The 122,538-nt window shown below is 37.5% G+C and overlaps 1 protein-coding gene across 1 annotated transcript; it reads right to left on the reverse strand.

The window, feature by feature from the left end:
- Positions 1–47,241: 47,241 nt before the first annotated feature.
- On the reverse strand, positions 47,242–96,439 carry MTNR1A (melatonin receptor 1A). The gene is made up of 2 exons (XM_056489784.1): positions 96,184–96,439; positions 47,242–48,110 (listed from the first exon to the last, which is right to left on the reverse strand). Exons 1-2 carry the CDS (start codon positions 96,374–96,376, stop codon positions 47,242–47,244), a joined length of 1,062 nt encoding a protein of 353 aa, XP_056345759.1. The 5' UTR covers positions 96,377–96,439.
- Positions 96,440–122,538: the final 26,099 nt, after the last annotated feature.

Here is a 122,538-nt window from a genome sequence, read left to right on the forward strand (position 1 = left end):
CTATGTGGGTAAATGGCTTGCTTAGCTCATGTCAGAGTTGAGAATTAAAACATTTTATAACAGCAAGTTTGAGTAGCAAATATTATGTCCTGTGATTGTTGGAATTTTGGAATTTGGTGACTTGGGATTTTTTGACTCCATTAATATAAATTCCATTTTTGTTATAGTAATAGTAGATATGATAGCCCAGGGCCTAGTTTGTAGTCAGCTGCAAATTACTAATCCAATAGCCATTTATCCCAATTTTTTTATATGTAAAGAGTTAGTCTATGGTTATCTTATCTACAGAAAAATAAGCAGATCTGAGGAAGAGTTTCTGATTAACAACTGCATACTATGTTATTTGACTGCTCACACATCCTTAAATTTAAAGGAAAAAAAGAAAGATAAATAAGTCTACAAATCCTCTGGAAATTCAGTTCATTATAAAGGTTAATGGTTTTCTAATTTATATTCTTAAAATCTACCTGCTAAAGAGAATAATACATAATTCTTTTAAATGTTTTCAAAAAATGTAAGCTAAAGGGTGTAACTGATGTTATTAAAAGAAATGTTTATGTTCTATAATGTCTCACAGTGCTAGAAGAATGTAAAGTTTTTTCTTCAACCAAGATGTTAGAACATACTATCAAAGCAGTTAAATAATTGTTAAATCTTGGAACAAAAGAACCATACAGCCAAGTGTGGAATTCAGAAGTTGTGCAGAGAGGAAAAAGAAAAAAAAAGGAATAGGAAGACTTGACAAGTCAGTGCACCTGAGCAATTAAGCAGGTAAAAAAAATAGACTCAGCTTAATATACAGACAGAAAAAGACATAAGCTTATGTATTATTACTGTAGGAAACAGTATTTGGGCAGTTTACTCTGCTCCCTTCCACCCTCAGTCTAGCAGCCACATTTAAATTACTCTATCACCTTGCTGGACCTGGGGAATTCATGCTTCCACTGAAGTGTTTTCTCACTTATATTCTCTGACTCCAAAGACTACCTTTTACTCAGAAAGAAGCTGCAATACTTTTTCATTCCCTTTAAGTCTTCATTTTTTGTCCAGGACACCTGGTGTCTTAGAAGTAAAAGATAATTCTGTGTACAGAAAACCTTTGTGAATAATTTGCTTGAATTATTATTCAGCACAGGAAGGGCATGGACCTGTTGGAACACATCCAGAAGAGGGCCATGAAAATAATCACAGGATCACAGAAAGACTTGGATTGGAGAAGGCCTTAAAGTCATCTAGCTCCCTAGTGATAAGAAGAAAAATTCATGAATGATTTAAAAACAGACAGGCAAGGACTGTGGTCTACATTTTTAAATAAGACTATATTCTCATTGTAGTGATGTTTCCATTGCTGTTTAAGACACTTTGGGGTGATTTGATTTTCTGGGAAGTAGATTACTGCATTTCAATGCTGGACATAATTGATCAATGTGTAACCTGTAATTGCTTTTGTAAATAAAGGCTCCTGTGTGGAAAATTAGGACAAAGAGGTTAGGAATGTTCAGAAGACTCTTTGGCCATGCAAGAGATGCATCACACTAGGCAGGTCTTGGTCTTTGAGATTTAGCTGCAGCTTGCTGTGGTTCTCTTAGAGTTCACACAAAGTGCTTTTCTTGCCAGGGAAAGGAATGTATGGATGGGAACTTCTGTGCATCTCATCTCATTCTGATATCAGATTAAAATATGCCTGGATCCCTTACATTGGCCTAGGTACTAAGATGTGCTCATGGATTGTACTCTAAATGTAGCCCATCTGTCCTAAAAAAAGCCACTTCATTTTGCAATTCCATCTGTTTGATGGTGCCTCATTTGAATTCAGCTGAAATTTTCTGGGGACTTTCCCAGCTGAGTCTGATAAAATGTTGGCAGACATTGGTGAGAACTTAAGTATGCAATGAGTTAATAAGAGATCCATGGTGACTGAGATAAAATGATCCTTTGGCCTCTGTAAGAACACTGCTTCCTTGTCTGTACCACTGCACCACTATATTTTATTAAAATAATATTAAATTTTCTCTGGTTTATTGCTGGAGAGTCAGTTAAATAATCTCAAGTGTCCTTAAATGATAATTGATCGAGCTGCTTGGAAGTGAGCTTGGTTCATTTAGCTGCATGATGTCTCTTTCAAGCTCATTTCTCTGAGCATGGGATAAAGATTTCATAGCTGATCTGCACTTGGTTTCATAGTGTATTTGTCTTAAAAACATAATTTTGTATCTATATTTCCCCAGCTCAAATACTCATATGGGCTCTTTATTTAACAACATCCCTGACATTAGAGAAGGAAAATATTCACTTTAAGAAAGAAGGAGATAGAGACAGAATGCTCTAAATTTGTACTATGTGGCTGAAAAAATTATATGGAGAGGAATACTCTGTTAATTGGAAAGCCTGTGGGAATATTCAGCCAATGAAATGCAGTGATTGACTGCATGCTGCTACCTTACTAGACTTAAATAGATGTTGACTCATCTCAACAGTGGTCATAGCAACAGATCATTCCACTTAGAGGGGAGAGGGATGCAGAGCAATACTGTGCTTGAAATGTATTTATGCTTAAACAGGCACTGGCACACAGAGAGATATAGATATAAACACCTAAAACATGCTTTCCAAGAGCCATATAATCATTTTACAACCTGTCAGGAGCTTTGCCCTAGGCAATACTTGTAGACTACACACTCAAGGATATAAAATGAGAATTGAATGGTTTTGCTGCAGCATTTCATATCCTGACTGTGTTCTGCTCAATCTTTAAATCAATTGTAGATTAATCATCAAGCAAAGTATATGAACAGAATTATATGAGAGTAGGTTAATACAGTTTATATTGATTGAAATATATGAGTTTTTAAGAGTGAAATCTGAACTTGTAAACAGAAAATTACTTATTATTTACTTTCTCTCTAAGTTTTGTTGGTTTTTTTTTAATCAGAAGGGCTTGTAAGAATTGTAAAAGTAACATGCCAAAGTGCCACCCACACAGTGATATTTTTAACATTCACTACCACAGGAACATAATGCCCTCATCATTGATGAGTTCCTGAGGAAAATGGTTCCAGGTGCTTCATTTATAACACAACCAATTATTTTGGAGAGAATGATACAGTACTGGAACCCCACTCTTGTTATTGGAATAATCCTACACTTAGCTTTTATACTTCACCTAGTTCAGATGTTTAGTCCCCTGTAGTATCCAAATAACTTAGTGTCTTTATTATTCTTGTGATAGTACTAATAAATTTAACAATTTATGATAACACATCTAGTGATGAGAGAACATGGAAAAATTAATTGGTGGAAGACTCAGTCAGCATATTCCCCATCATAGCTTGGACTATTGGACTATTTATTATCTGAACTGCTGCTGGAAAATGTGGGCGTAAAATTTTTATAGGAATGTGGTACCTTTTCCCACTTACTAAACCGGTTTTGCTTTAACTGGACTGCTCCTAGCAAGTTCTTAAATTGCTGCCCAGAATCCTTGTTTCTTTCTAAAGAAGAACTGCCTCACCTTACTAAAATTAAGAAAGGAATATGTCAAATACATGCTCGGAATATTTATCTTTTAAGACAGAAAACGCATATTGTGGGCAAAACTTCTATCTTATGAGAGCAAAAAAGAAAAAAAGAAAAAAAGAAAAAGGAAAAAAGAAAAAAAGAAAAAAGAAAAAAAGAAGAAAAATGGATCTCTGTATAGAGTTTGCTTACTAGTTATTCAGAATGGATAAGTACAGCTGACTGCAGGGGTTGACATACGGCAACAAACACTGTGGTGTTTTTTTCTTATAAACAGCCCAAGAGATAATACTTCCCCCCAAACTCAAGGACTCTTTTACAAAATTCACTTAATCAGAGATAGAGTTCAGAAATTCCCTCAGAGGTAAAATGCCTACTGACTTAAAAGGTGTCACTTCTTACAATAGTTGCCCTAATGTTTCTAATGAAATTTGAGACTGTATAGCTTAGTCAAATATAGTTTAAATTTGTATATATGAAACAATATTATATAGAGGGAATGTAAAATATCTAGAATAATAATTTATAGCACACATATAAAAAATTTAAACAAAGCTTATTAAAGATTATTGCTATTCAACCATAAACATTATTATTTTACTTATGCATTTTTTAGTATACATTCCTATATATTTTTATATCTGAGTTCACCTTATCATAATTTATAAAATCTCTATTAATGAATCCTGATTAGTTAGGATTAAGAAACTTTTGGAAATGGGTGCTGACCAGTCTGAGAACAACTTTAAATCATTAGTTTGTAATATGAATTTTCTTGGCAAATTTCTATAATCTGATGTTATGGATCAAGCACAAGAGAAACCAATTACTTTAATCTGTTGATGGAAGATGTTCTATGATTACACTGTGCAAACTTACACTAGAGGAGCTGGAAAACAACAACAACACTGCCCAAAGAAATATCTAAAGTCCCCTTGACATTCAGACCAAGAGCTTCCAGAGATTTCTGCAAAGGAATCACATGTGGGGGTTTAAAGAATCTCTCTGTGTCCCTATACAGATCTTTTTATCTTAAAGGGAAGTTCCAAACCCAGAATTAGGGTGCACTTTGAAAACAGTTGAACCTCCTTTCCAATGCTGCCAGTGTTGAAGACTACAAAGCTGCAAGGCATGCTGAGAACTGTCTACACAGTGATGCAGATTATTAGCAAGCAATCATGCTTACTTCTTTTTCTGAATAATTTATTTTTAGTGTATCTTAATTGTTCTGTTTCAAGAACTTAATGTTATTCCACAGAATTATTTATCAAAGTTATGTCTTCGTGTAGAATAGCTCTATCCATTTTCAGTTGTAGTATCTGAAATGGCAAAATGCTAAAATGATAAAGTGCTAAAATGATAAAATGATAGAATTAAGTGGAAAAATAACCTCTAGTGTTCTAAACACAGTGATAAGTAAAAAATACAGTTGGCAGAACATGAGTTGTGTCTTTCCACAGGGATGGCAATTTAGAAGAAACTGTGTTGAAGAAAACAGAATGGAATAAAAATAGAGTTCGAGAAATCAGAATTTGGTTAAATCCATGAAATGAAAATAGAAGAAAAATCTCAGATTTATCTTTCAAAGTAAAAGCAAAATACATAATTAAGTTAGTGAATATATTTTGTGGGGCAGTGGTATCAAGAGCTATGGTGTTTTTACGGGTATGTGACAAAATCCTACAGTACACTAAAGAAGATGTGCAGTGATGGAGGGACACAACCATGCTATGCAAGCAAAGCCAGTCTATTACACTGGTCACCAGCATTTACAGTTCTCTAATATCCATACAAAATTTTCCACTCAGACCCCTTTGCCTCTGTTCCCATGGCAACACAATTTTTGGGTTACCAAGCCCCTGCCACATTCTTGCATCAGCAATGTCCTTGTTACATCTTCTGTCCTCAGAGGGTCAGAGTGACCATGTCTTACTTCTGTTCTTGCCTTGGGTTTCTCTCTCACATAATTTCCACTGCACTGGGGCCTGGAGGTGCTACCCAGTCAGCTTCTGTAGCTGACTGATCTTCCACAAAGATGTATTCTTTGTCAAGCAATTGTTCAAGCAAGATATGATATATAAAAAACGAGGATACTCAAGAAAAGCCAGCTGCTAAATATTCAAAGTAGTATTTGATAGGAGTTTTCATTTGTGGATTTGTAGCAAAAGACACAAGGGACAGGATGGGTGGCAGGACAGTTGCACAAAGACTTCTTTGTAAGAAAATTCATAGAAACTAAAAATTATCTATTGCTGAGCAACTGTTCTTCAGTTAATAGGTGGATCTTAATTGGAGGCCAGACTACCTCATTAGTAAATTACAAGGTATAAATCTAATTTGAAAATGGTACTTCATGGTGATAAAGATAGGAATATATGTTTTCTTCATTGAGATAGGGACTCCACATGTCTGAACAGAACACACCCCAACAGAGGAGACCAAAGAGCATTGTAATCTCCATTATTCAGCAATGAAGTCCTATGGCAGAGTTGGATTGTTTTCCAGAAGTGTCTTTATCTTCCACTGACTCTCAGATAACAGGTTTGCATCAATTTTTCCAGTCAAATACTTAGAATAAAAAGACTACATCAAAAGGTGTCGTTGTTCATTCATTTTGTCCAAGAAATTGCAGCAAAAGTTCTGATAATGTGAGACTTCTTAAAAATATTTCTCCCTTATGGTAGATAGCTACCTGCCCAAAATTTTAGGCAAGCAATTGAAACACGGGATCAAAGGACAATATATGATGCAGTACTAGGATATAGTTTCAGTAACAGGAAGAAGCACTTTTTCCATTTGAAATTCTCATGCATTCCTGCATCATGACAATGTACTAATACCACCAAACATATGTCATTACACTGCAAAGTAAGACAAGTACATACATCATAATCTAAAACACTGTAATCTGTAGAGAGATGATTATTTATATGGCTTGAAACTAAAGTCTCATATAACTTGTTGTGAGAAGGTCTCCATCCAATAGATTCAAAAAGAATCTAGGCACAGCCAATGAATATAGTTATCTTGCTATTCTAAATGCTATAGAAACTGCAGGATGCTTCCAAATAAGACCAACTTTAATTTGTTAAAACCCTCTAAATCTCTTTGGTTTTTATCTCCAGATTTCAAATATTATATTTTCATTTTTAGAGATATTCAGAATTCAGAGATAAGTACTTGATAAAGCATTAGCAAATGAGAATACAGAATAGCACTGCCAAGGGCTGATGCTCAGATTCTTCACTGCACAGTGTAAAGCCTGGCACATTCTCCTGGTAATGATGTTTACTGAACTACATGGGGAGAAGTTATATATGTTAGTAGTTAAGGTGATTTAAGGGAAATCCTATGATAAGAATAGAGCAAATTCATACAGTTCACAGCTCTAGTCACAGCTGCTTTCCTGAAAGGGAATATACCTATTTTTATTGACCCTTATTCAGTCTTTTGCAGATTTTATTCAAAACCACTTGCTTAGAGATGTGAAAGAACAGGGCCAGACTTTGGAGACTAGGGTAGAATTATCCTTCTGCACATTGAAACAAAACAACCAAGTGATTCTCCAAATAATTGCATTATGCATGGAGCTCTGAGACATATGTAACCTTGGCAGATAACACATTACCTAGTAATTTTTCAGCAATAAACAATAACATAAAGTGCTAGTCCTCATTCAAGTAGTTCATAACATACCAGTGCTTCAAGCCAATGAAATAATCATGTTATCAAAGCCAGCTATCAAAAAATCCTGGTGCTCTATCCTTCATTAATGGATAAATCTGAAGGCAACTAATTAAGGCATGAACCCATCTAAGTCACTGGTTTTATTTGTTTTTCCAGAACATCTGTTATCTGAAATTCCCTTTCAAAAAAGCAGATATAACTAAGTCATTGTGGACTTCTAATTTTTTTTTTTTTTTTTTTTTTTGAGATTGTTTGGGCTTTTTTTAATACAATGCATGCTGAAGTCTCCAGCCTCTCTCCAGGTTCTTATGTGTATTATAACATCTAGAAACAAAAATTCAGAAATGGCATGACTTTCCAGTAGAATGCCTAATTATTTTTTCAAGTGCAAAAGCAGTAAAAGAAAATAAAAATCAATTTACTCTGCTAAAGCAGAACCATGCAAACTGTTCTTCAGTCCTCAGTTTATACAATATAGAAAGGCCCTAGTCTCTTTAAAAACAAAACCAAGAAATATTTTTATTCCATGCAGAAGAACAGTGAGATATCCAGGCTCTTTTTGATTCACAGAAACTTTGCAAGTCCTTACTTCTGGAAATTATCCTACAAGTAATCCCTCAGCATCTGATTGCAATGATCACAACCAGATATATGATCATAGATGTTTTATATCTTTTTACCATAAAACAAATACCAGAAATTCTTGTCAGACACTCTCCCTGAGATCAGCACATGCTATATCAGCTAGTTAATTTCCTTAAATCACTCTCATTATTTAATTGTCAGCTGTCTTATGCAACTGTACTATACAGGATAAATGGGATAACACAGAGGATTGGTGACTTTTGATAAATGCTATAAACAATAGTAACATAGAATAATTGTTACTATAGCATTCAGTATTTGCCACCATTAAACTTTATAACCACCTGCAATTCTACAAGTCAGAGACTACTTGCATTCTCAAAAGAGAATATTTGCTTTGTTTTCATGGTTTTGCTGAACTTAAAATGGTAAATTATGACATCGGTTGTCATTGTTCACTATTGAAGTATGAGAAACTGAAGATCATAAAAGTTTTAGCCTTTAGACACTGCAAAATCAGTGAAAGATATTTAAAATATTCTAAGCTCATCAAAACAACAAGATTCAAATAGACCTGTTAGGAAACTGATCACAGAATATTTTATTTGTGTTCTCCAGTTTGTGACTTTTTTTCAAACAAAAGGAAATATAATTAATGAACATGGTCAAGAAAAAATGAACAGTTGTCTCAAAGATCACTAGTCTTCAATCACTCTTCAATCATTTAGTTTGTATGTTGAAAAGATGAATTGAAAAGCAGCTTCATAACATGTCTAATCAACAGTACCTATGTAATAAAGTGTAACCTCAGAGATTTGCAAAGTACTTAATTAGAATTGAAAAAAATATAAAACATATATTGAATTACAATAAATAATGGGAATAAAGAGGTGATAAAAATGCACGAAAATGGAAACAGCCTGGGTGATGATGATTTGGAAAAGGCTAAGGGAGGATAGAAAATTCTGTGACATGTATACTGTCCTGGTGAGCAAAAGAGAGCTATTAGGTTGGAACTTAAACTATAGCTTCTTCAGCCCTGTAGAGTATCCTGAATTACCTTACAGAACACAAAATTGGCTTCTAAAAAAGTTAAATCATGTCTAGAAAAATTTCAAAATAAGATATGCACTATGCTTCGAAAAGCTAATGTAGCAAGATCATTATAGCAAGATCTTCTGTACTAAAAAGACCTTTCTGTCCGTCATATTCCCTATCTGTAACATTAAGAATGTTTATCATAATGATATTGCATGTATATAATATTTAAAATCTATATTTAAAAAGCCCAGATATTTCTAGTAAAAATTGAGTAGACAGATTTCAAAAAAATGAAACCTGAATGTTTTAAAAATATTTGCACATAAAAGAACTCTGAAAAAAACTGAGATTTTTTTTCCCAGGAGACTATAAAACAGTAATGAATTAAAGAAATTCTCCTCTTAAACTCTGACACCCATCAAAGTGAGACTCATATCTTAGGGTTTCAAGTGACTTAAAAAAAAAAACAAAAATGAATCAAGGCAGTGAATTGTACAACCAAAGATAGTAACAGAAGCTGAGGCTATCAACAGATTATTCCCTGTAGGTGAAAATATCCCTCAATAGATTAAGAAGGGATTATTAAAATAGTTTAGCCATAAAAAATAACTCCTTGGATTATTGATAGTAATAATTCCTTAGTCTCAACTCTCAGATTAACACTTCTCTATTATTGGATCAAAGATGAAGTAGATAGGTGCCATGTAAATTTTGAGGAATTATCTGCATGTTTTTAGAACAATTGCCTACAAAGCTGCAGTAGGTGGGGATCACAGGGCAGGATGAAATGAAGGGCAGTGGGGCTGGGGGAAACAGTGTGAGACAGCTGCAGCCAGGAGCCAGGCAGCACAAGTTTAATGGTGGCAAATACTGAATGCTACATTAACAATTATTCTACATCACCATTGATGACACTTTTTATTAAAATTCAACAATCTGCTGTGTTATGCCATTTGTCCTGTATAGTTCAGTTGCATGTGACATATGTCATCTCACAATTCCTAACTGCCTGCTGAGTTTATGAGCTCTAATTTCTGGTTTTTTTGTGTTACCTAATGAATGTGTCATATCCAGCAAATTGCTAGGGACAATTTTTGATGCAGGTTGGACACAACAATCTGGAAGGTTCTTTGCTCCTTAAAATCAAAGGTGAACTTGCCAGATGTATAATAGTCAATGAAAGCTTTTGCTTAAGGGACTGTGGGACAGTAGATATTTCATATCTGGGGAAGTGAGACAAGAGACTTCAGCACAGAAGACTTTGGGATTGTAGGCACACTGATAGGCAGGAAGCAATGGGATGCTGATGGCCAGAAACAGTCGGTTCATTTTCTAGGACAACCTTCACAATGAACTCTTTAATGGTCTATTCCAGTGTGCAAGGAGCTGAATAGGCATGGCAGGTTGCCAAACTGGTTAAATAAGGAATTGCTGACTGAACTAAAAAATAAAAATATCCTATATGGGAGGTAAAAAAAGGGACAGGCTACCAATGTGAACTGAAAAAACCTCACCTAGATCTGCAGCAGTGGACTTGAGAATGGCAAGGATGTGAAAGGCAACTGCAAATTTTCTTATAGATTTAATGAATTTATATAAACTTCAAATGTGCCCCCTAAATCTTTACTCAAAATGTCATGAAGCACTGCTAAACTTTGCACTAAGACAACTCTTCATCATATGAAGAACATTTTGGAAGCCAAGAGTGCAGAGGGAATCAAAAGTTGTAGCAACATAATCAAAGGCTCATGTATTTACCTTAAAGTGAATTGTGCTGGTTACACTTTCTGTAAAGTATAATGAGGGAGAAAAACATATAATGTCACCAAATAAAGATGAGTTACTGAATCACATCATAAGACTTAGAGAGATTAAGTGACTTTTTGATACAACAAAGCATATATATTTTTGATATAGGCAATGATTGAATAGCAATTAAGATAAATTTGAATCTAAGGAAACTGCAGCTGAATCCATGAGGGAGGAAGGCAAATTGATAACTTGACAATCTTTGATAGATTTATCCTCTGAAAGTGCTTTAATACAGTACTGCCCTAACCTATGTGGACTTGTCTCTCTGCCAAAGGTTGCCCTGTAGAGAGAGCACAGAACAGACTGCATGTTCTTACAGCTGCTTTGGTTCACAGTCTGGCTGTGACACCAGCTCCTAATAAAAGGAACTATTTATTAATATGTCAAAGTGCAGCAGCTGACAAGCAATCTGTCCTGCTGTAGCTACTGAGGTGGTGGTGATCTCTGGCAGAAGGGCAAGAAAACATCTTCAGCTAAATCCACAGTAGTGGATCTGACAGAGCTTTGAATTAGTATTTCCCATTTCAAACTGGACAAAAAACTGAATTTTTCTCTCTTCCAATTGCGCTCTAGACTTCTTTTTTTCACATTTGTCTGCAGGAAATTTTAAAGGAGAAGTGAAACATAATTGAGAGAATAATTTTTAACTACTACCTAATTGTTTGTACCTTTCTTACACTTACATAATGCTAAGCTTGCTGTCTTTTTTAATGCCTCTTCTCCGAAGCTGTTGCTACAGGCTTTGAAATACTAGTTAGCTGCATTTTGGAATTTAAATGAGGTGTGACCTATTTTATTTTTCTTTCCTCCCAATGCAAAAAGCACAGTCTTTCAAAATAAGCTGTATCAAATCAAAGATTTGATGAAATTTATTAGAGAAAAGTGTTCCCTTCTAATCCATCAATGCAAGCACAGTACTGTAGTGTATGATAATGAGCATGAGAAGATCATGTGACACTCATTTTTTAATTTGATGGACATTTTCCACACATATGTGGTCAACTTTATGCACATAAGCTTATCACTCTTCCATTCACACTAGAAGACTTCTTAAATGCTGCAGAGAATCCTTATTCCTGGCCAAAAAAATGTAGATTATGTGGATACTGTGCAGCAATAAAAATGATATTTTGCGTGTTCATTTAAAACAACAAAAATCCGTAGGTGATGCTTTCATTTGGGCACTGCCTTTCAAGCAGAATAATCTGGTAATAGTGATGGATTTGCACAGTCATGCAGATCAGCAGGTATTACTGCATATTTTCAAACAGTTGTGTGGCTGTGTTGTCTCAGAGGCTGAATTAATGCACCAGTTGAAAGGAAGGCAGCAAGCACAACGGTATCCAGGAGATCAAGCTCTCCTCCAGGATTCCTACTGGCAACTTCTTGCAGCAAATTCCTTTCTGCCTCACTTTGGTAACTACAAATGTGAGATAATAACTGTTCTTTTATTCTCCCATCCTGTTTCCTCTGTTCAGATTGTAAGCCCTTCAGGAGAGCAATACACTCAGAATGATCTATGCCCACTGTGAAATATCTTTATCTGTTATCACCTATACCTATACCTATACCTGTATCTACACCTATACCTATCTACCTACATCTATTTTTATCTGTCTACATCTCTATATAATTTATATCTAGATAGTTATAAAGACAGAGATAGACAGACACACACTGTGTTCAAGAACTGTGATTCTTTCAGTGCAGGTCCTTTATTTACACTTGGACTTCAACAAAAAGGTGAAGAAATAAATTATTTTAAATATTGGACAAGTTTAGGGATTTGATGTATTAAGTGCAACTGAAATATATTAAGGAATTTGAAATACAGTTACAAACACCTCCTGTATGAAATCATGATTTTCAACTAGAATTTCTAGTGACAGAACATAATTTTGGTGAATATTTTCCCCCAAATTTGGGATCAAGAATAACAGAAACCAAAAGAAATAAAAAAGCTAACAAGATAACAAAATGGCACCTCAGTAAATTAAGTAAAAGCACTCGAGAAAAAAATAGATTTTGCAAATTCCTTCAAATATATTGTAAATGTCCAGTACAGTTTTATGTAAATTTTGAATTGAGATTTGTGTAAAAGGCTCTTAGAAAAAAAAAAAAAATTAGGGGACATCGTATTTTTATTAAATAAAAAATAGACCTTGTAAGAGATTTTTAAAGTGGATTTATAAATATTTAAAAGGTCCATATAATTTTCAGATACTGAGCTGGAGGTCTTTTATGTCATTTAACAATTTCTTCTGCCCTTCCCCGCTTTTTGAAGAATTTATATTTAGACATAAATTTGATTTACTTTTCAGGCTGTTAAGTGTGTCAAATTTCTAACTCTAGGCAGTAAACTTTTAAGTACTTGTAAGTATACACACAAAAATCTTTCTGCATCTCAAAAAAAAAAATTGCTTTTAAGTAATAGTAATGAAAATTATTTTATTATTAACAAGCTTTCTGATTTTCTGATTCTTGAGAATTTTGCTCCATACTACAGCAAATATGTACACAAGGAATATATTTGGACCAGCATTTTTGAACACAACAGTTGCATATCCATATGGAGCTTGTTACAAACATGTAGGTCCTTTACTTACACTTGAAGTTAAAGAAAAAGAGGAAGAAATAAGTTCAAATTCCATTTGTGGTCATCCCCCAACAACAGCAGATAAAGACTGTCCAGATGTTCAGCCAATTAAAAACTTTGGAGTTTATATTAAAGATACTCTGCAGAAGTCTATGGGAACTTTAATATCTGGTACTAAGGGAAGTTCATACTGCCACAAAAAATTGCAAATTAAATGCCATAGAAATGTGCATTAGTAGCTGTTCATGAAAGAACACTAAACTCATAAAAGATGCATACAAAAGAAAACAGACATCTGAGCAGCCCAGGAATGGATCTTCACAGAAAATAGAAAAACCCTTATACATAGATTTAGATCAAAGTAGAAAAGTATTTAAAACACACATTCATGACCCTTTTTGAGATAAGCAAGGAAATCATTGGTTCTGTTGCTTCAAAACACATGAGCTCCACCCTTGGAACCACAACTTTTCTGATAAGTACTTTTGTTATTATTCTATCTACACTGATCAGAAAAATGCATGGCTTAAATTGTTATATTTATAATTAAAGACTGTTATAAAAGCATAGGAAAATTATGTTCATTTTTGTGAATCTGATGAATCTGTCTTAATAAATCAAGGACAAATCTTCCTGTTAAATTTTTAGGGAAAGGACTCAAATCATTAGGCAAATTTTAAATATAACAGCAGATAATTGTATAAATTCAATATACATTTTCTGAATGTACATTTTGTTTGACAGGAAACTGTAATGAACTGCTGAGGAAATTAAGCTTTAGTCTGTGTAATACAGCTTCTTAATACCTGCAATAACTACTTTTGTAAAGAACTAATATGTTCTCTGATGCATATTATGTCAGAGTAATGTCAAATAATTATTTTGCAGGACCAATTGGCTATCAGTCTGCTTTTCAATATCTTAAAGAAAACTTAGGAGTTAAGTAAACTCAAGGGGAAGAAAATGAAAAAACACTTCTTCAGTCATTTTTGTAGTAATATCTTGTAAGCTTGCCAAGTAAAACGAGTACAAGATTTTAGGGAGGTTCATGTTATTTTCACTGATCATCAGCATCACTATATGACTTTCAATTCTACTTTTAAAAGTTCTAGGGACACTTGAGCTTTGTACCTGTTGGGTAAGGAAACTCACAAACTGGTAAATTCTCCTGTGTACACCTTATGAAGTAGAGTAGGAAAGAAACTAGAGGAATTATTTTCCTGAAGGATTTTTCACTTCCTAGTACTGTTTTCAATTACATCAGCTTCTACCATCAGTATAAAATGTCACTGCAGAAATGCACATATCAGGAGAGAGGCAAAAACAATCTTCACAAGTTGATAAATCCACTTGTAAAACGTCTATGTTTTGTCTCAAGGGAAACACAGGAAAAAAAAATGAAGATGTGTCTTTTCCTCTGTACTGCCTCTGTATTATCTACATTTGGACATACTCCTTTATTGTCACAAAATCTAAAAAGGAGCAGCAGCAAGGCCAGAGACCCTCACTTCATCTCTAGAGCTGATTCATCCCTGATCTCTGTGCCCAAGTATACCACAATCACACTGTAATTGAAAAAACCCATTAAGACATCTTTTACATGATTACTGCATCTCTGTCATTTCAGACATTACAACTTAGCTACTCTCTTTCCAGAAATTTTACAAGTATAAGGGTTTTATAGTTGCCAAAAAATCATATCTTATGATAGGATCTTTGGAAGTCATTTAACCCCCACATATGTTGTGACCTCCATTTGACATGTAAGCTTATTTTTGGACAATAAATGTTGAGCTTCAAGAGCAATCACACTCCTGAATTTGGCCAGAAAGGAAACACTACCAAAATCCCAGGGATAGGTTTGATGCATTAATTTGCCCTCCAAGGCTGATGAATGCCAGCAAAACCTTTCTGAGGATGTTGTGCTATATTTCAATAATCTTCCTGAGGCCAGACCTACAGGGTTTGATCAATTTTCAGCACACAAACAGTGAGCAAACATCTTTGGAAAAGGCTGTGAGGACAAACTGGATCCTAGCACCTCATGACACATTTGAGTAATGGCTGCACCTGAAGTTAAATACAAACCACAAGGAAGCAAGAAACATGCAAAACAGCAACACATGTTCATATGTGATTCGATTTTCAGCTGCATTTATCTCAGAGAGGTTTACCAGCCTTCAGTAATGAGATACAAGAAGAAACATTCAGAAAAAATATATCTGTATTAAATATTAATCTTCCAGCTAGAAAATGCTACCATTCATTAAGAGTAAAAGGAAAACTACAAAGAATTTCTCTTTTATTGCTAGCAATCAGTATAATTTACTAAAATAGTGAAGTTGCCACATTTGTTACACATCTAGATTTTCATAATTTCCAATATAGACTAAATGAGCTGTAGAATTTTTATATTGGTTAGGTGAAAGTAGTAATTCTAGCTGAAGTGTAGTTATCCAGAACTGATGGGTGGCTGGAATTCCCTGGCCCTTAGTTATACATTTATCATCTTCTATTTGCTGTCTATAGCACCATTACCTTCCATTGATAAACTTTTACCAGACTTGCTTACAGCCACAAATTATGTTTCATGCTAGGTATTCAGATAATTTAAACTCTGCTGCCACGTGTTACACCCAAATGGCCTCTTCTCATTAAAAAACAATCCTATGAGAGTAACTGCATATTTCCACAAAAAAAAAAAAAAAAAAAAAAAACAAACATAAAAAAGCATTGTAACATGACACATAATACAGAATGAACTTCACAGTTTCTGAAATTATTTTAGCATTTTGACATCAGTATGTCATAGTAAAAATAGAGCTATGATCATCCAAGAATGAAACATGTTCATCAGAACAGTTTAATTTTTTGATTCAGAGAATAATAATAATAATAAACAGTTAAATCTGGCTCAAGTCCATATGTATTCCATAAGACCTGCAGCAGCAATCTGAAAAGATGAAAAATATCCATTTAAAATGGTTTTCATGTAGAACTTGTATTTTAGCAGCTTTGATTAAAGATCTGCATAAATCAGATCAGGCCCTCAAATATGAGAATTTAAAAAAGAGAAATGCTAATGATATTTTAGTTAATTTTATATCTTCTTTCTTCCTGTCCATACTCCCTCCTCCTTCTGAAACCTTTCCTGACCTTCCACACCAAATTTTTATCTGCTCACTGGACATATTAACTTCAAATAAATCTTGCAATGGGAGACTGGAATGTACTGTGTATGTATTTGCTTTGCACATTAAACCATGACTGGACTGTTACATTTTCAGAAGTTTGAACTGAACTATGTCTTGTGTTTCTTTTCCATTAAAAAATTAAATAACTTACTGTTTCCAAAACCTTAATTTTGTGACCCTAATAACTTTATATCATTCCAATCCTGACAGTTCCTCTTCTACTTTCTTCCTTCCCTTTCTCCTCACTCAAAAAAAGTGTCAAGGAAAAGAAACAATATGATTGTTTTAGGGTTTTTTCCTTTATACATTTTGTAAGTTATTGAATTCTTTCCAGTATTTTAGTGCAAGTAAAGTATACAATTAAAGGCAAAAACATTTTCCATTTAACTCCAATTTCACAGTCTGAAAGATCTGAAAGCTTCAATCTCATGTCTTTCCCCACTAGATAATAAAACCTCTTTTTAGAGCAAAAAATAAAGTCCAGCCTCAGAAAATGAGAGAAAGGATATATGTTCTAGGGACAATATCCATTTCCATGTCAGTATGGACTAACTGAAAACTATCCTGGGATCTTTTAACCTGTAAAGGCATACAAATGTGAATCTGTCCAAGACAGGGAAACAAAATTATTTCTGCCTGCCTGAAAGTTGTTAGCCCTTGTTGTTGGGATTGAAAGGGATTGAAAGGTTCACCAAAGCAAGACATATTATTAGTAACCATACTACCTAAAACATTAAGGCATATTAATATATACTAGTAAAGTTAAAAAAAAAAAAAGAAACTCAATGAATAATTTGTAACAAGAGATTTAATTAACTAAATTCCTTGTTCCTTTCTGCCTTAGATTTGTCTAGGAATAGATTGCCATTTTCACACATTTGTTTCTTACTCAGAATAATTTATTTAATTAATCTTTGAGTGAGTAGCTGTTCGTTAAAAATTCATCATAAATATCCACGGTTTCTCATGAATTCAAATTAGCTTGGCTTGTTTTTTGGTGGCAAGAGCATTTGGTTTCCCTTCTGGAGAGTAATTTTAGAATATTTGTACCAGTGTATTTGTTTGGTTAGGTTTACTATTTGGCACCAGCCTTGACAGTATCTGTATAAGACATACTTCTATAAATAGTACAGTGACTGCATAGAAATGGGTGCCTAAATATCTAGACACCAATGACAAAAAATGAGCAGAGGAAGTCAGAGGAAGTTGCTTTGACCACCATTGCATCTCAAAGAAAGGCAGAGCACACTCTTTTGTTTTTTTTGCTTGCCTCAAAGGAAAGGCAGGGGCTCAGAGGCAGCCCCCACCATGGCCTCAGTGCCTGTGCCAGTCATGTTCTCCTCTCTGGAGAGGAGATGTGACAGGGAGGGACCTGGCAGGGCTCAAAGCACAGAAGGTGGCTCAGCATGAGTAGCCTGGCTCTCACCAGACATATTGGCACTGTCAAACTATCTGGCTGTGGTTTTCTAGCCCGTTCCAAATTCCCTGCCTCACTTGTGCCATTATGTGAGACGACAAGAGCAGCCTCTTGTGGGCATTTAGAGGCAGGTTTGCTCAGTAGTCCCTGAGCTGGACTCAGTGTATATATCAGCATTTTGAATGATTATTCAGACTTTTCTCTGCTGGGAACTCAAACTCCATGCTAAGCTGGGATGTACCCTTGTCACAGAGAGACCAAGAGAACAGAATAAATATTAATTATGTTGCAATAGATATGGCTCCAGCATCCTCAGTCTGAGGCCCTGCAATTACATATAAGTTAACTTGATTAAGTTGTCAACAATATGACTGTAAGCACTGTGAGATCTACAGAAACATATAAAGATCATGCATGTATAATCATATGCATGATCCAATGCAGAGCTGTTTTGGATCTGGAGAACTAGGTTTAGTTCAACTAAAAGTCCTAGAAATCATGTAAGTATAAAATAGGCCATTTGCATTTTCATCTTACACAGTAATCTTGCCCTGAGCTTACTAAAGGTTCTGCCTTTGTATGTGAATTTGACATAGGATTACTTCACGTTTTTTTAAATAGAAAATACATTTTCATGGAATACAATCTCAAAAGAATCAAAATGATTCCATGGTGCAAGAGAGTGGATGAATGCTACTGTACTGATTTACAAGTCATAACATTTTTAAAGTAGCCTTTCTCTTCCAGTTTGTCATTCCCTTCCTTTTCCTTTTAAAATTGTCAATTACAGATGAGTTCGGTGTCCTGCCAGCTCTGAGAACAAGACAGCTTGGTGAAGCATTTTGGTCTTGAAAGCTAAAGGAACTTAATATCCTCCTAAGTCTAGAAGATAAATTTATAATTTTTTTTAGTACAGAATAAAAGCATGAGATTTGGTGTAGGCAATAGATCCTATATTTTACTACTGTGCTCTGTTCTCTTTCTTGCTCAGCAAAGGAGACACCAAAACCACATGCAGATTTAATCCCTGAATCATCAATCAACAGAGAGAGGGACAAAGGAGAAAAATGTTATGTATTTTTTTCTGTAAAATAACAAACCTTAAAATTTAGCACAACATAAATCAACAAGAATGCTTCTACAATGCAAAAATACCATATGCCACTAACTCTTCTCCAAAAACCAGAGGCACATTTAAATTACAATGTAGAACTAAATTGCCTTGGATGTTGCATCCAAATGGAAGACAAAGTAGACAATCTCTATTTTCTGAAGTTTCAGAGGGCAACATCTCACATCTCACTCTGGCAAATCCCTCCCTTGTTCAGCATCTAATATGCAATAATGGCTACATCAAATGATTCCTGGTACAGCAAGTTTCTGGCTGATCTCAGTGTGGACTCTGACTGACAGAGCATCAAATGCGGCAGAGAAAAAAAAAGAAAATAAGAAATAACTGCTAAAACAGAGTTATACAATGGCAGTGCTGAGACCACAGGTCCAGTTGAGACTGCTGCCAAAACAGTCCTCAGGAGGTTGGATAATTTCCTAGAACCATTGGTGCCCTTGTTAGCAAGATCAGTTCAATCTTCTTTTAGAATCCAAAACAAAGCACATCAACACACAGCATAAATCTGTATTATGTGTGCAATTCCCATCAATAAAAAAATTAAGTGAAATGACTTATGCACTGACTGAGAAATAATTACCTTTATGGACAGGCTTCTCTTTACTTCTGGTTTGCCTAGTCTAGGCCTTACACACTCTTCAGAACTACAGTGATCAAAAGCCTCATTTTAAAAGCCTATTTTACTTCTCTGAAAGAGAACCTTCTTGCTCTCTTCAAATACCAGCTGCTAGCACAGGCATTACTGAGCATAATAGTACTTAAAGCAATCAAAAAAACCAAACAAACACTTCAAATATCCAAAAGAACACATAATTTATTTTAACCCCTCCAACAACACTTTGTCTACATATCACAAACATAAGAAATGTCTACCTACCCTAATTTAAGGACCATAACAACATTTTGACATTCTTGCCACCATCTTTTATTTTAGTAGCTGCACCATTTAATTACTCCATCCTGCTTGGCTCTGACCTTCTTTAACTCTTCAGGGTAATACTCTTTGAACTTTTTCTTCACAGTCTTCTGCTTAGTTGAAGGTTCTCTGTGCATGGTTAATACTTTCCTCTATTGCTAGAAAGACAACCTTATTAGCCTCTTTTTATGACAGAAATGTTAAAATAGTCTCCATAAGCAAGTTCTTATACCTCCAGAAATTTTCTGGATTGCACAGTCCCTAGTCTAGTAGCAAGACATATTCATGAAGGCTGTGATTAAATATGTCCTTGCAAATGCAAGGAACACACCAGATACTGTGGTTGCAAAATAATTCTACATCTTAGAAATGAAATTCTTTACAGGAAAAGTTTCTGCTTTGGTGCAATTTCAGAACTGTGAAAACCATTATTTAACAAGGGGCTTAGTGACATATTCAAAAAAAATTATCCAGCTGAGTCTGGTATTGTTTGAATTACCCTTATCTCAATACTCTCACTTATTTAGAGTTTTACACATAAGGCTCAGGCAAATTTGACCCTAATTTACATAATTATAAAGACATCATAGAATAATGTACTGTGCTGAGTGGAAGAGACCCTTCAAGATCCAACTCTGACCCTGCACAGGATGCCCAAGAGTCACAATATGGACCTGAGAGCATTGTCCAAACACTTGTTGGACTCTGCTGTGATCACTGCCTTGGGGAGCCTGTCCCAGTGCCCAACCACCCTCTGGGTGAAAAACCATTTCTTGAACCTTCCTTTTCCTAAACCTCCCCTAACTCAGCTTTGTGCCATTTCCTCAAGGCACTGGCCACACGGGCAAAGGGATGGCTGCCTGCCCCTCTGCTTCCCCTTGGGAGGAAGCTGAAGCAACAACTGCAATGAGGTCTCCTCTCAGTCTTCTCCAGACTGGATGTTATAAATGGAGAACAATTCCATGTCTACTGAGTCAACACAGTTTAGATAAGACAGCTGAAAACTTTGCTTCTTTTACAAGATGTTTTCACATATTTCTCTAGGCACCGCTCTCTGAGACTCAACACGCTACTTGCAGCTTGTTTGCTAGTTGTTTGCAACCTCCTGGAAACCTCAGAGAGCAAACTATATCCCTCTGATTGCAGAAGTAGTGTGTCTCAAGTCTGTGCAAAATCTCAGCCTGCCCCCTTTTCTTTCTGGTGGAAGGAATGTGCAGGGCACACTGCAGCCTAGGCTTTCCTCATGGCACCAAAACTGCCCTCCTGAAAGCCAGCTGTGTGTGTAAAGGGCATCTCTTTGTATCTGCTTTCTGTACAGGGAATCTTATCTATGGACAAAATCTGTTTAGTTCATTCCTTTAGCTGACATTTCCATCTTAATACTATTCATTCTCCTAGCTTCAAAGGTCTAATTGCAGGCCTGTGATCCAGACAGGAACCTGTTCCTTTTTGGCTGAGGTTGATATCTGATATAAGTGACCAAATAACCTCAGAAATTCCTTTCAATCTCAACCATTCTCTGATTCTTTGATATATTTTGCAGTGCTGATTAAGAATATTCTGAATTATGATGTTCAACTACACAGAAAAATAGGATATTGTACATGATAGCAGGGCACTCAGCAAGCACAGTGTGTTAGCATCCCCCTGGTGTCTGTCACAGCCATGTTGATACAAAAGTGCTTTTGCCATTTTAGGTTATGTTATGCAGGGTAGGTAGTGTTGCTATGACAGCTGAAAAGGTTCTCCTGTCAGCCTGTGCTGCATCTCTAGCAGCAGCTCTGCCAGCCTGGCTGTGCTAGAATTGGCCCTGTAATGTAGATGTGTTCTGAAATATCAATGGAGCATGATGCCTGCAAACAGAAAAGCTCTGGAAGCTGGTACTATTGTTAGCAGAATCTTGTTTGTGTTTTTTGTTTTGTGTCGTAAATAAAATTAATGTTTTCCCAGAAAATGTGGAGCTATGAAAATATGGTTGCATGATAAACAGATGAAGCCCCTTGAGAAACTCTGGGCATTGTATAATTCTATTTAGATATCATGCCTTGCTGGAGGACAGGCTCATTTTAGAGGGCATTTTTGGAGGTATATATGCATTTAAGTGCCTACTGCTGTGAACTTCAAGGAAGGGGTATTTGTATAAGAGGCCCTCCTTCCAAAATCCTTGAAAAGAATGAAATTTTAAATTTTTTGCAATTGTCAAATGTGATTTGACACTTCCATCTATTTTACAGCCCCAGATCTCTTTAGAAACAGTAAAGGAAACTCCAAATATATTTTCAAATTGTGACAAAAAGCTAAAACAGAGTAACACTTCATTATATTATGCCATTAGCATGACAAAACCATGTCTGAAATTCTCACTAAAATGTTTAAAATATGATTAGTAAATTCCATATGCACTGATGCTTAAAAAGGTGATAAAAGTCAAACAAAAGTTTGGTACCAATACAAAGCAAACCTTTACAGCTGGAATATAAAAGATGCATAATGGAAAAATAGATTTGAAGTCACAGTAGTCATGAAGTTGCATACTCAGTCATTTGAGAGAAAGTCCTGAAGTTTAGCAGATGTGTAGGTGCATTCCAAAATCTTTGATTCTTTTACAAAAGAGGAAATCTGAATGTTCACATGAAGCTTAAATTATGACAAGTAAACATCAAAATTTCTGAGACAAGATGAATGATGCAAAGAAGGCATTCAGTAACTCTACATCCTCTGTTATCAGGATCCCCTCTCCATTTAGTAATGGGCCCACATTATCCATAGTTTTCCTTTTGTTATTGATGTATTCAAAGAAGCCCTTCTCCTTGTCCCTTATATGCTTGTCCAGATACATTTCCAGATGGGCCTTGGACTTCCTTATCTCATTTCTGCTTTGAAAATCTCTCTAGATTCTTTCCAAGTGGCTGGACCCTTCTGCCTCCTCCTGTGTATTTCCTGCTTACACTTGAGCAATGACATTGCTCATCCATGCAGACTTCTTACCCTCTTTACCTGATGCTTGCTTACTAGGATGCATTGTTCTTGACCTTGGGAAGAGTGATGCTTGAATATTGACCAGCTCCCTCTGATCCTTCTTACTTGCAGGGCCCATTCCCACAGGATTCTTCCAAGAAGATCCCTGAGGAGGTTTACTTAGGTCTCCTGAAGTCCATGGCTGCAGTCTTACTTTCTGCCCTGCTTCCTCCTCATGATACTGAGCTACATAATGTCATGGTGATGGTGACTACAGCCAAGGCTGCCCCCATCCTTTGCATCTCCAACAAGGCAGCTCCACCACAGTGCCTTCCTGGCCTGTCTTCCCTGGACAGTGTGTGGTCCTTTGTGACAATGTTCTGTTCATGTGAGCTATCTCACACTTTTCTGTAATTGCAATGAGGTCAGAAACCTGTGATTGCACACAGATCTACATTTCTTTCTGTTTGTTTCCCATAATGCATGCATTGGCATGCAGGCATTTTATAGAAATATTTGACTTTGTCAATATCCCAGGAAGGGGGCAAAACGATGCCCCATAGTCTTGTTTTGTAGATATATTTTAGGATGCTTGCATGTGCTGGAGGTATCTCTTCTTAAGCCTCCTGTTGCTATTTGGGTTGTCACTAAGCTCTCCTCTCCACCCACTTTTCCTAGTGTAGAGCTCACTTTACCAGATTGGCCATTTTATTGGCAAAAACACGTGTGCTCAACTTAGTGAGGTGGATGCCACCTCTTCCAAACAGCTATCAATCTCAGCAAACAGGGTCCCAAAGTTTAAAAAATCAAACACTGTTGACAAACACCAATGACATACTCAGTGATTTACTTGGTAAATCGTTTTACTTGGTCCATTTAATTCTTTTGTCATTTACCCCAGCAGGCAATACTGAGGAGAAAACTACCTGGGCACCCAGACCCTTGACTGAGTTCCCCAGAGACCTGAAAACAGTTTCATTGTTTTCAATTTAACTTTAGTGTCATTAGTGCTCACAAGAAAGACCAGCAGGGAGTAATAGCCAGATGTGTTGATGAGCCTTGGCAGACTTTCCATGATGTCTCTGCAAACTTCTTTGGTGAAGTCAGCAGATGGGTCTCTCTCTGCTGTGGTGGGGAGTCACCCACCTCAATCTCTTGCTGCTTCTTCAGGTCTGATGACTCAATTGCCTTCCTCAACCACCTCACCCGTGGTTTGGAGGGCACTAAACTTGTTTGTTGATGTCAAGTCTTCCTCCTTGTCTGGAGAGTGAGCAGTTTCTTATCTTCCTCTTTTATTGACATCTGACTCCTCATGAGATCAGGTACAGAGGCCACCTGCATCTCTGATGCAGATGGGGGTTGAGACTTGTGTATCTATAATATCTCTTTGAATATTCAATCTATTTCTTTCCCATACTCAGGAATGCTGCTCAACCTACTTGCATCCTTGTGCAGCTCCTTGACCTGGGGATTCAGGACAAGGACACAGGTTCACCATAGACATTGCTGCTGTCACCAGCTGACTGAAGCCTTCAGCCTCACCAGACTGGCTGGGGATTTCAATTTCAGCTCACTGAAGTCTGCCACAGCAGCACCCATTGCCAGGTGAGTCCCACTTGCAAGGGCTGCCTGCTCCTGCTGGTTTCCTGGTAGGTTCCTAGTCGGTCTCTCAGCTCTTGCTCAGGCTTCCCTTGCTCTGGAAACCCCCATCTCATCATATCATATACAAAAATGACCCAATACAGCAAAGCACCTCATGTCATAACAAAGTTGCCTTGCCTTGTAAATAATATACAGACTGCAACAGCAAATTAATTCTTTTTCAAGCTTGTGCTTTAATTGGCTCTTCCATTATCTTTCTGACTATTTTTGCTATAGTATATTGTACATTCCTAAAGCATGTGTGATGCAATTTGATGTGGTTGGGAACAGGGGGTGGAAGACAGGTGAAATAATATCAGAGTGGAGACAAACAAGAGTACCAAAATCGCAGAAGCCCATAGAGAAAGCAATGGAACCTGAAAAGCCATTGAGTTCCCTGTCTGGTAAAATGCTCATTTCTTTCAATCCATCCATCCATCCATCCATCCATCCATCCATCCATCCATCCATCCATCCATCCCATAATGCACTTAAATGAAAGAATGATTAAAACTTAACTTTTAAAAATGCTCCCTATTCAACATAGGATGTGAAATAAAAATAATTGCCACTTAATACATCACATTTCTAATGAGCATCTGAAATTTGTATCCCACACATTGCTGCTAAGTTCATTTTACTGGAGCCTGCTTCTATAGCTGCAGAAGCCCAAGAGAACGACCACACCTCGGAATACAGCTGTAAGGAGATGATAAGCTTTTCTTACCATTCATGATACTCTATTGGGCAAATTTTTGTTGCATGTATTCCTAATATTTAGTGCTTTATAGCAATGGTAAATACACATACACAGTCCAAAGCAGAAGACTTTTCTATTCACTGTCCCAACCCAGAATATTTATCACTGTCTTTTTGAGCTTGCTTATAGTGCAGTTGACATTTTACAACTTATGATTTTATAGGTAAGGGAGAAGCTGAAAGGATAACTGATATCCTATCAGGTATTACCCTATGCCTTGTCTAGGCACAAGGATGGCATGTCTTTTTCTTCATTGATATCATGTTATGGCTAGTTATAAAGAAATACATGTTTAAAACTGTCCTTGAACCATGGTAAATCCTTGCTTTTTTATGATCCAGTATAAGAGGAATTTAGTTGTAGCAGTCACTGCCAAAATTCCTGAAATTCTGTGTACTTTAGCTGGTGGTCTTTGAGCCAGTGTCCTCAAGGCACTACTACCAGTCCATGGCCACTTTTATTAGGCAATAATTTCTTGCCTACCCAGGCTGTATAATAAACCAAAAAAGATTATCAGTCCAGTTAAGAAACAAAATTCTAAGACAGGTGTCAACAACATGATATATATCACATAAAGGCACTGGAAATGCTAATGTGCTCTATGAGTTTATAGAGGATTTAATGCTAAATCTGCTTAAATGAAATATTGAAGTTTTTCATATAAGAAGAAGAACAGCAACCCAGGGGATGGAGAGAAGAACACTAATAATGCCATTCTTTTCTGACATGTAAGACAAGTTGGAGAAACTATAAAGAAATATTTTTTTCTCCTTTTAGGCCAAAGACCTGTGATCAAGGCAACAGAATACTTTGTTTCCCTTAAAAAGGGTTTTTATGCAGAGAGATAGAGAAGTCATGTAATTTAAAACAATAAGGCCACATTTTACATGTAGGGAATATAAATTAGGCTAAGCTCCTGTTAGAAAAAGAAAAATCTCAGAAGGAATTCTCTAGGTAACATCTTACAGCACTGAAGATGATGATGAATAAGTGCTGATGTTTCCAGAGAGATGACACTGTCATTCTAGTTGCTTAGTTTTTGTTGCTATTTCCCTGCTGGATCCATTAAAGTGGCATACTGTGAAGAAAATAAAATACCATCCTAATAAGACCAGGTGCTCTTTATGTAGTATTAGCAATATGCCTAGTTTTTGTTCCTTAGTTCTTGTGTATAAGTTATTCTTTTTTTCACAAATGCTGAAAAAATAATTTTCAATTTTTATTAAAGAAGCAATGCTAAATGTTCCAGGTCTACTTGGCTTCTCTGGTTTCCCATGGAGCTATTCATTTTCTTCTCCCTCTAAATTTACAAAGGAACTGTATTCAGAAAGAATAATTTAGTTAGAGGCATTAAATGTGAGGAATTAGTTTACCTACATACCATACATCTGAATATTTGCTATTATGAACAGTTCTTGATGAATTTTTTTATAATATCCAAGCTATATAATTTTTTGCTGTTAGTGACAGCTGTGTGACTAACCTGTGCTCATTCATATAAGCTGTATTATACACTTTTAAAGTAAAATAGAAAAGCCTGCATTAATATAAAGTGTGACTATAGGGTGAATTCACTTCACTTTGAGTTGTTTCCCTCTGCACTACTTTCCATGCCCCAGTATGAATAATGACAGGCAATGATGAAAGCTGGCAAACAAAGTACAATCATTATAATCTTCAGTCTGCTGCTCTTACTAGTAGTGGAGGACACTGGACTCTTAGGGCCGGGGCTGAGGGATAATGTGGTGGGGAAATAATTGTTAGCAGTAAGTCACTCTAGGTGTCATGATTCCAGCTGTAAGGTTTCAGAACATTTTATACCATCTTTGATGGGAGTGCAACTTATTTAAGTCACACAGACAGTGTACCTGGTAATTCTCCCTCAGAAGATGGATACACAAACCCAATCCCACTGTCAGTGTCAGCAGAGTCAAAGCTTACACAGCAGGGAGGAGCATTGATAGCTCTGAGATCCCCAGCCACCAAAGACAGGCCTTTGAACTGCTTGTGATGGATAAAAATCTTAACTCAGTCTATCTGGTTCTTTATTCCTGGGTCTCAGGATAAATCTGTAAAGCAGGCTGTTTAGATTATTGCCAAAAGCAAATGGCAGAGCAAACAGGGTGCTGCCAAGTCTCTGCTGTCCTTATGGCACTCTGCACACCCCAGTGTACCCTTTGGGAGCTGCTGCCACTTGGGCTGCATTTACCTCTGCAGATTTTGCACTTGCTCCTGCAAAGCCACACCTTTAACCAGGGGCATTGGAAGCTACCAAATTCTAAATATAAAACTATAATAAATGATAGACTAAATCTAAGTATACATATCAGCAAGCTTCTCACAAATGGAAACTGACATGATATTTAATATCCACAGATCTATTAAATAAAGGCAAACAATGGCATATCTGAATCAAATTGTAACATTGATTTTTTTTTAAAACAAACACAGGTCCAGTTTCTTAGTATTACATCAGCTAAAGACTCTACACTTGCATTTAAAATTAATAGAATATATCTTATAGAAAACATTTTTTAAAAAAATACTGGGTGGTTTTCAAAATTATAATAATTTTTTCTGATTATCTCTGTTGGTTTTTTTTTCTAATCATAAAGTATTTGGATTGAAAAGATGACTTAGCAGACTTCAAGATGTGGTGGTTATAGAATTTTTTTCTATTTTAGCTAAGGTAACAGTTTTGAAATTATAGTGAAGCTGATAAATAGGAGCCTCAGAAAACTGGCAATCTGTTCATGTGCATAAACTGAAATTGAGAAGGGCCAAGTAATTTGATTTGGCAAACTTAGGACCTAGTGATAGTCCAGGTTCCCACTTGGAACTGGACATTGAGACATCTAATGCAAAAAACCAGGAGCTCACCAAACGAGGCAAAATGGATCTGTTGAACCAGACTTGTCTGCAGAGAAACTAAGTGGAACAAAAACTTACAAAAACATTTGTAAAATTGGAGAACTGATCAGGCTGGTATCTCTGATGAAGGACTAGTGTCCCCCTAGTGTTAGGTGAAAAGTTTTCAAGACTGGAAAGAAATAGAGCATATCTGTTGACACTAACCTTGATCTAGGCAGACCTGTCCTGACAGCAGCTAAGGAGAATCAAATCTGGGGGCAGAAGCAGTCTAATTAAATTCATAAAGGAGTCTTGTGTGAGTGAACACTACATGTGAAATAATTGAGGCAGCACAAGCTGTACAGCCTTGTCACCCATTTTTTTAAACCTTCTAAGAACAGTTATTTATGTCTCACTCCTCAGTGTGGTGTTCATCTTTCCAGGAACTACTAACTAGTTGAACGTAAGAAAAAAACATTTTAACTTTGGATTTAAAGTTCCAAGCACCTGAGAGTTTCTGTTTTAGGATTAAAACTATTTTTTTTTTTTTTCACTTGGAAAAGAAAAAGATAAAAAAAGGAACTGCTAGGCACAATACATGGACTGGTTTTTGGTTTTGCTAATGCCAAAAAGAGTAAACAATGTGGTTTGCTTAATTTCTTTTGACATGAGTGTTGTGGTTTAACCCAAATCTGCAACAAAGCACCACACAGTCTTTCACTCATTGCCCCACAGTGGGATTGAGGAGAAAACCCAAAGGCTAGAAGTGAGAACACTCCTGGGTTGAGATAAATCCAGGTAAAGGTGGAGCAAAAGCCACACATGCAAGCAGTGCTCATCCTTCCCCAGGAGAGCAGGGCCCAGCACGTGCCATGGTGGCTTGGTGACCATCACTCTGAATGCCCTCCCTTTCCTCCTGCTTCCCCCAGCTCTGTCTGCTGAGCCTGGTGCCACAGGGTCACTGAGGGCCAGCTGTCCTGGCTGTGCTCCCTTAGACTCACAGTGCACCCCCAGCTGTGGGAGTCCAGAGTATTCCTCTGGCTTCCCTGGGAGTTTTAAGACCCCCTGGCGGGGTCCCCAAAGACCCTCAAATGAGACCCAGGTGTCTCAGGGGCTGGATTTGGCTGCTTGGAACAATTTACCCACATTGAGAGAAGAAATGCAAGCCACAAAAATAAATAGAGTGTAAATTAGACTGTTAGAATGTAGAATTAGCAGATTTCTAGAATGTTTGTGATAAGGGACACGTGGCCAAGATGGAGAATTGGGGGTGTGGATACCTTTTCCTCCTCCTTCTCCGTGTCATCCATGCTGGGTGACACGCTGGCACTTTTAGATTGGATGAGAACAGATCTGGACCATGTAACAAGATTGTATTGTATTGGGGGTCATTTGTAAATACCTAGTAGGTAATTTAGAGTGTAAAAGGTAAGTCCTGCCTCTGCCAGGCAGATTCTGCCCTGGATGTCTGGCGAGCAAACCGCTGTTCGCTGGACAAAGCATTCCTGAGATAAGGAAGAATAAACAACCATGAAAACCTCTAAGAACAGCCTCCTGCAGTCTCTCATTGATGGGCATTGGAAAGAGCTGGGTTCCAGACCACCTGCATGTCCTCCAGAGGTGATCTCAAATCTAAGGAGACACCAGAGGGGTGAGGTGAGGAACAGAAAAGGGCTGGACTTTGTGTAAGCACTGCTCAGCCAGAACAAAAACATCCCTGTGTTATCTACAGCTTCCAGCATAAATCCAAAACACAGCCCATACTACCTACTATGAAGAAAATTAACACCAGACAAAACCACCAGGAGGAGACTGCCAAACTCACTTCCCACTTCTACAGGAAACAGCCTGACTGGTGTGACTCTGGCAATCTGTTTTGGAAACTATCAGTCTGTCTGGCTTAACTGAAACTGACAGAAGTTGCTTAGATAGCATTTCAAGACCATTGATTTTATATGGAAAATTGATATTTTGCAAATCACTTTTCCATATATCTGTTAAATCACTTGAGCATAGACTCTTGCCTCATTTTATATATATTTTCATCCATTTTACATTTTCATACATCTAAAATGTGTGTTTCAAAGAGAGAGAGAGATAGAAAGAGCAGTTTTTTATATACCTCCTTCAGTCTTACCTAGATAAGACTGAGGAAGCATTTTTGAGGGAGAAGTTCAGGTTCTGGAGCCATACATTCTTGTGTAGGTCATACCATTCATTATTTTGATGTAGTGATACAGTGAGATGGTGCTTTCTTGTCATTATAATTTTTTTCCATCTCTTATGGAAGATATATCCATATCTTCCATAATTTTCGTGCTGGTGTAGGGATCCTAAGGTGTGATCACTCTGTAGTCAAACTGAAATTTTAATTCCAGTGAACATTTGTGCTACATTTAGGCACAGCTGGTATTCATCACAAACCTTTCAGCAGAAAAAGATCTCAAACCATCAGTAGAAAGGTTTCCTCAAGATCTACCTAATGAGGCAACTGTTATTTCTTTTCTCCCAGAGACTTGTTACAGCAGTCATTTGACATATGGAAACTGAACCTGAGTCGACTTCATTGAGGTAAAATCCAGAATCCACACAAGTATAAGTTACCATTGCCTTTGTAACACTTAGGAAGGCTTCTGGGAATTAGACCAGGAAAGCAGAGGCCAAATGTGTTGGTTTTTATCACACTGCAGGTGTAGAGAAGGTTAAAATCTAGTGGTGATGAAGAGGAAAGATGAGGCAAGGTGAAAACAACCCTCTAGAGTCTGAAGGAGAAGCTAGATAACACTTCTGAAGAGGGCAAGAACATGAAAATAAAATCCTGATTTAGAGTTGCAAAGGGAATGGACAATCAATTAACACTTTGTATTTGGTTTCTGCTGTCTGATTTGTAAATCATGTTTGCAGTGTGATTATCCTCCTTTAGGTGGAGAAATCAAAGCCTCTTTCATAACTCTGGGAGAGAAACATGGTGCTTCCCTTAAACCAGACTCACTGCTGGAAGCTGTCCAAAGAACCTGTCCTAATACTCTGTAACAAAGGCATGACTGAATCACTAAACATAATAAAGAACAAGAGCAGACTTAGCATTCCTGGTAACTAATGATCTGTTTTCTATTAATTCCATTTCTCATTAGCTCCCAGTACAGGATAGATAAACAACCTCCACTTTTCCTTTAAGACAAAGAAGGCTACAGTAAGCAGCTTTTTATTTCTAAACTATGACAGATAGAAAACATCCTACTGGGTATTGATTTTATTGGATGGCAGGACTAAAGCCTACTTTCAGATGGAAGAAAGGAATGTGAGCTTGGAGTCACATGCAGGGGCTGTTTGACAGGATGACGCGGTGGATACGTCCTTTCGTTGCCATGGCGATGGCTCATCTGCTTATATGTCCAAGAAATAGGGCTTTTCATTTTTTCCTCTAAGAGGAAAAACTGCTAACTCATAATAACAAAGTGGTTTGTTTTTGCACTAAAGCATAGCTAATGCAAATACCATTGCCCGGTTTTAATTTGGACATGAAGTTAATATCCTAGAGCAAATAATATGAACTAATAACTTCCCCATCCTCTACCTACTTACTCCCATAGAATTCTTCACCACAGCAACTGTTTACCTCTTCTGTGAACCTCCAATATATCTGCAACAAATTGGATTTCTGGAATAACTGACACAAGCTCCCAGAATACTGTGGCAACTTTAATAAATTTATTTCAAAGTGGGATTTAATTTTATTTTTTTACTCAAGCTATCCAGATGTTAGAGCCGAACAGATTTTACTACCATTTTCTATCAATAGTTTCCTGAATATTTGAGTGAATTCTGTTCAGCTCTGGCCATATTCTATTTCTATTTATTATCTTCAAGTGCCCTCTGACCAGTCTCTATTAGTGGGAATGTTTACAAGAAGCTTATACAGAAATGCACAGCTGAAGCTTCTGAAGCTTCTGAAAATAACTTTTTTTTTTTTTTTTTTTTTTAATGTACACAGGGAATATTTCTGTTAGGATTGCCTGCATTCACAATCCAGGCTGAGCAACACCAAGATGTGACTAATCAGATCAATTTCATGTGTCAACCAGAAGTAGCTATTTGATAACACTTGATATCTTAACTATTTGATTTGAGATGCAGCACTATTTTTCCTTAAGTGGTAGAAAAATCAGAATATGAAAAAAAAAAAAAAAAAAAAAGCCAAAGGGAATCATATCCTGTCTGCAAGGGTTCCAAATGAAAAATTAAATTCTCAGTAAAGATTATTTGCAGATACATCAGTCATGCCTTAATTAAATGTAGCTGTCATTTTGTTGTAGTAATTGTCATGCTGTTTCAGAAACCAAAATAAAATAAATATCAAGAACAACCTGATATGGAAAGCATTACAGAAATTACAGACGTATCTGTGAGGCATTGAAGTCATCCCCTCATTCAACACATTCGAAATCAGAATGCATGATCATGTTATTTTATCAAATGCAGTAGGGGCTCTGTGGCCTCCAGAAAATATTTTTGTAGGTTACAATAACAGTAATTGCAGTGTGACACTTATTTCCATGTGATACTTATTTCCAGATGTCCCCTTGATAAGTGTGCCAGATAGAAAAACCAAAAAATCTAAAAATATATTTTAGCTGGCATGCAGCATCAAATCTGCAGGTACCTGTTGAAGAATAAGCCTGTTTGCTTTGAATTAATTGTAATATTTGTTTTGAATGATTTACCCCCCACCCCCAGGTAGATTGCATTACACAGCTTATTATAGACACTCTTGTTAGAGCAATGCACAGCTATACATTTTGAATAACAATAGTCTTTCCTGATATAACAGGAATTACTGTTTTTAAAGGCAAATAGAATGCATGAGTTTTCACAAATGCCTGTGAACACAAACCTCCAAATTATCATCTAAAGTCCAGAGATGCATCCCTATTTTTCTTCTATAGTATTACATCACAGTATCACACCACAGTATAACCAGGTTGGAAGAGACCTCCAAGATCATCAAGTCCAACCCACGCCCTAACACCTCAACTAAACCATATATGGATGGCCCATTTTATTATAATGATGGTTTTGAGGTTGCAAAAAGTACAACAATAGTTTTCTGCAAGTAGTAATGGTGACAAACTACACGAGGAAGCAAGGACTAAAACTCATGGAAGCAACCACTGATATTCTACCAGAGCCATTCCCACTGCAAAACATTCATACAAAATATGTCACATGGTAGGCTCTCCAAAGTGTTAGGATCTCAGTCTCTCTTCCCACTTTATAAATTATGTCTATGCTATTTATAAATTTGGGGTCTGTTTTCATGCACATTTTTTCACTGCAGATTTTGAAATGTTGGTATAAGATTAATAATACAAGTAGGCTAATAATACAAGTGTGCTGAGTGCACGCCTCCTATTTTGTCTTTTTTTCTTTTTTTTTTTTTTTTTAGAAATAAAGAAAATTAACCACAGGTAAACTAACTATCTGCTTTATGCTTGAGCAACTATTTCCCACACTGCACTTTCTATAAACTCACCCATTTTAACTCCACACTAGCAAACAGCGAAATTGAAGCAAACAAAAATTTAAAGGCTTAAAGGTCCCTTGCCATCCAAACTGTCTGTCTCACACAGGTCTAGGAGCTTGCCAATAGATTTCTCCAGTCCATATCCATGCCTTTGCATGCCATGGCTGTCTGGCTAATTTCAGCTGCTAACACACAGCCCCTGCCACGCTGACCTCGGCGCTGACGTGAGCAGGCACACACCGGGGACACTCCTGCCAGTGCTGGGAGATCTGTGCCTGGCTCCCAGCAGTGACATTTCAGTTTCCAATCTAGCCTGGGATCGTGCTCTAGCCGAGGTGATGCTGGTCACAGCTGGCTCATCTGAGTGCCTCTGGGCTGCAGCAGCAGGTGCTCTGCCTGGCCTGCCATGTTTGCCTGAAAGAATGTGCTGAACTTTAATTGAAAATTACCTTCCTGTAACAGACTGAATTTACCCGATTTTCTGTGACCCACATTCTCTCAACCACGCACACACCCCCTGCACCTCACAGAAAATATCTATAATGAAGCTGTGCCTGGTGTGTGTCCTTGACCAGTCTGAAACCCACTTCTCCTTTGGCAGCTCCTCTCCAGCAAGTGCCTGTGGATGCACACACATGTACTTTGCCTTTTGGGTAATGTGCACCTTCTGCAAAAGAACCTGGGCCAATGATTTTAACATCCTGACAGCTTCCCACTGCATGCAACAGTGGGTGTACCAGGCACTGCACAGGAGCATTTTGTGTCCATCTTGGTAAAGGAAAAAGGCAAAGGCCTGGTGCAGAACCATGGCATTGCTAGCTGGTGTTTGGGTGGATTAGGGAACCAGGCACCTGGGCAAGGGGTGGGGAGGAGCCTCAGAGTGGTAGGAAAACTTACTTAGATAATGGCAAAAATTTGTATTCTGCTGGGGCAGAAAGTATTAATCACCTATGCAGTGACTAAATTTTGCCTCTGCTACCTCAGCATTGCTTTGATATAAAAACAAGGGATGATCCAAGATAAAACAATCACAGAGCATTCCTTCCTACTGTGTTTCATTACAGTGCTTCCTGCAGTTTCTATGTGTGTTTCACCTTATGACTGAAAGTACAGCTATAAATAAGTTTCTGTGAGCTCTTATCTGAGTTTGGCTCCTTGAGAGGGGCAAGTTCATCAAACCTTGCTATTGTCATAAGTATCTCAAATCTGGAAGCAGATATATGCAGTTACAGACAGACTGATGGTAGCAACATTTTCTGTGGCCTCTGAAAAGAGCTCTAGCAATTTAGATAGCTGGGATCTTTCCAGTGCTCTTTTGAAATTAGCTCCCTGGAATTAAAAAATATACCACATAATTGCTATCCATTAGATAAAAGTGCATTCTGAAATCAAAATAACTCATCCCCAGACTGAAGCAGAGAGAGTTGTATTATTAATTCTGAGGAGCACATTTCATTTTTTAAGCACCTTGTAGAAAATACAAACTGAAGTATTTAAACTTTCTAAAGAATATTTTTTGTTCAATATATCTTTAAGAAAAAAAAAAAAAGTCATTCATATGTTTTTTATTTGAATTTAGCTAGTATTCTTAGGGAATTTAAACCAGAAAATTTTGAGCCCTGTGTTTAAAACTAATCAAGTAATTTATCACAAAATTTTTTTACTATAACTCAAATAATCTTATATGACATTTCTTATGTTACATTAATAAATATAATTAAATACCAATCCAAATTACATATATATTGTCCTCTTTGTTCTAGTCTGTATGTCATACTGTGCTGGAAATATGGGCAACAAGTTTTATAATTGCACACTGACCTAATACATTGAAATAAAATAACAAAAATCACTTGAATTAAAATAGGGAACAGAATGCAACTTACACAAAAAGTTTTTAGAATTGAGTTTCAAATATAAATTTGCAGAAATTTTCTCAAATTCAGTATGTAAAATTTCTCTCAGAGACATGTCCCTACCCTTTTCTACATTAGGAATACTCAACTTATGCAGGCTCTATAAAATCCAAGAAGATTTTTAAAAAATCAGGTACTTTCATGTAATCACAGTGGTGTTCCACTAACCCAAAATTTTTCACTACTCAAGCTCTTGACAAACCTATCCCTCAGTTTTCACATAAACCAGCTTAGAGTCCTGCATATTATCCTAAGGACTCAGAAAATAAATAAAAAATCATAGTTGATCTTGTGACCTGTTACAGAGTGAAAGGAAGATAGGTGGTTAATTATGTGCAAGAAAAAGCAAAGATTTCAAAAATTACAATTTGAGGGCTAATAATATTAAGGTTTTAAATTTGCATTTATTTTGTAAAGTTTTGAGTGAATGTTGGATAGCTTACACGACTCCTTTTATGACATTAACATTTTTTATACCTATTAACATCTTTTGGATACCTACAGTTAAATGGATGTTTTCAGATTGATGCTTTAGTAAAAAAAAAGTGGGAGAAAGATATGCACCTATATTTAAGTATGTTGCAGAATGTTAACAAAAAGTTTCTAGTTTAATACCAATAGGTCTAAGATCCATTCCATATGTGGGGTTGGCTTAGATAAGTTTAAACTTATTTCTCAAGAATTAACCTAAAACTGTATATCTTAAGCTGGTTACTCTGCCCCTATGGCAGAATTAGGCTTTGTCAAAACCAGACTGAGCTAAACAATAATTTTTTATTCATGAAGGCATCCTGACTTTGGTTTCTTTTGTTTTAAATTCTTGCCTCAGTTCCTCTATTTTAAAAGCTATTTCTTCTAAATGTGGAATTTTTTAGAACTGTAAAAGTTTAGCCAATGTTTTTAATGCATATTTGAAATGATGGAGCATTATTTGGTTAATTTGATTTTAATTTTCAAAACAGTAATTTGGAGACAATTTAAAGGCAATCAAAATACTGAAACTTTTAGAAATAATTCCTAATCCTGAAAAGGTTATGTAAGTACAGATAGAATTTGTCAAGAGTTGTATGCTGCTGTAAAATCCTGAATGATGTTATTAAACCAAATCCACAAGATGTGCTTATTCCACTGGCACATACATCTTCTCTGCTGGTTTCCACTAAGATCTGTTGCCATGTGGAGTCCTGAAGTACCCTCAGGCTCCTGCAGTCAGGCTTCTGGGTCTGACTTGCAATAAATCCTTCCTAAAAGGGAATTTAGCCAGCTGTCCCTGGCTGCTGCTGCAGATTTGTACAAAAGGTTGCACAGATATGCACAAAAGGAGTGCATGTATTCATCAGTATTTGCTCATCCAGATGTGCACAAGTGCTGGAAGTCATGCACAAGCCTTTCATCCAGGTCTTCCATTGCCATGCACTCATGATGCCCTGAAAGCCTTATAGGATCTATAGGATCAACAGTCAAAATGAGTGAATTTTGTTTTGCAATTGTCTCTGTTTTAAGCATTAAAAACATTTGGATGTTTGGATGGGAAAAAATAGGATTAGAAAATTATCTAATGGGAAAAAAAGCCCTGAATACTTGGAATAATTAGCTCCTGTGTTTATTTTTATGAAAACATGTTTTCATAATATGTGTAATGTACCTGATTCTTAGGTCACCATTTCAGTAGAAGTATTAATTTAATTTTTTTTGTATTTATTTTAATATACAAATTTTCCTCAGTACTGAATAGCAATAAAAATCTCAGTAAAGATATTATACATGCAGTTCATTTACTATGCTTTCTTCACACTGCCTGATCCTACCTAGGATTACTTGCAAATAATAGAGGAGAAGACTGACAGAGTGGAGGTGTTAAGTAATAGTTGGGTGATTTATCCTCCCAGCTATTCACAAGCTATTTTTGCATTCAAGTGATAAAGCAATACCAAAGCTTATTGAAGTTTCTTGTGCTGTTGAGCATGGGAGGAGTACATGGAGACTGCTTTTGCTGGTTTTCAAATATGCATCTTACTATTCACCTTCTAATTTCCTCATGACTATGATAATCAGTGTTTTTCCTTTAGAGTTACAGGAGAATATCTCTCTTATCTGTCCTTTAAAGAAGTCAGTCTTTTAAAGAAGGATTAAAAATATTAATATGGTTGCATTTTTAAGACATTAAAATGGAAGGCAAATTAAAGTACTTTATTGTTATTGTTATTATTATTATGATTTGAAATAATATTTTTGTTTAATGCCATTCTCAGTTTTTTGTGTGCTTGATTCATGGTTTGTGAAGGATTAAGGCTGCCAATCCCAACCTTCAAAGTGATCCAGGGAAACAACTCCAGTCTATTTCTTTTAATTCTGAATAAGCCTCACTCTTAGAAAAGAAAGAAAAATAAATTCATGGTGTGGAGTTGAGTGGGGAAAATTTATCCAATATTATTTGCAAGTAAAGCATACATGTGTTTGATGACTGGTTAAAGGAACAGTTTGTGCTGCCTCTGTCATTTATTACAGAAGTATAGCCATGCTGGGAGCATAATTCCTGTTGCCATGGAGTAGCAATGCATATCAATGTTAGACAAATTTTAGGATATGAAACAAAAATATACTGGGCTAGCTCTAAAACAGTGAAGAGGCATTTAAGCAGAAAGAACATAATAACTCAGTATTGAATTTGCACAGAACTTACCTTTCTTTCAGAGTCTGTCCTTTAAAAAAAGACAAATAGTGGTGCCCGGATGATACATTTCATCTAAATGAGATCACAATGTCCTCCAATTTTCCATAATAAAATTGAACTAGTATTGACTATCAAGACTGCATAAAATTCCCTGGTAACACTTGAGAAGTTCAGATGTCCTGTTCAAACACCAACCAATTCACACTGTCTTTACCTGCAAGATGTGCTGACATAAATGTGAGAGAAAAAAATTTAACAAAAGGACTGGTGGTGTTTTAATACAAATTACTTACATTCTATTTCAGTTTATCACCAGAGTTAAAATACTTTTATAGAAGCAGCAAATTCAGAAAATTCTAGATTTCAATATCTGAAACTTAAACAACCAGTACTGCCAATTAGCTTCACTTTCTGTTGCTTCAAGCTTTGAAAATATGAAAAAAAACTTCACAGGATCTACGGTCACGACTCAGTTAAAATCCATTAATAACTTGATCCCTCGTATTAGCAACTCTGCTCTGTGTTGCCTAGGGAGGAAAAATTAAGGACGAGTGGGCAGTAAAATGTAGCAGTATTGGCTTTTACTGCTGTGGTCCATGCCCACCAGAGCTTCATCAACACCAGCCAAACCCTTCAGAGAGTTTCCCTCTTGCAGTGCTTGTGTGTGCTGCTGCTGCCAACACCAAGCCCAGCAAAGCATCATTCACACACACAGAGACAAGTGTAGAGTCAACTCCAAAATTTTCTGTTGCCATCTCTACCACCTAGAAACCATGATGGTTAAATGAAACTAAATGAAAAGTAGGATAAAAAAGAGAAATGCAAATCCAATGGTTCAGTATAGCTCACTTTGTTGACATTTGGTGTTGACAAAACAAATGTAATACATATGATTTTCAAAGGCTTTAGTCATTCCCTAAGGCTGTTACATTCCTTTCTGAATTCAAACATAATTTTCATAGCTGCCTAAAATTATGTATGTGCAGCTGTATCCAAACATATTTGGAATGCATTATCAGGGCTCTCCTTGAACACTCTTTTTTTTTCAAAATAGAAGGAAGAACTGAAACCAAGAATGTCATAGACAGATGATAAACAGCTTTTCTCAGCATCATGGAGCACTGCCCAAAAGTTCTGATGCTGAAGAATGAAACTAAAAAGTAAAGTAACTGATGAGGCTGAAACTGAAACCTATTTTTAAGAATGCTTTCATGCTGCTACAGACTCTACTCCTAAGTTCCTTATTTGTGTATTTTTGCAATGAATGGAATGTTTTTATCCCATCTGCCCACACTGGCATCATCCTGCCCTTAACGATGATTAGATGGTGAGTTGGCACTACCTAATATTCATCTTCAGATGTGACCCTGCACTGCAATCATTTAGAAGAACACTCAACAGTCTCTTGGCTTGTCTTTTGAATAGACTTACTTATCTATGAAAAACAGTCAGCATTTTTGTTGTTTTTCTTTTTTTTTTTTTTTTTTTGTTGTTGTTGTTGTTGTTGTTGTTTATTTGTTTGTTTTTAGTTTTCTGGTTTTTTAATTAGGTTATTGGTTTTTACCTGCCAGCAATATCCTAAATAAGAAGAGCATGAAAAATTATTTCTTGAAAGCTATACTGGAGGTTTGATCATATTTTATTTCAAATTTCAATAGAAACGTTACATAAGATTGATTGCTTCTTTTGATTACTGGTTTCCTGGACATCAGCATTCTAGGAGCATGTGAATCAAATGCAAGTTCTGCCTAGAAGGAGTAAACCAGAAACAATTTAAGAAAGAATTAGGAGAGTCTTGTTTAGGATCAGTTGCTGTCTGCTAGTTGCAGACATCTGTGTAACAGACCTTTAGGTCTGTTTGAGATGACAAAACAACCATCCTCTGTGTCCATGTTTCATGGACCTTCCATGACAAAAATATATCCCAATGAGCATAAGACTTTACACTCTGGGCTCATTTTCACATGCTGTTTCTCATAGGGTGAGGGAGTGACAGTTCCACTACTTCTGTCAGATGTGCTGTTAAGAATCAAAAGACAAGAACATTATAAACAAATATATATTCAAACAGAAACTGTGCCCATGCTGGTCCTTTCCTTCAGGCTTGGAGATTTCAGTGGATTTTTAACTTAAAAGTTTCTTTATGGCTTTGTCATCTCAACTATTAGGAGCATAACAGTAACTCAGAAGTACTGAGAAAGGGTGAGTGTTAAAAGAGGAAGGAGGGCTAGATGTTAGATTCTATGTATAAAACTATACTTCATGTGTAGTCACATACATGACTTGAGTCTTGTAATAAATAAATAAATATTTTCTACAATACTTAAATGGTTTGTACTTCAACTGTTAATTTAATGGTATCTGAACTAGGAATAACTAGCACTTTTTAAAAAGACCAATAAAATATTAGTTAGACTAGCAGTAAAATCTTGGTTCATTTATAAGACAGGCTCCCTTTTTCCCTCAAGAGTCTTTTGCTGGTAACATAAAGGGTGATTTCTTACTAACTGTTCCTTATTGCTGAGCTCCTCTTGAAACAAGGTCTATTTTCTTTTCTTAAAATCTTTGGGAACAGACAGTTATTGTCAAATGTTTCAATACTTAGTATTGCCTATCCTGAATTTGATTTCCCTTCCTGACACAGTCCATAGGAGACTCCAAGTGCAGCCCTTATTCTGGCAGCTGTTGAATTCCTCCCTCAGCACAGGAGCTGGGTTCTTGACACGTGGAGAAAAAGATAAGGGATAAATGGGATTAATGAGCACTTAAAATAATTTCTGTAAAGGTTATAAATTAAAGTTTATATTTAAAGAATAAAACCCCTTGGGGTTATTCATGCTGTAAATTTTGATGCTTGTATTAAATCAGAGACTTTTCAGAGTCACTAGTACTGAAACTATTCTATTTAGTTTGTCTCTTAGACAGTATTCACTTGATATCAAACTACTGTTATAAAACAGAAGTGGTCATAATAGATCACATTTCAGGAACATTTCAGAGCCAAGAGCACTATGGCATATTGTGTTAGTTACGGTGGAAAAGGGACAGCCAAGCTGATAGCATGGTCAAAGCTGAGGAAGGAAAACATGTTGCCTGGGATTGAGAGAAGAAGGGATTATTTCTGGAAGGGGATGTATTTCTAACAGTTGTTCTGAAAAAATTGCTTCAGTATCAAGATTAGTTGGGAGAGACGACTGGTATGAACTTAAATATTGATGAAAGAGTTAATATTTCTGCTTTCAAGGTAGGTGAAGTTTATGGTAAAAGAGATATTGCATCTTAATAAGCTATCAGGAAAGACTAGAACAGAGTGAGCAAATGATGGGCATATTAGCTATTCAGCCAGTCTGAAACAGAGGTTTGGGGATTTAAGGGATCTATAGTTGATTTAATGTGGCTCTAGCAGCTGTGTTTCTTTAAGCAGGATGTAAGCATCTACTTGAATATATTATTTGGGGGACATGTATTTTTTCATGACTTGAGGATTTTAAAGCATATATATATATATATAGCCCATATATCTACACAGTATTTTATGTAACTTTTAAAACTGTCATAAAGAGTTTGATGAAGTTCTTTCATATTAATCATTAAGCATCTGATATGGTACCATTAAAAAGTAAACAGCATCTTCTTTCTGTGAATCAGTGATCAGTGCAACTGTTTCTTTGTCCCTGTTTAGGGTTCGTGCAGGCAGAACAATTGTGTGGAAAAATACTTTGGTTTGAGACATACACCTGACAATATCATGGCATTTCTCTGAGTTTTATAAACTAGCTGAATATTTGTACATATTGAAGAAGAGTAGGTACTTACACATAAAAACTTAAAGAATTTGGAAACAAACGTGCAAAGTAAAATTCTTGGTATGATTAAATAAAATCCATGTGTGCACATCCAATATAAGCAGAAAGAATAATGGCAGGTAGACTTCCTGGCTCTAAATCTCTTAAGTTTGGTGTAATTTTCTGCTAAGTATTTACTACTTATACAATTTATACTGAAGCCACATAAAAGACTGCTCACCTTTTTTATATTTATTTATAGAAATGACAAATCACAGAAAGAGGTCCACTGGGTGAGGTTAATTTTGCAGATCATTAGCAGGCAGATTCACATTCTCCTACAACTTGGACATTTGACAGTTGGGGAATTTCATAGAAATAAAGTATATATTGCTTTTGTAATAGTATAAAATAGCTGATTTTTAGATTTATGAACTCTAATATACCCAAATCCTCAGCTGACATGAATCAGTGAAGCTGTACTGGTTTATGTGATATGAAACTCAGACACTGTGTCCCAAAGGCTGTTTGGGTGTAACTTTTGGAATAATCTTTTAGAATAATGTATATACTTTTATGAGTAACATGGTGTGTGCATACTTTGGTCAGTGTCTGGTAGCTAGGAGAGTTTGAGTGATCAGAATTTTATTCAATTGGGGAAATATTTTCTATTATCATTGTTAAGATTATTTTATTAATAATTATTAATAAAAACTTCTTTGCTGGATTTACTTTTGTTTCTATTAAAAACTGTAAAGGCTATTGACTTACACTGTAAGTCTTTTCCACACTATACACATTGCAATCTCTCAGACACATATTTGAGGTAGGAATAATATTTTTAATAAGTAAATTCATAAAACCACATAATGGAATTCTTATTACAGGCAAAAAATTGAGATACAATTCATGGGCTATAAGCCAGGCCACTACTTGAATATTTTTCCTGCTAAGGAAGTCAGCTTTAGCATGTGTGATTTCCCAAGTCTCAGTGACAAAATGACAGTCATTTGTAGTTCTTAATTATTCATAAACAACATTAGTGATACTTATAAAGTGCATTTATTAGAAAATAATTGAACAATAACATTACTACACTTTGTAAAAAGTTGTAAAAATAAAAGGAGTTTTTGACATTATATTTCAAATCATATAACCATACATATTTATGTATTTGTGTATTACATTTTAAGGATCTTTTCTATGACTTTTTTTTCAGAGTCATGTAAGGGAAATAACAGTTCCCTTTAGAATATCATAATTAATCAGATCTAACATGATGATCTAACAGATGATAACATTCCAAAAGTGGTGGAAAGGAAGAAAAAGATGTGATGGTTATAGAAGGATGCACTATACACTGATACAGATTGTTCATGATAGTCTATTTATTATGGATGATTCATATACCTGCCTTCTAAAACAAATTAGAAGAAAAAGAAGTAAAATCATTGCTACATATTATGTCTATTGAAATAACATATGCTTGTTTCATATCTATGCACTTGCACTAGCCCAGTGATAGAAGAAAATGTGCAAAGAGAAAATGTGCAAAGCTACTCCAAATGGATCTACATTGTTGAATACAGTTACAATTTAAATACAATAACTACCCTGTTTGATATTAATATATTCATTAATATTCTCTTTGCTGGTAAATATTTGATAATGCCAAGCTTCTTTGTAAATGTGAAGTCTGCATTGTACATGACCACCAATAAAACTATCTATCTGTAAAAGTTCAAGGTCATATTCAGATTGTCAGCACAATCGAGATTGTGATACAGGAAAGGAATTCTTGCAGGGTAAGGTAGCTCTCAATAAGGCTGTAAGTCTTCAGTGTGCTGCATCCAGGGAGGGGGACAGGGATGCCTCCCTGCTCCTTCACAGAGGTCCTTTGGCTTCACTGGAGCTCAGATCAAGAATGGATAGATAGGAAGTAGGAAAGGGATGCCCCTCTGCAGATGCTGCAGACTCTAAGACTTGCATTTTAGGGATAAATCTATCCAGGCCTGACAAACTTGTCCTGCTACAGGACAAGTACACTAGCTGAACCATCCAGATAGAACTCTTAATAATGCAGTTGTGCTATGCTAACCTTTCATACAGGGGAAAATGTATTGACTTGGAATATAAAAAAAGCACACCATGGCCCATCCACTTTCACAGAAGCAAGTAATCTCAGATGTTTCAAACTGCATCTCCTTAGAATGGACAGAAATCATTATTGTTTTCACCAGCCATCTTCATGTTGACTATAAAGAGTCAGATCTTGTGAGGTGCTGACTTACATTGTCATGCTCATTGTCAGTGAGCAGCTGACAAGGCTGCTGATTGTCTTGCATGAATCACTTTGACTCTTTTGAAGAAAAGACTTGCATTAAAAGTAACCATTACTGCAGAGTTGAGCATCATTCATTATTCTTCTACTTTTGCAATGAGTAATTTTGCAATCCTTATCTAAAACATACTTCAGAATGGCAGTAAATGCAAAGGTAATCTCACGAGGGCAGCAGATATTATCCAAAGTTTTCATCCATAGTAATTTAAACAAAATTATCAACTCTCCCCCCCAAAGAAAAACAAGAGATAGATTTCTTAAAATTATTGCTATATTTAGCAGCTCATAACATCACCAACATGCACATTTCTGTGATTTAGATTTAATACAAATATTTCAAAATACAGATCTGAAAAATGCTCTCCATTTTTATTACAGGCCTATTCAATAAAATATATACCTTTGGTATAATGTTCTGTTGCATATAGCAAACCATTTTCATTGTCATCAAAAATATATTTTAGCACTTGCGAATTACAGGGGACTCTAATTCCTCAGATAACCCACATATTGGATACAGTATCTTGATCCAGCTCATAAATATATAGATATGATACAGATGTACATTTTCTGTAGGAAATGGAAAATGAAAGGTCTTTGAGAATTCTAAATTTACTAATGATTAAGCTACTTTAACTGTCTTTATGCTACTTTCATAGATATATAAGACATTATTTTCATTGAAAATATGCTTTAAATAAGGCAAGTTTTGTAAGAATTTAAATAGTATTTTTCTCGCATGAAAAACCCATTTGCTTGTAAGGTGGTCATGCCTCCCTTGCTATTCTAAAATCACTACACACAAAGCAATAAAATTACAGAGCTAAACATCCTCCAAGGATGAAATCACAGTGAAGAAAGCTGTGATATACTTTATGCTGTAAATCATGTTGCATCATATCATATGATGATACCACAATAGAAGAGAGCTGGTTATTTACACAGTGGTTCTGACTGGAAAATGTAAACAAAGATGAGTCAAGCACCTCAGCAATGCATTGACTTGCTAGTTTATAGCCAAGGTTTTGTAATGCTGTTCATTTAGCTCTGTTGATAACTTGACATGAGGCACCTGTTTGTAAGGTAAGAAACTGGTCAGATGATGAAGTGTCAGTGGGGCTTTCAAGTAAATATGAATCCATTCCCTTCAGTCCATTAGTAAACCAAGGGTACACTAATCTATGATCCAAGGAAGAGGGAATGCTGTTGGGTTTATATGCAGTTTAAGGAGTTCTACGAGAGAATGACAGTTGTTTTCAAAGACATATAACCTCAAGAAAATCTCCAGTACAGTAAATAATATCTTAAAATAACTGTAAAAGTCACATTTTAACACAGGTTAACAAAAGTCTGATGGCTACTGAGAAGCTCTTAGTCCCACTGACATTGTTGGAATTGGCTTGGAAAAGCTCAAGTGTACTTGAACGTTACCGAAGGTATAAACAATTAAGCATAAAAGGTATGAGAGTTGGAGCTTCTTTCCAGAACTAAATGCTCTTTCTTTTTAAGGTCAATTTGAAGGTGAATCCTATTGTTGTGAATTACTTTTCTCTGCCAGAGGACTTCATTATAAAGAGAGATTCATTGTTGCCAGAGACTGCCTGTCTTGCTATTCTTCCTCACTTCACACTATACTTCCCCTTACTCATGAGTTCCCTGCTGTCTGTGGAAAGTCCTGAGAATCACATGCTCCTCTTTGTACCACTTTGTTAAAAGTAGTATCTTTTCTGTTATTTAAAGGTGTCTAATTCTTCTAGATTATTACACTATGTTCATAATACTGGTAAACACCTAATTATTAATTTGAGAAGTTTTATCTGCGGCAAATTAAAAAACAACTGCTAGCCTCAAGTTATTCTCAGGACATCAGTTTCGGAAGGATGTTAAATACTCCTCCTGTATAGGTCTCATTTCCCAGCATTTCATGGGTTTAAGATTCCACTAACCAGGGGAAACTGTCATACTCAGCCATCACTCCTATTAAATGCATTAATCTTCTTCTCACAAAGATTTAGAACTTCTGTCTTGTACACAAGCAAGAGAGAACAGTTTTTCCTCACTTATGCCTCTAGAGGGTGTTTCCCCAGAAACTCCTCTGGGGCACTTTCTGATTTCATGAGTTACCATCTCTTCAGAAATAATGGTCATTAGATTTCTCTTCCCAACCTTCCTACACCTCTATTTCATGCTGAAACAGCTTGAGCTGATGAATCATGGTTCTTTTCCTTCCTTGTTGTTTATCCTCCTGCCCTTGGAGCTTTGAAGATAATCATTCAGGCATGTTTCTCCTCCTAAAAGCTATTTTAAAATTGGGAAGTCAATTGAGAATGTCATTCCTAGGAGGGCTTGAGAGGTTTAATATTCAAAAAATATATATTCGTGTCCACGTTAGTAGCAAAGAAATATAGATAGAGGAGGTACTTTTCAAATATCCCAATGAACTTTCAATTACCTTGATTTTTCACTTCACATCTTGTAATATATTACATAAATGTCTGATTACATTTTTTAAAAGAAATTTTCAAAGATTTTAGAATCAGGACCGTAACATGGACAGAAAAAGCACATGGAATGTGGCAGGAATAGTTTTATGATTTGTTTTACTGAACCACTCATTATGGATTTTTCTGATTCAATCTCTTTCTAGAAAAAACGTAGCCATTCATAACCTTTTACTTCCTCAAGGATATTATTATGTCATCATACAAGGGATATACCATTGTACAATAGGATCAGTATGTGAAGGCTCTGTAACAAGCTTCCAAACACCATGCAAGGAATTTTATCAAAGTGCTTTCAGTGTAAAGCATATATTTCACTATAATATTTAACAGGAGATCTAATAAAATGGACACTTTTTTTTGGATGCTGTTGAGTGATAATAGTAAGATTCCCATTTTCAGACAGAGTCCACTTTCACTTGATTGTTGTTTGTAATCAGTGGCGAAGGTTTGCTTCTCATTCTGTCTCCTGCTTCATTAGAACTATCCTGGAAAAAAACTTTTGCCGTACAAAACGTGACAATAATTCTCTTGTATTCTCTTCTGAAGTTCTGGTTCAGGAGTCCATATACTATAGCATTAAGGCAGCTGTTGAAATATGCCATGTAATAACTAGACACAAACAACCACTCTGGAATCCTAGGGATTACAGTTTTTGGGTTGACAGCCACTGCAAGGCCTATAAAGTTCAAGGGAGCCCAGCAGACTGCAAACAGTACAAACACCACAAACATGGTCACAAAGTTTCTGAAGTCGTGTGGTTTCAGCCTAGGCTTGTTATCTGGTTTAACCCTCCTCCTTACCTGAATGACGAGGATCCATATTCGCAGGTAGCAGAAGGTGACTACGGCTATGGGGAGCAGGAAGTGGAAAAACACCACGGCTATGGTGTATGCTGAGCTCACAGACTGTGCAAAGGTGCACGAGTAAATCCTGGGGTCGTACTGCAGCGAGCCCACAAACAGGTTGGGCACGATGGCCACGACAGTCAGGAGCCATATGAGGGCGACGTAGCAGAGAGAATTCCTGTCGCTGTACAGCTTGTCGTACTTGAGGCTGTGGCAGATGTAGCAGTAGCGATTGATGGCGATGCCTGTGATGTTGAAGATCGATCCAATCACACTCAGGCCCATCAAGAAGCCACTGATCTGGCAGTGTAGGTACCCCAGTTTCCATCCGTTGTGAAACACAGATGTGAGGACCAGTGGGTAAGGGTAGATAGCTACTATCAAGTCTGCAACTGCCAGGCTTACAACAAACACATTTCCTGCAAAGTAAATATAAAAAGGCGAATATTAGTTTTTCTTTTGCTCTTTTCTGTCAATTCTGCTCTCTTTATGTTAATGAGAAGTCTCAGTGGAGTACTTTAAATGTAATTAGTTTCTATTTTCTAGCTCAAAATTCATTGTCATATATCAGAAATAAGACACTCATTTTTAGTTTAAAAAGGTAGCTTAACTTAAAGATGTATGTCTTGAAAGAAAACTGTCTTTAGGCTTATCTACCATGACCTATTATTTTTATCATGCCATTTATTTGGATTCTTTCCATTGCACAGAATTCATATCAAATTAAAATATTCATAACTTTAGGGCTTGCTTTTGTTTTAAATAATCTCTCTTGAAAAATCAGCAAAATTAATAATACTAATAAATTTCCAAACTCACATTTACCTTTTTATTTATCTGTCTTTTGTTATATTAACGAGCCCTTAACTTTTCCAGTCCTGAAATTAAAATCTCTTTTCTCCCCTTTATATTTCAGGCTTCTATGATTTTATTATGACTTTTACATTATTCTCTTTGAATCTGCTGGCAAGTACTTAAATAATCTTAACTTCTAAGAGTCTAATTGAACACAAACCCAGTTGTCTTTCCTACAGACATGCTCTTCAATGAAAAAAGAGATTGTGGGCAGTGGCCTAGACAGTTCTCAAACAGTACTGATGCCCCATTTTTCCTGCCTCCAAACTGGAAAATTAAGCAACGAAACATTCTGCTGATTCATTTTTTAAAAAAGGGAGATTATATTCTTCAAAGACAATATAATCCATCATGTTTTGAATCCATTTTTTGAGAATAGATTATATTTTCTTTTTTAGTTGCTTAAATGATAACCCATCTGAATGCCTCCCAATCATTCTAATTTCTAAGAAGAAGCTCACAAGAAACATTGATGTCACTTTTATTCATTTCTTTAATAACTATTACAGGTAAAGCTCTAGTTGTTCATGTCCATAAGTACAGAAAGCTATCAATGTTATCTATACATGCATGTTTGTAGGTATATAAACGTGCATGTATACACAGGCATTTGATATTCAACCTTGTAGTTCTGAGATTATTCATGGAAGACTAAATACAAGCTTCTACTGCAACCTGTAATAAAATATATTGTTAGTTTTAGGTGATGTAGAACTTCAGTGCTAACCCAAGGCGGGCTTGGTGAACTGTTTTATGCATTTATTTTGAGATTTTATTTTACTTTTACATTTTACTTTACTTTTATGCATTTACTTTCTACAAAATAGAAACAGTAAATAGCAGAGTACTAGGAAAGGTGAAAGTAACTATGGACCAATAAGGCATTTTAGCTGTTAAAATTCTCAAAACTACTTTTTTTTTTACTTATTATTTCAAATATCTTCAAATGCACAGCCCCTTACCAACCTCAGGCTTTAAATGTCCAGTTAGAAATGTTCAATCTGCAAATAACGCTAGAGCAAAACATAGAAATTATCTTTCTTCAGATGCTACCTACACTGCTGTATTTAAATTCTGATACAAGCACAAAGTACCACGTTTGATATTTATACTAATGGCACCTGGAACAAATGGCCTCCATTAAAAGACTGCTGCACTACTTTTCCTTGATTTAGTATCTGGATTTATAAATAACTTTCCTGTGATAGTGTCTGTAGCTGTTTTGTCTTTGACTGGGGATTCACTGCCAGACTGAAATATGCTTATCCTGAAGCCTTTGGCAGAATTCCAGATCATTTCAGCACAAACATCAGAGCTTCTTTAAGCAGAAGATGACACAGGAAAAAAGCACTGCTTTCAGAATTTATCCTTGACGTAGTGGCAACTGATACAAGAACAAGAGACTGCATGGAACTTAGAGCTCTTTGTTTATCTGAGGAATCAAGAAGTGGAAAGTAAATGAAAAGGTGCTGTTGGCAGGCTTTTTCCCACCTGTCCAGAATATTGCAGGATTGGTGAAAGGATAACATATAAAATCCAGACACTTATTAAAATGTAATATTTGGAAGAATTCTATTTATATTTGCTTATTAACTTTCTGCTTAACTTCTTTCTCTGCCATCCACTAAAACTTCTACTGCTGCTCACCAATATTACTGATAATACTGTTGTTATTTACCCACTTTAGCCAAATAATAAGGACAAAATTGAAAGGAGTTTTTTTCCCTTTAAAAGGTGTTTTATTGAAAAGTGAAAGATGGTATACATTTCTCTGAATAGTTTTAGCTTTTGAAACAAATAAGTCTAGGAAGAGTGTGCACTCTGTCTCTGAATGAACCAAATTTCAGGCTTCTATAAAATCATGCACCATGGTTGTTCCAGCTTTTTTCAACTAGCTGTTGTAGAATGACAGACAAGATCCTGGAAACTCAAGCTGTTTCATGTGAAAATTGGAGGCTAGCAGGAGGCTAACAGGATATCCTAGTAGCCTGTCTTTAAAAAAACCCAAAAATTAAATCATGAGTTTGGAAACCAAGTCCCAGGCTGCCAGCTCATGGTTAGCATGTCAGCTGAATGAATAAAGTGTTAGGGGTGGAAACTGCTTGGAAACCAGACACCTGTTTGCAGTCAGGACTCTGAATTTGGCTTTCAGGAAGGGTTATTTTCAAACTTGAGTTCAGATACATTTTCCTCATGGCATGGGAAGTTTTTTTTGCTAAGACAGAAATTTCAAGTAAAAAAATGTAGCATTATTATGATGTTTGCATATTCTGAGGTTCACTGTTTCAGACCCTGAAGCTGGATCTGAAATGAAGCTGAGCTTTCCTATGTAACATAATAAACTATTTAAAAACATGATCCTAACTTTAGATACTGCAATCACTGAAAAATATTGTTAATTTATGAAATTACCATATTATAACAGCATATTGTGAAACTAAACTCTTATGTTTGTAGAATATTTGGTATTTTAAAGGTGAGTATCACAAAAATGTATATAGAAAAGGTTTATCTTCAGATTTAGGTTTGAACAGAATGCTATAAATGAAGCATGAAATTCTATATTGAACCCTTCAAAAAGGCCACAAAATCAAAATCTTGAAATACTCTTTCTTGAAGAAAAAATATTCATTCTCTTCAGAGAGTAAGACCATGTTGCTGTGAAAAAAATGTGATTTGTGTACCTAAAGAATACATTATTATGCATTAACACCAGTTGGCTGAACTGAGAAGGCAGAGGTTGAATTCCTTGACTTTAATAAATAATAAATAATAAATTAATAAATTTAAGTAAATGTTGTGCAGTGGATGTATGTGGGAAGAAAGATAATCTACTGGTAACCAGCTTGAGCAGGTTATGTTTTTAGATGCTGTCTAAAGCAATGTTCCACTAAATATTTTCACCAAAAGAAGTCTTTCTGCTCAGCAAACACTTAGCAACATCAGATCTATCTGCTGAATATAAAACTGCATTAATGCAGCAGAAAACAAACCAGTGTTTTCCTAGACAATTGGACTTTTCCAAGAGCACAATACAACATTAACTGAGTATAAAAATTGTGACCCTGACAGATTATAAGAAAAAATGTTTATGGGATTGCCAAGGTGTCAAAATGAATATGAGAGCCTCAATAAGAGCTACATGATGGAGCTGTATCAGTGCAACTTGCACTTGCAGAAGATACACAAATCACTGTGTGGGTAGTTATTCCCTAGACTGAGTGCTAAGTATGTCCTGAATGATAAGTAGAAAGTTTACAGAAATTTCTAGCAACCTAAATATGTGCAGAATATTAATGGAAAAAAGATTAAAGTTGCATAGACTAGGTGGTGCTGAATGCCTGCCATAGAGTTAGAATGAAGGGCTGAACACAGGTCAAAAATGACTAATTCTTCTGGTAATTCTTCTGGTAATTTCAGGAGAATTGAAGGTGATGTGGTCAACAGAGCTCTTTCCTCAAGTGCCAGCACTGCAAAGTACTTTTACTTTTCTAAAATACTTCATCTAGGAAAAATAACCTATCATAAAAAAGGGAAACAGCTTATGTATGGAAAAAAACAACAGTACTTTAAAGCATTAAGGGGATTCCAGATAGAATATTTGGTACTCAGAAAATCTGAGAAAATTTTAGAGATCTCATATTGCTGGCAACATCAGTAAGGCTTCTTTTTCTCCTTTTTTTCACAAGTCATTTCTATACCTTTTAATATTGGTTGCCAAGTCACTATTCTATTCACCTTTTGCAAAGTTTTTCCTGGATCAGGAAATGCTTTGGCTTCTTACAACAAATTCTTTGCACAAGCCATCATGTTTTCATCATGTAGCTGAATTTAAACACATTTCCATTAGTGCTTCAGGATAGACCAATTTTAGGTGAGGGTTTTAGCCTTTATGCCAACTTTATTTGCTTTATCTTTTTAGGTAAGACTAAACTCAGCACCTGCAACAGTCACATACAAGGATTGTGTTTCAGTGGCCATTGTCTCAGACCTCCAATGTTCACTTGCTAAGCATGTCTTTAAGGGAAGAGGATAGTGCTAATTTTTAGATCAAACTTAGTTTCTAATGCTCAGATTCATGTCATTCTCATCTACTGTATTTTCACTACTTGAAGGACATTGCCAGATATGTTAAGTGATTTCCATTTTTTTCATAACTAGCCTTAATTAATTGGATGCTTTCCTATATTTTGTTCATGCTTTGTAGACATTAAACTGCATTTAAATACTGACAAGTTTGCTATGTACATAACTTTTACACATCTAATGGCACAAAAAATTTACATATTTATTTACATTTTTATCTACATTTTATTTTATTTATATTTTTAGGCACTGGTTTCTGATCATTCTAATACTTCTACCAATTTTTTTCAAGGATATCTCACAGATTTTTTTTGGCTTTATGAAATCTTTCTGATTAATCCAGCCTTTGCTCAGGGTGTTAATTTGAGAGTTTATGCTCCTAGCTGAAAACAAGACAATGATAGGTGCTCAGCAGTGAACACTTTCAGCCTCAGAAACTTTAAAGGTGATACCTCATAATAGGGTACAGCATCAGAGAGATTACCTTCTTCCTTAGAGAGGCATTGTGCCAGGCCCCTGCTAATTTAATGATGTTTCCATGCACAAAATGGTGTCCCAACGACAAATATTAAAGCTAGATTTGTTTCATATTCCATGAAAATTTTTGCCCTGAATATTGTTCCAGTAGTACTAATATTTCACTTTAAAAAAAAAGGCAAAACAACATAAACAACTGCAAAATCAAGGAGTGAAAGCTGTTTTTGTGAGTAGCTAATACAAATTTAATAAAATTTTCTTGTACATGTATCCAGAAACAGATCTTAGCTCTACTCAGCGTTTCTTCTGCCTGGGAGATCAGCCAGTCAGAATGCTTCAAGAAAAATATCAGTTCATAACTTTTCTAGCATTAAATTATTTCTGGAAAGTTGTTGTACTTGGCAGCACAGCTTGGGTTTTCACAGAGATCATGCACAAAAAAATTGCTAAATAAATTAAAATAGTTGTAAGCAGAGACAATGGCCATGGCTTCTTAGGAAAAACCCCAAAGTCAAGTAAGGTTACCTAGACAAACAAGTGTGCAGTCCTAGCTCCACTGAAGAAAGATTTGAAGTGTCTAAGAAACTAACAGTCCTTGCAGCTCAGCATCAAAATGGCACAAAACAGCTGAGCAAAAATGTAGGAATAAATATTACATAAGCCCCAAGTTACTCCTGGGAGCTTCATTCACTTTACAGATCATAATATCAACTCCCCTAGATCTGAAAAGTCTATTTTTAAACTAAAGACACTATTTATAAACCTGTCCTGAATGGAGAAGTCCACGTGCACATTAAATTTGAATAGCCTGATGGGCCTGTGGGTTTTGCTGCTCATAACCAAGTTAACCCTGATGCTGCAGGGGGTGATACAGGGAAATGTGAGAGGTTTAAAGCCCATAGTCAACCCTGTGGCCTTAAACCTATGTAAATAAACCTCTGTCTTTCCTTTGGAGCTGAGAAAAGACTTTGTGTTATTTTGCCATTTTCATAAAACCTCATTCAAATGTACACTTCTGTCACATCACAGAAGGGACTTTCAGACCTGCTGTCATCCAGTTGGAATGCTAATGAAACCAACAGGGCACTTAAAGACATTGCCACTGCCTACAGAAGTAATGGTGATAGGAAGGTAACTTGTTATTACTGAGGAGAGTATTAAATATTTGAGGTTTAAATTAATTTACAATCTTACTAGAGCAGAAATTCTCAGTGTCAGGTAAGTTCAGGTACTGAAATGACCTAACTCCAGTCAATAGAAATTCAGGATCCTGAGTCTTCTAGGTCTGGATAGCTGAAGAACTATATAACAGTATATGAGAGATGTCAAAGAATAGATTTGCTAAAGAGCTATCAGAATCCATGTTGTAATGTTTTGTTTCACTGTGCCAAAGTTGAAGAAAAATTTACATAATCAGCACAGCATAAATGAAAGATTACTGGTGCATTCAGAAAAGAAAATGCTATACTGTATTTAGATTAATTATCACACAGAATCTTCCAGTGAAACTGCAGCACAATTAAATTTGAAATGCCTATGCCATCTTCTGGCCAAGAAAATTAGACACATGAAAGAATAATTGGCAGAAAATGGCAGTGACAAACGATGCAGTATTCAGACCAAAGGAATGGTTGCTTATCTGGTCCAAGTTGACTGTAGCCAAAGAGTATGCAGATGAGATTTACAGATATGCCACACAATTTTCTGTGGTTTTATCACCTACCATCCTTTTCTGCAGCCCCATGGCACCCATGTGAGTGAGAAAGCTCCTGCTCTCCTTCTTACAGTCTAAAAATATTTGCTGCTGCTATTTTTGGTGGTTCAGTGATGAGAGGGAAGTGATGTGAGTTCACTGTCAGGCACAGAAGGGAACTGAATCCATATGCTGGATGAGTGCTACAGACTTGGGGATGTTCCTTGCCTCTGGCAGTTTTGTATGACATGCCAGGGCTGCTTTGAAAATATCTCTTATATTGGACCTCTCACAAGAGAGGCATACCTAGTTTGTGCTGTGTGGCAGATTTGGGAGGTGCATGGGGTATTGAATACCTCAGTCCTGATAAGACTGAGGTACTTCTGGCTATGGCAAGAAGGGCAGCACTATCTACTGGATGAACTTACATGACATGGAACATAAAGCACCTGAGGAAAGCAGCAGTAAGGAAAAGGCCTGGACAGCCAGTGCCTATCTAGGCACCTAAACCAGCACTGAACAGGAGCTGAAGATCTCTCGTGAAACTGAACTTAAAAAAATCTAAAAGTGGTCAGGGTATTTTTAAACAACTTTTAAGAAATGCCATTTTAAAAAGCACTTTAAATAGCTCTCAGAGCTACAGTGCACCTCAGGATACACTTATCTTTCTGCTACATTATGCAGGGGCATAAAATATTTTGCTTTGAGATTCTACATGGTGGGTTCATGTCCAAGATATTTTGCTTTAGAAGCAGCAGCAAATTGAACAAGACTTCTGTTCTTTTACAGAAATGTCTAAAATTTTATCATTTGATTATTTTATTTTATTTAATATCTATTTTCCTTGGTAACAAGATTGTATTAAACTGGCACTGCCATAGGATTTTAAAGTTTTAAAACATAAAAATAAAAGTGACTCTTGTTGCCCAGCCAAGAGTGAACTAAGACATAACATAAAATATCCAGAAGACTTGTAGTGATGCTGACATGAATCAACAAATCCTGCAGTCTTACAGGTGAAGGTTAGGAACCAGGGCAGGCACACATGCTGGTGAATGTCTCAAGTTCTGTGACCCTGGTTTTGGCTCTGGTGTCTGCCTGGCCTGTTCTTTCTACAGTTCACTGGGTGGGTGGGTGTGTTTTCAAGATCAGATCTTCTATCCCCTTTGAACATCAGCTTCTTCTATCATGATGACAATATTCCAGAGATCAAATAGATTTGCCTGAATAACTTATCCACTTTTACAGCAGGGAATTATATTGCCATTTCTGACTTGATCTTTTCTATCTCTAATTTCTGTGATTCATTTGGGAGGAAAAAAAATCCTGTGGACAGCCTGTTCTCCAACAAGGCATTGCCTAGATGTTACAGAACACTGAGGTTCAGCAAGCTGTCTGAAACCGATTAGAATAACAATGCTGCTGATGTCAGAGCATCACTGAACTGCATCACAGCAGAACCAAACTGAGAGTGCTTCTCACCCCTTCAACTGCATTTGCACCAAAGACTGAAAAATATATGGAAAGACAAAAATTATACTGTTCACAGCAATATCAGAGCTCAGATAAATAAGACTAATAATACAGTTCAAATGTAGGAACAGGCAGAGATGGATGCTTATGAAATATAATTACATTTTGTGTCTGTACAAAATCTCACAGATCTGTCAGGACTAGACAGTGTGAAGATGCAGTCTATTCCCTTCCAAAGTCTAATATGTATTTTGAGAAAACAAGCTGGAGAAACAGGAGAGTGAAGTTGCAAGCACATAACTGACAGGAGAGCCTGACAGGAAAGGCTTCCATACTGCATAAAACATTGCAAACACAAAATCACTTCCCTGAATCTCTTTGAAAATCATACTTTTATGTAAGAAGATTTTGTGGCTGAATTTGTCCAGAATTATTCATGGGATGAAAAAGATGTTTAAGAATTCTCAAGAGGACAAAATAATAAATTTCTTTTTTTTTTTCTGCTATGACTAGTAACAGTATAGCTGGTCATTCAGCCAATGTAGATAGTAGACAGCAAAGCTAATAAAATGAGTTCATAAAATAGTCTTCCCAGTTCTTTCTCTTAAAATCAGCAGTGGTAACACCTGCCAAGAAAGTGGAAGATAGCATTATAGAAAAAAAATCACTTATATATAGTTAAACATTTGTGTTTACACTCTCCTCCTCAATCCATTCTCTAGTTCTCTACTTTTCCTTTTCCTCCTTTTTATGTTTATTCCATCACCATGTTTTTTCTCTCCTTACTGACTTATGACCCAAAGTCTCTTTTTTTCTGACAGAAGCCTTTTTCCTCCATGTTTTCCCCTCTTTTCCTCTCTTCATTGCCCCAAGTTTCTTAGAAGACACAGATGATTATCATGCTCATTCCCACCTTATCAGTTTAATGATTTTTTGAGTTTAGTCCACCATGCCACTATCACAGACCCAAGTGACTTCAGTTCTTCCTCCCTTCCCTTCAGTTCTTCATTTCCTCTATTGTACTACAGAATTCAAGTTGAATGGTCCCACACCAGAGTGGAGCAAGTGAAATGGTATCAGGTATCAGGGGAATTCACCAGAAAAAGGGCCACTTTAATTCCAGTATTAGTAGGGTTTGTTTATGAAAATAATAGAAATATATATTAAAAATTAATATAAGAAATATACAAGAAATTGAGGAAGAAGACAGTTTATTCATTATTGCCCTGATTTCTTAATCATAATTTTTTTGCTCCTGAAAATATGATTGACTAGGAAACTATGGTTTTTTTGCTTATATTAGATGTGTACTTTAAAATACATTGTTGATTAAACCTACAGTTGAAATTTTGTATTAGAGAAGAAAGAATGAAGATGTTGCACTACCTTAAGTAAAATCTGTATTTTAATTTGTATCAGAAAAGTTGCAGGAAACATACACTTTATCTGCACCAAATCCCCTTGGTTTTGGTTTTTTGTTTTTGGGTCTTTTTTCACCCTAAAGATCTGACTTCTAGTCCTCTCATAGAACTAAATGTGAATGAATAAAATTCTCAGTTTTCTAATGTTATCCTCATTGCTAGTAGCAACAGTCTATAAAGAATTCAAGATAAAGTTTAACACTTGTGACATTTGAACGACCATAAATTATTTTCATTTATTCTAATGCTCCCCAGGATCCTTATCTTTGTGCAATTTAGTTTCTTCATTACAAAAGGAACTGTCAAATAGACTAAACAACAGGAGCAAGCTGACTACAGATTTTACAGAACTTTAAAAAACAGTCTTAAGGCATTATTCCTGTAATTCTTCAGACAAATAAAGATATGAAATTGTTTTTCAGTATTTCTTCTAGACAGCCTAAATTAGACAGAGACTTCACTGCAGGAAAAAAGACTAAGCTATCCTAAATTCATACCAATACCTGTATAGTATGCAATGATATGAGAAGTACTGATGCTCCTGTACATCACCTGGTTCTTCTGCAACTGGATGCACTATTACACTAATTGGTAATAAACACATCTCCACTTAAATTTTAACTGAATTATCTGTTTTTTGCTGTGGGTCTGAATGATGAAACTATCACAGAAGTTGGCTCTGGTTTGACCAGATCTCTGGAAGTCATAATAAGGAGATCTCATTTATTGCTTGTTTTTTTGTTTTGGTTTTTTTTACCCCCCTTTTTTTCCTGCATGATGGGATTTTTCATACAGAACAGAAAAAAAATTTCAAGTAGTAAGTATTTCAGGGAAAACTAGTCAAACAAATAGTGAGGTATGATCACCCTTTAACATCATGGAAGATTTCAGGTATTTCCACACTGTAATTTAAATAAGTGAGGTTTATTTAATGGATTTTTCTTCTCTTTAGCAACTACTGTAGTAGAAGTTCAAAATTTTTCAATATCCTCTTGATTATTCAATTAAAAAATACATGATTTTTGCATTTAATGCTTATTAGAAATAAAATGGAGTTTGGATTTGTGCCTTTTATGTAACAGCATTAAATGAAGTTCTTTATTGAGAGCTCCCTTACATACAGATGAATTTGCCAAACCATTGAATCCTTAGAAGTAGGCTTTTCAAAAGAAAAAAAGAATGGCTAAAAGAATGATTCAGCTAACTTCACTGACAAGCTGAAGTAGTGTAAGTGAGCAAATAAGTGCATTATTGAATTGTTATTCCTCTCCATCTTGTTTTAGTTATTTGCCTTTTCTCTGGGTTTTACTTTCATGAAGAGTGGTGTAGAACTTCTCAGAAAGCATTTTGTTTGTTGCTTAAGACTAAACTGCTTGTTTATCAGAGAATAATAGTAAAAAAACTATGAGTCTATGGCTCTAGCTAATATGAAAGAAATATATAAATAGTGTTGACTTTCAGTACCTACATATGTCTTCAGAACTTATCACTCAGAGTTCTTATTTAACATGTTGCACAAGACTGTCCAGCACAATAATACAAAGCTGCTGAAACCTACACTTGCTGTCAAAAGTATTGGATTTTGCATTATAGTAATTTCAGTGTGGGTGCATTTAAAAGCTGTGTTATGATATCTCATCTGAATTATTTGTACCCATTGATTTTTGTTATGACTCAGAAATACCCTAACAGAGCACTTGGAGAAAGCAAACACAATTTTTCAAATTAAGTTCAATACCTCTAGTGTAAAAATATGAACCCTTCTGCTGTGTGAAAATAAAACAAATCTGGAAAACTATACCACCATTATGATCTTAATCTCATACATTATGCATATAATATCTTAGCTGTGAATCTCCTTTCCTTTTTGAATGCCTATTTTTTTCTCTTATACTACTTTCTATCATTGTTTAAATGTTAGCAAGAATGTTACAGGAAAAAAAAAAGCTTTTAAGCAAGCTGAAAAGCTATATATAGACAGCTAAAGATAGTATCCTTTTAAATATTCAGTAAAAACATTTCCAGTACTCCCTCTGAACCTTACTGCTCAGTTCTTCATCTTTTTTTAGGCAGAAGCTTTCTGTGTGCCAACATAATTCATTATTTAACAAAATTTAGCAAACCAGAAGTCAACACTACTACTTATGAAACTAAAAATAAGAAACCCCAAGAAATGTGGGATAACTATCCCAATGAATATTAATAAAAAGTATTTCTATGTTTAAAGGATGCCAAAAAGTAGAAGTTCTGCATAATTACTGTATGTCAAAGACACCAGGTACTTATATTGTGGTACGAAACCTGACTCAAAGTTTATTCTGAAGAAGAATGAGTGGTAAGGAAGCCTGAGCTTCAAACAGCACTGAATGGTAGGCTCACATTTCTTTACTTTTTTCTATTAGGGAGTAATCATCTCATTTTTAAAAAAATATCTTTGTAAAATATTATACAGGTGACTGGATTCTTAAAAAAAGGTGTAGGGGGGAACTATCTTTCACACCTCATCTAAAACTGCCTAGATTTCTTACTTCAGTTTTAAAAAGATTGGTATTTAGCTTTGTAGGTGAAAAGATTTCTTCAAAATTTTTAGACAGCTTGAGCTCCTCAGAGAACCACTTTAGCTGTTTCCATGTATGAGCACAGAACTTTAGCACATTAATGTATTTTTTTGAACTAATAGCAGAAGGGCTTCCCCTAAAGATCTGACCAACGATTTTCATTTGTGTTTTGTAAAACTGTGCAGTTCATGCATCAGAAGCTAATTATTTTGGTAACAGGTAAAAAAGTCCTTTTAAATCTTTTATTGAAGTTATGTGTGTGTCAGTTGAAACTATAGATAGGCAACAGTAGAATTTTTTTGAATTATAGCCACTTCCTGATAGACTTGAATTAATATTTTAGGAAAGTCCAAGTGTTTTTGTTTATAAATTCCAGTGTCTGGAATAGGACTCTGACAGTTCTTTACAGTAGTGTTATATATATTTTATTAAGAAGCTTGCTTCCTGTCAGTTTGGTGTGGAAGGATGTCGATCTGGTCAGAGCTTTAAAACAGATCAATCAACCTTCTTACAGGAAGCTCAGTGAAGAAAACCATGTAAGAAATACAGCAACAAAAACAAACCAGATTCTCCCTGCATTTTCTGTATTTCTAAGGCACCTTTTTTCTTCCAGAATTGATTTCTGTCAGTTCCATGCTTTGATGGTCTCCTGTGGTCCTCTTCTCATTTCTTGGGCCTGATGTGTTTTCTGTTCTTCTCAGCCATCACAGTTCCTGCTGTAGCTGTAAGCTCTCTTCTTGATGCCTTCTGTGCCTGATCTTCTTGGCTGGTGCTTGCTTTTATTGACCCTGCTCAGCTGCTTCTGAGGAAGAGCAATTTCCCCTTTCTTCTGGGACATAAACCTCACACACATGTGCCTTTACTAACAATAAGCAAGCAGAGTGAGGACTCTTACTTAAGACTTAAGGGAGAGAAGAACAGTAGTTAAACTTTTCATTCTAAAGGCAGTCCAATCTATGCCAAATCACTGTCAAACAGATGAACAAACACATCCAACCTTATTCTTCCAGCATAACAAACTACTTAGTTATATGAGATTTTCAGTAGAGGTATAAAAGTGAGAAGATGTAAAAAGCAGGACCAGTATCAAAGGAACAAACCAAGTGTTGTTTAGTTTATCCATCAATGATTTGGATGTTTCCTCAGCAGGCTCAGGGAACACAAAGTTGGGAGGAGTGGCTGATAACCCAGAGTGCTGGGCACAGCTTCAGAAGAACCTTGACAGCCTTGAGAGATGGGCAGAGAAATTGATGTATTTTTGGTAGGATGATGAGGAGAGACTTGCTCCACTTCCCTTCTGTCCCAAGGAACTGGATTTTGGAAAGTCTCCACAGGTAAAGCATGAGAGCAGCCAGGTTCACTGTGAAATGCAGCCTCTCATGCTTGGATTCTACCATATCCCAACAGCAAAATGGTTGTTGAATAAATGTTCATGCAATTATTATCTACATACAGGTAGAAAACATATAGGCTATACAAGGCAAGAAACAATTTTAGCTATATGGCAGAAAAAAAAGTAGGGACTGCCATGGATTTATGTCTCTATGAATAGGGAAGATTATTTGAAATCACTGTTGCCCCTAGTTCATAATAAAAATTTAGATGTTGATGTCAATCTGATTACAGTCCATTTGGGATTTAAGGTTTAAAAATCATGCTATACATGACTTCAAATTAAAAATCAGCCTCACATCTATTTAGTTAATTGCACAAATATAGAGTATTGGGACTAGGGTTTATAGTATTAAATGCCTGCATTAGTATTTTATAATTTATAAGCATGTTGTTCATACATTAAATGATTCACTGAGAAAACATTATTATGTAGTGACCTTTTAGTGCTCCCTACAGAACCTTGCTCACTGAGATTATTGAACTACTTCACAGAAATGAGAAGAAATCTGAATCCCCCCAAAAGAGCCAATGACAGAAGTCTTGCAGAATTATCAAATCACCATGATTACATCCTGTTTGTATATTACTGACACTTATTATTATTGGACACAAGCCCTTCAAGTAACACACATGGAAATTTCCAGCAGCAGCTATTGCTGTATTTTATTATTTTAGTCATTTCATTCCCCCCCAAAAAGAAAAAACCTGGAGTGTAGTGATATCAAAGCAATGCTTTTCTAGAAGAAAACTCCAAGAAGCAATAAAAAATATTTTAAAAATCAAATCCAGAAAAAGAAGCATCATTATAAAGAAGTGTAATGGGGGCTTAGTAGATTAGGTTTTTATTTTAACATAGTATCATTTTATATTTCTATTTACTAATTCATTATGATTCAGTTTCCAAAATTAAAAAATCAAGCATAACCTATTTCCTTGTAAAGTTAACTATCCTGAAGACTGAATTAATTTATTTGCACTCAAGTGTGTTTAAGAATGAATAAAAGTACCCCAATAGATTCATTCATGTAAGGTTCTGAATAATCCTTTGAAGTAAATTCAAGGGTAAAAAACCAGAAATCTCAATGCTTTGGTTTTCATGGCAAAGACTAAAGAAAAGAAAATAATGCTTTTTACAGAAACCAGAAATATTTCATATCTGGGCTGACTTTTGTGTACAGAAATAAATTTAAATTCTATGTGGAAATCTCTCGCATAATACCAGAGAAATTAATTATGGAGACATGTCCCTCAGTCTGCAAGATGTTTCAGTGAAAAAAACCATGAATTAAGTTCTTATTTTAAATGTCTTTTAGGCTGAAGTGTGATGCTTTGCCTTGCTATACTGTAGGATCAGGGTTTGCTGTAGAGCCTTACCTTCATTTTCTGAGCAAAAGGATCATTTTTTAAAAATCTCATGGTTATGAGGCTGGATCAAGAGTTTCATTTAAAAAACCCTAGCACCTAGTACAGACAACTTTGTGTGTTATAGATTTTGCTAAAAGGTCAGAAAAGCAAAATTTCTATTTTCAAAAGAATGGCTGCATTTATCAGGATAGGGCTGTTACTAATTCTGGGCTTCCAGTAATCCTAAGAGAGCAGCAGTGTGGTCATGTCCAGCCTGACCTGAGCCAGCAGAAGATATTGAAGATATGTCACTTCTATAGACAGTAAATTGATGGATCACTTCCAGAATTATACTGGCTATTATTATTATTATTATTATTATTCTGCTTTCTTCTCTATTCTTTGATTTTTTTTCTCCTCTTCTACCTGCAGTTTGAGGCACAAATAGTGGAGGATGTGCTAGCTCTAAATGACAAGCTCTGCTTTCAGTGCATGGATGCTCCAAAAACAAAATGAATGAGGCTTTTGAAGATAATTTAATCACATTAGGACCAATCTTTTTGCTTTTTTTTCCTTATATTTTTCTCATAAAGATATATTGATGTTGGATGGCATATGGGGAAAGACAGCCTCTGAAGAAAAATGTTTCATATTCCTTAGTCTAGTAGATACATGAGAGGATATCACAGTGTCCATCACTAAGTGATGGATGGCTTTTGTCCTGAAGTTTTGATGCCATGAAGTTAATAAAAAATTGGTGCCTTTGCCAGTGGCAAGTGTAAACTAAAGTGAATTTGAATTTGTTTCTTATCTAGCTGCTGGAAATCTTCAGAAATTTTAATGAAAATACCCTATCCTAGTGATCTTGACATTATAAACACATGGCCATGTCTCATGGAGGTTGTACTAGAATTTCCATACAAAACTGTCAGAATCATTACATATTTGAAAGAATAAATAATAAAAAAAAAAAGCTTATGTCCTTTTCCATTAAACCTACTTTCAATCTTTCGGGAATTTTTTTATTCTAACTGGTGAATACTTTTTGTGTCATTAAATGTTGATGCAGTCACTGAAGTTAACAAATCTATCAAGTCTGACATTTTCTTCTGCTAAGTTAACTGTTCTGGGAATAGAATTGTCTTGCTTTGAGTTGTGTTGTGTTTAAGAATGAATTCAAGTTACACCTTAGATTTAGTAGCCTGAATGAATCTTCCAGTTATAGCCCTGTATTCCTTTGGTAAAGGCCAGCTATAAAAGAACATAAAAAGTGAAAGGGCCAGTGTTTGTGCTAATATGCATTCATCTTACCATCTCTAAAAAGGGTTCTGTGTTTGAGAGAAATTGTAAGTGCCATGATCATTGTAGGAAAAGTACTGCTACTGGGTATGTGATCACCTTCTGAGAAATGCAAGACAAAGTGCAAGGACTGTTATGTGCAATTTCTCTCTATTTTCTTGTGAATGCATTGGAGGAAATGTTTCAGGTCTAAATATGTTTGCCTAAGTTAATCAACACAAGCACAGCAACTTTGAGGAAACCATACATGATTGCAAGCACTGAGAATAAATCCATTCAGTTTCTCAAATTTAAAGTCATACACATTTGAAAATGGGTCCTTATCAAGGCCTAAAACCAGTCATTACTATTCTACAGGATTTCAAACAACCCCAATTTTATTATATTGAAATCCATCCAAAAAATTTCAGCATAATGCCCCAGTAAAAATAGAGACTCTTACTAAAAATGATGATCGTATCCTTAACAAGTTTAGTTTTTTACTTTTATTTAAGTTTAAAAAATCAGTTTTAACATCAAATAGCAGGAGCATTTTAAGATCTGTGCATGTTGCATTTTCAGAAAGCTGACAGAATATAAATAATCCATTGGTTCTATGGCCTGTTTCTCATCTGTACTGCTCTTTGTATGTGAAGACTGGGTGAGAATGTTCTTTAAATCACCTCATCCATCATGAAGCAAGATACCCACTTTTCTGGCTTTTAGATCATTTGGGAACAATATGCACAAACAAAAAAAGGACTAAAAAACGAAGCATGTGTAATTCTCAATTCATAGTGATGTATGCTATCTACTGTAATAAACAGATAGCTTCAGAAGTTGCAATGTTTACCACAGGAACAAATTGCTGTCCTATAACCTGAACAGATATCAATTTTATAAGACATTGAGCTTTTAGAGGTCTATTTGTTTCTCATAATCACAAATCCCATGCTGTTGGGTGACATAGCAGTTCAGTAGATATGAAACTTCTGGCCAGTTGTTTGAGCTGCAAGTCTGTGAAATAATAATTTTTAGTTATTTTCAATACTATAAAAAAACTATAATATATCAGGGGATATTGTAATTGCCACCAATTGGAATTCTGTTAGCAACATTTTATTTTGGGTCAGATGTTACTCTGTACATTTGAATTGAATTAAAGTAATTATAATTTAGGAAAAATCTTTTTTTTTCCTTAGGTATTATTGCTAATCATCAATATTTTTCTTGGGGTGACTGTGAACTTGAACAGAGTTAAACACTGAAAATAGCAGACAGCTCTTGTAGACAGCTAAATCAGAATCACTGAGTGTAAGGAGATCTGCATAGAAGGAAAAGGTAAATTCTTCAGAGCCCTGAAAGCATTTCTATGAGCCAATATGCCCAAATATTTGATATAGACAGGGATCAGACTTGGAGGAAATTTACTTAAGCTTCTAAACACTTTCCTTCTCCATTAAGCTAGAAAGTGTACAGATAAATCTTTGGCTCAGGCTCAGATCATATCTGCATGCAATAGATGGCTCTGGAATCAGTCACATCTAAGGACAGTCACTTCTCAAGATCCTCAGTTACTTCTAAGTTTTTCTGAGACAAAATTATCAAATCATTCTGAATTTGTATATTGGACACCGTAATTCTGCCCACTGACTTTTTGAGAGCTATGATCAAACTACTTGTGAAAAACTCAGCAAAGAGCCAGCCAAAGCCATCAATAGGGATATGCTTGTTTAATTAAAGGATGCCATTAATCCAGTGAATAATGTTGCCATAGAGAATATTTCTGTTGCTTCACAAGGTTTAAATTTACATTTGAAATATGTTTTAAAAATATTTTAGATAGCTTTCAAGTGTGGATTAAAATATAATGAGATAACCATATCCTAGGTACTTTTTTATGCAATTAACTTCACATACTATTTACATGCCTGTCAAGCTTCACTCATTTCAAATGATATTAAAACCAGTCTGTTCTCAAAATTCAATACTCAAAGAAAAGTCAAGTGTAAAGTTGCAATGACGTCTTTAATTCTTTTCTTTTTGGAAAAACAGATGGGTGTCCAAGTTGAAGTCAATAATCTTTTCTGAGCCAATAATCTGTAAATTTAGCATTTCATATGTGCATCCATGAATTAGCCCACAAAAAAATATTTTAGCAACGTAGCAAGTTAATGACTTGAACACAGTGCAGCTCTCTCATAATGCTTGCATCTGTAGTATAAATGCAGTCCGTCTTCAAAATTTAATCAGCATTGGATGGATGATTGAAATGGCTGCTTTGCTTTTGTTGATTTGAGGTCTGGGGGACAACAGGCTCAACATGAGTGAACAGCTTGCTGCTGCAGCAGAGAAAGGATGCTGGGCAGCACCAACAAGGGCATCACCAGCAGGGAGAGAGAAATCATTGTGCCACTCTGCTCAGTGCTTATCAGGCCACACCTGGAATACTGCTCAGCTTTGGTCCCCACTAAAAAAAAAAAAAAAAAGTGTATGGGCTGGAGAGAGTCCACAGAAAGGCCACAAAGATGATCATACCACTGGGAGGCTGTGAGGAAAGCCTGAGAGGACTGGGTTTGTTCAGCTCAGAGAGGAAAGCTTGGAAAGAACCTTATCACCATGTTCCTGTATTTAAAGGCTAAGATAACTCACTTTTTAGGGGGAGTCACATAGAAAATAAGAGAGGTGACAGGTACAAGTTAATCCTGGGAAGATTCCAACTGGACAACAAGAATATTCACAATGATACCAATCTGGCCCAGAATAATCTCCCCAGGTAAGTGTGGGATTCCCCAGCATTGGATATTTTCAAGATTCAGCTGCACTTGGTGGAGAGATATCTTGCCTAGACTGTTGTTTTACTGGGCTCTTGCCAATAAAGTTTAATCCCCCTGGAGGTCCCTTCCCTTTTATAGAATCCTATAGGATTCTATAAAAATATCTCAGTCAGGAGAGATGAATATGCAGAAGTAAGTAAATGGACATTTTTGATTTTTTATAAGAGAAACAATTACTGGATAAATAATCAGCTGATCAAGTAGTCACAAAACAAAAATTTAACTTATGTACAAAGTGCTTAAAAAAAAATTAATAAGGAGCACTCTTTTGTAATATTCCAAAACTGACCTAATCAGTGCACAAGCTAGCAAACCAGTGCATGACAGTACTGTAATTTTTTTAAACTAGGATATTATAAAAGCTGTCTGTAATATTTGAAAGTGGTCTCTTCTAAGGAGTAAGCAAACATGTTTCCTGCACTGTGAAAGATGGCTGTACACATATAAAAGAAGTACTTTCCAATCTACTTGCTAGTCAAGACACAGAGATGACTTTGACTCTTACTACTCTGTGGGGAACTGGCCAGAACAGTCTGCAGTCAATTTAGCTGCATCTGAAATGGCCCTAAAGTACAACAGAGACCTCAGGAAGGACCATCCAGCTGTGCCAAGAGTATGCATAATGTAGACTTTAATTTTGTTCATGCAGAACTGGTTGTGTAGGCTGGTTACACAGCCAACACACACCATTTGGAGAGTGGGTTTAGCAGTGATTTGACAGTAGAGACAACATAAGAATAAGAACCTGCAGCAGATTCAATCATAGCCTTTTTTAATAACTTTAGTTCAGGTTGTCAAAGCTGAATTTAATGCTTAGACTCACATTTTGTACCCATTTTTACTTGAATTGGCCATCTAGCAGCTTGAGGTGGCTTTACAAATAGTACCCACCAATTACTATTTTACTCCATCAGCAGCTGGTGCTAAAATGTCCCAATTGTTATACTAGGCACTACCCTAGGGTTGTTGGGTTAGTATGACAGTACAAAGAGAATAGAGGAAAATAAACTTTTTCATCTACATGAAGAAAGCCAAATCAAACATTTCTGGATTTTTTTTTCATATTTTATACCTATTGGTAATCTTTAACTGTACATACTATGATGAGGATGAGGTAAAATTCATTGACAAATAAATATCCTAGCAGAAGGATCAATCTTGGATTCTAAATATTAAGAAATCCTTTATTTAGGTAAAATTTTTAAATATTATAAAACCTGAAAAAAAAAAAGGGCTTTAAAGTCATTCCTGTCTGGATGTTCCTTTTTCTCATGCTTGAAATTCTTCAATCAAATTTGAAAGAGGATCTCTTAAGACACTGATGCAAAGTTTCTAGTTCTGAAGGAAGCCTTCAGCCACCCTGATAGCTGACAGAAGGATAACACAGAAGGACTTAAGCAGCCTAGGTTTATGGAGGGCACTGAAAAGAACTTCCTGGCAGAGCCAATTGAGGAGCCAAAAGTAAAGATGCTACACTGGACCAAGGAAGAACTCATGAGGAACTTGAATGTCAGAGGCAGCCTTGGCTGCAGAGAACATAAAATGGTGGAGTTCAGAATCCTAAGAGAAGAAGTCAGGCACAAAAGCAGGATCACAGCCCTACATTTCAACCTACATTTTTAGAGGATATGGCCCTGGACAGCAGAATGGTCCAGGAGAGCTGGCTGATATTACAGGACACATATATATATATGTCACACTGCTGCAACAGGAAAGAAAAGAACTCTGTAGATGCAACATGAAGAAATCAAGACTGTGCCAGATTTTTCATTTTGGCTTTTTGTACTAGTTCCCAGGTACTATGCTGCTAATTCTCTCCATAACATTTTGTGCCATTAAGGATTATCTGTAGTACTACAAAATAGGACTGACACTGAATACAACAGGCTAATCCAGCTTGAATTGCACCTAATCTTTGTTAGTAGATCAACAAAAAATATTTTCCTGTTTCCTCTAGATTACACATAAATGTTTCTAGGGATTGAGAACTGGCATAGCTTAAAGTCCAATACCAAAAGCTTTATTGGTTATGATTACAGTACTGGAAAAACTCTGCATTTGCAATTGACAAAATCTCTATTAAATGGGTGGAGACAAAAAATTAGAAGTCACAGAACAAAATTAAATTTTTTCTGAATATATACAGTCTCTTCCATAGGGACCTCTCTTTATTCCCTGCTAGGATAATTATTTTAAAACTTCTATGTATAGTTGTGCAACTACAAGAGAAAAATCTTGTCTTTATATAGTAATTTATATATTTATATAATAATGCTTATGTGTACATATATTTTATACAGGTATGTGATGCCAAATTGTCTCTGTTATAAATATAGAACATAAAATAAAATGGAGGTAGCTGTGATAAAGGCCACTAGGAGTATCACAGAAGTTTAGGTTTATGTCAAGTTAGGTTCATATCAAGTTTGACTCTGTTACAATGTTGATTTCTTAGGTGCATTTTTTTGATAACTCATAGTATAGACAAAGCTGTTGACTGATAATGTTAGAAATCAATGTGATAGAATAGTAGAAAATTAAACTATTTAAAATAATCAGAAATCTCAATGACAACTCTCATTCCATAGGGATATATTTTCCCCTTGTTGAACATACATCAGCCTCATTGATATTAGCAGGATTGATTTAAGCTTCTTTAAAACTGAAGATGACATTTAATAACTGCATCAGGAATGGACATGTGTTCAGATAATCCAATTACTCATTTTTGGCAATTATTGTCTGGAAAATGTTTCAGCCCTGCTAAGGAGTCACATTTGCTATACATTGTGAATGAAACTGTCCAAAACATATGAAGTGCTCCCTTTTATATACCATTCCATTATTGATTAATTACTTTTATGTCCTTGTTGCTTTGGTTTATCTAATTAATTACACATTTTGATGAAAAATAAAGCCCTTAATTTGAGAGAGGAACAGGAATTGTGAAGAATTGTTAAGAAAATTTTCAGAAAAATCTCTATAAATTTACCTTTGTAGAAGTATTCAGTTATTCAATTTAGCTTTGTGGAATCCAGTCTAAACTCTGCATTTGGCTGATGACTAAACCAACCAATGTGGTTTTAGAGCCCTTTTCCTCCATGTTCAGGTATATTTACACTTTAGAATATAATCTCATAAAAAGGGGATTCCTGATAAACAACAAAACAATCAAATAATTTTGGAGAAAGGTGTCAGTCTTTCACTTCTTACAATCACCTTTTTCTACCTTTGTGGCCCCCAAGGGCACTTGCAGCCTTGTCTTCTCACCTACCAAATGAATATCAAATAGAAGTTCATATTATTCTTTACTTGTCAATTCATCTTTTGTCACCTAGTAGAACTAGCACAGCATCATTTCTCACTGTACTGTAGCACTCAGACAAGGGGTAACCAATTATATTGAGTAATTCTCCTGGCTGACACTTCTATTTATCTTTCCTCCCTTTTACTGTTTCTTTTATCTATCAATACAAAAACAGAACAACACACATCTCTGCCCTACATGGAGTATTCCTACACCTTCTGCCAAAACTAACCTGCTGAGAGTCAGCAAAGGAATTAAGGTAAGAGATATCTTCACAGGATAACCTGGTTTGAGCATCTAAAATGGACCTCAGGGGGACTTGGATGCCTGGACCTCAGGTTTCTCTTCTTTGAGAACCTCAATCACATTTGTCAGCAGTACAAGCAGCAGGTTGCATTAAGGAGTTGTATCAGAAACACAGAGAAAGACAGCAGGTAGCAACCCACTGGTTCTAATGCTGTTTTTAATGCTCCATGCCCTGTAGTACTAAAGATACCCCAACACCTGGGTCAGAAGGTTTTTTTGGCTTAGTTTGTGGAGCACCCCTGCACACACCTGTTGTTCTGCCTGTTAGCCATCACTGTTAAACATTTCTGCTTCCTGTGCCTGTCTGGGGGAGAACAACACTGAATTTTCTATTTCCAGTAAAATGCACTGTGACATATATTTGGATATGAATATTCTAAGTATTTGGATTTTGCAAAGCTCTAAGTATTTCAATTTTTTTTTCTTTTGTGGTAAAGCAGAACATAGAGAGAGTGGAGTTCAAGACAAAACACCTGTCAGACTTGTTTTAAGAAACACAAACATAGAAGAATTCCTTGTGACCATGAAAATTAGGATATATTTCATTGAAAAGAAAAAAATGCCATTCCTGTGAATGAGCATGTTCACAAGAACTTATCTGTACAGAGAAATTAAATGAACCAGCTACCATCACTTGGACAAAGTTGTTATGTTCTAATTAAAATACATTGTATTTTAATGGATTTTCATACTCTGTAAGGATTAAATAATCAGACTGTATCACATCTTGATGCCAGCTGACTATTTAGTAATGAATACTCATATGAACCCCATGTCTGAGTGCTAATTCAGAGAATCAATAACAATATGAATACAGTTCCATTAATCATTTCCTGCTACAGCTAGAAAATCTATAACAAATGTATTATACTCTGCATTCTTATTCTGAGAAGTGATGCATAAAATGGAATACACTACTGCTTAGTTTGCATCTTAATGGTCTAAAAACATGGAACATTTTTCCCCTCTAGTGTCTGGTAGTGGAAATGACAAGGAGTTGAATGCCTTTTTTTAATTAAAAAAACATTTTTTAATCTATGCTTTTTTTTTTTTTTTTTTTAAATATGAACATGTTAAACTATAACCTAAGGCATTATTTTGAAATAATTTTCTAATGGAGAATTAATATTAGACCCAAGTCATACTGAAATTTTTACTAAAGTTTTATTGTTGATGCCAATGGGCTTTTAATTCCTTTTTAAAGTAAGAAAGTGGGGAAAAGATGTATCTTCAGAAATTTCAGATTAATTAAAGTCATATCATAGTACTGAGTCAAAAACAGTTATAGCAGATGCAGATTGGAATTTGTATTGATAATATGGATTGTTTACTTTTGGAAAAGCTCTAAAACTTCAGGTGTATCAATATAATCTTCACTACAAAGAATTTCTGGGAATAGCCAGTCACAGCCTGATCTGCCCCATGCAAACATGTCTCTAAACTTTATATATTTAAAGCAGTAGAGCCATAAATTGATCCTGGCACTTTCTAGAGCAGCCAAATTCAAGAAATTGAGACGAGCAGTTCAAGGTGACTGCCATCTGTACCCATCACAGGAGATCCTATAGAGTCAGGCACGTGCTCTAGGGACTGAGAGGAAATGTTTGCATGAGGCCTTTTCCTCTGTGTGTGGGGTGCTCTGGGGAGCAGACAGAACCAGGAATTTCTACTTCCAGTGTCACTGCAGTGACCAGATTTTCTCACAGGACAGAGTCCATTCTCTGCATGCACCCAGCAAGTGCTAAATATTAGCAAATCAGACTAAACAATGGAATGTTTCTAATTTTCTGCACTGAATGGGTGTTCCTACAGAGTCTACAATCTATTGTAAAACTATGTTAAAATAAAATCCTTTGTGTGTACATGGGACTTATCTAGCTTTTCTCAGCTCTCATTAGAAGAGTCTACATTTGGAACTCTGTTTTCTCCAGGCATTATTTTAGTGAAAGTTATCCCTTTGGACAAAATTTAACTCAGATAACTAAATTTCTGTAACTTTTCCAAATTGGTTAGAAACAGCAGATTTTGAACATTGTTTCCCTTGGAGTTTGGGTTTTGGAGTTGGGGTTTTGGATCTCTATTCCTTTGTTTATTTCTGTGTTGGTTTATTGGTTCTTTTTCCTTAAGATCTATTAAGTGTGAAAGAGAGCAAGCTAACTCCTGCACACCCAGATTCCAGAGGCAAAAAATAACAATGACAGCTTCAATGATCTTATTTTCTAATCAAGTTTTTTTTTAAAAAAAAAGAGGTAGAGAGAAGCAAGAAATTGTGTCTTTCTTAGTCCCTCTGTACCTCTGTTCCAACTTGCATGGACATAGAGTCATGGTTTTGGCTTCTGGTGTCTTCATTATGATTTTCCATATTGCTGAGTATTTATTGAGAAAAATTAAACTTCATACCTTTCAATGAAACCTCTCATGTTGTTCCTTTCCATTATAATTAATAGATTATATAGTCTCTTCCTCTCAGTGATTCAGATACACTGTATGTTTTTAAGAATGAGTAGTTATCCCAGTAACCAAACTGAAACCCAGAAATAGCTACTAGGGGAATGGAGCAAACAGCAAGCAGATGTTTGATCAATGAGAAAATGATGGCTCTCAGAAAAATCACAATAGTGCTCATTGTTATCAACCTTCTGTATGACACCCTTATGAAGATTTGAGACTTTGTGAAAAAACTTGATGGGGAATTCTGTCTCAGCTTTCTTGAGGCATTTCCATTGTTTTTTTGAAGCCTCTGATATTGTAACTCCTAAGTGAGGTACTCTGCTGCTTTACAGCAAATTTGGTTGGTACTTTAATCTGCTGGCATTTTGGTGTCTACTTTGACACAACACAGTATGTCTCCTTTTAGGAATTTAGGAAATTGCCTAAGCATTTTTGTCCTAGAAAATATTTACAGAGAAAGAACTCCTGCATACAACAGACTGTTTTATTCTGACACACCTATGAAGGAGAAAAAAAAAAAAAAAAAAAAAAAAAAGTCATTTTATTTATAAACTTAATACAATACTGAAGTCCAGTATTGTTCAAAGTATTCCAATATAAGAATGAAATCATGTAGCTCATTTCAGTTAAAGAAGATGCTGGTCATCCTCATGGAAACATTCTTACAAGAGTATGTCAGGCTTAACAAAAATGAATAAATTGCATTCCAAAAGAAGAAAGTTTCAACACCCTGTAGCAATCTCAGAAAGATATGCTTAGATACATCAAGTAATTAAGGTCTCTTATGGAACTGCCAAATTGAAAAGATACTGCAACTCAGTATTTATAGTGTACTTAATTGAAGATTAATTCCCTACAGGGGAAAAATAGTTCTGAACAGCTTGATGCAATAATATTTCATGATTTTTATTGTAGTATCTACCCACTGCCAGAATTATTGCTAAAAAAGTACTTTACTTTCACAATCTCAAGAAGAAAAACAATCTTACCAAGTGTGGGTGAGCTGTAAAAATCTGACGTTTGTTGAACCTTTAGCAAAATAGTGCCAAAGGAAGTAGAAGTCAAATATTTTGCCTAAAATGGCTCTTTAACAAAACTCCTCAGAGTTTGCTGTAGAGGAATTAACAAACAGTTGGTTGCAGAGGGAGTTCTCTGTAGATGGCATGCTAATGAATTCTGACAGGCTGAATGGTGCAAAAATAATGGGCTGAGCTGTCCACTGACTGTAAAGCAGAAGATGATTAAGGTTAAGACTTTAGGAAAATACCCCTCAAAAAAATGGATCAAAAGCAACAATCTGACTTAGGGATTGAACTGCAGAGGTCCAGTTTCCCTCCTGATGATTGATATGTTAGTCAAATTCCAGCATCTGAAGTTTTACAACATTATCATGACTTGTTCCATAATTCATGGTTGTTCTAATATTGCCATTCAAGCATCTGAAGTTTTACAACAGTATCATGACTTGTTGCATAATTCATGATTGTTCTAATGTTGCCATTCACTCTTCTTTTCCAAATATGAAGGGTCAACCAATATTTACTTCATCATCTTAATGCTGCCTTTGAAATAAATTCAGATTCAATTAGATATAGAGTTATTATTTCATAATTTGATGGAAAACTTTTTCAAAAGAGAATACCTGAAATTAGGTTTCAGTAGATGAAAAAAAGATTAAATAATATTAGAAGTACCTACTGAGGAATTGTTACACAGTTTTTCTTCCAGAAGAACTGTCATTAAAATCAAGGCTGATAAAATGAGGACTTTATGTAAGAAAGGTGTCAAGACATGTAAAAAGTTTGGAAGACTTTTTTTCAAGCTTATAATCACTGAAAAAACGTGTAGTGCTTGTTATGTAGAAAAGAAAGTTTTACTTCTAGAGATATAAATTTGTTTACCTTATATGCACAACAGATTAAATCTCTCAGAAACTGCAACAGAACAAACAGCATTTACCCTTTCTATCCTCAGCAGAATGAAAAGCAATCAAAAATATATTTTTCCCTTTTTCTTCTGTAATTTTTTTTAGATGTTGCCTCCAAAAAAACACACTGAACTGTTCTAGACAGTGACTTGTGTATCACCCAAGGTTGGGTCATCTTATCATTACTCAAATTTCAACACACTAAGGTGCTTTTCTTAGACAGGATTACAAAGAATAAATAAAAAGGAATCAGAACCTGAAAGTGAATTTGGCAATGTATCAAACTTACCAAGCTTTCATAATTAGGCTCTAAAAATTCTGAAAGAGTAATGGATCATTAACACCAGTAGGGTTCTGGAAAAAAACTTCCAGGGAACAAAAAAACCAAACTAAACTTCAGCAAAAAGAAAAAGATTGTTTTCAACACATAAGTATGGAAACTCTATTGTTAAGCCATACCTTGCTGCTTTTAAGCTATAGAAAAAAAAACTTATTTTTAATTTAAAAAAATCAAAAGTATTTATTTTCTTTTTCACAAAATTATAATCTACCTTGAAGCTTAAAAACAAAATATAATTTAAAGATTTTTGCCTTCAAAAACTTCAAACATTTCAACATATGCAGACAGTTTTTGCCATAAACCTCAATAGGATGATTCACAGGGTTCAAAGAAGATCTCTAACTGGTCAAAATCTTCTGAGAATTTTCTTCATAAAGTCTTGGGTGAAGAAAAAGGGCAATTGAATATTTCTCATATCATGTTATATAAAAAAATGATTACATATTTTTAGTCTTTGCATGCCTTACAGGCATGTGACAAAGATAGGCTCCTCACAAACTGATGGTGACACTTTTGAGTTCTCTTCATCAATTTCACATGGCATTAGGAGCAGAAAGAGAAGCAACTCTGAGGAGAATGAGAAAGTAGCTCCTGTATGCATAGATGTCAGCTCAGTTTTTACTCCATAACCTTCCAGCACAGAATTAAGCAGGAAGATCCTGAAATCCAGTAAGGAATTGACAAAAGTGATTCTTTTTCAGGGTCATGGTAGTAGAGCTGATCCTGTGTTAGGTATGATAAGAGACAGATTGGCTCCCTGACATTTTTACAACAGCTGTTGTAAATTTGACATATCCAGTATTTTGGGAGCTATTAATGCTGCTCTCTAAATTCCCCAAAGACTAAATGGTTGAAGAGACACAGAGTGGAACAAATCTAAATTTCCAACTACAAACAAAATTGTTAGGTAGGTATGTATATATACAGTAAGTACCCAAACATTCCAAATTTTCTTTTTAAGGTCATGTTTATACATTGCATTCAGTATTCAAAAGCTACTGAAATGTCACAGATCATTTTTCAGCCACTGTTATCTGCCAGGTAGAAATCAGATAGCAATCACTGTGGCTATATCAGTTCTAAACTGTTGAAAATACTGCTGTGAGACATTTTTCCACTCTGGATAACTACAGTGCAGATGGAATCTAAAGAGACTTTCTGCTTTATACAGTTGTTAATGATATTATCCACAAAGCATATACATCAGGCAGATTTGGCTTGGCAATCCATGAGGTAGCAACCTCATCTCCCTTCTAAAGAGAAATGATGTTCCCTTACGTCAGTCATGCTCTTTGAAATTTTGGGAGACAAAAAAAAAAAAACCTGCAAAAAGTGCCATTTAGCTTAATAGATGTGATTAGGGGAAGGACTCATTGACTCAAAACAGTCAACTTATTTTCTTGCTGGAAATGGTCAAATTTGTCAAACCATCCATTTGCCTTTATCAATCAGAAAAAACCCTGGCTGCTTCATAACATTCATAAGAGCTTTCATGTGAAAAATATTGAAAGATGGGGTAAAATGTAGAATCACCTGGGAATTACCCTGAAAACAACTAAAACATATATGCCCCAGAAAATTTAGCTGAAATTTCTTTCTGAACTTTGGACTGCAACTGATGTGCACAGCTTTAGCCAGTCAGTACCCAAAAAAAAGCATCACAAACTTTATTTGATGAAAAGCAGCTGCCTTCATTAACATGACTTTTGTGACAATTCAAGCAGCTAAGGATAAGCCAAAGGGGAATGCACTGTGCTGGAATAAATTCTGATTTTAGATAAATCCATGTATTTGAGTGACTGGAGCATGGGCATAGGAGGCACATAGATGCAGTGACATAGGCAATCTTTCAGTTACTATTGCTAGAAAACATGTCTTAGGAACTTCATTTTGAACACTTTGTTTACCAGAAGAGTCGAGTCATTTGAGCAGAAAGTGCCTTGAGTATCTGGATAGAAAACAAAATACTTTTGCCTCTTCCTCTCAAGTATAACTGGCACTGAAGCTATTTTTCCCCCTAGATGTTTAATACATCAATCATTATCTGCTTTTATGGAGGTGTTGAAGTAAGATGAAGACAGAACTATCTGAAGAAACCGAAGTATTCCTGTGACTTGTTGCATATTTAGTGTCAGCACTCTGTTTGTTTGCATTTTAATCTTAGGTTCACTTCAGACAAGAAAGAAAAAAGAAAAAATAACAAAAAAAAAATCTTCATAATGGCTTTCAGTTCCAGACACTTCAGTAGTGACATGCATAGCGAAGTGCTGCAAAAGTATTTCAACATATGTTAGCTTCAGGGATAAGCATTGTTTGAGCATTCAATATCATTAAGATGTTTACCTGTTTAAATGGAACTGCACTGAAAAAGAATGCTGTCTGAAAAAACCCCAAACCACAACAACCCATCAGTGACCACCTTTTGTCCTCTTCACTTGTACAAAAATGGTCATGTGAAAAAAAAAGAAAGAAACTCCATGTGAGTTCTCTGTGAGGTGACTATACCTGAAAGACAGCAGGAACTGAATTTTTTTAAAGTCCTTACAGCAAACTGTAAAGCCTTGCCTGCCTATCCAGGTTTTTCTGAAGAGGACAGAACGAACTATTTCCTAGTCAGTAGCTCCTAAAAAACAAAAGATCTTTTATCTCAAGGAGAGAAACAGAAAAATCACTAATACTTGCAGATCTTCACACCTCTGAGCCTGCCCATAACAATACAGGAGGGATGTACACTGTACACTCTCCAGCTGGAAAGATTTATCTCAGGAATGCTCCTGGGAGTCCAACTTTCCAGGGCTGGAGAAGAAGAGAAGCTGGTGCTTGCTTTCCACCTCGCAGTTTTTCTGAGCTGCAGCCTTGGTGTGCCAACACCTTTGACTCAGGGGGAATTACCTGGGGGTGCTGCTTGACACAAAGCTCAACATGACCCAGCAAGGAGCACTTGCATCCCAAAAAGCCACTCGTGCCCTGGGCTGGTGCACCCAAAGCAGCAGGGCCAGCAGGGACAGGGAAGGGACTCTGTCCCTCTGCTCTGGGGAGGACCCCACCCTGAACACTGCATCAGCACTGGGGTCCCCAGCACAAGGACAATGGGGACCTGTTGGAGCAGCCCAAAGGAGGGCCACAAAGATGATCAGGGGACTGGAGCATTTCTCCTGGGCTGTCAGACCAAGAGAGTTGGAGCTGTTCAGCCTAGAGAAGAGAAGGGTCTGATGAGAGCTGTGAGCAGCCTTTCAGTACCTAAAGCTGAGGGAACCAACTGGACTTCAGGATGTGGGGTTTTGATTTAAAGTAGATTAACAAGAAAACTCCCAAACTCTGTAGTGGCCCAGACACCCCATATGTGGGCAATACCATTGCTATTAAAATCCACTGTGAGGATCTCAGTTCAAGGTTAAAAATCCACACAGCCGAATTCAAGGCAGCAGATGGCTCTGGATTTTCATACAATAGATGAAATATGACACTGAATTGAAAAGAACAGTTTGAGATCCTCAGTTCATCTGAAACTGAGTCTGAAGATAAATATATCAGTAGGTGTATTCTCACATACAGAGAGGGCAGAAAATGTGCAGCTAAAGCTATGCAGATGTTAACTAGAAATGCAATAATTATTGTAAGGGGTTCTGCTCTGAGAAATACAAAAGATATCATATAATAGGGATATATTTCCCTTAGTGTATGATACATAAACACTAAACAATCTTTCAATCTACCCCATGTCTTGTCCAGCTGTAATAGAAGTTGTAGCTCCAACACACATCTGGAATGAATGATGAGCAGAGAATTCTGGGATACTGCTTTGATCAGACTTCACATAATAAACAAGTGCACAAATCGAGTTCATAGTGGCTTAATTGTACTCCCTTTAAGAGGGAATTCTCTTTTGGTGATTTTGCAATGTTTACTACACAGAAGCTCAATCCATGATGAGCAGCACAGACAAAAGTATGAATCTGGTAATATTATTCCTATTGCTATGTAATTTAATTTCTGTTGCTATAAATAAGTCTCTTTCATTTTTCCCTCTGGTTTAAAAAATACTTTTTCAAATCGTTAAATAAGGCTGTGGAAATGAAAACAAGACTCTTTCCATATTTGTGCTTTACCCTTAGACTGGTCATGAGAGTTTCAATTTTTAATCACTGCACTATAAACAGAGGCACCATTGCAATGCTTTTTAGAAAATTTATGTTTATAGTTTACAGCTGTGCAAACGAATCTGAGCCATGCTAGTGGCTTGACTTGTGGTTTACTCTGTGACCTCAGCTCTGCTACTTATTTTCTTCAGGGACAAGATTTTTCAGGAGTCTTCTCTGATTAACTTAGCTTTTATGAGAGAGAACATTTGGCTTCTAGTGCCAGACTAATGTTTTAATGTAAAATACTTATTAATTCTCTGATGATAATAATTCTAAGTCAAAGTCACTCATTAGCCCTTAAAAATAACATCAATGTATAAACCTCAGTATCAGCAGAACATAAACTTTCTAGAAAGTTCTGAAGTCTGCATTTTAAGTGGCAAAGACCAGAGCTATAGTAGCAAACAGCATTAGATTTTCTTATAGTGATTTTAAAGCTGTGCCAAGCCTATATTTTATGACAACTTTATGGCTGTCAGGAGAATTTTCACACATGCATAGTCACCATTGACTGGTATTTCACCTTGTTTACAAGGACATAAACAATTTTGTTAGAAGTTTAAAAATTCACAAGCTAAGGAGACCTGTAAAATTTACTGTAAATCTATTCACAGATATCCTGCAGTCTTCTGTACAAGATGATCAGTCATTCTTAAGAGAAAACAGACAGAAGAGCCTGTAAAGAAGCAGCACTGTAGGTTTCCCAGTAAGTACAGAAGTGTGCTTTTTTGGATAAATACTTTAAAACAATGGTAACTTCTTTGATGGGAGCAATTAGCAAGGAGAGTTATGCAACTCAAGCCCATCTACTGCTTATGGCAGAGTACAGTACTATCTGTGAAGTTTCTGGTTTCAACAATATGGAAAGCTCTGGAAGCCTGGTGGAAGAGATGACACTCAACCGAGTAAAATGAATATTTTAGGGCCAGCTCTGTGAAGAACATCACAAGCTTTAGGTACTGATGCAAAAAGTGTCAGAAAATATATTCTGAGACATCTTAGACATTACTTCAATTGTCATTTGAATGAAAATATCTAAAAGCTCTATTTTCATTGAAGACAGGCAATATGAGGCAGAAAAGTCAATTCAAGAACATGGCTAAATGGGCTGACATTAAGCTGAAAGAATTTGGATGACCTATGGAGCTTGTACCACCAGTGAATGATCTTCATGATGTACTGGATCAAAGAGACAAATGGACATAGGAGTTTTAAATGGCATTACATGAAAATGCTGGAAATTAAGATGTTTTAGAGGGAGGTCACAGTATCCAATACCTGTAATCCAGTAACAAATCTTAAGTTGCAGCTGTACTGAAAAGACTGTGCTGTAGTTGAACCAAGCATCAGGAATCAGTCTCATGAAATCCCCTAGATTTGCCATCTCAAATGATGCCTCTCAAAATGACGTATTTTAGAATAATCAAAGAAAAAAAATAAAGCAAACATCCTCCAATGTTTATCTTCATTCTATCACCTCACCCAAAAGATCTGTACAATTTCAGTTTGTCATTACATGATCATGAAAAAACACCTAATTACATGAATAATTTAATTTTTGAAGGTGATTCATTGAGTAAAACACTTGTAAGCAAAAAGAATTTATAATAAAGGATGTTTGGAGAAAAAAAAAAATCAAGTGTTTCAAAGTTATTCATGCATCATGAAAGGTACATTTGCAGAATTTCACAAGCTGCACAAAAATTGTTTAAAAATGTATGGGAAGATCAAGACTGATTTGCATACTGACATACTCAGAGAACACCAACAAAAAAGCAGGGGGAGTATAAAACTTGAAGATCAGAAATTAATATGTGCAATGATATATCAGAATCACAGAACATACTGGGTTGAAAGGGACCCACAAGGATCATTGAGTCCAACTCCTGGCCCTGCACAGGACAACATGCACTTTATATAAAGCCACAAGTTTTGAAGTAATGGGTCACAAATGGGGGAAATAAAATCATAATTTGCCATATTCAGAACAGGTTACTTGCCCCAAGCACAAATTCACAAATCTCAGCCTCATCTCTACAGTACTACAGAATAAACAGTATCTAAAGCCTGGGATTCAGAGAACCTCAGTATCTTTCACAGTCTTTAGAGGTTCTCTCAAGCTTTTTAAAGTGACTGAAGTAAACATACTGCATTATTATGGATCCTCACTTTACAGAGATAATAGGTCTCACTCATATAAGACAGTCTGACACTGTCTTACCTGACACATTCAAGATGTGAAAGGATCCAAAAAGCCCAAGATGAGATGAATCAGTGGAAGCAACAGCCTGGAATAAGGATAGTTCTTAACACTTTCTCTCAAAAAGTTTTGATATACAGTATAAATATTTTTTATTCTTTTTGGTGGTAAAATCAACAGTGGATTAGTGCAATAATGACAAAAGAACCAAGAGATTAATTCAGGGACACTACAGGCATCCATGCAATAGCTAAAGACAGGATACAAATTCAGAGGAAATATAAGGAGACACTGAAGAAAGCAATTGACAGAAAGTAGAAAGATGGATAAAACTGGGGATGTAGTAAAAGAATTAAATGCATTAATTATATGTTCATTCTACAAAAACCAAGTCAGGAAAAAAGCTGCAGTTATACTCTGGTAAAACACTTCTTTATGGCACAGAGGAGCTGTGGAAGATGAAGCTTTCTACAGTTATTTAGGATAAAGAAACTTTGGCTGTAAAATGGGACAAAAGATTGTTCCAGAATGAAGCTGAGGAACGTTCATGAGAACATGAAGTATTGGAACTAATAAATTCAGTATCAGGACTCTAATGCCACATACAAGCCACTATCACCCAAACAGTGAAGATCAAAAATGGCTTAGAAACTGGGCTTTTACAATATTGCACCATTAGATGTAAGAGGAGACAGACAGTTGTAAAATAAGAAAGAAATTCATTCTCAGCCAATAAGAAATTACTTAGCATTGCACATGCCTCAAAAAATGTCAAACATATAAACAGTATGGGTCCCAATAAAAACAACTGATGTCAATTCCAGATAATATTTAATTTTCCTGGAAAATGCTTCCCAAGCTATGCTGAGCATTACTTCAGTTTAAAAAAAAAGATCATAAAGTCACAGTCCTATGTCAGTTTGTACAGAAAAGAATTAGGAGGTCATCCCAGTCCTTTCTCTTCTTCAAATACATGACTAACTCTGCCTACAATTTTCCTATACATAACTGCTTATCTATCTTAAATCAGCATGTGATCGAATATCTCTCTTGTTCTGGACTAATTTTTTACCCTGCTCAAGTCTAATAGAAAGAGTGTAACAGACTCTGACAGAGCATTAGAGGCTCTGAAAACTGAGGATCTGTAAGAATCTTTGGCATCGGTGGCATCTTCAGTTCCAGACCCAAAAAGTCCAATTAGGCTTGGACACAGACTCTAGGCAATACACAGGACTTAAATGAGAGTCACTGCTTTTAACCATTGCAGAGTCCAGATTTTCCAATACTTTAGTTAAAAAAAAAAAAAAAAAAAAAAATCACGTGGTTGGAATATTTTGTTCCATGGTTAGAAAGGCTTTACTCTTATTATTTCATTACATATTTCTATCACCTTTTTTTGGTGTCAATGGCTTGTACAATGAATACATTATTACTGCTTGAAGGGCTTTCTAGTGTTATCAGGAAATGCAGTGTTTTGGTTTTTTTCTGGATTCTAGAAAATGAACTAGAAACTAGAAAATGGAAATTTCAGCTTCAAAATTATTTCATCATTTGCTTCACTTCACTGAGATTAATTTCAAAATTCCTATTAATTCCATTCTCCATAGCCCCTCCTCTCTGAACACCACAAAATTTTGAAGTCAATGCTGATTCATTAAAACAAGCCACCTGTCTGGACAATTAACAAAGCATTAGGTACCGGTTTAAACAGCTTATCTACAAGCAGACTATTGTCCAGTGGCCATAATCCAAACAAAAAGTCAAACAACAAGAATCAACAAACACTTGTCAGTAAATCTTAAATGCTACATTTCAGATTTTTCAATTCTTTTCCCTGACCTACTAAAAAATTCCTATATTTTGAAATTGTTTTGACTGAAGTTACATTGTTGCTGTACTTTCTTCCAGACACTGCTACAAGAAGTCATTAACTGGAATGCTATCAAGCTTATCTGTAGAAAATATTTCATAGCTGAACATTCCTGGTGTTTCACAGTGATTTGTAAACTGAAGGCATTTGATGTAGTGTAGATGCAGAATATACAAAGTGATAAATTGTAATTTTTAAAGTCATTGTTTCCTAAATGCAGTCACAGTTTAAATGGAGACAAGGTTTGCTATAGAAAACACATGTAGAAAAAATTGCAAAATGCAATAGAGGCCAATGGATTTATATTTCCTACACTCATAGCCTGAAAATCATACCATAAAGCAAGATCTATAAGAGGACCAAATGAAATGCAATGAATTATAAGCTTTGGCTGGGAATTAGTATGGAAAAACATTCATGACAGATAGAAGGACAAAAAGGACAGTCCTAAAAGCAAAAAAATCTCAGGGAAAACAAGACAGGTCACACCTATGCAAATGCTCAGAAATTCAGTATCCAACATATGGACAGAGATTGAAAGATAAAGGTCACATCTGAACTTTGATTATGGATATGAAGTCAATGAGGTCTACAGAGGACTGGGAAGATGGCTCTGGAAGACAGTAAGGAAAAGGGCAACTGATGCCCTTTCATTAGAACTTCAATAGAAGATCTTCTAAGTCTGCTCCTCCAAAGGAGCAAAAATAACAGCATTGGAGAGACTGATGCCATTTGTTGTTGAAGAGCCGGAAAAACAACCTAAAGCTGCTTAAAACTCCAGAGGGAAAAAAGTGCAAGATTAACTATGCCTACTTGTACATATTATACAGACCTTTAGGGCATGCTGGATAACATGCTGTTCTGGTTTACTTATAAGCAACAAAATGTTTCATTATCTCTGTCAGAAAATGATCAGGCACAGGAACTGAATCAAATGCATTCCCTTAACAGTGCAATCTGAGATGATCAGAGACCTGGTGGGAGCAAGATGCCATGAACACAAGAGAGGACCCTTCTGGAAAGCCTCTTTGTACCAAGGTTTATGATGGCATCTAGTTCCATGCACATTCATTCCACAGATGGTGCAGAGGCATCCTTGAGCAGATGCACTGTTCTGCACGGTGGCAGAGAGAAACTTCAAGCTGGAGCTACAATTTAAGGTGAATAATTAAGCTCAGGGCAAATAAGTCATGATACTTAGCACCTATATTTATCAAATGACACAAACAGCAAAACACTCATCATGAAATATTCTGGAATCTGAAGGGTCCAATTTCTTTTCCAGAAGCAAGAGAGACTAAAGTAAGAAAGAACAGCATCATTTTGAGGCTGATAGCTGAATGACACCTTGTGGACTGAAATCACCTTGAATGACTCAAAGTTTGTAGTGAGACCCTTTCTGTTCAGCACCAGCACTGCAATCACTGGGTGTGGAGAGGGGCTTTTAATCCTGGAAGTGTCTCTGTTAACACAGACTCCAGCCCCAAGCAGTCATACAGGTACAGAGAGCAGTACCTTACTTCTAATAACCAACTCAATGATTACACCTGAGACAGGAACATTGGGTTTAGGACTACAGATTAATGAGTGCCCTACTATAGCTGACATAGTAATCTAATTTTTCCATTCACACTGCATTCCTAATTTGTCAGCTCATGTGACTCTTTTCTTACCTCAGTATAGGCTTGGAGTTTCTGAATATAGAAGACAGAAAACAATTTTACTTTACAGATGACCATTAGACAGTACCTTATTTCCAGTATACTAAAAAGTCAACATTTTGTGTTTCTACAAAAAGTATTTGATCACATACAGCATTCACTCTTATCAAAGGAATATGTAGTACTGTTCCAACAAAATAGCTCCTTAAAATAATGATGGTAAATATGTCTTCAGAATAGGTATTAGCTTAAATGAAACATACTGGAGTTGTCTTGCAATGCTACTACTGAAAATTTCATTTACTTCACACTTGTATAAGAGAGCAGACCAAAAAAAAAAAACCACAAGCAAATTCATGATTTGGAGATTTATTTGCAAGATAAGCAAGTTTCTTGTTTTTGAGTAAAGTAAGCAAATATTCTGTCCAGTCACCACAACAAATGGTCAGAAATTCAAAACACAGAAACAGGTGAAATCTCTGTGAAATTTGAATTTGATCCAGTAGGTTTTCTGAGTAAATATGGGGACAGGAAATAACATGAATATCTAAATATAACCAAAAGATCTTCAAAATCAATTCACTGCTTTATTGATAGTTATGTCTGCACTACAAAAATGTGGCCAGGCAGCTTTACCTCAGGAAGCATTCTGGCACCAAAGCCCTGCCACTGCAATAGCTTGAGAAAAGGAAAACAAAACACCCACCAGCAATGAAAAAAGCTTGCAAGGAAAAGATGCATCACTCTTGTAACAGATGGATATCCCACTATAAAACAAGCACCAATAACAAGCAGATTGCAAATTCTGTGCCCACTAGGTTACTTAAATTCATCTTGCACACCTCATATTTTCCATTCATACTTCTTCTGCATGTCCACCTTTGTAAGACTCAGCCACATCTTTAGGTCATGTTGCAGAAAACAATAGCTGCAAGCTGTATTAACAAGGTACAAGTGCAAGCTTTGCTGTATAATCTGTATAATCTGCCCTAGATTGTCACAAATTATGCACTAGAAATTCTTACCAGGAATAATTACAACAGCAGCACTCCATTTAAAATTACAGTATTCCTAATGCCCCTAAGAATAGTGCAGCATCTCAGAATTCTATTTTTACAGAGTGTATAAATACCAGTTTTGACAGAATGTGTAAAGGAGACCATGAGGGAGAGACCCAAGTCAATAACAACTCTAAAATAAGAGCCTTTCAGAAAAAAACCTGACATCTATACTCAGTGGAAAAAATGTAGGGGGAAAAAGACCAAAGGAAAACAAAAGAAAAAATTCAGCAGCAAACAGTTTAGCAAGACTAGTTCAAAGTTGTCCTTCAATACAGGAGTGGTCATCTTCATGCCATTCTCAGCATAATACCCAATGGGTATGGATCATCCAAAGAAAAAGTGCAGATGTATGAGAGGAAGCACAACAAATTCATAGGAACATGCAGAAAAAGTGGTATGTTAGGTAAATACAAAGTATGTTTGGAGATTGCCTACAAAAGAGACAAGTATTATGCCGCCAAAAAATCAAGAAAAACAAGTTTCCCACCAACCAACAAAATGTTAATAGTTGACAATATTATCAGGCACTCCAGTGGTAGGATGCTCTAGATGGGCAAGTAAAAAAGGAATCAGGAGAGCTGCAAAAAAAACAGTATTATGTACACAAAATTGTAAATGAAAACAAAATGCCCAATTTATTTGCCAAAAAAAGTGCTCAAAAATCTTTGCTGCAAGAGCAAGAAACTTTAACTGCATTTTGAGCTCTACATTAGATATTTAATATATGCTAAGACACAAATTGCTGTCTTCTCCATACTTACCAGTATACAGAGGAGATGAAAAGCTTTTTTACTGAGCTTGATGAGGACTACTTTATGAACTCTGTAGTACTGAAAATTTACATCCAGAACAGTTAGAATGAGCTTGGCCAATGAAGACCACGTGTACATGACACTCACCAATACAAAAATTCCCGTGGAAGCTGTCTCAATAACCATGGATCACAAAACCACCAAAATTCTTATAATTTAGCCAAAGAACTAAAGCCAGCACCTGTGTCCAGGTGGGGGAAAGGTAAAGATTAATGTCTTTCCTCCCCTCAGGAATGCTGAATATTGTTCTGTGTATGAGGGACTGTAATTTTTGGAGTGTGTATATCCACAAGCAATACACAAAAGTATGAGTTACAATATGCCAGCAGATGTTGCAGTAGGAAAAAAAAAAAAAAAAAAAAAAGGGTTAAATGAAAAGGTCCTTTCTGCAAAAAACATCAAATTAGAGGAAAAGTTTCTGGATGTATCTGTAAATTAAGCAACCTCTGGTTTGAATAACTTCTGCAACATAGTAAAAACCAGCAGGATTTACATGTGCTTTAATATAAATGTGGTTCTGTACATACCCAAGACAAGACACAGCCAATGCCATGAAAACCCTCAGTGATGGGTGTTGGAATGTTTTACCTCATCAGGAACAGAGGATGAGATGGGTTTATAAGCACTGCAGAGACTCTCAACAGTAAAGTTCTTCAGACAAGGGAAAAAAAACAGCAAAGGAGAACTGAAAAATTAGCAGTCACAGACAGCCAGGCTGTTCCAAAGGAACATCATACATAATGATGATATAATTCACAACAGAAGCACCCATCTGTACAGTGATGTTACAGCAGCAAAACCCCAACTCACTCTGATTAATGAATGTAATAAAAAATGAGTTCCTAGAAAGTAGAAGAGGACAAATATATCAAGAATATACTTGTGTGATCCAACCAGACAGCTCTAGTACAAGTACAACTGTTCTTGACCTAAATAACAATTCCCATTCGTAACCCTACAAAGGGCAGCACTGCAGTAGTAATCATTGGTGTTTTCTTTATTCCCAAGTGTGGTCTTGAAGCATCAATTTTCAGACTTAATAGCTTGCATACCTACTATACATGAAATTGTAAGTGGCTTCCTACAACACACCCACCTCAAGATATGTAGGTCAGGCACTCATGACCCTTACCTGCATTCAGCTTTATTCAACACTATCAGTGATCCAACAAAAATCCTATTCCAGCTCCAGAGTTATGGAAGATTTCTCTGCTTACCACACTTAGTCTTACTCACTGGCAAGTACTGCAGACATAAAAAGTGAAGCAAGACAGGCACTGACCTTGGTAAGAGGTTTGCTATTGATTTCAGTAAAACCAGGATTTCACTTATAGGGAAGTTGTTTCCAGAAATCAGGCATACTCCTGGAGGTGGTGCTCTCATGCAAAGGGGAAAGGTTATTTTGTAGAAAGACTAACAGAATTTGATATCAACCTTTTTCTGACTAGCAAAGCAACAGGCAAGAGGTGATAACTTTTATTCTCATTACAGGAATAGCAAGGCTATGCAATATTGGCACAACAGCAGAAACAAACTGACAGAAAAAAACATTTAGGCAATGAGAATCATAGACTGCATTGGGTTGGAATAGACCTTAAGGATCATCTAGTTCCAACCTCTGCTACGGGCAGGGACACCTTCCACTACACCAGGTTGCTCAAAGCATCATCCAACCTGGCCTTGAACACTTCAAGGAATGTGGCATCCAAAACCTCACTGAGCCACCTTCCAATGTATCAGCACTCTTCTTCAGCTGGGACAAGGGGATTCCAAAAGGATTTCTATCAACACCTGCAACACCTGAAAGTTGTATTTGATGTTTAAAAAGGTCCCATCCAATCCTGTGTTCTAAGTGAGGGCTACCTCAGTGACAGAGATTCAGGGAAGGTTCAGAGATGTAACATGGAATAATGGGAATGTGGGGAAGAATCTAGGTTTTGAAAAGTAGATTAAAATTATGTGAACCTGCACATTGCAATAGTCAAATTACAGAAGGCAGACCTCAGCATCACACTGTCAGAGAATTTGGAGATATTTTAATGTAAATAATTACTATAACTAAGACAGGGCATATTATTGTAAAATACACAAACTTTTTTATTTAAAGACCATTAATTCTTAATCCCAAATTAAAAAAAAATGCAACTGAAAGAAATTTTTCATTTGCATTTATGCAAACTTTGATTCTTCATAACATGTGACTGGTTGTGACATTTTACTGGACTCTTTCACCTTTGAAAATGAAAATACTTTTATCTCTCAAATACAGACAGGAAGATGAATGTGCCCTTAAAAATCAAGTTTAGGCTAAGGAGTAGAAAACTGTTCATCAGTCATTCTGGAAACCAGAAACATAAAATGAAACCTGTAGTCACTACTGGGGAAAAAGAATATAGTTTTTCCCCAGAATGAAAAGATCTGGTGAACCATCTGCATGGTGTGACTGGACACCAATTTTCAAAGCTGATCCCTGTACTCATGCCCATTCAGCACTTTGGTTCATCTCTACAGAGTTTGCCACTAAAGTGACAAAGTTCTGGCAGCAGCACCATAGCCTCAATAGGATTATACTTGGTGCAGCTGAAACAGCTGACAGAAGAGAAGTCACATTGACCTCAATACCAAGCATGGAGCTGACCTCTGTCAGCACAGGGGCAAACTTGGTAACCTCTCCCTGAAGGCAAATCAGTTTTGCTAACCTTGCATCTGCAGCCAAAAACAAACCCCAAACAACCCCACGGTGATGTGATATAAATAGACTTGATATCTCAACACCACATGTAAAATATCATGTGCACATCATGCTGAATGGAGTTTCTGTAGGCCTAAATGAAAAAAGTACATATCCAGCACAACTTCCATAATAAAGGTGTTAACTGAAAAATATAATTAATCTGGATCTATCCATAAACCTTGCCAGCTGCTTAGTCTGTGTTTGACTAGAGAATGTCAGTGCTTGGTCACGCATATGTGTGTTTAAAATTGGTTGATTCTATTTTCTCTCATTTTAGAGAACAGGGTTTCTTTAGGATAGGGTGGAGAGTCTAAATGAAACATTGAAGGACTTGAGTGGAATTCCAGCAATGGAAAAGATGAGTCCTCCACCCAACCCACCACCCTGCCCAAAACTGAAACAGCCAAATTCAAGTTCCCAACTCAAGCACAGGATTCTCTTATATAATCAAGACCTGAATTTATTTAATGAAGACCAGTAGTCTAATACCTATTTTTCAAGAAGCAAAATTTCAAAAAAATTTATAAAAAGAAAGAATGAGTTGAAAATTTTTACTTCTGGTGTTTTCTTCAAGGAAGGGAAGTTTGCCTCCTCATTGAAAAAACCTTTAGAATACAAAACTTTTTAGAAATACTGGTCAGCAACTACCACAAAGCTACTTAGAAGCTACAGAAGTCACTGTCTAAACACTGTAAACAGCTTTGCTGATTAATTTCAGTTGCTGCTCTACTTAAAAAAAAAAATAAAAATTAAAAGTTAAGAAAAATTGCCAACAGCAAGGGGGATAAGTTCTTACTGATGCTGCAAAACTAACCTGTGATGCATAGCATTGAACTGACACTGCAAAGTTTTTACTGCCCTAGGAAAGCAAGCCTCACCAGACACACAGAATGGACATTGCCATACCAGCACTGGATGCCTACTCTTGGTAGCATCTTCAGCCACTAACCTAGACTTGCCTGCTGGAAAGACAATGAAGTAGCTATGTTAGGAAAGAAAAGTAATAAGAAAGAGATAAGAGCAGAAGCAAATTGGATATTGCTAGTGATAAAACTGAAGATAAAAAAAACTTTATGAGAAAAGGGAAACCTCCTCAAAAAGCAACCCAAAAGAGACAGCAAATAGTAGATCATGAGTATTGCTGCACGCTGGCAGCAGCTAACTAGAAAACGCAATGTCTCTAAAAACTTCAAAATGCAGAATCCTGCAAAAAAGAATAAATAGCTGAGCTCCACAGACACATTAGTAAGAATAAGTTATTAATTATTTGAAATACTCACCTCTACCATTGATTGGGTCACTAACAGCAAAGCACCATTTAAACAAGTCTTTGAAGAAAACCTTTGATTCAGTAAATTATTCAATCAAAACCAGTCTGAGGAACAACTTTATTGAAACTGTATTTTTATGCTCAGTTCTGTTCAACAATTCAGCATCTCCTCTAGACATTTTCCCCTCTCCCAAACAGCTTACCATTTTTAATACTGGAAGTTATTAATTTCTGAAATAATGTTCATTGCCATCAACATCAGTTTTATCAGAACCCTGAATTTGTGCTATAACTTGATCTTCTAAGTTCTCTTCCTTGAGTCAATATTTGTCGGGCTACCCATATTCTCTCAGGACACAAAATGAAGTCCAAGGTTCACCTGTGACAAAAAGAATGATTTCATTAGTCTCAATTCACAGCAGGAGTTTCATTTATCAGATTAAAACAAGCTTTACCAGAGCATTTAACATTATAATTTTAAAACTAAAAAACAAAACATCATCAAGAACAATATTTTTCTGAAAAGGCTGATGATATCTCCAATCTGGTTATCAAAAGACAGCTCCATCCTTATTTTTACAATTTTTATTCTAGAAAATGCATTAAGAGAGGAGCACTCTTCAACTAGAGTCTTACAGTGCTTAAATCAAAACCCAGGGCCAGTTTGAAAAGCTTCCAGAATTAAATTCTTACTGATAGACTCCCAACCCTTATTCTACAATGGCTGTACTATTCAGGAAAGAATGAAAAAAAAAATCATAAGTAGTTGTGTTACTTAGTTCTTTCAAGAGTGACTTCACTGATCTAAGAGATTTTAGGGAGATTACCCTTACTCAAGATTACCCTTGAGTTTATAGTATTCTTTTGAGCACTCAGAGCTGTCTTCACAGAACTCTTGGGATCTGAAGCAGGTGAGGCAGATTGAGCACACGAACACTGGGGAGTTTTCCCTTTGTCATTGCCATCTCATTCAGAAAAAAGGAGTTACTACACATAGGTAAGTTTAAGCATGTGTGCAGTCCTAGTGGAATTATCTTGTTGCCCAAGGCCCTGAGCAATGTCAAACTTACTCTACGCCTTCTTCACTAGCAACAAAACATATGGGCCAAGGAAAACTAGAAAAAAGTAGAAAACCCCAAATATACCTAGCACAGAACAGAGATCAGTGAGAGGTGGGTGAATGCAGCTTGCTGCCCTGACTTGTAGGTGCAAGTTACCAGCTCAGCACCAGTCCCTGGATCATCCCAACCCAGGTGCTGGCAGACAGGACAGGCACACAGGAGTGAGGTGAGACTGCTGGGCCTCCCTTCTTGCCTGCTGGAAGCTCCCTTCCCACACTGGACTCCCTTGGGGAACAGTCAGGGAACCTTTGGACCTCAGCACACGAAGCAGCCAGAAAAAAAGCAACCAGCCAGGCCAAGAGAACAGTTTCAAAAGGAAGAGAAGGAAGAGCAAGAGGTGCAACACCATTCAAGAAAACTTTCTTCATTGACCTTAAGGATGGTCCAGTCCTGCAATCACTGAGTACCCAAATCCACCTGTCACCAAAAGAACAGGCGTGTGTTGGCATTTTAATGTCACTACCAGAAAACTAATCTCCATAGTCAAGGACTTAGAACTGCTCCCTCACCTTGTTCTTGATGCATTGTTTTTCTTGGTATGGGTAACAACAAAGGCATAAGGATACCAGCAGTCACCAAATTTGTGTGTAGTATTACACAAACCACTTAAATGATCTGTTTTCTGAGATGCTCTGATTCAGTGTTGACAGTTTCGAGTAAAAATTCCACTTCTTAAATGTACCAACAATTTTTAACACACCTTCCCTAAGGCTAGTTATTGCATCTTCCCAGGGTGGACCAGCTGAATGACCTTATTTCTGATCTATTAATATTTATTATGGTAAATAAGACAAGGATTTACACAAAACTTTTTTTAAAAAATTATCTATTCTCATTCTTTTAAAAGATAAGTTATTAAAGAGAGCACATCAGTTTAAAGTTCGAGCTGCATGAATATGCCACAAGATATGGTCATTAAAATCCTTATGCCTTGAATGTTTCCCTTGAACTTTGTTTCAAAGTTAAAAGATTACAGATATCATAAACCAAATTCAGTCTTTGTGTAGGTCAGCTTTTAATCAGAGCTGCTCCCATCAGGACTGAATTGGTGTCAGGCGCCTCGTGGATTACAAGCCACCATAAAAGAAATAACAGACCAGAACTATGAAACTTATTACAAGTCAAGTACATTAAATAAAAGAGGATCCTACCAGTTGCATCATCAGCTTCTGTGTCTAGAAGAGCATCTATTGAAGCCATGCTTGTGCCTATGAAGGAGTCTGCAGTATCAGACACTCCTCGCTTGCTGAGACAAACTTCTTTGAGTTACTGACTCCTCTGCTTTGATCAGTGTCTTTTACTAACCTTCTGACTGCCAGGAAGGTTACACCACTTGTTGAGAAGGTTTTTCTAGGCCTTCCTACTATTCCCCAATGCACTTTTAAAATTGTAAGTCCACAGGTTCAATTTGTAGTATCTTCCAATAGATATGTAAGTAATAGAGAGTAGGACAGAGATGCAAGATGCTTTCCCCCACCAAATCCACCTTTTTGTGAATGGGTTAAATACTCCTTATTTCTGTTAGTCCTCTCTTGCAAAGAGGGAAGAAAAATCTTCAGTGAGATACATTTTCTTCAGGAGGCATCTTCTGTTCCTCCCTGACCTTTTTCCAGTAGAATTTTCATCTGTGTCCTTTTTCCTCAAAAAATGTGCCAGCAAGACTTATATTACTATAAGTTGTTGCAAAAGTAGAAGTTTCTTTTTTATTACATTTCTGTAAAAAGTCATAACTGCCTTTGGCAATATCAAGTTACAATTTTTTTTTTGTATGTATAATTCAGATTATTTTCAATGTAATCTGTTCCTGAAGAATCTGAATTAGGATAAACAAGACTTGGGAGACTTTAGTCTTCAAACTTACAAATATTAGGCCAAGGTCTTCTAAACACTAATTCCCTGTTACAAATTTGCCTTAGTTACCCCTTCCTAATTGAAGGCCCAATGTTGTTGTGGTCACATAAATAAAGTTATTGCAGGATTAGTCAAGAACACTTAGAACACCTTTTCAAAAACTTGTGTTATTTTCAAAGATTCTTTTAATCCACTTAATAAACCTGCCCATAGTTAAAAGAAAATAAAAACCCCAAACTTTAGAACTTCAAAAGCTTGCTCCTATTCTTCTCCTAAATCAAGACTATAAACTATTTACCACATTTTGAAGTATCTACTTGTTTTAATTAATCCTTACTTTCAGAGGGTCAAGCAGTATCTAGTTCATGTTCCAGTCTCAAACAATTTATGTTCAGAAGAATGCTCTATTCTCCTGGCTGTAGCCAGTTTATTGCAGCTCTTAACATCACTATGACAGAAAAGGCAAGAACAAGAAATGCAGTAAGAGTGAGCACGTGTTGAGAGTCAGGAGGGGTTACACAGGAGTCAGGAGGGTGTCTACAGCAGAGAGTATGCACACACACAGAGCCCAAGGATTCAGTTTTGTCTCCAGAAACAGACACCACGTTCATTTCAGACTTTACCAGACTTGTCCATACTGCAAACTGCACTGAAGTGCCAGAGCACTGATTTATTAATTAAGGGGGAGGCGAATATCACCCATTCCCCTAGAGTAACTCAAATAATATGCCTGGCTCAACCCTTTCTCCCTTCATCTAAAGATCTTCCAGGAAATTAGGGCAGTCAAGTGCTCACTTGGATTTCTGGAATTGGAGTCTCCTCCCAATTGCATGCCACTGCACGTGTTACCCTGCCAGCTCCAGTGAATGAAGTTTCTGCCAGTGAAAGCAGGAATATAACATAGTTTTTAGGAATTTACATCAGTGGCAATTGCAGGGAGGAGAAAGTTTAAATCTCTTACTCTTCATTTTGATCTTGTGTGTGGTATTCCACTATGGCTGAATGAAACTGAAGCAATCCACTTGAGTTACCTGAATTAACCTTAGAAAGATAAGCATGCCACTGCTTGCCAGAGTCCAATACTACACTTAGGCTAGCTCAGAGCAAAGCCCAGGCTTAAGTTCCCCCTCAGATGAATTTTAAACTGCTAGCTAGAAGAACTTAGTGCAGTTGTAATGAAGACCCTGACAGCCCAGTTGTGAAAAAAAAAGCAGCTTCTCAGTTGTCATGGAGTGAAATTCTGCTTTCATTACCACTACAGCTCTCTTCCCATGCTCCTGTATTTTTTTCAATGAAAGATGCATAGGGTTTGGAGTGCACAGATTTGGTACACGTGCACAGCAGCTGGTCTGACATGATAAAGCAGAATGAATCTGAAGAAGTTCCTGCCTGTCTGACCAATAATCCATGAACTAAGAGGGATTTACTCAGTAGACCAGCACAGATTCTATCCTGTCAAAATTAGAGATTTTTTTTAAAAATGCCCAAAGCTGTTTTCTGTTAGATGTTTTCCATCCCCCAAAGACCTAGACAGCAAGTAGGAGGCGAACAAAGGTGGGGGGGAGGGAATTGTCTGAATCCTGCAATGCTTATAACTTCGTATTCGCTTGATTTGAAGCTCCAACCATAGAATTTGTTACCGGAGACATTTCTGTAACTCAAAGAAAATCAATCAGAAGAAGAGCATTCAGCATGCACAGACACACACTGTGTGCCAAGGCAGCATCCCCGGAACCGTGTCTAAAATTCATTCTTAGAGACGACTTACTTGCCATTCTCTTTTGCTAGGTGGGAACTGCCGAGAGCTAAAAATAGCACCAGGATTCAGTGGCGGGAGCTAAAAATACCCTTTCCCGCTCGATCACCGACTCGCCAGGAAAGACGGAGCTCCTGGCGTCGGTCACAGCCCGCAGCCGAGGAGCCCAGCCCGGAGTTGGGCGCTCGGGAAAGTTTCCCGGGCGGAGCAGAGCCCGGGGCGCTGCCCCCGAGCCGCGGGACCCCGCCCGCCCCGGCGCCCCTTACCCGCGTTCCGCAGCTTCTTGTTGCGGTAGACGGACAGGATGACCAGCAGGTTGCCCAGCAGGTCCACCGCGATGGTGAAGATGAGGATGGCGGCCAGAGTGGAGGTCACCCAGGGCTGGCGGCGCGGGGCGCCCTCGGCCGGCGGCTCCCGCGGGAGGACGGAGCTGTTCAGCTCGCTCTCGTTCACTCTCATCGCGCCGCCGCCCCGCGGGGCGCGGCCGGGCTCGGCCGGAGCGGGGGCAGCCCGGGTCAGGGCGGGGGGTCGCGGCCGCGCCGCGGGGCTGCCCGCCCTAGGGCGGAGCGGGGCCGGCGGGCGCGCCTCCCATGGCGGCGGGCGCCGCGGCTCCGGGCGGGAAGTTTCCCCGAAGTGTGCATGTGCCGCGGCGGGACACTCTTATAGCGCGGCCCGCCGCCGCCCCGCCCCGCCCGCCGCCACCGCTGCCGCCAGGTGACACCGGGCCGCCCCCGCGCCGGCACGTGCGCGCCCGGGCCGCCAGCTGCTGCCGCGCGGCGCCGCAGCGCCCCCCCGCGGCCGCCCCGCGCGCCGCTCCCATTCATGCCGCCGCTCCATTCAGCGCCCGCCGCTCCATTCACCGGCGGAGGCGCGGCGGGCACCGGCGGGGCTCGCTGCCTGCGGTTGGGTGCTGCGCGGCGCTCGCCGCTATTTTTAGCGCTCCCGGTTAACGCCGGCTCTTAATTAGGCGCCCGCCGAACTCCCTGCCCCTCCTCCCCCCTTCCTTTATTTAACACCGCACCCGCACGGTAACGTGAGCGCGGCGAGAAACCTCCCATCGGGGAGCGGGTCGGGGCTGCTATAAAAAGCTCCTCGCCGAGGAAGGAGGCTGGCTGGCTGGCTGGCTGGGCAGGGGGGCGTCTGAGGACCCGCGTCCCGGGAGCACCACGTGCCGCCGCAGCGAGGGGAGGCGGGGGGAACGAGCACCCCTGCCACCCCCGCGGCCGCGACCTGGCGGGGACAGACGGGGAAAGGAGGGAGAGGTACGGGAATGCCCTGTGCCACCCCTACGAGCCCGGCGAGCTCCGGCTCCCCAAAAGCAGCATTTCCTCCAAAGGAAGGAGGGAATAGGGAGCCATCGCCCAGCCCTGAGGAGGACCCGGTGGACTGGACAGGGTATTCCTTCATCCTCTCGTGCGGTGGGCGCTCTGATAAATAAACCAAGAGGGGGGAAAAAAAAAAAAAAAAAAAAAAAAAAAAGGCAGTTTCTTTTGATTGAATCTTCTTGCTTGCATGGTATAGAGCTGTTGTAAATCTCTGAGCAAACTGGGCATGGGAATCACTCACTCTCCCATTCGGGATAACGGGCTGCGAGTACGGATGGGTGGCAGTGCGCGCAGCTCTCCGCTGGGCGCGGTGCCGGGGACGGCCCCGGCTCCCACCGCCATCCCGCCTGGGGATCCGCAGGGTGGGATCCGCAGGGTGGGGGGTCCGCAGGGGGATCCGCAGGGGAGCGCGGGGCTCCTCCCGGCGCTGCGGAGCGCAGCCCGTGTCCTGCGCGGCCGGGAGGGGCTGATGCGGCAGCCGAGCCCAGCGCTGTGCCCAGCCCGGGGCTCGGGGCAGCCTGAGCCGCAGCTGGGTAACGCGGAGGGCGCGGACACGCGGGGCGGCGGCTCCCCCGCCCCGGCAGCGCCGCAGAAGCAGCGGCACGGCTGAGCGAGCCAGGGAAACCCCGAGCTTCCCGTTCACCCACGGCTTCTCACACCACCGCGGGCAGCGCGGCCGGGAGCGCCGCCGCTCGGCTCCCGCTGGGGAATGGGAGCGCTCGTGTTGCGCGGGGGAAGCGCTGATTTATTTGATCGCTTACTGACTTATTAAATGCTCAATATTCCAGCAGCGTGTTTTCCCGCTGCCCTGGTAAACAGCAGACCCGGGCAGATGTGCCGGCGCCGCAGAGCATTCCTTCCCGAGGAGAGCAAAGCCCATCCATCGCTGGAGATGGGGAGCAGCACCCGCGCTGAGGGAGGAGGCTGCAGAGGGACAGGGTGTTGGTGAGCACGCCCTGCCATCCACACGCACCCACCACAGCCCCCCGCCTGCATCCCCCGGCAGCTCAGTGCGTGTAGGTGCATAACAAGTAGGTTATCAAGCTGTGGGAGAAGATTAAAAATAGGAGGAGCCAGTACCAGGGGGATATCAGATCAAGGGCAGCCACACGTGGAGACAGGCAGAACTGCCTGGTCCTCCACGGGTGTTTCACTGGACAGGGAGGGGCTGGCTGCCCAGAGAGAGCTGTGAAGTTTCACAAGGTCAGGTATTTTTAACCAGAAGGTAGAGCAATGATGAGGATCAGCCCAGGATTTTGCTTCAAAGAAAGGGAATCTGCTCCATGCAGGAACTACTGTTACTTGTCTCATTCCTGGGATGTTCAGTGACATATTTGCAGTTTAGACCCACAGGGGAATGGAGACATCCATCCCATTTTAGACCAAGGCTGCTTGTGTGGTGAGAGCAATGCTTAGGGAAGGGAGCACTTCTTGAGAAGGGGACTGGAGATGAAAACCCTATATGAGTGCTAAGGGTGACCCAAGCACCAGCAAGGGCCATGATACATTGAAAACCCTTGTGCTGCTGCTCTGTGTGTTGGATTTGTTTCCTGCAGAGTGGGAGATTGTCATTAGGATGTGGGTCAGGCTCCAGCAAGAATCACCTTCCCATTCCCCACCAGGGAGTGGGACAACTTTCTTTTTCCTCCCTCTCGCCTTGGCAGAGACATCTCATACTAGAAAATGATGCTCTTTGAGGTTTTGCATGTGTTTACTCACATCCTGGAGAGTTGGAGACTCTGAGATGCCACCCAAAACAAGCAAGCTGTGAGAACTGCAGAGGAGCAGATCTGACAACATCAGGCTGCTTCACACTGATCAGCATTCAGAGTCAGTCAGACAATCTTGGAGGCAGTTTGGTATTGTTTGTTACATCCTCTGAGTCTGGTCTCTCTGCCCTCACATTCTCTACACTTTTTCGACATATGCATTTTTAAAGTACAGCAGAGTGAAGTTAAATGATGCTTTACATGAAAGCAGCACAAGATAAGATCAAGGCACAAGAACAATCACTTGGGCCAGCCACTCCATATTATAATAACTTAAATCAGAGTTGACTTCACTGTAATGAGCAGTGGTGGCAGAGATTTTATTACATGAAGAAACACAGAACTTGTCTGCTCTGTCATAGAAGAGTTGTGGTTTGGTTTTGCTTGAGTTATGTTTGTGGATGTGCCTGTTGCTCGTTCTGTCTCCAGCCAAGCTTCCTGGCTGCTCTTGAACTGCTGTTGTAGTCTTGGTTTTGGTCCAGTCTCCTGTTGATGCAACCTGGTCTCTCTGGATGAGCCTGAGTCCTCTTTTTGTCCTGTCTAGGGCTATCATTTGAGCCTGTTTTCAGCATCTGGCTCTGCCTGCTGCTCTTAGGGCCTGTGAGACTGTGGTCTGGCTGGTGAGGGCACTGCCTGGGCTCAGGTTTTCCCCAGTCCTGGTTTGCCTTTCCTGTGGAGAAGCTCTTTAAAACTACACAGGACATTAGATGAGTTGAGGGAGCACCGTCCATCTGAAAAGATAGATGGAAATATAGAAAACATGGCAAGAAATCAACAATTCAGCTGGTTTTCTGAAAAAAGGGAATGGAGACTGCCTGGTCAATGTGACAGAGATAACAGGGGAAGGTACTGACAGCATGCTGGTGTGGGTGCCTGGCAGAGAAGGGAGGGCAAAAGACAGAACATTTGTCTCCTTCTGGAGAAGTTTTCACCATGGTGCAGTGTGGTTTTCTTCCATCAGAGGAAATTGTTGTGGAGGCTGATGGCAGATATATCTTGGAAGGGACTGACTTGAATACAAATATGGGGGGAAGGCTTTGGAGGGCTGTACTGGAACAGAGAGGCAAGTTGTGGTGCCTGTGGCAGAGAAGCAGCAGATTCTGATGTCCTTTATGTTTTGGTGCCCTTCTCTCCTTCAGAGAAGCCCAGGAGCTGCATGAAATGTATAAGTGCAGACTCTATTCTGCTCAATCACAATAGGTAGTTCTGTAGTGAAAAGCTGGAACTGTCTTAGGACTGAGGTGGAAAGAAATGAGGTAAGCCAACTGGCAGTGTGTTTCTGTAGTGAGCAGTAGTGCAGAGAGTAGGAGCAGCTGCTCATTTGAATGCTTAGCATTAAATTAAGTGGGTGCAGATTCTGTCTGGTGCTGTTCCTTGCTATTTTGAGACCTTCATAATTCCCCTGTTTTGCTGAAGGAGTTATGATGCTGATGGCTCTTGAGCACTCTAGGAAGGAAGGGAAACCCACAGCTCCTCTCCAATGTGGAGACATTTTCACCATTTCATTTGGCAGCCTCTTGGGCTGCTCTCCCAGCACACTGACACTCATTTAGTTCTCCCCACAAACCTGCCTTGGCAGCTGTTGCTCAGTACCCAAACCTTGCTGATTCCCCTATGGGGCAATTCCACTTGCTCAAGAGTTAAACTGCTGTGGCAGCAGGTTTGTTGCAGCCCATGCCCTGGCAGGAGGTATCTGCTCTTCATTACATCACATTGGTTGTGACGCTGCACTACAAAAAACAAGTGGCTGCTGCTCCTTCTGTCTTTTAGAGTGATTCAGAGTGCTGAAATTTTGCCATGCTTTATTTTGCAATGTGCAGCTTCTTTTTCCCTGACAAGTCTTTTATTTCAGTGGGTTTTTTTTAGCTACAATCTGTGGCATCTCCTACCTACATGTTATAAGTCATAAAACAATTTGCATCCTCTCTATGAGTATCAGGTTTGGGCAGGTGATGTAAGAGATTGATGGGAAATGTGCCAGCTCTTTAATGCTTCATTCAGCACTGCCTTAGAGCACAGTTTTTGTATTCAGAGAGCACTGTTATGACAATTCTTGGGCAACACAGTCTGCTTTTGCTTCTGGCTTTAGGGTTTCTAAGGTGAGATGCCATTCACCATGTGGCTGGGACAGGGAATTTCATTTAGAAATGAAACTACATCCTAGGACTCTTCTCTGCATTGATAATCTCTTCTCCTCCAATATGAAATGGCCTCAAAAGGAAGAAATAGTAGCTTCTCCTTGTAGAATGGCATATTATATAATTGTTAAAGAATTTTCCAGGATAATTAGAAAATTATCTTTCAAACTTTGCAAGCAGAAAAGATAACTAATCTCCACTTTTCTGTATTTTAGGGTGGAAAAGTGAAATGCTGTGTATTGTAATTGATGGTTTTGAGCATGCTACCTCATAATTTTGATTTCAAATATTAATTTGGAGCTAATTTTGAAGTTGGGGAGATTGGGTAAGGTTCAGGGCTATAAATCCTGGTCAGAAACTGATAGTTTTTGAAGCCCACAGTCACACACCACAGTTGCTGAGCTAGGTGAGTAATACTCACTTTTGTCTCACTTTGGCTCCATGACTTCTAAATCAGTGCATCTAGTGGTGGATCACACAAAGAGACCTTGGCTTGCTACATATAGAGTGAGGGTGCTTACCTCAGACTGCTCTTCTGGTCTATTTGTTTGCCATGCCCATTTCTTTGTGATTCTTCAGGACACTGGTCCCCAGCCCCTGCTTTTGAGAGCTGACTGATGTAGATTGTTCCACTGTGTGAGCAGTGCAGGAACAGGCAAGGCTGCTAGAGAGAGGGCACTCTGGGTTGCCACACCTGTGTGCACCAAGGAAACAGATCTGCTATTTGTAGTTGCCTTCTGCTTCCTTCAAGTCTGCATTTAAAATGTTGAGAATAAGGATTTCCATGGCACTAGCATTTTATAGTCTCATGACAACATGTCACTCTTCTGCCCTGCCCTCTGAGCACAGTTCCTGGTAGATACCATTTACTTGCTTTAACTATAGAGGTTTCAATACTCCTGAAGTAAAATAAAAGCCCTGGCAAAAGCCAGAATGTACCTGCACATTCAGATTGTTCTTTTCTTGCAAGGCTGTAGCCTGTTTTTATGTGCTGTTACAGTGCTTTTTTATTAAGCAAACTCAGAAATCTGCACTGATTCTGGCCCACCCATTTCTCTGGTGTTCTCACTATGCTGACCAAATTCAGCCTGTCTACTTGGTTTGTAATTTTTTTTTCTATACAGGAATGTATTACAGTCAGGGAAATAGCAAACTCCTTTAACAGAGCATACAGAATGGTTTAAAATAGAAATAACATTCACTTTCTTCTTGTATATTTTTATATTCACCTTTGAATATTCTGCTATTGTGTGTTTATTTTTTTCCTCCTTGGCAGCGACTTTAAAACCTTTCAATATCTTCTTCTATTCTTTTATATGACTCTTTTGTCAGTCTGAGTGAATGCTTTCCTTTTGTTTAAATATGGGGAATAGAGAGAACATGTCTTGAATTGAAATCACTGAACTGTTAAGGGGACTACAAAAAGAATTGACTGTAGTAAAGCTTAAGAATTAAAATCCAGCCAGTGCAGTTCTTACCAAGTGTAGAAAAGCAAAAAATGCATACAGCCTCAGAGAATGCATGGAGAAGTTACAGTGGAAATGGTTGAAATGAATGGGAAAAATTGAAATTGGTGGTCTTGAAATTGGTCTTTGACATGAAGCTAGATGAGAGTGAGTCAGGGGTGGGGTAGGGTGAGGTGCTGAGTCTGGGGGGTTGGAAGAGGTTAAAATGCTTAAAATGGAGAAGCAGAGGATTGTTGTGTGTAGTCAATATTCTAGTTTTAGGCTGTTATTAATGAACTGAAATCAATGAAATAAAACTTTATTGAAATGGTAATGACACAATTCCATGATGTAATGCTAAGGAGCACTTCACAATGGGCCCTTTAAGAAATGTGGAATAATTTGTGATTAGAATTGATGGGAAAGCAAAGATTTAATCAAAATTTAAATCCTCAGATGCTGTACTAACTATTGAATGGTTTTGTTACTATAGAATCTCACCAAAAAAAAAAAAAAAAAAAAAAGGAATCAGCCACATAGTTGCTTTTAATTTTTTATTCAGCAAATATGGACTGAGCCATTTTCTTCAATTAGAGTATCATCAGCAAATCAAGAAAGAGACTTTTGAACAGTTTGCCTTGTCTGCAGTGTTTCCAGAAACCTTTTCAGGCTTGAGTCTACAAATTACAACTTCTAGGTTTGGAGGCTTTCCATTTGTTAGTGTTTGCACACACCCCCTTCTCCCCCTGCACACACACACACACAGAGACTTCCCCCCAGTATTCCATTACAGTGATTTGCCTTCCCCATTTGCCTCTGAAAATTACAAAACTTCCACTAAATGATCCAGGTGACATGCCACTGCGAGCAGTTTCTCAACTTGAATTCTAGAAGGGGGGAATGTTTATGAAGAAATAGTGGCTAGAAAGGCCAAATAAGTAATTTTTCTGAGATAGCAATTGCGTACTGCTCAGCAGCTCTTTATATTAATTTTCCTTACTTCTTTCAACAGGTTATTTCATACTCTATCTAATTTATTTTCTACTCCTTTTGTTTCACTAATAAACAAAAATGGATTTGGTGACAATTTCTGCTGTAACCTTTTAATTCCCTCTCAGTGTGGTGCAGTAGACTTCATCCATATTAGTTTTAGTAACTCCTCAGGTAGTTAAGAGTTGTGTCAATATAAAACCTAGTGACAAAATAAACCATGAGTTCAACAAAGGTTACTTAATCTTCTCAGGGATCTCAAAGTTTGATGTTTTCCTCAAAGACTAAACAAGTGACACATCAGAGGTTCTTTAGAAAGGACTGAGCACATTTGGTATTGCTCAGTAATCAAAAAACACTTTTCTGTTTTCAATACAGTGCTCTTCAAAGAGACAAGTAACAGCTCTGAGAAATGTTTCCTCTGTGTGGAAGAGGTACAGTACATCCAGGGAATAGAAATGCTGTCTCTATCACTCTCATACCTGAATATATATTTCAGAGGCAATGAGGTGTGAGAGGGCAATTCTGCCTTCAGAGGAAGAACTTGCTATTTTTTATGGAACTGCAGCTAGGATACCTGCTATATTGAGATAGTTAATATTATTCAGAACATGTAAGACATGTCTTGTTTCCTGTATCTTCTCAGGAAACATCTGGAGTGGTGCTGGGAGGCTGTAAAATATTATTGAAGTCATTGGTCAGCACTACATCCCTCTGTCACTTGATCCAGCTCATTCCAGGTAACATGACCTGTGTCTTGTGACTCTTCACACATCCTGTTCAGGGCTGATTGGATTCATTTCACCTGCTGGTTTTGCATCCTCCTGTCAAGATATTTGTGTGGGCTAGTGCTTATCTCACATTTAATAATCTTGCAGCTTTTTTTAGTATTTGTTTTATCTCCCTCTATACATCCCATCTACTTGCTGAGAAATCCAGTTTGTTTGTCTGGCTTAGTCACAATCCTCAAGCTCAGCTACAGAATTTCTCCTCAGTTCTGAGGCAGTTTCACCCTAACATTTAATTTCTGCACTTGCAGATTTCATTTCACTTCCATCCCTGAATCCTCAGCTTGGCACAATAAGACGGAGGTCTTCATTATTTTCTCGCTCTCAACTTTTTTAGAGCATGCTCTTTCCTGGCAATTACTCCCCTCTTTCAACAAGAAACTTCCCATGTCTCTTAGAAAAGATGAAAAAAAAATAGGAAGACAGTAAAGCAGTGATTAATCAGTTAATAAGAACCACTTGTAATACACACAGTCACTAAGGGGATACCATTGAAATCTATTGGCTTAGAAATCTGACATCATTCATCTATGACAATTTTTGAAAATAAAAATTCTCATTTTGCTGAAATTGCTTTGCATTCTAAAACAAAATCAAAAAAGGTGACAATATGCAAATCAAAACTGCATGAGAAGACAGCATGCATTATGTAAGAGTCAAAAGTAGTATAAAAATCCTTACTCCTTGAGAATTGTGATGGTTACCATAAAGTGTATTTATTCTCACTAGTTTATTTTTAAAAAGGTGCCCAGTTAGCTTCTAATCATGAAAATGCTGGAAACTATTCAGAAGAGTATAATTATTTATATGCTCCAGGCTTCTCATCTAAGTTCTTTTAAACTTTTATATAAAATAAGAATTTATAATATTTGTAACTCAACCTGTGATGCAATACCTATTAGTCTGACATGGTCAATTGATGTTTTTTTACAGCTCTTGAAAAACAGGCATGAACAATTACCCCATTCTAGGTGGAAAACCTCAAATTTATGAAAAAACTTAGGGAATTATTTATATTCAGAGTATGCACATAAATAAAGTGTAAATGGAGGATTTCTTTAGTAATTTTCTTCACTATGAGGGCAGTGAGACAGTGGCACAGGGTGCCCAGGAAAGTTGTGGAAGTGCTGGCAGTGCTCAAGGCCAGGCTGGAGGGGCTTTGAGCAGCCTGGTCTAGTCAAAGCTTCCCTGCCCATGCTGGGGAATTGGAACTGGAGGATCTTTAAGGTCCCTGCCAACCCAAATGGCTCTGGGATGTACTGAGTGAAGTGTTTGAGCAGTTTTGGGTTGCAAATTTAACCTTATCTCAATTTTTTTTGCTTTCTGGGACTTCAACTATGAAAAATTGTGTAGCAGTAACCTCCATATTAAAGTGCAGACATTGTGTTCAAAAGTCATCTGTGCTAGGTAAAGTTATATATTAGCCAGCAATTTTTGGTACCATCAACTTCAATTATGTTGATTAAATCCACATCTACTCTGTTGACATGAGTGATTAATTTCAGCAGTGTTTTGCTACAAGGTCTGCTGAAGGTATATTGTCTCTAAAGTTTGAATTTTCTGCCATTGATAAAATCTCTAGAACTTTTCATATAACTTTGATCTCCATTATGAAAAGACATACTCATAATGGCTTGTTTTTAGGCTTGTTTTTAAATCCAAATATAGTAAAACATCACATAAAGTTGTCATATACTTTTTATGTGATCTGGGACACAGAATAAAGGCTGTCACTTTGATACTGTGCATTGACTTTGTTGGATTTATCTGAATTATTACTGAAATTGGTATAGTGATCCATTCCAGAGAAGCTTTCTTAATTTAGAATTTCATAGAAGATCTTAGCTATATTTATATCATTGTCATTTCTTAGACAGGTGCACATACCATTTGGATTTGTTTTGGAACAAGTGTGTAATTTCATTGCTGAAAATGGGTGACCAACATTTTGACTCTGATTCCTGTGATATTCCCTGAAAACACATCATCCCCTAAAAAGACTTTTATTCTTTATCTTTATTCTATCTGGCTTATTTGATAAATGCTTACCATTCAGTGTTTTATGTGAAATAAACTAGTGCTTTTCATCTAGTTAATGGATCAAAGCAATGTTCAAAGAAGAAAAACTCCTTTTATTAGCATTTTGTAGCAAATTCAGCTGACACAATAAGAAAGCAATGGAGGTAGAAAATGACTTGCTCTTTTATCTGAGTGTAACTCAAGGTTACAGCTAGCATGTGTAAGTGGTAGTTATTAATATTTTTAATAAATCTGTTGAGAAATTCTCTGTTCTATAGCTAGTGACCCAACAATTTATTTGTAGTCTGAATCCACTTTAAATTATCTTTGGTGAACAATGATCTGACTAATAAAGGATCCAGATATAATACTTAAAGTGTTCTAATTGAGATGGTTGAACTTGCAGCTATTTCATTATAACTGAAGAACTCTTGTGATTTTATGGGGAAGAAGTAATCCAAAAGCCAAAAGCTCCTGAGTCTTTTACTTTACAAATGAAGTGGGATAATTTGAACACAATACTACTTTTCTTGCCACAATTTATGTAGCATTATTGACTGGTTTTGTTCAGTTTGAGTACATTTTTAATATATATCTGGAGGAAATTACCCAAAATACAAAGCAGCAAAAAAGCTGTCTGCTGGATAAAGTAAATAAACAAAACAAATAGTACAAAATATTCCAGTAAAAGTTTGGAGATTTGTGTGGGTTTGTTTTTTCTTTTTCTTTTTTAATTTTCTGAGAGAAGTTTTCAAAAGGTTATTTTTCAAAAAATCAAATTTGTAAAGTCTTTCATGGTGTATTCATCAATCTTTGCATATAATCTCTATGAGCTTCTTTCACTGCTATTAACTATCCTGTTTATTTTTGTCTATCATTTTTCAGGTGCTGTAGGTTTATTCCTTATATGAGAAAATGGATTGCCAGGTTGCCCTGTCATACAGAAATATATCTGTCATTTTGCCTGTCATGTGGATTGTTAGTTATGAAGAACTGTCTCTCCTACCATACAAGAGGATTTATTTGTATATTTATTTGATTCTCACCAGACATTTAGGCCCTGGTATCAATGGTATTTCTTGGGATGAGCAGGTGCTTTATAAGGAGTTTTGTTTGTCTGTAAAAAGTATCCCAGATAACAAAATGAACAAAAAAAAATAATCTGTTATAACTACCTGTAACTGTCAGTATAGAGAGAAGATCCATCATTAGTAAAATAATGGTCTTTTCTTCTCTTACTGATTAACCTGCTGAAGTAATCACAATTAGTAAGTTATATTATAGGTTGAAGGTACTCTTTTGTCCATGTGTATTCTTACTAAGAACAACAATGTTGTAAGTTATGGGCTGAGACTTTTCTATTATTTATTAATTTACCTTAATTTGATATAGCTCTGTGGTCTCCAAGTAAAACAGATGTCAGACTTTGTTTTATTACATTTCTTTTATGTAGTGTTAGTAAATTTTTTGTCAGTGCTACTAAAGCCTCAAGAATCACTAATTCACCATGTAGTGCTGAGCTGCCTTACTGTAGGGACTACCAGATCTTTTGATATTTAAAAATTTTTGAGGAGTAAACCAAAGAAACAGTGTAAACATATCTATAATTTAAAAGAAATTTAAATTGCATTAAATCCTTGGCATAATTTTGGATTTTTTTACTTGATTGTTGGATGACTGCTGAATGTAGGCATATTGAGAGTAAAAGAAAATGAAATGAATTTGATTTCACAGGTTTTTTTCTTGTTTCAGTGGGTTTTGTCATCTATACTGTGATTTTTTTTCAAAGAAAAATTCCAAATTTTGCTGTCACCCTTTCAGTGATCACTAGAATTGTTTTCAGGTGTGATCCATTGTCATGCATTTTCTTAAAGGCAAATAAAAATATGGGCAGTAGCAGAACAAGAACATTTTTATTTAAATATTTTTGAATCTGAATAAAAAAATACCAATAAATCTGATGGAATTGATCACTGCATCACAAAAGTGGGGCTAAAACATGGGTGGCCCTTAAGGAAGAGGGCAGAGACATTTTCCCTCACTGTTTTCTTCCCTGAATATTTTTTTCAGCAATGGCAATCACTGACTGTAAGTACATTTCTACCATGCAGGACAGAAACAGGAAATGGAGGAGTCTTGAGAAAACAGGGCAAAATTAAATTGTTAGGCTTTCCTCACAGGCCCACATGCTACTGATGAGAGAATCTGTGCCTTATTTTGCTCTGTATATAGGAGAGACAACCCAGATTTAGAGGACTGCCTAGTAAAGGCATGTGTGTTTTTTTTCCAATAGAAATGTTCCAATGTGTGATCAAACTCCACACTTGAAAATAAGTGGAAAAAAAAATCTTTTTTCTTTTTTCTTTTTTTTTTTTACTTTTTCCATTGAGTCACCAGCTGCTGACAAACCAGGGAAGCATACATGGTGTCTTGTTATTGTTATGTGCATGTTTGTTTTCTACAAATTCCATCCTGAATTTAGACACTGAGGACTCAGTGGGTAACTGGGATTTGGACATACATGTAGACCAGCAAACAGGAGGGATCCTTGGGGCTGTGCAGAGCTCTAGGATTGCATGAGACCTTGAACTCCACAGCCACATCCTTCCTGGGAGAAGTGACTCAGCCCACACTGAAGCACTATTTCCCATTATAGGAAAGGATGTCTGAGTTTTGTCAAGATTTCTTGAGGAGTGCATGTTTTTTTCTTTAAAGTAATTTTGTGTGAAAGTAGAGAACTTGTATTTCCAGATGCTTTTCTTGTGCTTCTAGGCAAGGTCTGTTCTAGACTTAAATGCCAGAGCCTGGAAGTTTTGCTTGAGTCTTCTCATTTCATGTATGGAGTTGATGGACATTAGAAAAAGCCAAATCAGGGGAAAATCTCTTTTTAAGATCCTTTCTGCTTTTCAAAGTCTGTCAGGAGAGGCAGGTTAAAAAGTCTGGGAAAGCTTTCTTCTCACATGAGCCCTTTGTCCCCCTGTCATATGCTTTGGTTTCCATTTGAAGTCACCCTGACATACAATAATTTTCTTTTGGGAGACAAATACTCTCTTCAAATGGGTATGAAAAAGAGAGTGCTCAGTGACATAACAAAACCTTCTTTGTCATTGGTTAGACAAGATCCAGCTTTTACTTCCTTTCTTCTTTTACTCCTTTCTGATTACTGTGGTCTCTTCAAAATTGCCAGTGCACTGTATGTTCCTGTTATGTTTGGATAAGTGTAAAGCTATGCTCAGTAGAAGTAGATACAGGGGAAAAAGAAAAAAAAAAAAAAAAAAAAAAAAAAGTAGTAGGGTTTAGGTGACTGGACCTTAAGGTGATTTTTCTGGTGGACATTGCTACTGGGAGAATCCATTCTGGAAGGAAAGGAGGCAGATCTACTGTCAAAATATGCAATTTCTTTCATGTTTCAAGGAGTAGGATCTGCTTGGGCAGGAGCAGTGTTGGAGACCCTGGCACAGCTCCATCAGGAGCAATTGTCCTGACATCAGTATTGCAGGGAAAATCACCCAGTGAGGTAGAAGAGGAAGGACAGGCTCTGTATAGATGTCACATCCTCTTTGATCTTTCTGCCTTTTCTGTTGTGTTATTCCTGTTACTTTAGTCCAGTTACTTTTTACTACTGTTGTATTATTCCTGTTACTTTAGGTAACAGCAAGTGAAGTAAACATCATGAAGTTCATTTTCTGTGTGTTGATTTATGGCTTTAATAGCAATAAAATGTTCTTGTTACCATTGTGTGAGCCTTGTTATGGCTTTTCCTTAGCAAGCTAGTTGTGTTCTGGTTTTGACTAGGATGAAGGATTTTTTAAATGGAATTTGGATTTAAAGTGGGTTTGGATACACTGGGAACATGGATCTTGTAATCCTCTCCTCTAAGGGCCCTTTTGCCTTTTGGGAACTGCAGAACAAAGAAGTAGATAGCTGAGTTGGAAAAGAAAATCCTATGCTGTGTGAGAGGCAGTTTAAATACCATCTCACTCTGAGCAGCTATTATATTTATGCATGTCTCAAGTTCTGGAAAAAGCAGGGGAAAAAAAAAAAAAGAAAGGTAGATGAATCAAGGAAAATAACTTCCTGATTAAACCAAGAAAACAGCTGAATTAGGGAGATAAACCCTACTATAAATACATATTTAATCATAAAGAAGGCACTTTCCATCTCTTGTTACCCATGATGTTAGCTTTGCATTTTTCTCCAGGGCTAAAGAAATAAATTTAAAGTACACCAGATGAACCTTAAAACTTGGGTCAATATGCACAACAGAATTTTTAAGAAAAATTCTTAAACTGAGCCTTAGGCCTATTATGACATGTACTGGAAGACACAATTTTCTTGGCTAGATGAAGCAACCACTGATTTGCAGATGCTTATGTGTAAGCAGAAAGATGTCATCCTCCACAGTGGAATAGTGTGACAAAGACATCTAGTGGTTACCAGTTAAAAGGAGGAATGAGTGCTTGAAACAAGGTAGATGTGGGGTGGAGAAGAGAATGTGTCTTTTCTGGTCACATAATTATGAAAGGTAAAAAATCTCAGTGGGTTGTAGAATCATAGCAATGTGTCACTGGTTTAGAGAGTACCAAAGACATAACATTGCTCTTCATCAAGAAAAATGGCAATTAACTTTTTGCCCTCTAGTCACCCTGGTTCATTCAGTCCTTTGAAGTACATTTTTTTTAGAAGGTAGTGGAGAGGTGGGAGCTGGATTTCTCAGGGGAAGGTGAGGGAAAGGGCAGTGGAGCTGGCCAGGACAGATTGTTGGTGCTCCAGCACAGTGCACTGCACATCTCTGGTCTTATTGATTACATTGTCTGAACACACTCAGAAACAGGGATGATGGTGTTTTGGGGTTATTTTGGTTTTGTTTTTGTTTGTTTTTTTGTTTGTTTGTTCTTTTTGTTTTGTTTTGTTGGTTCTCTGTGTTTTGTCTGTTTTTTGGTTTTGGTGGGTTTTGAGTTTTTTGGTTTTTTTTTTTTTTTTGTTTGATTTTTAGGGTTTTTTTTATTTCAAGGGAGGTGTTGGTTTTTTCAGTTTAGGTGGGTTTTTTGTTTTGTTTGGGATTTTTTTTCTTTGTTTTGGGTTTTTTGTTTATCATTTGGTTGTCTGGTTTTTTGGTTGGCTTTGTGGTGGTTTGGGTGTTTGTTTTTTTCTTTGGTTTATTTTGTTTGTGGATTTGTTTCTTTGAGGACTTTTTTGTCAGTTATGGGATTTTTTTAGTGGTGTTAAGGTATCCCTGAAAATGTAGCATCCGTGTATCTTGCAAGACCATCTCCTAGAATTGTTCTGTATCATTTCTTACAGGCAAAGCCCTTTGGGCACAACTTAACTGTAAAGAAGTTACATAATAGCAAAAAGCTTAAAAAAAGAATTTTTTTTAATGTAGTTGTCCCTTGCAACCACATGTTATTAAATGTTGGTGAGTGCTCTAGAAACTTATCCCATTTTTCTGTCTTTTTCTATTGATTTAAATGTGTTTTTAATGGACTCTTATTACTGTAGCCTTTTGTCCACCTCCATCTTTATATTTGCTTTTCAAGGTAACTTTCTTTCTCTCTAAATATGTATTCACTGTGCACTCTTAAGGATGCTGTTACAATACAGTAAACAGATATCCTTCATGGTGGAACAGAGTATTAGCAATTACAGCAATTACAGCAAAGAGCTGATGAAACCCTGAGATGCCTCTCACTCAGCAGAGCAGCATCTTTTAAAAATGATATGGGCAAAAAAACTATTTACAAACCAAAGAAATGCCCTCATAGACACACACAAAAATATGCATGGGCAAGAAAAGACCTCCAGAAAGATTTTGTGTTGTTTTTGTCTTCTGAATAAAGCAACAACATCAGAACACATACTATACAAATACTATGTTGTTTACAACTATTATTTTGCTATTTCAGGAAAACTGTTCTGCATTTAGCATCATGTGCAACTGTACAGAATACCTGGTGTGAAAGAAAATGTGCTGTTCAAACCAATGAACTGTATGTTTTAGAAGCTGGATCAGTCACAAGAGAATTGGTGTTAAGATTTTTTTGAGGTTTATTTGCTGGCTGACAGAACTGGAAAACTCTGAACTTTCAACCTCATTGTAAAAGTCAGTATATACGGTGATGAGTAAACAAGGACAAAGATGAACAAAGGTGAATTTAAGAAAGGAAATTCTAAACAAACAAATATGTATATAAAAAATGTTTTGCTATTTAATTTGACCCAAATTTATCTGCAGTTAATGTAGGAAGAGAATTTCTTTAACAAGCTGGATGAGTCAAACAAGGGGATTTACCAGGGGGTAAATCTTCAAGGATAATGTGGTGTTGCTTACTGGTCTATGAAGACTGCAGATACACAGTGGCAAGAAGGATGTGTTCAAGCTGGAGATTAGCCAGAGTGGGAATTTGAACAGTGGGGTCATGGTTGAAGGGAATGCATAGAGGCTTTAAGCAAGCTGCAGTGCATATATTTGGAAGGGACTTAATCTGTCTCATTCTGACATCAGCTTCTGTCTTAGGTGACTAATAAAGCAAAGGGCTGCACTTTTATCTTGCAGTTGTTTCTGAGCTGCTTGTGCACAGTCCTAATTGTAAAAGGGCTGCTATTTCTTCCCTTTGTAATTGAAGCCACAAACTCCTGAAATCCTTGTTTGCCTTTCCTGCCCCCCATCCAGATTGTCATGTGAATTTTCTTCAGATCCTTGCTGAAAATTTACTCCTATGAAGCTTTGCATTAAGTGCTGCATGTTGATATGAAGGGGTTAATTAGAGTATCTGTTCTCAGCGTCCTGCATTGCCCCTGAGGGTTGGGCAGGATCAAGGCAAGGATTTGGGAAGGTTGGCACAGCCTTCATTTGGGATCAGGCAGAGAGAATTTTTGTTGGGGTGTCTTAGGTTGCAATACAGGATGCAACCAAAAGTCTGTATTTTATCAGCATCTATTGAAACCAGGCGGGGCAGTGACCCTTATCTCCATGGGAGATATTCCCTGCTAATGGGCTATGTGTTAAAACCAGGTGGGGCAATCATCTTTATCTTTCCCACAGCCCATCCTTCCTCCAGGGAGGTACCTTCTATTAATGGCCCATTGATTCCCACTGCATGACTGATAAAATCATACCATCCCACTGGGAGATGCTCCAGCCAGAGGGATGAGCCAAGCCTTTCTAGCTAGCAATAAATAGTTTTTTTAGATGCTTCAGAGAATAGTTAATTAATCAGGTTCAGAATGAGGTTCCCTTACTGCCTTGCTGCTCTAGTAATACAAATAATCCTAAGGGTAGTCCTGCTCCAGGTGTGCCAGACTAGGTGATGGTTTCTCAGCTGTACAGTTTTATGCCATCCTAAGATCTGAAATACAGTGGTCCCCTGTGTTTCTTTCATCTGTCCAGTGTCATTCAGTGTCATATCCTTTATTTTGGCTGTGACTGAAGCTTGCACACACATTACTTTAAAGTCTTTATGTGCTTGTTTTCCCCAGGGAACAGTTTTCCTCAATAATTTATATACTGGGCAACCAGTACAATATCCAGTTTCACTAATTCAGGCTGGCATGCCATCTGCACCATCTAAAGGTCAGCTCTAGTATTGTGATTCTGTGGCTTCTTAATAAGCAGCATAGTGGTGTGCTGGGTCTGTTCCCTGATAAAAGTAGCAGTAATATAAATCCTGTACCAAAAAAAAAAAAAAAATTCTGGCTAGGAAGAAACCTATATGTCTTCTAGTTCAGGAGCTGTTTCTGCATTTTTGAATGCTCAGTTTCATTGCTCTGAGAATCTTGCTTGGTGCTGATGCCTGGAAAGCTTCCCAAACTCTTGGCTGGATTATAGCAGCTAACAGCGGCCCCTTGTGACCACGAGAAGAGTTTTTGGCACTCATGTCTCATGTGAGCTCTGAGAGATGGTTCTTCTTGCTGTTTGCACGACCCACAGCTGAGTTAAGGACAGTAGTATGGGTCAGAATGAAAAGGGAAAGGGAAGGGATTAGTCAATGCCAGACCACCAGCTGTTCCCCACATGCTGATCTGCTCTGGAAAAGAGCCTAGAGGTAGGGTTAGGGAAGTGAAATACATAAAGGAGAGACAGATCTGGAGTTCTGGAGGGGAGAAATGTGAGCAGAAGTGTCATAGAATGGTTTGGTTTGGAAGGGAGCTTAAAGATGGTCTAGTTCTACCCTGCCTTCCACGGGGAGGAAATCTTCCACTAGGCTAGATAACACAGAGCACCATCCAGCCTGTCCTTGAACACCTCCAAGCCCTCTGAGCAACCTATTCCAGTGTGCCACCACCCTCACTGGAAATTTCTTAGTAATGTTTAGTGTAAATCTATCCTCCTTCAGACTTCCTTCCTTCTGTGATTATCTAGTGAAATGAGAAATGTTTTGGAGGGAGTGAGTGGCCAGCAGCGAGGGCTGCTTTGGGGTCCTGACCCCCCCAGTTGTGTGCACAGAACTGAACCCTTGAAAAATCTCCAAGCTTCCTGTTGGGCTCTTTTGTTTAGGGTTTTTTGACCCAGAAGTGAATTTTGTAGCACTTCTGTACCAAAGCAAGATGATGTTGGAGAAATGCTCCACCTTACAAGTGCAATAAATATTTTTTCCACGTGCTGTGTGTTTTGTGCTGTGTGAGGTGCTTCTGAAATACTCAGGAGGAAGCAGTAGCAATAGATAACAAATGAATTGGAATTTGAAATGGTAGGGAGGTTTTGAGTGCCAGTATTGGGTTGCCAGTGGTTCCCAAACCTGTGCTGTTAGTGCTGCTCCATTGCCCTGTGTGGCTGTTGTGTGCTGATCTGCATTTGTCACATCATTCCTTCAAATGAAAGTGGAGCAGAAATATAAAGATATTGATGGATAAGCTCTTGTTGAGTCATAAGTGTATCTAACACAGTAGTTATTTATTGTTAGTATAGAATAGAAGGTTTATTTGATTTTTTTGTAAATCCCAACAAAATGACACTTCACTGAGTTTGGATTAATTTCTACTGTGTGGAAATAGAAATACTTAGAAGGAATATTAGAAGGAAGAAAACACTTCCTTTCACCTATGATGTTCCCTGAAAGGGGAAGCAAAAATAATTCAGTTTTACTTTATGCATCCTCATAGTCCATATGCTTTTGAGAGATTAAATTACTAATTTCATGCTGTAGTTTGATATCAACTTCACCTGTGTTTTTTGCCAATGTAGTGCATATATTTAAAATTAGACAAAGGAGGTATAACAGAAGGGGTGATTAGAGCCCTGAAGTAGTAACAGAGGTTTTCAATTACAACCAGGACTTTGCTGCCCATTACTTTCTTTTAAGATTTGGCACTGCAAATTAACACATTGAGGAAACTATGCCAGAGTGCTCCAGCAGCAGTGATTTTTACTGGAGGAAATAACATTGTCAGGTTGCCTTAAAAAACATCAGGTTGCCTTAAAAAAGCATAGAAGGAACTTCATTGTGGGACACAGCTGACAGCACTGCCATATAGAAACAGAGATGAAGAGCAGCTTCAGAAACAGGGAAGTAAAAATAACTTCTCCCTTGTTCAGACACCAAACTGAAAACTTCCTTCAGTACAGCTGTGTGAAAACTCCTTCATCTTGCTGAAATGAACACTGGAAAAAACCAACCCAAAATACCCTGAATTCAAGTGAACTTTTAGTCCATATTGAAAACATCTTGTTTCATTTATTTAACAAAACAGTGAAGGAGCAGAACTAAAATAATTCATAAAAACTGGGAGAAGGCACTAGTACAGCTCCTCTACATCTTTATTGACTGCTCCAAATTGCTAAAATGGTTTTCCTTTTTGTGGAGAATCTTGGTAAGAACCTTGTTTTACATAAAGGACACTCTTTCCCCCTTTCCTTTTTTTTTTTTTTTTTTTTTTTTTTTTTTTTTTTTTTTTAAATCCCTAGAACTGGCTGCTGTGTAAACCTGTCTTTCAGGAAATGCTAATTTGGTTTTGTTTAGTCTGTAATTCTAATTTACTATTTCTACCTGAACCTGAATTTCTGTCCCTGTTCCATAACTGTCTGATTGACAGCAGAAATGAGTAGCTTTTGTCCCCTAATGTTGATTATACTCCTAATGTCACAGTGCCCATGGGAGATCTTCTTTTTTGTTAGATAAGACCAAGCTGTTTGGATGAATATTTTTGATTATGGTCATGTTGGCAGGTGCTCTTTTGTCTCTTATGTTTGGGAACAAAGAAAACATGAAAAGATTGTAACAGAGGATGTGCAGATGCCCAAACTGGTGCCATGTGATATGATTCAGTTTTCATTTTACAAGCAGTGGACCACATTGATGGTTTAACAATCTCAGTTTAGCAGTCTCAATTGCTTGCTGCTGCTTCTGCTATTAGTGTTTTCATTCTTTCTTAAAAGAATATGCATCTGTGAGAAGCTGCTGCTTGGTTCATCTTGTTTGGTATCCTGGCTCTGCCAGTTTTTAATCTTGTGATCCTGGAGAGGTTTTAGTTTGCTATGACTCTGAACACCTGGGTCTCTAATCCTGAAGGGGTTTAGAATTGTTGAGCCAGTGCCATATTGGCTTTGATACTGTTTATTCCCATTCACTAATATTTTTTTATTGTGTGATTTACATGGTAAGCCATTTGGAAAGCAGTGAAACATCTCAGCTTTTCCCACAGTGGAAGATATCTGCTAGTCTTGAGTTCTCCAAGGTTCCTGTTACACCTTGATCTTCCACTGCTTTCATATTTATAGTTTCTCTGGCAGAACTTTCTGCTTTTAATGTATTTTAAAATAAACTTTAATTTTTGATGTCTGCAAATTGGTCCTCAAACACTTCTGGATTCTTTTACTTGCCAGAGTTCGCTCCCTCTCTTCCTCATTTTTTTTTTATGATTTCCTGCTTCTGGAGTTCATAGCCTTCCTGTTGCACTGTGCCATTCTCCTTTTTGTCTTTCAGCTCCTGCTGAAATGAATGGTACAAGCTTGCTAATGTGACATCTTGGTGCACTCTGTGCTCCATTCTAAGAATTGCCTTTTTAGCTGCCTCTCTTGGCTCTCTTTAAAAAGTTTCTTCACTTCTGTGTTGTTTAGCTGGTTTTGATCATGGCAGTTACAAGTTCTGGCTTTTGATGCTCCTTCCTCTTTTCTTGAGTACTATTTCTTCAGCAGTGTCAGTAGTCACTGGGAGCAGCAAGGCACAAGTCAAAGAGCTGATTTGGCTCTTAGGGGCTCAGGGTGTGTTTTCTGCAGTGAAGGAGCCCCTGACAGGGCTGAAAGGTGTGGTGCATCCTGGCGGTGGGCACGAAATACCCACACAGGTGGGAGCAGGGAGACCATAGGGACCCTGCTGATCCTGAGGGAAGAGTTAAGCTTGTGGGAAATGAACAATGCAAGGGAAATGTGGAGAAATGAACTCATTAATTTTGAATTGTCTTGGAAAGTTCTGTTCAGAGGATTCCTTCTTAAATTTTGTCATCTTTGAGAATCTGTATGTGTGTCTGTTAATGGATATCCACAGATCTAGGCATTCTCAGCTGCAAAGCCTACTTAAACACAGTGTAGGAATTAAATATTTTTTAACTTTTTTTTACACCAGTCCCTGGATGGAACTGTTCAATATACCCTTCATACTTAGAGCATCTTTTTCTCTTAAAGTCTGTAAAGAGACAGACAAAACTTGTTTGTTACAAGCTTTCCTTTAGACTTTAACCCTCTTGTCAGAGTGGCCAACTTAGACACTCCTGAGTCTTTTAGCTGAAGATCATTCTTTTCTGTACAGGCTACTAAAATGGATTGAAGAAATTTTTGGCAAATTTTTGATTAAAGCAAATATGAATATGGGGAAGATATTTCTACTTTTTCCTAAGAAAATTGACTAATTATAGCCAAAACCCCCCCAACAAAGAGCCCTAAACAAATACTCTGACTTCACTCCAGATAGAGGGAAATAATCTCTAGCATTTAAAATACAGCACAACTGGGGCTGAGGAGTTAATTTTGAGTCTGCCTCACTTCCTCGTAGTGTTAAAATATTGGTTGTGGGACTTTTAGGGTGGCCAGTAGAAAAATCATGGCAGCAATAGTGGTGCATATGGATTCTAGTAGCCCTGTTTTTAAGAAGGAAAATATATTTTTTTAGGAGGGCTGTTGAGGACAGCTTAGAAAGGTTTGCTATCTCCCAGAGAAGATGGGACTTAGCTTGAGGAACACAGCTTCATATCTAGCTCTTGGAAAAGCTTCCACACTGAGCAAGAATTAGCCTACAGTGAAGCAGAGGAAGCCTCTAGGCTATGAATCTAAATGTCTAAAATACTTAAGACATGGCCTAGTAAAAGACTTTGAAACTGTTATGGACTTAAAGCAAAACCTCTGTCTGCCTCAGCTGCCCTCTACTTCTAGGAGCTCTGATTTTCAAAATTCCTCACATTTTGCTTCTATGCACACCTGGTAAGTTCCTGTTTTGGTTTGCTGTGTGTTTGCCTGGTTTCAGTGTTAGTAATTTCTTTTTCTGTAGTTGTTTTGTTGCTTTTGTTTTCTTGGGACATCAGGTGCATCTTTTCTCTGTATCTTCTCTGTTGCCCAGGTTAGATGGATTTCTGGATTTCTGCCTTCCTCAGCCTCCTCCAGCTCTTGGGGAGGGCAACCAGTGAAAGATGTGAATTTAACACTTTAGGTGTCTAATCCAACCCAGGCAAAGAACTCCGACTTTCTAGGTATTTCTGAACAGCTTCACTAAGTTTTTGGAGATGAGTTCTGTGGAATTTTAGTGGTACTGAACAGTGTTTAGCTTTAAACCAAAAAAAGCTCAATGCATACAATTAGTCTGCAGTTGTCAGCTTAATTATTTTTTAGCCTTTTTCTTTGTGAATTTAGGTATTTTTTCCCCAGTGAAAGTCAAAGGAGAAGTTTTTGTTACCTAAATGGCCATCATGAGGTATTAGCTGTTTAAGCAGGAGGCCCTTGAACTTTTATGCTATAAATTACTGTCAGTGCTTCAAGTTCTCTAGAAAAAGACGAAATTACAAAATAAACTTTTTGATGCAGCAGCATAATCTTTCCCTATGTATTTCTTCAAAGTTAAATTAAAGCTCTGAAAGCAATTCATCTTGCTTAGCATGTTTTCCAATTGGGACCCTGGGGATTAAGGATAGAATGACTCATTCACATAATTGGGCTTCTCAGTGCTTTTCCTCACATTGAAGGTTTTAACTCAAAGCATATAAGAGTATAAGAAACTGAGAAATGACCATCTGCAGCAAAAAGTCTAGAAAGGCATATGGCTTAGCTTTGATAGTGCTAAATGAGGCTGTCTGCTCTTGTTCTAAGGTCATGTTCTTACTGATAGCCTTGACTCCTGGGTGACTGCTTCCAGTGCTAACTTGGTTGTGTGTGAAGTTTTGGATGTGTGTTTCCAGGTTTAGCAATGGACATTGGGCATTGGTAATTAATAAGCTTTTGATTATCAGCAAGTTTCCTCCTTACATGAGGAGAATTAATTGTAATTATCTTTCTCTTAAACTTTTTTTCTGTAAGATCAAAGCAAATATCCCATTTTCCTGCTTTGCAATTGCACTGGATATTTCACTATGCTTCTCTGATTTTTATTCTCCTCAGTGCAGCTGTGGAAGAATGAGTAATGTGCCAAAATTTGTCTGCTACAGCATGCCTGGTTTAATGGGGACTTCATCTATTTAGTGTTTTTATGAAGGCTTGGGCAGGCCTGAAGGCCATTTAATGCTAAAAATTGGCTATTAAAAGAAACTGAGGCACCCACCTCTGGGTTGTCTGATGTGTGGAGTGTGTGCAGAGCTTTCAGTGAAACATGCAGGTTCCTTGGTGTGGATGTTCACAGCTGATGTGTGTAGAGCTGTGATCCAGACAGTGCTTGTGAGTCACAGAATCATAGAATTGTTTGGCTTGGAAGACACCTGAAATATTCTCTAGTTACAAGCCCTTGCCATGGACTGGGACACCTCCCACTAGACCAAGAGTCCCATCCAGTCTGGCTTTGAACACATCCAGGGCATCCACAACTTCTCTGGGCATCCCCTTCCAGTCTGTTATCATCCTCACAGAAGGAAAAAAAAGTTCCCTTACAACTCATCTAAACCTACTCTCTTTCAGTTTGAAGCCTCTTGTCCTGTCACTACATGCTTTTGAAAAAAGTCCCTCTCCATCTTTCTTGTAGGCACCCTGCAGGTACTGGAATGCCACAATCAGCTCACCCCAAAGCCTTGTCTTTTGCAGGTTAAACAATCCCATTTCTCAGTCTTTTGTCATAGAGGAGGTGCTCCAGCCCCCTGATCAACTTGGTGGCCTCCTCTAGACCTGCTCCAACAGATCAATGTCTTTCCTGTGTTTTGGACCCAGAGCTGGACACAGGGAGAGTCTCAGCAGAGCAGAGGGTCAGAATCCCCTCCATCCCTGCTGCCCACGCTGCTTTGGATGCAGCCCAGGACCTGTTTAGCTTTCCTGGGCTGCAAGTGCACATATGGATGGCTCATATCCAGCTTCTCATCCAGCAGCACCCCCAAGTCCTTCTTGGCAGGGCTGCTCTCCATCTGTCCATCCCCACCCAGCCTGTGTTCACACTGGGGCTTGCCCCAACCCAAGTGCAGCACCTTGGTCTTGTTAAACCTCATGAAATTCCCATGGCCGCAGTTCTGGAGCTTGTCCAGGTCTCTGTGGATGGCATCCCATCCTTTGGTGTCATATTCAAATTTGCTGAGAGTGCACTTGTTTCCTTCATCCATGTCATGAAGATATTAAATTAGTAATATTTAAGAATACATTAATCATTATTTAAATATTAAGTATTATTAAATGTTAAGTATTACATTATTATTTATTACATAAATATTAAATAGCACTGGTCCCAGTATGGAACCCTGAGGGACACCACTTCTGATGTCCATCATGACTCTGAGCTGTTGACCACTGTGACCATCCAACCAATTCCTTATCCACCTAACTGCCTGCCCATCAAATCCATCTCTCTCCAATGTAGAGAAAGATTTTGTGGGGGATCCTGTCAAAGGCTTCACAGAAGTCCAGATAAACGAGATCTGTAGCTCTTACCTCCAGCACAGAAGGATGAAGAAAAGGCTGAATTATTCAAGAGCTTGTTTTCCTCAATCTTCAATGGAAACCTCTTTTCCTATACCTCTCAAGAAGATGGACAGGTGGGGACTGGAGGAGCAAAGCCTCTCCCATTTTAAGTATAGACCAAGGAGGAGCCTGAATGTACATAAGCCAGTGGGTCCCAATGAGGAACATCCCAGAACCCTGAGGGAATTGGCTGATGTAGCTGCCAAGGCACACTCCAAGATATTTAAGAAGTCCTGGCAGTCAGGTGAAGTCCCAGGTGACTGGAAAAAGGGAAATAGTGCCCATCTTTAGAAAGGATAGAAAGAGGGACCCTGGGAATTACCAACCTGTCAGCCCCACCTCTGTGTCTGGAAGGCCATGGAACAGATCACCCTAGAAGCCGTGCTAAAGGCACAGGGAGGTGATTCAGGGCAATCAGCATGGCTCCTCCAGGGCAAAGCTGGGTCAGGAGTCAGGCAAGGCACTGTGTGTTACTCAGTTATTCAGCACTGCTCTGTCAGCAGACGGGTCAGCCATGAACCCTTCGTACAACACAGACTAGTTCCTGCAGCTGCCTGCCTTCAAGGGCTTGACAGGGAGATTCAAGGAGGAAGTAGAACATTTCTTCCTACCCCTATACTCCAAAATGGAGCTTTGCAGAGAGATTTCGTACCTTCTTTGGCTTGAGTGGATTCAAGTTTGTACCCCCTTGGGCAGTGCAAGAACTCTCCTTAGATGTGGTTTCTTGGAGGCCATGGGTAAAACAGGGAACAGTGGAAAAACAATCTGAGTAAACATCCTGGGAAAAGGGGCCCAAATCTGGTACTCTGGTCATGTTCCTTCTGCTAAATATATATGCCTGCATCCTGGAGTTCTCAGTCCAGGTGTGTTAAATGTTGAATGAAAGAAGTTTCATAGGGTTGTCTGTTGTTGTTTCTACCTCAGTTACTTCTAATCAGGTAGAATTGCAGTTTGTTCTCTGCTTCAAGGCTAAGTGACATTTCATTCACTCAAAATGTGAATGGACAAAGCAGCAATGAGCTTGACTGAAATCTGCTCATTAAAACTTTTAATTGTACTAGCTCATAAGTATTT

Source organism: Oenanthe melanoleuca, chromosome 4 (genome assembly GCF_029582105.1).
Source record: "Oenanthe melanoleuca isolate GR-GAL-2019-014 chromosome 4, OMel1.0, whole genome shotgun sequence".
Classification (NCBI taxonomy): Eukaryota; Metazoa; Chordata; class Aves; order Passeriformes; family Muscicapidae; genus Oenanthe; species Oenanthe melanoleuca.

Excerpts from the sequence above, each read along its gene's own strand:
- MTNR1A (XM_056489784.1), bottom strand. The coding sequence starts at position 96,376 with ATGAGAGTGAACGAGAGCGAGCTGAACAGCTCCGTCCTCCCGCGGGAG. Across the intron at positions 48,111-96,183 it reads CAAGAAGCTGCGGAACGCGG|GAAATGTGTTTGTTGTAAGC; the intron begins GTAAGGGGCGCC and ends TTTACTTTGCAG.